We start from the raw sequence: 144,179 nt of genomic DNA on the forward strand, positions 1-144,179 counted from the left end.
AATTATTATTATAAAAAATGTACATTAAATGTAAATTAATGTTAAGTATATCTTTAAAAATAATAATAGAACATATTCGTCATTATACACACCGACATTTGATATGAAACAAGCAACAAGTGCAACATTCAGTATACACATACAGGTTCAACTCGTCGTCGTCACGACATCTGTCTATGTTTTCATATAAAATACGATTGTGGATGCTCCGAATTAAAATGTAGGCTGTTCTAACTTGTTAATATGCATCAAAGACATTCCAGAATAGAGTCAAAACTGATATTTATTTGAGTTTCATAACATAAATCACAGATAATAACTTTGGGCAAAGACTTTTGCAAGCTAGTGTAAGCACATCAATCTCTACACTCACTCACTCACTCACTCACTCACTCACTCACTCACTCACTCACACACACACACACACACACACACACACACACACACACAGAGGAATGTTTAGAATGGAAAGAGTTCTCAAGAAATTCCCCTTAGTCAAGCAAGTTACATGACTCTCTCTCTCTCTTTTTTTATAGAGAAAAGAGAAGGTCATGACATTCCTAAGGTAGTATTATTGACGTGACATTCTTAACAGGTCGATGTCACGTCTACACACACGCACGCACACTCAGGGAATGTTTGGAATGCAAAACTATTGATTTTGTCTGAGTAAACTAGGTTACATGAGAATTCTTGCCAACATTTCTGTTAGTATTCAATTTGCTTGAAGTTACTTGTTAAGAAAAGTTTTTTTTTTTAAATCAGAAAAAAAAAACCACTACGAAAACCTATGACCTTACTTAGATTCATTCATTCTTAACAGGCCAATGTTTCAATATTCACACACTCCTGTAAGTACGTCAATCTTCACACATACACTCATGAATGTTTGGAATGCAAAGAATTCTTGTAACAAAACTATTGATTTGTCTGAGTAAAAAAAACTAGCTTACATGAGAATTCTTACATGTGACGCAAGTTAGGTTCCCAAAAAATACTTCCTACACAGTAATTTATATATCACCAACGCCATCTAGTTGCAAATAAATGTACTTGAAGAACATGAAAGAAGTAAGTATCACTAGATGCTGCCATCTAGTTGCAAAAAAATATACTTGTTGGAAAAAAGATTCATTACTCAATGATTTTATATATCTTCTGGCAGTAATACGATTAGCTGAAGATATATGACAGAGCACTCTCGAGTTCACGTAGCTAATTGCTAGGGCCCAAATATTACTAAAATATCTGAAACTTGTATATATCTTGTACCGCCATGATGTTACTGATTAGTTACAAGCACAAATAGTGTGAATAAAAAGGTAAAAAAAAAAGGTAAAGTGCTCCCCTGTGCTTAGCACCACGCCATGAAGGCGTATAGGGGGTGTGGGGGTAACGCCCCACACTTTCTTGATCCGGTCGTGAGTGGGGGTGATGTGATCAGCATCACGCCCCTGACCGCCTTTACCCCCCAGGGTTTCCCCCAGGTACCCATGTTATTCGACGCTGGGTGGGCGCCGGGGCCGCTTCCATCGTTAGAAAAGTTCCCGGATTTGAACCGGCCGGGGATCGAACCCGGGACCTTTAGCATGGTAGTCAGACGCGTTACCGACTGAGCCACCGCGGCCAATAGTGTGAATAACAATATCATAACACTTGGAGGATATGAGAATATGCAAGTACGGTATCTTCGGTTCAGATATAAATGGATCAAATGTATACTGGGGTATTTTGCAAAAAAATTTAAAATTGACTCATGAGAGACAATTATTTTTTACAGTTAAAAAGTAATAGATTTCGCTTTAGTTATTTGAAAAAAGTGAAATTTTAAAAAATTGGATGTCATAGGGAAAATTATCTAAATCTTAGAATTTTTATACAATAAAATTGAAATTTAAGCTCTTGCGTAAAACAAATTTTCAGTTTCTTACGCTTGGAAAATCAGCTAAAATCATGATTTTCAGTTAAATTACACTAAGAAATTGTTAGATTTTTTTTTGGGGGGGGGCTGCTCATGCCCCCTCTATAACTACTGGCATGGTTGTTTGTGAATGTCCATTCACCAATTTCATCATTTCATCACTCATCCCCATCTTTGCAAATTAGCCAAGAGGCACAAAACGCGAAGTAAAATAAATCAAATCAAATCAAATATTAATACCTCCATAACATATACGTGGTTTGCCTCCAGAGGCTGCAACTTCATATAAATATTTGTGAGGTGGGGGCAAGAAGCAACGTCTACGTAATTCTATTAATAAAAAAAATCATTTATCCTTAAGACTACATAGAGACCAAGAATAAAGCACCCGACACAAATAATTCAATAACTTACAAGGTTCTAAATAGTCTGGAATTCTTCGTTTCCCTGGTTCATTTCTTCAGTACACATTTTCTTAAGTTTTGGAAGCATAAGCGTAACTTGGCGGGGGAAAGGGTGTGCAGGCACAAATTGCACCCTGGGTAGACGTTTATTTTCAGTTGCACAAAATGTTGAATATTGCATTCGGCTACAGCTGAACGGTCTTTTTCTGCAACGAACCGTCTGAATACAGTAACACGTCGTTAATCCGGACAGGCAAAAGGGGGGAAAAACAACAGAATGCAAGGTTCTAAATGTAGCTAGAAGTCAAAAACTTCCACAGCAAGAGTTTCGAGTGATGCAGAGCCAGGTTCGTTGGCCACATCATCATAATATGTGTATCGTGTATGTATGTACATATTGCATTGTATCTGCAGTATTGCTTTACATTTTACTATACTATAAAGGTAAACATTTAGGCCTATGCTCTTTAAATACGCCATAATAAATGTCTTTTGTTGCTATAAATGGAGTTTTAATGCACTTTCTAATGTTATTTTAGGTTATTAACTTGCTAGTTAATCCGGACTTTTGTTAAACCAGTCAACTTATCTCCCCAATTAGTACCGGATTAACGAGGTTTTACTGTATATGGATAAAATCAACCATGAGAAAAGACTCTATTGAACATAGAAAGGGAAATTGTAGCGGATCGCAAATAATTCTTAAGGAATTTATACAGAAGAGCAAGAAAATAGCACTTAGATAAGACAATCACAAAATTCGTGTAATATCTTAGTTTATTCCACGGAATTAATCGCAAGTGTTGCGTTTCTCAGTGTCTTGGCTTGCAGCATTATAATTTATTATAATTTGTTTGTTACCATGAATACCGGATCAAACAATAATGACACTCTAAATTATACCCTCTATATCTTGAAGAAGAAATGTGTTCTTTAATAAATTTCCAACTATCTATAATAGTGTACATATTCCTTTCATAAAAGTAACACTCGACATGAACACATTTCGGGGCTCCCCGATGGCACAGTGGTAGCGTCCTCGCCTTGTAATCAAGGGGTCCCAGGTTCGATACCCGGTGGAGGCACATAGTGGTTCGGATCCCACTTTAATCTTTAGGTCCAGTCTTGATTAGCCTTTCTGTGCATAAAGTGGACTTAAAACATTAATTCAATCAATTATGAACACATTTGTTTAGGATAAGATGATGTAGGGATTACATGTTTTCAAGGAGAATGGCCACTATGTTTTTCGTAATGGATAAAAGCACGAATAATGTTAGCCCCAAGTGGACGGACAAAACTATGCCTATCCACGAGACTTGTCTCATCTCAATGCCGTTCATATCCTCAACAACATATCCCTCTATAGCTATAGGATTAAGTATAGTTTTTCAAACATCTTCTGACAAAGATATGAACATCATTGTTGAGCTTTCTTTAAAAAAATGAAGAAATAACCTGCTGTCACGTATATGTGAGACAGTATTTCAATCTGTCATTTCATTATCTTGCATTTCTAAAAAAAAATTGAACTGTTTGTTTTCAATGAATTTTGAGACACACTTAGTGATACATTATAGATTCTAAAAAAGAGCTGAGCCTTGTTACACCTTGCTTAATTAGATAAACTTGTTATAAAGAATGAAACAGAAAATGTATAAGTTGCAAAGTTAAAGATTGAAAATTAAAGGAAAGGTTATGACACAAATATTAAAGTTGATTGTTCCCATAAACGTAATATTATGACATAAATCAATGAACGCCTATTAAATTTCAAAATATGTTGATGTACTAACCTTTATGTAAGAGATTAATGGCGGAAGTCTTTAATTTTATATTTATCAATGTATAAGTATTTATTAACAGAAAAATATGTATCAGAACCTTTTGGATTTTTAATCTATTTCAACTTATGTAAATACTGCTCATTGTAATGGAAATTAAGAAATATTTTATCTTTATAACTTGCTAGTCAGGGGTTTGAGAGTAAAGAAATTGGGTAAAAATACAACAAATTTTTGCAAAAGGGGGTTATTTCTTGATATCCGCTCTTGCGTGGGTCTGTTACCAGGCCTAGTGTTGAGTGGCTCACACCACTAAGGTTTTTGACTTTACTGAGGAAAGTTCCCTAGAACGATGTCAGATATTTAAGAAAGAAATTGCATTTCTAAATCTTAAAGGACCTGATTTCTTAGTTTCGCACTCCAAGTTTCCGCATGTACATAAAGTTACTTACCACAATAAAGACTAGTTAAATTTATATGTGATGGTTCGAGTTTTCCATCTACCCATCTGAGGGGTTCGAGTGAGGACTGTTGGAGTACTCACAATGCTCACTACAGGAGCTGTGGGTAATTAACTTAGTTCCTGCAACTGCGTGTGTCTGTTAAAATATACAGTGTCCAGTCACTCACACCCCGCAGTTGTGGGAACGTAACAGTTAATTTTGGCGCCGCAACTTGGAAGCCCGACAGTTATATTTTGACACAACAAAGTGGAAACTGAATGCTGTGGACTCTGGAACAAGGAGTAAAGGTAAACAGTGCTGCAGGAATTCATAGATGCAGAAATCTGCTGGGGAAGAATTCTTGAAAAGCTCCTTAGAAGTTGAGAAGACCCCGTGGGAGTAACTAAAGACGGAAATTGAAGAATAGTTATTTAGAAAAAGACTGAGTAATTGTATTAATCTGGGAAAAGTAAATCCTGGGAGAAACCAGAGTTTGCAACTATTTTTTTTTAATGAATGAAATAGGTTATGTCCAAAAGAATATTAAGATATTAAGAATGGATCTTAAGAGGCTAACTATGGCTGGGGTTAGTTGCTGTTCAGACGAAGCTAAACCAATAGAAGAAATTGTAAAATGCCAAGATTGTGGGCTAAACTTTTATATGAGCTGTGCAGGTTTGCTGTCAACAGGAGCTCTATTAGACAAAAGTAATTTTAAGTGCAAACCTTGTCAAGAGAAGTTGAGGGCGAATAAAGGAACGCCTCATTGGCTTCAATTTTATGACCAACGTTATCGAGAAGAAGAAGAGAAAAGAAAGAAAGATAAACTAGAGGAAAAAGAAAGGTAGAAAAGCAAGAAAGAGAAGAACGAAGGTGGAAAGACAGACAAGAAAGAGAAGAACAAAGGCAGAAAGATTGACAAGAAAGAGAAGAACAAAGACAGAAAGAGAAAACAGAAGAGGAAGAGAAAAGGAAGAAAGAGATGGAAGCTATGATAGAAATGGTGATGGAAGCAGATCGGATAGAAAGACAAAAAAGAGAAGAACAAAGGAGGATAGAAAGACAAGAAAGAGAAGAGAAAAGACAGAAGAATATGACACCTTGTTGGAAGCACTTCATAATATGTATAGACAAGACCTGAGAAGGGGAGCTCAAGAACGAAAAGGAGTAGAACATGAAGAATGATGGAGGAAATAGTTAAAGGACTACATGTGGATGAAAGGAATGAAATTATGGTCAATACTGTGACAGAAGATGACAATAAAGGAAATATAAATGAAACTACCGAACAAAGGGACGAGATTAATCTAGATACTGCCGAAAATAATGATGATGAGGTTTCTAGAACAGTAATAATTGAAATTGCTGAAAATAAGATGAAATTTATCTAGAATCTGTGACAGATAATGATAAATAAGTTTCTAAAGCAGTAATAAATGAAGTTATTGAAGAAAAGGAGACTGATCTGAGAGAGAGAGAGTTATTCCTGAAAAGGATGATGAAGCTGAGCAAGAGAAATGCATGAATATTCCTTATCTTGAAGAGGAAAGAACAGGAAAAGATAAGAGAGCTGAAAAGCACAGGCTGGCGAGAAGTCCCCCCCCCAAAAAAAAGGTAGGAACCTTTACTGGAAACGACATTATATGAAAAGAAAGAGAAAAACTAAATCAGAAGTGAAGAAAACTTAATATTAAAAGATTAAAAGTTAACGATAGGCCCTTGGATAGAATAAAGAGGGACCAACATAAAAAGGAGAATGTGTGGAAGTGAATTAGGAAGAAAATCAAAAAGTGAAAGAAGTTATTGTTAAAAACTATTTGTAATGCAAAGAGTCACACAGTACCGTTCCCCATGTGTCTGCTGCCAGGTTTCTTCTCAGACAAGGACATCATATGGAAGGGAGGTTTGAGGGTTACTTTTCACATGGCAGCCAATGATAGTAATACTCTTATGTGTTACAGTACCTGGAATGCAGATGGTACAGTAGTCCCCAACAGCCTACCTGAAACAGCCAAGTGTCTCATCAAGACCATGGAACTGAGAATACCAGTAGTGGAATACGAAACTAATTATGCCCTCAAATACAAAGCAAATATACTGAAAAATCCACAATTTCCCATTCAATTTTACACCTACCAGTGTGCCTCTGATGGACATTATGAATTTGACACCACTAATCAATTCAGTAGTATACAGTATGATATGCCACATTTTGCAATTGTACTGTTCCAGACTGGGAGAGAAAACAGTCAAGAAAAAGATTATTCTTGATATCCGCTCCTGCATGGGTCTGTTACCAGGCCTAGTGTTGGAGTCGATCACACCCCACAGGTTTTTGACTTGAACTGAAGAAAGTTCCATAGAATCATCTGTCTGATATTTAAGAAAGAAATAGCATTTCTAAATCTGAAAGGAGCAGATTTCTTAGTCTTGCGCTCAAAGTTTCCGCATATACATAAAGTAAATCCTGAATGAAACGTCGCAGATAAAATAAAATAATAACCACTAAAAAATTAAAGGTATAGTGGAAAAAAAAACATCGTTATGCATATTGCACTTATTTGTTAGTTATTTCATCACTTAGAGCATGGAAAAAAATCATCCTTGTTAAACAAGCAAATTGTTATGTCCCATATGGTTTCAATCACCGAATTTTTTACTTAGTATACTTTTGACTCACATGAAACATCACCATATTTACTCTTGTTTACAGAATTCTGCATTCAAATCAGGTAATTTTCGATGGAAATGAGACTTCAAAGCCTTTAAAAATTCTGTTTTTATTGACATTCTATAGAGTATTTCCACTGCACATCCTTAAGAATTAGTAGACATTACAAAGTAATAACTTGCCTCAGTGCAGATGCTGATTCTTCACCCTGCTTGGTAGAAGATTGCTTAGCACTACCTCTTAAACATGTTGAAGAAGTGAAAATCTACTTGCCCATGTCAAATATAAATGCTAACCAGTAAAAGGTATGTCGAAGATAAATTCGTACAATGAATCTTCATAGCTAAGAAAGCATAAGGCAATCAATAGAAATAAGTACTGTGATTGAACTTTCTATAATTTATTTTGAACATTACCTAAAATTGAGCCACAATAATATTATTCATGGATCTGCACCATGATGTGCAGTATAAGGACTCATTCCTTGGACTCGAGTCTCCTGGGGGAAGCGTAACAACATTTCCTGATGGGCACAATGCTATTCATTTCTATTCTGTGCTGAAAGAAAATTATGCATGGTGTGTGAACACTTGGCTATGTCTCACAAGAAAGGAAGGAAGGGAGGAGCTGTGAAATATTTTCATGTATTTATTTCATTGCAATTATACAAAAAAAATAATCATGACAATTTCTACACCGACTGACATAAATTACAATCAACCATAATATCTAATAATTTTGTGCTGATTTCCAAAAAAAATTTAGATAAATGAAATTAAATTAAGCTAGCAACATAGCAAAATATCTGTGAAACTTGTTAAATTAATTTAAATTTTTCTCATGACACAGAATTTCTGGTCTCTCATGTTACATTTATAATACAGAGATCATATATTTAATTTGAATTTCTGACAGATATACTCTATCCCAGCTAACTGTGGAGCAGGCAAACAAAAACAAGTCTCTGCACAAGTAGTGATGCAAGATGACTCCACCAATGAAGATGTGAGAGAAATGGAATTACGTGGAGTGGGGGAAAGCGACTGCAGTTACCAGCCTCCCCAGCAGAGTGTACTGCTTTGCTCTGTGCACTCGATTTCCCTTGCTTCTCTGATGCTATGTGTGGACTTGCTCTACAGTTAGCTGGGACAAGATATAATTTGGGAAAGAAAATAATAATACTTTATTTTTTTATTTTTTAATATACACTGCCACGTTTCAATAACAAATTAAATCACTATATTTTTTTTTCTATTTAACAGTGATTTGTAATAACAACAATCTTTAATGACTTTCACGATTTTGCTTCTTTAGAGATACATCTACACAGATGCAAATAAAAAACTGGTTTCCTATACTTGTGAATGCTTTTATTCAATGAGATGCATGAATGGTCTAAACCAATGGTTCTCAATCTTTTTCAGTCCGGGACCCACCTTGAAGGATATTATACACTTCATGTGACCCATAAGCATTGGCGCTGGCAGAATTACTTGTAGTGGTGGGCATCCACTTTGTAATACTATTTTTCCTAACATAACAAATTACATATATTACATTCTAGAAAAGTAAATATGTAATTTAAAAGACTAATTTACTAAAGTCTGACATCTAACTAAACACATATGCTGAAATTGAAAACATTTTTTTCTCACACCAAACTAATGTAACAGTTGGGGCTGCCTTTTCTGCATAAGTTTGGGTATGTTGGGTTCAATGGTGGTTAACTTAAGTCGAAAATCTGAATGCATGTCAAGTCTATTTTTGCACTTGATTTTCACTTGAATCACAGATGAAAATCCCATTTCACACAAATATGAGGTGCGGAATGGCTTGAGCAACTCTAATGGCTTATCCAAATGGCGGTCGGAAATATCAAGTGACATCTTAATTGATTGATTTCTTGTTTTAAGTCCACTTTATGCACAGGAAGGCTAATCGGGACTGAACCTACAGTTTAAAGTGGGATCCGAACCACTGTGCCATGTGCCTCCACTGAGTATCAAACCTGGGACCCCTTGATTACAAAGTGATGACGTTACCTCTACGCCACTGATAAATAAGAACTTATTGTTGGGACTGAAAGAAAAACGACAGATATCCATTTCCCTTGAGTTAACATCAGAGAAATGCCGGTAAAAAAGCAATGGCAGACCGCGAATAACAGAAATGTAGGGTTTACACTACAACACGGGTTGAATATAAATTGTTAAATCAATGTATTTTAGTAATTTAAATGTAATAGGTTTCTAAGATGCAGTAAATAAATTTATGAGCCCAACTTCATGAGCCACCAGTGGGACATGCCCCACATGTTGAGATACGATGGGCTGAACATCATGAATTAATAAATGAGAGGTCGAATCACATTTTTTGTGAAAATGCTTTGTTGCAGTGAGTTCACATGAAAGGCTGAATACAATCATCAATTCATAAATGTCAGGTCAATTGACCTTTCTATGTGAATGATTTTTTGCAGTGTGTACAGTAAAAGGTCGGATACCACCAGGGTAGCTCAGTTTGGCAAAAAACACAGATGTGTCCTCAGTTCCTGGAACTGTCAAACAAGTGGATAGGGTTGAAGATGAATGTAAAAATTAGAAATAAGCTGTCACATGACTCGAACTTGTCACCATGTCTGTATTTGTTAGGGGGGGAACAATAGTTCACAAAGATCCTACATGGATTTTTTGCATGAGCATTATAGTCCATTACAAAGTCATTTTTTTAACAGTACGATTTTTTTTAGAATAATAAGTTAAGCTAGATTTCTTTGTGAAGCTAGAAGGTTTGAAAAAGTTAGCATTATGAGTTCCAGACTCTCCAATATTGGGAATCCACCTTCAAAATGAACGAAATCTGATAAATTTGCTTTGAAAGTGCATGTACACAAGATGGCAGTAGAGTGGTTGGTTCCTTTTGATTGTTGGCTTCCCGTGAAAAATTTAAGAAACTGAAAAATACACTGCCATTGGTTGATGTACAATATACATTGATTGATATTGTATCTAGTGATGAAGTTACACATCGTACATAATCCTTCGACATCACTGAATTAAAACATATGGGCAAGTTGGAAGGTGGAATCCTTTGTTGGAAATATTTCTCGGTTTCAGCATGCATTGTCTAGTTGGTAGTTTTTTCAGTGGTGTGCACAAGTGGGGGGTTTTGGGGGTCAACCCACCCCCGTTTTGGTTCTGAAATCCCCCCAAAAAACGTCAAAGGCAGGAAAAAATGAGGACATATTACTATGAAAAGAAAAAAAAAGTATTACACAACCCCTCCCCTTCGAAAATCCTGGGCACGCCACTGGTAGTTTTGTAGCAAGCTAACACATTTATGAAATATCATGACTAAAAATCCACAAGAATCGGTACTGAATTCACTCTCTTGATCAGTTCCGTAACAACAATTGATCATGAAATTAAGTACACAATGATGGGCGTTAGATGTGCAGTGGTGGTTTGATTGATTGATTGAATTGTTGTTTTAGGTCCACTTTATGCACAGTAAGAATAATCGAGGCAGAACCTACAGTTTAAAGTGGGATTCGAACCACTATGTGCCTCCACCAGGTATCAAACCTGGTACCCTGAATTGGAAGAAGCAGTGCTTTCATGTGTGGATGAGGAGCCTGCAATAAGAACCCAATCAGTTGCACGTGAAGTGAGTGTCGTGCACAGTACTGCGTGGAAAATAATACGGGAACAGCAGCTACACCCCTACCATCGTCAGAAAGTGCATGCTTTGACTCCTGCCGACTTTGGACCTCACGTCGAATTCAGCCAATGGTTGCTGCAACGCTGTATGGTCAATCCTAACTTTCCTGCGTATGCTCTTTTCTCGGATGAAGGCTGTTTCACCAGAGACGGAGTACTGAATACTCGCAACAGTCATGTATGGGCCGGTGAGAATCCCCATGCTACAGTTGTGGCGAGCCATCAACACAGATTTGCAGTGAACCTGTGGGATGGCATAGTCAATGATTATCTAATAGGCCCGTATCTTCTTCCTTCCCGCTTAACTGCACCAGTGTACCTTGTGTTTCTGCGAGACATAAAACCCTCATTGTTGGAACATATCCCACTTGATCTTCTTCAACATATGTGGTTCCAACATGATGGAGCCCCAGCTCACTTTGAACGTACTGTTCGTGAACACCTGTGTCAGATGTTCTGTGAAAGGTGGATAGCTAGAGGGGGGTCCTGTTCTGTGGCCAGCTCGGTGTGGCCTGATCTGACCCCACTTGATTTCCTCTTGTGGGGTCATGTGAAAAGTCTTGTGTTCGAGACACCTGTCAAGAATGAAGAGGATCTCCTGGCAAGAATTCTCGCTGCCTGTGACATTGTTCGAACAACCCCAGGGTTGTTCCAATGGGTACGCCAGAACTTAGTGTGAAGATGCTGGGGGATGCCACTTTGAACAACTGTTGTTAATGATTCTGAATTTAGTTGCTGGATGGCACTGGAAGCAAGGGTTGGTGTACAGTCTCAACTGTTAAGTCAGTGTGATGCCAGGACAGTACCTGTCAAAATGCCATGGATGTGCAACCGAGTGCGAGTGATTGTGATATTGGGTTTGTGTGGGAAACATGTTGACCTTCAAACCAAATAAGGAGCATGTGCAGCACATCCTGCTTTTCTTGTTCAATCAAAAGAAAAATGCGATTGAAAGCCATCGTATCCTTGTGGAAATGTACCGTGACAATGTCCTAACGCAAGACTGGTGTGTGCATTGGATTCGACAATTCAAAAGTGGTTATTTCGATTTGAAAGACAAAGATCGTCTGGGCCAGCCAAAAAGTTCCAAGACGCCGAATTGCAAGCACTGTTGGACGAAGACGATATGCAAACGCAACAACAACAACTGGCAGGTAAGTTAAATGTTGGTCGCCAAACCATATCTGATCATCTTCATGCCATGGGAAAGATCCAGAAGGCAGGAAAATGGGTCCCACATCATCTGAATGACAGACAAATGGAAAAGCGAAAAACGGTGTGTGAAGTGTTGCTTTCTCAGCATGAAAGAAAGTATTTCTTGCATCGGATAGAGACTGGGGATGAAAAATGGATCTACGTTGAAAACCCAAAATGCAAAAAGTAATGGGTTGACCAAGGACAACCTTCAACATCGACCGCAAAACCAGATCGCTTCGGAAGGAAGACAATGCTGTGCATTTGGTGGGATCAGAAGGGTGTGGTGTACCATGAGCTTCTGAAACCAGGTGACACAGTGAGTGCCGTTCGCTACCGTCAACAACTCGTCAATTTGAACCATGCATTGATCAAAAAGCACCCAGATTGAGCGACAAGACATGGAAACAAGACATGGAAAAGTGATTTTGCAGCACGACAATGTATCATCACACACAGCGAAAGGTGTCAGACACACCAATTCTGCACTCAGCTGGGAATTCTTGTCCCACCTGCCATACTCACCAGACTTAGCCCCTTCGGATTACCACTTGTTTTCATCGATGTCTTACTCACTTTCCCATCAACACTTCAACAATTATGAAGATGTCGAACAATGGCTTGCTGACTGGATCACCTCAAAGTGAGATCGATTTTTCTGGAAGGGCATTCACAATTTGGCGGACAGATGGGCACAATGTATAGCTAGCGATGGCGCATACTTTGAATAAAGCATTTGTTACCTTTCTCCCCAGATACACTTGTTTTCTTTCGGAACAATTAAGAATTATTAACCGGCAGTGACGTGCGGTGACCTCAACACTTGGGGTAGCAATGAGTGGCGTGCCTAACGGGTTTTACCCCCCCCCCCCCTTTTTAGGGCTCAGTATTCCTAAAAGAAGAACGTCAAATACAGGAAAAATTGCAGTTAGGAATGACTACAAAAAATTGTACACATAACTTCTACCCACTTTCGAAAATCAAAAACCATTTGATTTGACTACTGAGCCAGAGTTGCCGGGTTTGAATCTCGGCTTGGCAATGGGTGATCTTTGTATATGTGCCCCTTCATCAATTTTATTGTATCGTCTTCGCGATTAGCCAAATATGATGGAAAGCGAAGTAAAATAAACCAAATCAAACAATCAATCAATGAATGATTTGATTTGATTAGCTTTTTTGATACATTTAGTTAATCGCGAAGATGATACGATGAAATTAATGAAGGGACAAACCCAAAGAACACCCATGTCCAGGTAGGGGTTCGAATCCGGAACTCCTGGTGTTGTAGTGCGCTGTGGTAACCACTCCCGCACGGTTGGTTGATTTGATGGTTGATTTGACATTTTAAGTCCATTTTATACACAGAAAGGCTAATCGGAACTAGACCTATAGTTTAATGTGGGATCCGAACCACTATATACCTCCTTCGGGTACAGATCCGGGACCACTTGCACTCCCCCACGGAGGTCGGCGGACAACAAACATGTGAGGAAGGCGCTAACCATTCGGATACGTGGGTATCGGTAAAGCTAACTGCGTTCTTCCTGAGTAGTAATTTTCAATTGAATTTTGAAATGTCATCTTTATATATCATTAACGTTTTTTTTTTTTTTTTTTTCAAAAATTTTGCATTGCTTGATTTCCCTAATTTCCCTATCTCACGATCTCGTTACTGAAGGATCCGGACTCGAGCCCTGGCCTTTGCATGAGTGTTTCTTTGCAACCACTCTTCACCCGTTTAATTTATTCAACGTTCATAGTCATGGCAGAAATTAGGTAAAGCGATGGAAGAGAGAAGAAAATACAAATAATTTCCTCCCAGTGCATCTGCAGGGCACTGTGAAATCAGGAGCCTAGAATTCTCTGTTTATGATTGTCCCTCACGACTTTCCAAGCTCTTAGGTACTTATTCCGATTAAATCTATACAGCTAGAAAAAGCGATGGGTAACAAAACACACCTTTAAACAAACCTTTTTTCTACTTTCTTCAATTATATTCATTTGGCTTTATGAGTTCTGGGATACATTTTTCATTTCTAATTTTTTCATTATTCACTGCAGGCAGAGTACAACACATAAGAACAAGAATGCTGGCTCGTCACGAATTCCGGCCTGAATTATTCTTTGTGAGGTCCCTTCATCAGTTTCATCATATCATCACTCATCCTTATTTTCGCGATAACCAAATGTGGCAGAAAAGCGAAGTGAAATAAACCAAACCAACAACAAGAATTAGAACGCGCATTCACTTGCCCAAATAAGTACATCCGTATTTATGATTGTTTAGCTTATCCATTTTCTTTATTGGAGGCCAAGAGATAAGTATATTTAAATAAAACACTACTAAAACGAGAGCAAGAGATAGCGTGAGCAAATATTTGTTATTTAATCATTATATATTCCATATTTTTTAAAAAAGCATAAAATTTTTGTCTGCACATAAGACGTTCCAATTGCATAAATAATAAAAGTACATCCCATATTATACATACATATTGTACAACATGTAAAAAGTAGTCTAAATACAGAGATCATAAGTTCTGCAGAAAAATTTCCCCTTAGTTCTTTAGAGGATTTACAAAGGAAGCGAAGGGAATCTGATCCCCTATCTGTCGTATAGGAGATAGACTGAAGGACCTGAAAGAACGGGCTTTCAACCATTGGAGCGAGGACGTGGGGGCAAGGGAGGTAGAGGCAGACATCTTCCCTTTCCCTTCGAAAACCCGTTTCTACCTGGAACTGTGAGGCGGAGAAAGAGCGAGCTAGGCCGCTGAACGCACCGAGGGACGAGAAGCACCTGGAAAAAAGTGTTGCATATGAACTGTGGCTTCAACAAAACAATAAATATTGTGATTTGAAAATAATTAGAGATTTGAGATTGATTGATTTATCTCTGCTAGACTAGCTACTCCTCAGTGCACGTCACTGTTAACCGGCACACCTGGTAGCAGCTTGTGAAACTTATGCAGGTAATAAAAGTATTACATCTTCATACACCCGATTTTCACTTATAACTTTTGACTAAGTCATTTCTGGACCAGGGTTCCTTATCTCAAATTGATACATGTGTTCTTCTCCATCATCCCTGAAAGTATGTATCATCAGCCTGGAAACAACCTGTATACAGGGTTAGTCAAGAGTATCGGGACAGGCCAGTAATAACGAGACCTGTGGACGGAGGAAAATCACATGTTGCAAATGGGTATTGGTGCGGAAACTGCATTGAATGGGGGTGTGGCCATCATGGAAGTCATCTTGCATTCCGCCATATTCGATATCACACAATATTTTCAAATGGAAATGGGTATGTATGACACATCAATTTAGGCTAGAATCGTCCCACAAATGACAATCCGAACTCATTTGGACCTATCGCCATTCGTGGAAGAGATAGGGTGTACTACGTTAGACTGCAAAAAATTAGATTTGTCTGAAATAATTGTTTACTGCATTCTTGTGGGTAACTGTACAGTGCAAATTACAGAGAGCATGAACAGGAAAACATGACATTGACTTACAGAATGCCTCAAAGCAAGTGCTCACACTGCTTCCCGTCGACTGTCTGACAACAAATAGTATGTCAACCGATCGTAAAAACTGCAAAGTGCACGTTGTAGCATATCCCGAGAAAGTCCTCTTGTTTCGTCCACAATGCGATTCCGTAGATCATTCAGGGAGTGTGGTTTGGTGCAATAAACTTTGTCCTTCATATGCCCCCATAGAAAGTAATCCAGGGGTGATAGATCGGGAGATTGGTTTTCTTCAGTTCCCCCAGGCGAATGCCGGGATGGTACCTTACTTCGAAGCTGTGACTTCTACTTATCTTCGTATCTTCCTTTCCTGCCTCTAGTCCTTTCTCTGGGTTGCTTTGATAGTTTGTTGAAAACAACATAATATCGCAAATTACTGAATTAAAGAATGCCAGTCTAAACAATCCTTCCTTACAACAGAGTAACATACTCTTTTGTAGCTAACAATCCTATTTGACGAATTAAGAGCATCAGGTACATATTTGTCATACTTTCCCTTCCATGGACAGCAATAACAGTATTCGTCTGGATATGGACTCTACCTGTACACATCCCTTGTAGATTGTAAGTAGTCAACTTCCTCGAAGGTCAGTTGGATTTGTTATCGTCCTTGCGAATGTTCTGCATGTCGATCATGTTGGCGAGTGTTCTGTCAAAGGAAGGAGATTTGTGTCCGTGTCAGTGGTCAAAATGGAGCTCAGTGAACGAGAACGTATTACGTTATTAACGATGCGTGGCTATGGAGATCGCAAGCGATCGTATACCGAGGTGCGACAGTTATTTAATGCTACATTCCATGAATGTAACCCAATTTCAAAGTCAACCGTTGAAAGAACCATTCGACGTTTTGCAGCAAGTGGATGTGTTAAAGACCATGTGCGATCAGGAAGACCGAAATCGTGTAGCAACCAGGCAGTTTCTTTGGATGTGTTACAATCTTCTGTGGAAAATACGCATACATGGACAACCAGCGTTGCCAACATGCTGGACATTTCCCAGAGTTCAGTGCAACGAATTTAAGTGTGCAGTAAGTTTAAACCCTACAAAGTGAGTTTAGGCACGAACTGACGAAAGATGACTTTGATTGCCGTATTAAATTTTGCGAAGTCATGATGCAAAATATCGATAACGATAGTATTCACCTCAATGACATTGCATTCTCTGATGAAGCGACATTTATGTTAAACGGGCATGTGAACCGACATAATTGCCACTATTGGAACGATGAAAACCCGCATTGGATGATGGTACATCATACCCAGTATCCACAGAAACTGAATGTTTGGGTATGAATGGTAAGAGGCATCATTCTTGGCCCTTTCTTCATTGACGGCAATCTGACAGGTGAGAAGTATTTGACAATGCTTCGTGAGCAGATTGTCCCTGTCATCCAAGTGTCGACACGGGACTTTAATCGTGTTTAGTTCCAACAGGACGGAGCGCCGCCATACTATGGATGGGCTGTTCGACAATACTTACATGAAACTTTTCCACAACGATGGATTGGAAGACCTCGTATGATCGAAGGGCCTGCAAGATCTCCGGATCTATCACCCCTGGATTACTTTCTATGGGGGCATATGAAGGACAAAGTGTATTGCACCAAACCACACTCCCTGAATGATCTACAGAATCGTATTGTTGATGAAACAAGAGGACTTTCTCGGGATATGCTACAATGTGCACTTTGCAGTTTTTACGATCGGTTGATATTGTCAGACAGTCGACGGGAAGAAGTGCACTTGCTTTGAGGCATTCTGTAAGTCAATGTCATGCTTTCTTGTTCATGTTCTCTGTAATTTGCAGTGTACAGTTACCCACAAGAATACAGTAAAAAATTATTTCAGACAAATCTTATTTTTTGCAGTCTAACGTAGTACACCCCATCTCTTCCACCAATGGTGATTGATCCAAAATGAGTTTGGATTGTCGTTTGTGGGATGATTCTAGCCTAAATTGATGTGTCATACATACCCATTTCCATTTGAAAATATTGTGTGATATCCAATATGGCGGAATCCAAGATGGCTGCCATGATATGCATACCCTCATTCAATGCAGTTTCCGCACCAATAAACACTTGCAACATGTGATTTTCCTCCGTCCACGGGTTTTGTTATTACTGGCCTGTCCCGATACTTTTGACTAACCCTGTATACACATAGCAAGGGTGACTAGCCACACAAAAACATATTCCCATGACAGTTCATATCTTGGACTATTTCTTTAAAGTTGACAGTTTACTAATGGGTCTCCATCATTGACAGGTGATTGACAGGTCAAGATTAGCAAGAGTCTGGAACTACCTGTTTATCATCCCCCCCCCTTTTCCTGCCTTTTTGGATGTGGATGGATACCTCCCCATTAGTTCTTCTTCTCTTCTCTTTCTTCCTTGTTCATTCTTCTTCTTTCATCCTTCCTTTTTCTCATCCTTTCAACTTTCTCTAACTCTCTCCTTGTTCATCTTGAGTCCTCCATTCTAGTTCATGATCTCTTCCCTATTTCTTTGGCTTCTTCTCACTACTTCTCTCCTCTCTTTTCCTATCTGCCTAGCTGAATACCATTCTACATCATGTCCTGTTTCTTTAGTGTGTTTGAATATGGCATTCTTGTCTCTCTTCAATTTCACATCATCCATGTTTTGCTTTAACCTGTCTTTCAGTCTGTTCTTCATTTCCTCTATACACACTCTTTCCTCTTCACCTCCTAGATAACTAGATAACCCCTTCCTCTTCTTCTGCTCTCTTTTCTTCCTTCTTCTTGCTGGCTATACTTAAAACAGTGCATCCTCCCTTCCTGTAAGATCTTATACCCACTTTCCTCAGCACTTTGCATATCTTCTCTGTTGCCTCTTCCATACCATCTCCTATTTCCTTTTCCTACGATACTTGCTCTTCTATTTCTATTCTTCTTCTGTTGATGTTGAGACCCATTAGTCAACTGTCAAGAGGCGATATGCTTGTAACTTCCTTTAGAGAAATCGTTCACTGTCAACATGATGTGCTTTTGTGTGGCTAGTCACCCTGCTATGTGTATATTTACTGTCTGTTTGTGTATTTCATCATTTGAGTTTAGTTCTTAGTCTGAGGAAGACCCTGGTACAGGGTTGAAAGGTTGAAACGTTACATGTGAAGTTTTTTTTAAATCTTAATAAACATAGTGCTTTTAATAAGGAAACAAGGCTTAATTATATTAACACACAAAAGGCTGAATAACATCATGAACTTGTAAATGCAAAGTCAAAACTACATTTTTGTCTAAATGCTTTTTTCCAGTGAGCTCACACAAAAGGATGAATACCATCGTGAATTCGTAAATGCAAAATCAAACTACAATGATTTTTGAATGCTTTATTGCAATGAGTACATACAAAATGATGAACACCATCGTGAATTTGTAAATGCATTTTACATTTTACAAAAAAAAAAAAAATATGTGAATGATTTGTTGCACCGAGTACCCAGGAAAGATAAAGTATGAGTGCCATCATGAATTCATAAATGCAAAGTGAAACTACATTTTTGTGTAAATGCTTTGTTGCAGTGAGCACACACAAAATAACGAATACCATCATGAATTAATATAGTCTATGGGCCAAGTGGTCAAAATCAAGAATTCAGTATAATTGGGGGGTACTAATTTTCCTTTATGCCACAGTTATATGGGTGTGTAAGGATACCAAAAAACCATGACTGCCATCTCAAAGTGGTCGCTAATAGAAATGGCGGCCAATCCAAGATGGCAGCTGTTGACATTTGAAAAACAATCATACCTCTGAAACTAATGGTCTGATTTACAACAATCTTTCTTTCAAATCAAAGTTTAAGATGTTCTATATTTAATATTATCTTAAGGTTTTTGATAGGAGCAACCGTTAAGTAGTTAATCATGGAGTAGTAAAGAAATATTGCATTTCTGACTATTCATTTTATGTTTGTCACTAATTTATTAATAATTTAGGCATCTATGAAGAAAATGTTCCAAACAAAAATTGTAACATAACTAACTAACTAACTCTCTAGCCTTCTTAGACCCGAAGGTTCATTGCTGCAGCAACACAGGCCTTCCATCTGTCACTATCTTGAGCAAGATCTATATACGAGGCTTGTCCGGAAAGTAAAGATACACACATTTGCACGTTAGGGGAAAAATGTGTACCAAAGTTGGCAACACTGGCAGTAACCGTGATCCATACCACGAGGATTGGGAGTGAGTCGTCAGTGCTGCGCTGAGTTTTGTGCTTGGACCACGCGTTGGAAATGGCAGCGGCGATACCGAATCCCGCCAAGTGCGAAGTGCACAACGTGATCAGGTTTTTGCAGGCACAAGGAAAGCGACCATCGGATATCCCCCGAGAAATTGTGACTGTGTACAGGAACGTAATGAATCGTCAAAATGTGGTGAAATGGTGCCGTGCCTTCGGAGAAGGTCGACTTGCAGCAGTCACTGCAATGGCGCCATACCCATTCTCCAAAAGCCAAAAAATTCAAATGATCAATTTCAACCCGCAAGCTGATGGCAGCCGTTTTCTGGGATCGCCATGGCATCCTACTGGTGGAATTCATGTGGCCTGGAAGAAAGATTAATGCTGAAACCTACTGCCAGACAGTGCAACATCTTTGACGTGCAATTCAAAATAAACGGAGAGGCATGTTGTCAAGTGGAATCCGCATTATTCATGACAACACCCTCCCCTATGCAGCGAATGTCACCAAGGATCTGCTTGCACAGTTTTAATGGGAGGTCCTTCACCATTCGCCCTACAGTCCCGACTTTGCACCCAGCGATTACCACCTGTTCCTGTACCTGGAGAAAAATTGTGGTGGAAAACACTTTGCCGACGACGATGAAGTCAGGGAAGAAGTCAACTTGGTTCCAGATGCATGCGGTGGATTTCTACGATTCAGGGTTACAAAAACTTGTTCCGCGTCTGAACAAATGTTTGGATAATGGTGGCACTTATGTGGAGACATAGCCTCTGTATCAGTGTATCAAGTGTAACTTAAGTTGCGAGCAATACATTTCTTCTATATCTTATTTTTGGTTTGTATCTTTACTTTCCGGACAAGCCTCGTACTCTTTTCCATCCCTACGGATTTCCTTTAGGTCTATCTCAACGTTGTCCAACCATCTTTATCTTGGCCTTCCTACAGGTCTCTTACCATCAGGTTTTCCAACAAGAATCCTGTAAACTCATCTTTTCTTTCCCATTCGTGTCACATGGCCTGCCCACCTAAGTCTTCTTGACTAAATTATTCTAATATCTGGACATGAATACAAATTATGTAGTTCTAAATTATGTAACCTTCTCCACTCACGTCTCTTCATCCCTTTTAGGTCCAAATATTTTCCTAAGGATCTTATTTTCAAATACTCTCAATTTATGTTCCGCTTTCAATGTAAGGGACCAAGTTTCACACCCATATAATACTACAGGCAAAATTACGGTTTTGTATATTTTAACTTTTAGTTTCTTTGATATTAAACGAGAAGACAAAAGTTTATGAAGAGAGAAGTAACATGCATTTCCTGAATTAAGCCTACTTTTTTTTTGCTCTTTAATATAATTTTCATTTGTTAATATTACTCCTAAGTATTTGAATTTGGAAACTGTAATTAGATTTTGATTATTACCTAACACTTGGTTTCGGCCTGTAAACATATATTTAGTTTTCTCTTTGTTAACTTCCAAACCTATCTCTTTAGCAGTTTTGAAAAATATTTTAGCATTATTCTTAATTGTATTTATATCATCCCCTAATAAGTATACATCATCTGCATATGCTAACAACTGAGTCACACCATTTAATTTTAGTCCTTCGTTAGTTTCTTTTACCTTCTTAACAGCATATTCTAAGGCAAAATTAAAGAGCAATGGAGATAATGCATCTCCTTGTTTTAACCCATCATGAATTGCAAATTTGTCAGACACATTAATACCCACACAAATTTTACTTTCCGTTTCACTGGTGCATACTTTTATCATACTAATAAGCTCCTTAGGTATTCCAAACTCTCCTAATATATTATATAATTTATCTCTTTTGACCGAATCATATGCTTTTTTGAAATCAATGAATAGCTGATGGACATTTTGATTATATTCCCACTTTTTTCAAGTGTCTGTCTGATGTGAAAAATTTGATCTGTAGTTGATCTGTTACCTTTAAATCCACATTGATAATCACCTATAATTTCATTAGCATATGGGGTTAGTCTTGTTAAAAGAATGTTAGGTAATATTTTATATGTTGTTGAGAGTAGAGAAATTCCACGGTAATTATTGCAGTTAATTTTATCACCTCTTTTGAACACAGGAACAATTATGGATTCTTTCCACTGTTAAGGGATTTCTTCTTTATTCCATATTAAACAAATTAATTTATGAATTTGACATATTAACGAATTTCTACGATATTTAAATAACTCAGCTGGTATTAAATCAATACCAGGTGCTTAGTTAGCTGGTATTAAATCAATACCAGGTGCTTAGTTATTCTTTAGCCTTTTAATAGCATCTTCAACTTCAGTCAAGTTAGGTTCTGCTGTGTGCACTTCATTTACTACATGAACATTTAAAAGGTCATTAAAGTAGTTCTTCTATATATTTAGAATATTGCTTGGGTCAGCTAGAAAATCACAGTGTTTATCTTTTATCAAGTTTACTTTAGGTTTCCACCTCTTTCTAAATTCATTTATACCTTGATATAAATCTCTGATATTTTTGTTTTTTTGCTGTTTGTTTCAATTTCGTTACTTTTGCTTTTCAAGTAATCTCTTTTTTTTTACTTCTAAATGTGCAGTTCATTTCTCACTACATTCTATTATAATTGCTTAGATTTGTGTCATCAGAGTTATTTAACCACCTAAGTCTCACCTGATTTCTTATTTCTATTAGATTATGACAGTCAATATCAAATGATGGCTTACTTTTTCTTGGTGTATGGTATCCTATACTTTCTTTAGCTGCTGATTCTATTGCATTACGTATGTGCTTCCAATTCATATTTACGCCTGTTTCATTTATATTTTCATCAAATCTACTTGATAGTTTAATTTGGTAATCTATCTTAATTCTTTCATCAGCAAATTTTCCTGTATTAAATTTTATAACTTTTAGAGTATGTTGCTTATGATTTATCACTGCAAAACTGTAGTAAAATAAAGCAAATCAATCCATCAACATGTGTTTCGTGTGAGAAATAAAGGGAATACAAGAGAATATGAAGACCAAAGGAAAGATTTACTTAACTTGCTGAGCTTAGAATTTATAAGAATTTGCATGGTACTGCAATTGAGACAAGTGAGAAAAGATCATCGCAATCAAATAAAGAGAGATCCTAGTTGCAGAACCATGTTATCATAAATCTTATTACTTTGCCTATACCAAATTCAGACCAGATAAACCCGAAAATATTGGTGAATGTAGTGAAGCAAGAGTCCTCCTCTGTGGCTGTGTGGTCTAAGGTGCTGTGCTTTGGGCTCCGACTGCAGGACGGCATGGGTTCGAGTCTGCCTGGATTCAGTCTCTGGGTTTTCGGCCTATGTATAGGACTGGTGGCAACCCACCATTGAGAGGAAATTTGGGAGCTATGAGTGAGTAGCGTAACCCGGTCATAAAAATCTCCTATAATGGCTGGAGGTATGACGTTCTTACCCAACATCACCCCATTACTGGTTGAAGAACTCCACACCTCTAAGTAGAACTGTGGGAGGGAGACTGGCAGTCGGGAGATAGGCCAAGGCCTTTACAGGCTGTAGAGCAATGGGTTATTTAGTGAAGCAAGAAAATTGACTTGTAAAAAGCTACGGTATTTGATTTTAATCTGAGAATTCTTTAATTCGAGGATTGAACCTCGAAGTTACTTCCTTTCAAAACAAATGTAAGTTCTTACAGGATGATAATGAAGAAATAAAAGAGTCTGCCAAGAAAAGTTTTCATTATAACGTATACCAAGAATTTGGTTCCTCCTTAATTTATTACAGTATTGACGGTAGGGTGGTAATATGACTTACGATTTGCCACTTGTAAAATATGTGAGGATGTAAATCATATTAGAAGGAGCTCTTGAAGTGGAAAATGTTAGCTGAAGGTTTAACCATTTTTTGGTCAGTATAATTCAAACTCAGTATCAGCACAATAGGTAGTAGCTATGGTGCTATATTGGAAAGGAAATTTCAATTTACATATGCTGATGAATTGTGTTTATATTCAATCAATAATAAATACCTTTATAATTATTATATTGATAAAAATAAAAAAAAACTAGAAACAACAAAAAGTACAAGAGCATTTATAACATATCAATGCTACACATAAGAAGAAAATATCTCTTTGTTATCTCCTTCCAGGATAAAGCAAGTCCTTGTATCCACAATTCTGAGCTTCAGTTTTCAAGATTCATCATCTGATCAAACCACATCCAAACGTAGAACATATAACTGTCACTCTATGCAACCTTCCTCCAAGCACTTATTTGAGGAAGTGTAACATTTACAAGCCTACCCGTTAAGGAAGATGAAAACAGATACTTATTCACTGCTTCCAATTCAACATGGCATCCATTATACATATCAGTGTCATTGCACAACTTTCGAATCTTTATCAGATTATATCATGATCAAAGTTCATTCAAGTCATAAAAGGCTTCTATATAACTTAAGCATCCAAGTTATTATAACATTGTCCAGTTTAATGCTTTAAAAGCAACAATTATTGTACAAATATATCACCATTCCATATTGCTAAATCTGTACTTATCTTTGTTCCATCTTGAGCCCCTCACAAAGTCACAGACAACTAGTATCAGAGCAACTAGTTCAAGCCAAATCTTTTAGTATGTGCAATCTTCAATTGTTTTTGTTTTATATTTTTGTCCATAAGTGCTTAACAGCTTGAATGTTTGTGTTGTAAATGTACATATTTGCTCTGTTACAGCTATTTTACTATGTATATTACAATATACTTATCTAATGATTACAATTACCATTTTTTGAATGTTGATACAAAATACCAAGTATGACATCATATTATACATTGAACAATTTTAAAGAGTTGACCTTTGTATATAAACCTTGATGCCACTGCAAATGTACACAATTTGAATAAATTTAATTATAAATTTGAATATATCATATCTTTGTTGTCTGAAAGAACACACATGATTGAAGATATTTGTTTTTCATATTGCCAATCAAAAATAACTGTTATGACTAACTTATTATAAATATTGCACAAAGGTGGAACTTCGAACTTAGCCTAACCTTTTTCAAATGTTGTTATGACAATGTATTATTTATATTGTCATACCTAACCTTTTTCAAATGTTGTTATGACAATGTATTATTTATATTGTCATACTGGCGCTCAACAAGGGACAAACCCACAACAACAGATCTGAGCACTACTGAGACTCTTAACATATAATAATTCATATAATGCCTCTATATTTACAAACTGTTTTCATGTTTACCATTATAATGATCTGAGTATAACTGAATATTTGTTTTCCAACAATACAACAAGAACTTGTTCATCATGAACCAATACAGTGCAACTACACATAATGAGTTTTTAGTACATAATAATGTTGCAAAACAAATAAAACAAAAATCAAGTCTACATGCCAACAATTATCTAATGAAGTTCCATATGAACCATTTTTACATAAAACAATGTAGCTACGTAACATTTTTATTTATTATGAACCAATGAAGCACCATTAAGAACTTCATTCTTAATCTGAGAGCATAATTTCTATATTAATTTTTATTTAGCCAAAAATATATTAATTATAATTTTCTATATGTAGAGTAAGTTACCTATGATCCAACTAAGTTTCCCATTGGGTATTCATCCATTTGTCTAGTAACATCAGCTAACAAGACAGAATCTAAGTCCCTGCATCAAAAGCAAACATCCTCAGATTTACAGAGTGTCGAAACTAAGATTTCTTAAATCACAAATCAATTCATGCAAGAAATGTATAAATTATGATGTGCGCACAAAAATTATAAATCTCAAATAACTGTTGTTACTGAACTCACAGCGTCACGGCACGAATTTTCTATTCTGCCCTTTGTGAACACATTTTGGAGCCATAATGCATTCTAGCATTTTAAAGGAACCTACTACTCGACTTAAGCTTAGATCAAAACGTCTTTGCTTCTTGTCAAGTTTATTTCTATTTGAGCCTACAATTCAACTCTTGGAATCTCAAGAGCTCTATAAAATGTTTTTAAGCCACAGCTAAATCTTAGCATTAAAATCTATTATGCACATGCTATCACATATTATATATTATACATTTTTTGCACTCCAAAATACACATAACAAAGAATATTTGTTAGATTGAATTTTTCCACAGCTAATCACAACTAAGGATCAAGATATATGAATGAGGACCAATGTTGGATTATGAAGATCAACTTAAGGCAAACTCTACAGATGAATACTTCATACCTGAACTAATGTTTCAGACTCAAGGAAAGAAGCACGAAAAATGAAAAAATTTTGACATTGACATCTGACAAATGAAAAATTATGCATAAAGTACTGTGACTCACAGTACCTCCCTTAAGCAACAGTCTAAGAGAAGAACTTAACCAACCAATCCTCATGGGTGTGGTTGTAAAATGAAGCAGTATTTTTGTTCATCAAATCAACAAAATAAACAACATGTTATCAGTTAAGAAATCATTATCATGTTTTGCAATGATGAAGAAAATATTACATTATACATTTATGAAGTATGAACATATATATTGTATATATAATCTCAGATGCATAACACTGTCAAACATATACATGTGTGTATTAAAAAGAATTTACAACCATGAATCAATTTTCAATTATCAGAATTGCTTTGAGTTTGCAATTGAGAAAATACTATCTGAAATTGTCAAATAATTAATCAATCTGTGTCTACTCTTAATATAGATCACACTTATAGAGAATGACATCACACTGACAATACTTTGTGAAAGCTCATTACTATAATATCTTCAAGTGCAAAGATATCATATGATCATGTCAAAGTCCTTTAATATGCTGTCAACATAAATCACAAATTAACGTTGTTATTCATTTAGAATAAAACAACTAAACTATACCTCATACCAACAAAATTCCATCCTAGTCTGTATAAATATTTTATCAATCCTAGCAAGTGCATTGATAAAATAACATATCTCTGAGGCTTAATTGACTAAAACGTTTTTAACGTAGTCATGTGTGATTTCAGAAGTCATCAAAAATACATCTAACATAGTTTTAATCCAAAACATGTTAAGAATGGTTATCTCAAAAGATACTTGATATTTACGATCAATATCAATATAAGACACGTGGCTCAGATTAATCACTTATGTAATTAAGTACATTTATATTATAACATAAATGGAACATTACATTCCCTGAAAAAAAACTAGTGTAACTGGTCTTAATATGTATTTTTCCTTCATAAATTTATACCCCTAAGATGTGGAAATAGTCAACCTTCAATCATCATATACAGCAGCATCATCGTGTGGCTTAGCTTGATAAGTGTATTTGAAATCATAAATACCTAACCTATCAGCACTACACGATTACTATTGGAAGAATCCAAACTTGATAAAGCACCAAAGATACATGTGCATCATAAAAAGAAATATATATATATTCATATAATAAATATTTCTACATTAAGTGTCACAATAGGACTCACTATTGCCTTTACGTGAACACTTCACAATGCTTTCATGCAACTATGGCATGGAATTATGAGTGACGAGCTTGGATCATCTAGTGGATGTCTCTGTTACATGTCAACTTCATAAAATATACAAGGAAACAATTCATCTTCAGGAATTATTGACTTAACAATTCCCTAATAGCAAATAAAATAATTCTCGTATATAATAATTTTAAATGCACTTACATTCTTGGTACACTACCACTGCTTAACTAACATCTTGGGTAATATCTTTCACCAGCTATTCAAGTTTGTTACATAGATGAACTATTAAAGTGTTTTAAAATTTGCTTTTGTTGTGCATAATAATGCCAAGTTTCCCATAAACGTGCGGAGTTATATTTAAGTATAATAAACTTAAATATAGTGATCATGCAACTGAACTGTACATAAAATAAATCACAAACTTGTACTTCAAAATATTATATTGTATTTTTGTCCATCAAGATGAACAGTAGTACTGTGGCCAAATATACCTCCCTAGACCAACAGTCTAGAAGATACTCCCAACCAACCACCCTTTTAAGTTGATGTGCCAAGCAGTTACTACATCTATGTAAGATATAGAAGCTAAAGAAACATCAACTTGCACTTGTCTAACTTGGGCAAGAAACTTCTGCACAAGATCACTAATTTTACATTACAAAATAAATAAATAAATATCATGTATATGCCTACTTAAATATTTAATTTGATTCCTAAATTTAATTTTGTTATTGGCTTTGGAGTCTCCAATTAGAAGCTGAACTCCGAGTATAAGCAGAGTTTCTATAAGTTTTGCTACGGCCACCGTCACTAGTTTTGCTACAGCCACCGTCACTATCTGATCGGTAATACTCTATTTTATCATAACCATCACCATTGTTATTGCTCTCTCTGCGTACTGCGTACTGTGTATCCTTGTATCACATGATTGTTTATCATGCTGCTGTTGAATTTGATTACTAATACCAGAAGATGTTTGTTCGTTATTATTAGAAAAAGTCCTAGAATTTCTATAGAATTGGTTAGAATAACTATCCTTATTTATACTATTATTTCTATTGTTTCTTTCATTTGAATTCAAATTCCTATTTTGATCCTTAGCACGTGAAACATTTGCTACTCTAGCCTTATTCTTTGGATTATAATTATTTCTGTTCATATCATTGAACCGTGCAGGATTATTTCTTAAAGATTGAAAATTTTCAATAACTTGCAACGTTTGCTGCAATGTACGTACGTTATTGATCACCATGTGTTCACTAATCCTGTGTGGTAATAATGAGGCTAATTGTGCTATCAAATGAGGTTCTTCAGCATGAGGCTGAGTAGACTTCAAAATTTTGTAGTTCTTATTTGCATATTGTAACAGGCTTACATTACTCTCTTTTGTAAAAGGAGAATTCAAAGTTTGAGTCAACTTTACTGATTTCCAGCGGTCATTCTGATAATGTGCCAAAAAAGCCTCTTTAAATTCAGAATAAGTGGTAAACTGATTCTTTACTTCTAAGTACCAAGTTCTAGCACAATCAGTTAGAAGTTTTGGTATGTACTTCAAGAATTGACTTCCTTTGATGTCATAAATATCTAGGTTTTCCTCAACTTTTTCTAAGAATTCTGATGGTGCAAACTCTAAAGATATCCCATCAAAATGAGGGAAATGCCTCAAGTCCTGTGGTTTAATGAGAACTTTAATTTGACTCTTATTACAATTAGTCAATGGAACATCTACTGAATGACTAACATTATTCATATGACCAGCATCATGTTGTGCATATGAAATTTTGTCATCAACATTATTATTAGCAACTGATTTGTTCTTCCTCAATTTTCGACGCTTAGATGCTAATCTTGTATTTCGGTATGGACCACTAAGCATACTTACTCTATCATGATCTGAATCTGTACTATTATACATCTCAGATTCAGTATTCACTCCTATATTATGTCTAACAAGACTACTTTTTGGTGAACCATGACAAACTTCATCTTTATTCCCAACTGTATGTTGTCTCTGATTTACAGTGTGAGAACTCATTCGATGTGTAAAGTCACTCTGTACTTTAGCTGTATTTTTAACTGCTATTATATCATGAGTTGACACTGGTGATAATGCATTATTAACTACACTCATGATATTGGTTTCTATTTGTAGAAGTGCATTCTTAACACCTAATTCCAAAGAAGAGTTGATATTGTCTTTATTATTTACATCATGCAACTTATGCCTTGTACTAATATCCACTGAGTTATCACTATCAACATCACTCCTAATTGCATCATTCTCTGGAACGCGAGTGATAATAATATGCCTTGCACTGCTAGACATAACTTCTTTATCAACCTCATCATGTTGTATGCCAATAGATTTGACATCAACCTGTGGTTCAGTTGAATTAGCATACTTGGTTTCACTTCGTAACTTAATTAGATCATTACTTAATGTACCAAGTGATACACTACACTGAGCACAAACCTCAAGACATTGATCCAGTTGAGAAGTAAACTGTTTGGATAGATTACTAACTGTATCGTCTAATTTTTTATCCATATCCGCAGCAAGATAAACTAGCTCATCATTCATCCTTTGATCCAGTAATTTAACTTTCTTTTCTAACTTTTCTGTTCTATCTAAGCATTCCTTACGGAACTGTGAAATATCTACCTTAATTTCTCTAAGTTCCTTACTTTGAGCTTTACTGGCTTCAATGCTTTCTTTCATCTGACTCTGCACAGCACAGATACCTTCTTTCATTTCACTTTGCACTGCAGAGATACCGTCTTTCATTTCTGCCTGCTGCGATTTGAGCATCATCACAATGTCAGCCAATGTGATCTCCTTCTCCATAATGTTAGGTATTGAAACTAATATGAGAAACAAGAATATTCACAACTCAATAACTTATTCTTTCCTATCCAATAATTGTACCATTTGAGTCCTCATAATCTAAGTTTAACCATTTTTTGGTCAGTATAATTCAAACTCAGTATCAGCACAATAGGTAGTAGCTATGGTGCTATATTGGAAAGGAAATTTCAATTTACATATGCTGATGAATTGTGTTTATATTCAATCAATAATAAATACCTTTATAATTATTATATTGATAAAAATAAAAAAAAACTAGAAACAACAAAAAGTACAAGAGCATTTATAACATATCAATGCTACACATAAGAAGAAAATATCTCTTTGTTATCTCCTTCCAGGATAAAGCAAGTCCTTGTATCCACAATTCTGAGCTTCAGTTTTCAAGATTCATCATCTGATCAAACCACATCCAAACGTAGAACATATAACTGTCACTCTATGCAACCTTCCTCCAAGCACTTATTTGAGGAAGTGTAACATTTACAAGCCTACCCGTTAAGGAAGATGAAAACAGATACTTATTCACTGCTTCCAATTCAACATGGCATCCATTATACATATCAGTGTCATTGCACAACTTTCGAATCTTTATCAGATTATATCATGATCAAAGTTCATTCAAGTCATAAAAGGCTTCTATATAACTTAAGCATCCAAGTTATTATAACATTGTCCAGTTTAATGCTTTAAAAGCAACAATTATTGTACAAATATATCACCATTCCATATTGCTAAATCTGTACTTATCTTTGTTCCATCTTGAGCCCCTCACAAAGTCACAGACAACTAGTATCAGAGCAACTAGTTCAAGCCAAATCTTTTAGTATGTGCAATCTTCAATTGTTTTTGTTTTATATTTTTGTCCATAAGTGCTTAACAGCTTGAATGTTTGTGTTGTAAATGTACATATTTGCTCTGTTACAGCTATTTTACTATGTATATTACAATATACTTATCTAATGATTACAATTACCATTTTTTGAATGTTGATACAAAATACCAAGTATGACATCATATTATACATTGAACAATTTTAAAGAGTTGACCTTTGTATATAAACCTTGATGCCACTGCAAATGTACACAATTTGAATAAATTTAATTATAAATTTGAATATATCATATCTTTGTTGTCTGAAAGAACACACATGATTGAAGATATTTGTTTTTCATATTGCCAATCAAAAATAACTGTTATGACTAACTTATTATAAATATTGCACAAAGGTGGAACTTCGAACTTAGCCTAACCTTTTTCAAATGTTGTTATGACAATGTATTATTTATATTGTCATACCTAACCTTTTTCAAATGTTGTTATGACAATGTATTATTTATATTGTCATAAAGGAGTGTTTAGTCAAGTCTTGGAGTTAGCTGTGGGGATGCTCCTATGGTTTGACATGGTGAGAATGAGGTAGTGCAGAAGATGATTTGTCAAAATTTCGCTAGCTTTAATGATACCATTCCCATGCACCCCCCCTCCCCCAGCCCCCTAACTTCTAGAACTGATTAGAAGATCACATTTTGACTAAGGTAGAGGGGAACCTATTCATGAATCTGCTAAACACATATAGAAAGATGTGAAAGGTGTGGAAAAAACCTAAGTCTGGCCTCCATCATCTCAAGAGGTTTAATTAAATAGTCATACTTCCTAGCACGATTGCCTGGAACATATTAGATAGGTGCAATTTTAAATCACCTAGGCTACAAATGTAAACACACTAAACTTTAAGAAATAGATACAGCATTTTGTATGGAACATTTGCTCACAATTTGTAGGGTTGCTTGATTTGAGTTTTTGTTCTAAGTCTACTTGATGCATAGATAGGCTAATCCAAAGTGGGCCTTGTAACCACCTTAAACCTCAAAAAGATAGATACAAATGGTAACTACACTAAATAGCAAAGTATGGCAGTGGACCCATGAATATTTTACCAGATGTCTTGTTGTTTCATTAATTAAAACATGTATTTAAATAAGGATAATTTACTTGATTATTACAACTATGATCAAATAATTGAGCCACAATTTCATTTACATTCATTATGTATCATCATGATTTAATACAACTCAACGTACTCATTTACCTACAGACAAATAACGTACAACCAACATAACCAACCTAGAATATATGTGTGCACTCTGCGGCTGCTCAGGAAGGAAGAACTCCGTAACAGGCGGAGCCTTCTCTCGCCGAGCAGAGAACGTCACGTGATCAAACAAAAGACAATCTATTACACGATAGTACCAGATCCTTTTTTATATTGCCTCGTAACGAGTATGTTACAAAAATTCCCCCTCCCTCTAAGGGAGAAAACATATACACGATACTCGTTATGGGGAATATCCATATCTCAAAAACAAAATATTACAAACACCTTTTTTTTAAAAAAAAAAACAAACTTCCCAAAGTATTTCTACTTACAAACCAAAATACAGGTACATTTGTTTAAATATATAGATGACATTGAGATCTCTTCTTACATAAACCCATCAAGATCTGAAAGTATAAAAATACCTGGAACAGTCTCTACATACAACAAATTTGAAGACAAATGCACGTGACATTATGTACACAATCATGAATATTACATATTATAGTAATTGAATATTAAACATGAAATCTCATCATTGAGCATTGTGATATTTGAACATTTGAGTATTGAATATTATGATATTTGAACATTGAACATTATGATATTTGAACATTGAACATTATGATATTTGAACATTGAACATTATGATCGATCATAAAATAATAAATAATAGTATAATAAAAATATCCATTGAATTTATTCAACTTTTTTTTTGTTAACACGTCCGGACCTTCAGATTAAATCAAAATCGTAAACATTGTATTTTCTACTTCCTTTTATCAAGGTCAAAACTAACCTAGGACAACAAGCAGCGACTTAGCTTGCTTGTTGGCTTCCTTCCCGAGTCATGCACACCGAACCGGTTTCTGCAAGTTGGGAGGGTGGTGCAAAATACCTTTTAAGCTTAGTTACGTGTGTTCGTCTTATCTTATTTTCATCAGAACAGTCTTGAACCATGACAGAAACATCTGTGAGAAATTTCTTGATAACAAAAGGACCCAGATACTTATAACACAGTTTCTTGGTTATATTTTCAGCCCTTTTTGAAATGATTTGATTCTGAATCATTACCTTATCTCCTACCTTAAAATTAATTTTAGAATACTTCCTTTTGTAGAGAGATTCCCTTCTTTTCCAGGCAATTTGCAGGTTTTTAAAGGCTTGCGATAGAACTTCTTTTCTCTGATTATCTGATAATTGATCTGGATCATGATTCAATTCCCACTTAATTCCCAAAATATCGCTAAGATCTCTACCCAAAAATAATTGAGCCGGGGTATACTTTGTTGAGTAACAAAAACAAGAATTATGTGCATACTGAATCTCTTTTAAGGCAGTAACCCATTTAGTATGATCCTTAGCAAATAAGGTACGTAAACTAAAGTTTAGATGACAAATATATTTCTCGGCCAGATTGGCTTGACTGTTATATGGACTGATAGTAATATGTTTAATACCTAGATTAAACAAAAATGATGTGAAATATTGCGAACAGAAATAGCTAGCGTTATCTGTAACCAACTCACAAGGGATGCCATAATTCATGAATATACTGAACAGCTTTTGCGTAACAATTTTTGACGTAACATTTTTCAAAGGTTCGTATACAACGAAACGTGAAAAGGCATCTACAACTACCAACACAAATCTGTATCCCTTTGAGCTAATTAAAGGACCAACACAGTCAATATAATATCGTTGTCCACTTACAGATACTATTTCTGATGCCAACCGATTGACAATAGGCGCGTTCCTAGGCTTACACTTCTGACAAATAATGCAACTTTGAACAACCTTTTTAATATTTTCACTCATTTTTTGCCACGTAAAGTGTCTTTGAATTTTCTTCAATGTTTTAAGCCATCCACAATGTGAACCAGATACAACATTACTATGAAAATATTCAATAACAGACTTTCTAAGATGTGTCGGTACAACTATCCTATAAGGCATATTATTAGCTTTAGTCTTAAAATACAAGATACCTTTGATAAGCTTATAATTAGCAACATTTTCATTTTGTGAAATTTTATCAATAATAACTCTCAATTGATCATCCTTTCTTTGTTCATCAGCGATTGAGGCGGATAACAAAGGATGAGCCCACATAGCTAAATTAATGCCTTTTTAATTCTTCCACATCAATTTCTTCAGTGTTATATTCCTTGTTGTTAAACATTCTCGACAAAATATCAGCAAGTACATTACATTTAGATGGAATGTGTTCTATTTTGAAATTATAGACAGAAAGTTTCTCTAAATATCGAGCATACTTAGGAAATTTAGCAGCTCTTCTAATAAGCCATGCAATACTCATGTTGTCAACTTGTAATAAAAATGGTTGACTTCTTAGATATACATCAAAACGTTCTAAAGCCATCATAAGTGAATCAAGTTCTACCTGATATATTGTCGAATTCTTGTCTTTCTCTTTCATTCTTTTAGAAAAGAAGAAAACAGGACAAAGATTCTTATTTTTGTCTTCTTGTAACAAAATAGCACCATAACCTGATAGTGAACCATCGGCTTGAACAATGAAAGGTTTTGTCATGTCTGGTAATTTTAAAATGACATATTTTTCAAATGCCTGTTTAATTGAATTTAGTGCATTTTGTTGGGCATCCCCCCATTCAAATTTCTTTGCTGATTTAGCATCATTCAATGGTGTTATTATTTTTTGAAAATCGGGGATGAATCTCGAGAAGTAGTTAATTAATCCAATTAGCCTATTTAAGCCCCTTAAATTCTTTGGACTAGATAGCTTTTTAATAGCTTCAATTCTAGAAGGATCCATAAGTAATGAACCATTCTTTACCACAAAACCTAAGAATTTAATTTCCCTCCTTCCTAATTGCATTTTATCTGGTGATACAGTAATTCCAAAATTCCTAAATCTTTCTAGAACAATTTTCAGGTGTTCCAAATGAGAGCTTTCATCCTCTGAGACAATAAGAACATCGTCACAATAATAATGAAGAAATGTTCCTTTTAAGTCTCCAAGAACCATATTCATAGCTTTCGCCAGGCAAGCACTCCCCACTTTCAATCCAAAAGGCAAAAAACGATATCTGAAATGACCTTGTTTTGTTACGAAGCTAGTAACATCACGTGAATCTTCACTTAAGAATATCTGATGATAAGCAGATTTGATATCAAGAACAGAATATATTTTACCTTTACTTAAACTACATAAGGTATCTTCTAGATTATCAGCAGGATATCCGTCCCATAAAATATGTTCATTGGCTTTCTGAAAATCCACAACCATTCGCTTTTTATTATTTTTACCATATACAATGAAACTAGGCGAAGCGTATGCACTTTCTGTTGGTTCAATGATACCCCTTGATAGTAAATCATTAACAATAACATCTAAATCCTTTTCTTTGGCTGGTCCCAGATTGTAGGGCATACTACGGACAGGAATATTATCTATTAAAGGTATTTTGTATTCAAAGTTCTTAATCTGTCCAATATTGTTGTTTAAAACATCAGAATAATTATTTTTCAGCTCACCTAATTTTCTTTGAAAATCTTCAGATGAAATGCACGTTGCTGCCATTCCAATCCTTCCTTCTGATGAAGACTGCATCAAGTTTTCATCATTTCCTGGTTGCCATTGCTGTTGCGATGACCGAGGAATAAATGTCCTTGAGATGGTGCCTTGTGGCCAACCTCGTCCTCGAAGAGCGGCTTGTGGTCCTCTTCGTTGCCATGCTTTCCCTTGTGATGAAGGAAACACTTTCCGAGTATCTGGATGAATATATTTTTTCTGAAATGACACATCCTGCATTACAATACTGTCACAGTTCCAACTTATCGGCAAACGTACGTCACCAAAAGGAAAAGTTACTTCACTTTTATTTAAGTTTATAATCATACGAGATTTAATTTGAAATTTTAGTCCGAGAATGCAATCCACAGGCAATGTTGTTGCCACGAAAAATGTCTCAGGCCACGAGCATGACTTACATTTGACATTTAGTCCTACACTTTTTTTTAGTTCCAATTGGGTTCCATTTCCCACTATAAGTTTTTCATTACACTCTGTTATATTCAATTTTCTTTTAGCATTTAACTTAGACAATACGTCTTCCCTGATAATAGATACCGTACTTCCTGTATCGATGCACACATTAACTGTCATATTTTCAATAGTTATGGGCACAAACACTGCAAGTAATTTATCACTTTTACCTGCTTCATAATTGATCGATGCCATTAAGTTTCTTGGACGCATCTTAGGGCAAAATTTTTGAACATGACCAAAAATACCACAATATCTACACTGAATTGGCTTTTTGGGCACTACATTTACACTTCTGTCACCAGACATTAATTGAAAATCTTTTGTTATACGTGAGTGAGCATGTATTAATTGTAAGGTTTTCTTAAAATCTGATATTTTGACTGGAATTCCATGTAACATGAAATGTTGAGAATATTGAGGCAACATTCTTTCAACTAAACATTTTACAAATTCATGTTCCGGCCACAACAAATTTAACAAATTAAATGCTCTCTCACGAGACTCAAGAAAATGTAAAGGGTCTTCTTGGACTGATTGCAATTTAAACACACAATTACTTGCGATAACTTCCTTGCCAATAGTAGTAATAAAGTTATTAATGACATTTTCAACAATAGTTAACCAAGCAAGGTTACGGCTAATTTGATGTAATATAAATGTACAAATTTTACTAGGCAATTTATGCAAAACAGACAATAGAATTTCCTTAATTGGAAAAAGTTGCTTTTCTCGTATTCTTTCCACTTCATACAAAAAATTGAAAATGGATACACTATCATCTTCTTTTACAATAGGGACTTGTGAAATTAATGATGACAATGTTTGTTGAGCAACTATATTACTTAGTTTATCCAAACAGTGCCCACTAAAAATTGGCAAATTTGATCGTACAATGTTTTCGTCGTCACTAGATTCACTAGAAAAATCAATCAGATTTCTTACTGGTTTCTTATCTACCCATTGTGGCTTACACGGAAATCATGTACGTGATTGTTTAAAAACTGGTTCGTTCTCACCTTGAATGTTATCAGTCGATCCCTGAGCAGCAGCTAGGCGACCTTCAGCATTGCACACGGTCGAGGAAACAAGAGGTTGTTCCCGTGATACTGGCAGAGGCAACCCAAAATAACCAGTTTGATCGAGAGTAGTAAACCTGGACTGCAATGTACTACTAAAACGTTCCATATTAGCAATGTTACCGACCAAATTATTACATGCATTTAATCAGAAACAATCTACGTGAGAGAACCATGCTCTCTTTATTTGTAACCACCTTAAACCTCAAAAAGATAGATACAAATGGTAACTACACTAAATAGCAAAGTATGGCAGTGGACCCATGAATATTTTACCAGATGTCTTGTTGTTTCATTAATTAAAACATGTATTTAAATAAGGATAATTTACTTGTTTATTACAACTATGATCAAATAATTGAGCCACAATTTCATTTACATTCATTATGTATCATCATGATTTAATACAACTCAACGTACTCATTTACCTACAGACAAATAACGTACAACCAACATAACCAACCTAGAATATATGTGTGCACTCTGCGGCTGCTCAGGAAGGAAGAACTCCGTAACAGGCGGAGCCTTCTCTCGCCGAGCAGAGAACGTCACGTGATCAAACAAAAGACAATCTATTACACGATAGTACCAGATCCTTTTTTATATTGCCTCGTAACGAGTATGTTACAGCCTACAGTTTAAAGTGGAATCCAAACCTTTATGTGCCTCCACAGGGTATTGCCTTGATTACAAGGTGATGACATTACCTTATGACATCGGGGATGCTACCTTTGTATGGTTGCATGTTGATTGATTGATTTGCTTTATTTTACTTTGCCTTTTGTGCCACTTTTGGCTAATTTGCGAAGATGGGGAGGTATGATATGATGAAATTGATGAATGGACACAGAAACATCCATGCTCAGACCGATATTCGAACCTGGGACCTCTGGCATCATGGCGCTCTGTATTAAATAAGGTTGCATGTTGTGCTGAGTGCCCCACCACAGCCTCGATTTATACCCTGCGTAAGGGGAATTTAGACACGCATGGTGATTTTTGTGTATGTTGTAAGCAGCTTGATCCCGTATAATGTGATGGTTGCAAATAGCCTAAGTGTTGATGCATCCCAAATATTAATTTCAATCAATCAATAACATTCTTCCACGAACATCGGTAACATTTTGTTTAAATAAAATTCATGGCTAGTTAGTACTACAAAAACAACAACTGATGGTGATGATGATGTTAATAATAAAAATTATTATTATTATTATAACAATACTAAGAATAACAATTATTATTATTATTATTATTATTATTATTAATATTATTGCATGTATATAACATAACTGAAATATACTATTCAATAGTCAATACTAGTTACAATAGGTGTAATTAAATAGGACACATCCTGCGAGAAGAACTTGCTGCACACACTACATAATTCACTAGCTTTATATGAATTATAAGGTAAAAACCAACAAGTGTAATATGTGAAATTAAAGGTAAGCGTTTACGCTACAATTTTTGATTGGAACATTTTCTTCTCAGATGCATACATTATTGATAAATTAATGATAAACATAAAATGAATAGTAAAAGAACAACATTTCTTTACTACTCCTTGATTAACTACTTATGATATGATTTTATTTTCAAATGTCAACATCCGCCATCTTGGATTAGAAACCATTTATATTAGCTACCACTTTGAGATGGCAATCATGGTGTTTTGGTATCCTTACACAGCCATATTACTGTGGCATAAAGAAAAATTAGTACCCCCAAATTATAAAGAACACTTGCTGTCCCATAAGACTAATAAATGCAAAGTCAAATTATGTTTTCCTGTGAATGATCTGTTGCACTGAGTACAAAGGAAAGGTCAAGTACAAGTGCCACCATGAATTCATAAATAGGAAGTCAAATTACATTTTTGTGTAAATGCTTTGTTCCAGTCAGCACACACAAAAGGAAGAATACCATCATGAAATCGTAAATGCAAAGTCAAACTACATTTATTTGTGAATGTGATTTGTGATTTATTTTATTTTGTCTCTCTTGGCTAATTTGCGAAGATGGGGATGAGTGATGAAACTGATGAATGGACATTCACAAACAACCATGCCCGATCAGGATTTGAACCCGGGGTCCTTGATGTCGCAGTGTGATGTGCTAACCACTCAGCCATAGGATCCGGGCTATATGTGAAAGATCTGCTGCACTGAGTACACACAAAAGGACAAGTACTGTCATGAATTCATAAATGCACAGTCAAACTACATTTCTGTGTGAATGATTTGTTGCACTGAGTACATAGGAAAGGTCGAGTACACGGGCCATCATGAATTCATAAGTGAGAAGTTAAGCTACCTTTGTATGTGAATGCTTTGTTGCAGTGAGTACACACAAAAGGACAAGTACCATCATGAATTCATAAATGCACAGTCAAACTACATTTCTGTGTGAATGATTTGTTGCACTGACAACATAGGAAAGGTCGAGTACACGTGCCATCATGAATTCATAAGTGAGAAGTTAAGCTACCTTCATATGTCAATGCATTGTTGCAGTGAGTATACACAAAAGAACGAATATCATCATGCAGGCGTAAGTGAGCAGTGAAGCTACCTCTGTGTCAGAATACTTTGTTGCAGTGAGTGCACACAAAAGGCTGAATACCATCATCATGTATGCGTAAGTGACCAGTTAAGTAATCTTTGCATGTGAATGCGTTGTTGCAGCGAGTTCACACACAAGGACGAACACCATCATGAATTCGTAAATGGGAAGTCAAATTACCCTTCTGTGAGAATGCTTTGTTGCAGTGAGTGCACACAAAAGGACGAATATCAGTATGAATTCGTAAATGCTCAGTCAAATTATGTTTTTGTGTGAATGCTTTGTTACAGTGAGTACACACAAAAGGACGAATACCATCATGAATTCGTAAATGCTCAATCAAAATAGGTTTTTGTGTGAATGCTTTGTTGCAGTGAGTGCACACAAAAGGTCGAATACCATCATGAATTCGTAAATGGGAAGTCAAAGCACTTTTTCGTGTGAATACTTTGTTGCAATGAGTACACACAAAAGGACAAATACTATCATGAGTTCGTAAATGCTGAGTCAAAATATGTTTTTGTGTGAATGCTTTGTTGCAGTGAGTGCACACAAAAGGTCGAATACCATCATGAATTCGTAAATGGGAAGTCAAAGCCCCTTTTTGTTTGAATGCTTTGTTGCAATGAGTACACACAAAAGGACGAATACTATCATGAGTCCGTAAATGGGAAGTCAAATCAATTTTTCGTGTGAATGCTTTGTTGCAGTGAGTACACACAAAAGGACGAATACCATCATGAATTCGTAAATGGAAATTCAAATCATTTTTTTGTGTGAATGCTTTGTTGCAGCGAGAACACACAAAAGGACGAACACCATCATGAATTCGTAAATGCGAAGTCAAATTACATTTTTGTGTGAATGCTTTGTTGCAGTGAGTACACACAAAAGGACGAACACCATCATGAATTTGTAAATGAGTCACCAAACTATCTTTCCTTGTGAATGTTTTGTTGCAGTGAGAACACACAAAAGGATGAATACAATCATGAATTCGTAAATGGGAAGTCAAATCAATTTTTCGTGTGAATGCTTTGTTGCAGTGAGAACACACAAAAGGACGAATACCATCATGAATTCGTAAATGAGTGACCAAACTATCTTTCCTTGTGAATGCTTTGTTGCAGTGAGTACACGTGAAAGGCTGTCTACCATCATGAATTGATAAGTGAGAAATCAATAGACCTTTCTTTCCTGAAGTCTTCCTGCAATTAGAGGAAACAAGACTCTCATCACTGTTATTTCTCAAATGCCCCTTCCTTTTGCATGCTCTGCTACATTGATTACATTGGGGATTGAACAGTTTATTGCATGGTTTATTTTTGAAAGGATCAATATTCTCATGAATTCTGAAATGTTTGATCAACAGAGATTTTTTGGGGAAGGATTTATTGCAACCGTTAGATTCAAATAAACTAATATCTTCATGGTTTCCAAAATTGCTGTTCGAGTGTTTTATCTCCATGATGATTGATGGTGAATCATCATTGATTTTTTTCAAATGTGTAGAATTTACTATACTTTCCTTTGAATCCATTACTTCATGTTCATTTACTTCCACAGCTCCAGGATAGGCATCTATGTCTTCCTCTAGACTCTTCAAATCACCAATATCTACGATAAACTCCTTCTTGTCAAAATTGCTGGAATGTGAAAAATAAATTAGCAATTTTCTTAATATTACTGACTTTATAATGTACACTGAATTACATTTTTAAGAATTGTCTCACATTAAAATTAAAGCTTAGTCCGAATATTCAAGTGTATAAAATAAAGGGGAAAAATTATATGTGGAATGCAAGAAATAGTTAGTGTCAAAAATTATTTCTTCATGCTAACAAAAATAGTAAGGTGTGTTGTTATCAAAATATTTATTTGCAAAAAGAAATATAAAAGTAATGTCATGTGAAATGATCATGAAATATGCATATTCCCACAAAACATGCTAGGAAAATGCACCTCACACCTTTCAAAAACATGAAATATGACCATTAAGCAGCATATTTTCTCCCATTTTGTGTTTCCGTCAAAAACGAAGTATGCATGCCTCTCATAACATATGAATTGGTTCTAATGTCTGTATTAATGCAATTTATGAAGGACAATTGAAGGGGGAAAAATGATTTTACCTAAAATTCTTGCAATCGACTGAATACCATTCAACTTTTGCTGAGTATTGCATTAACAATAAAAAAACTGTGCAGAAGAAGAATTCCTCAAACAAGCGTCATGTTAAATTTTGCATTGTTCCATTAACTTTGTAATTATCAATAGTCTATATTTAGCTCACTAACAATAAAAAATACTGTAAAAAAAGTGGAGGCAGATAGTGGAATATGAACACATGCCCTTTCATTCTTGGCGAAAAACAAGAGATAAGGATACCAGCATCTTACTAATTGCTCCGTAATGTCTCACAGGCCAGAAACCTTTAAAAACATGTCACTGTTTGTGAGAACATCCAGCTGCCATGTCTTCCGAACACTATTCAATATGGATTGTAGAAAAAATGAATTATTGACAGCTGTTCAATATTTTGCAGGTCACTGCAAATCAAATGGAACCTAAATTTCAAAGAAACATAACTCTTTCTGCTCAAATTGACAGTGATTTTCTTCAGGGGAAGCAGAACCCAATTCAGGGTTTCAAGCATTACATACATTTTTCAATTTCAAATCTAGTAGGCAAAATAGAAAAAATTCTCCAATAGCCGGTTCATCCAATGTTCAATAAATTTAAATGAAACGTTGCTATCTTCCTTTGGGGGTGCAAATCCCTACCACAGCTATATATCTCTAGGGTAAAGGGTTCTTTTTATAATTGTGAATCAAAACAAGCAAATATCTTCCAAAGGAGATTAAAGGTCATAATATATTATGGTAACTTTCTTTACAATACATGTCAATATCATTTTTGTTTCGGACACAGGAATATCTATAGCTTTCTTATTCAATCTAAGCATTCTTGATATTCTCTACATATTCACTTCTCTATGGCATTAGTCTTTTTTCACTATTATAAGTAGTTCACTTCTATAATTCTGACTTCCTTCTCTGGTTGGGATGGACTTCCTTCCTTCTCTGGTTGAAAGGGACTTCCTTCAATGGCCCATACTGCCTTTCTTCTTTGGCTTGGTTGTGAAACACACACAAGGATCTTTCGGATCACTTTTTCTTCTGACGCAACATAGATCCAAAGGTTTCAATATATATTGTCTTCTTTCCTTGGCCCTTTCAAATGTAATATCTTGCGCAAGTCCTAATGGGTGTTTTGAGGAAATAGGTGTTAGTTCCTTTTTCGATTATTCTCCTTGTTATACAATCCTTAACCACTTTGCCAGCTCTTTCCCCTCTGACTTTTGGCATTTAGCTAAACTAAAACTTCTCCACCCTTGGGGCCACGTCTTGAACGTGCTGCCAACTACACCTTTTAACAACAACAGTGTGTGAACTCAGTGCCACGACTGGAACGCACTAGCAGAGTTGGTGCAGCGATTGTGACGTGCAACCTAAAGTGCTTTGGTGCTGCAATTGGAACGCATATCAAAACTTGCACTCTGGGTTCGTATATGCCGTAAGGAAAGACACAAATTTCTCTCAGTCTTTCAGCTTCTTACAATTAAATATACTTTAACCTCAAGAAACTTTTAACTTCAATGGTAACATTCACATATATCTCTATCATTCCATTCATTCCTTTCTTTTTCATGTTAACAATCAGCTATCAGGTTCTTCTAGCTTCACACTTTTATAAACAATATATTTAATTTTATATGTTTTGCCTAGTGCTGTGATCTATGTTTAATGTCCGCAACTATTTACATGTATTAGGCCTATTGGGTATGTAAGAACATCACATCAACTTAACACTGTATTACTCCAACCTCCGTTAAGGTTAACAGATCTCTACTGTCAGCCTTATATCTAAAGACACTCCTTGACTTGATTAAAACACTTAAGAGCGTGCTATGTTGTGTTGGAATTAAGATGGTGGAATTTCATATATCAGCTGTTGTGTTGAAAGGTTATCCCAAACCGATTTGAACACATAATTTGCATACCATCGCAAAATGTGCATAAGTTCGATTTACTTCTAAAGCAAAAATATTTTTCCTATTTCGTATTTCATATTATAAATTCTTGCTGAAGTTAAATTTCATGCAAATCATATGTTAAGTTAAATGAGAAATCTATAACAATGTACTTTTTAAATTGATTGATTGATTGAATTGGTTTATTTGACATCGCTTTTGTGCCACTTTTGGCTAATTTGCGAAGATGGGGATGAGTGATGAAATTGATTGATGGATGGACACTCACAAACATCCATGCCAAGGCCGGGATTCGAACCTGGGACCTTACGCAGGCCGGCTGTACTTTCTAAAATTTTGTCAATAATGGCATCATGAATACATATATATTATTCAAATTTTATTTATTTTGCCTGCAGGTCAAAACTATATGCTCATATTACATGAACACGTACCTCGATTTCTTTTGAAAAAAAAGAGCACATTACGCTACCACATTCAATGCACTTAACCACAAACACAAAATATCACACGACTCTTTTAAAAAATATAACCTCCACATGTATACTTATTCACCAAAATATTCATTGTTATTGTCCACATTGATTTCCAGTGTATGCCTCTTTATGACTTCCATTCCAATAACATGCTTACTTTTATGTAACTGAAAATATTGTTTTAAATAAAATGAAGCAACTGATATAGAAACAGATAATGCATGTATTGTACTCTCATTTAATGTAAAAGCAATCAGTGACATTAGACAATATACCCCACAATCTTTAAAAGTAGTAGGGAATTACTCTTACTAACTTTTAAAATCATAATTCACCTAATCCAATTAACAGAAAAGAAAAGACTTTTAATTTTGCAGTGGAGAAAATGCTCTACACAAACTTTCATCATTCGACATTCTGAATCACAGTGTCTGTATCCATGAACGGCAAGTGACAGCAGTAGAAACCTAAAATAAATGCTGAAAGCACCAAACTTGACCTCCCTAACCTACTCAAGTATGCACTTAATAGAAGAAAGAGAGAAAACCTGCCTAACCTATTTATTTAGTCATAACTACACCACATACTATTTACTATTTGGTTGTACTTAAGTACTGTACAATAACATATAGTATTTAATATAATGCGAGCCTTAATAACAAAAAAAAAAGCAATTAGTATGCAGCCTACTGATTAATAATGGTGCAAATGGAAATCCAATCATATTCGGAACAAACTGGAAGAGGACAATAAAACTGAAAAAAATAAATAATAAAACGTTCCATGTATATTTTCTGAATGACTACCATCTAATCACAAAATGAATAATCAAACATAATGTAAAGTGCCATAGTATACATGTATGTTTCATTAAGAAAAAGTTTTAGCTATGTAGTTTCGTGCATGGACATTGAAGTGTATATATTTGCTTACAAAACACACTACCAACCAACTGGAAATTATTCCTTGTCCACACACATACTTGATTGAAATTAAAATTGAAATTTTGGGTGCATTAGCTCTTACGCTATTTTGCACCCGTCACATTATACGGGGTCCAGCCCTATACTATAACAAATAACATTACTGTTTTGTTGCATAACCAAAAACTTAAAATATTCTGACAAAGGTTAAAAGCTGAGACTGTAAAAGGGCACTCAGCACAGATAAGGACAAAAAACACAACAAAACACAGACATTTGGGTGTACTATGTGGAAGGTCACCCCTTATGCATGTACTGTCTAACAGTATACTTGTCCTTTTTTTGACCAGTTATGATAATCAAATACAAGATAAAATATAACATAAAATATCATGTTGCATTTATTAAAATGTATTTCTTAAAAACACATATTTGTTTGCTCAAAATACACAACCATTCAGAAATTGTCCCTTGTACACATGAAAGGTAAGGATACTGGTAAACATTATATGTGCCTTCTGTTCTACCAGTTCTATTTGGAAATAGCAGGTTACTTCTTTGTTTGCAATGTCACATTTGTTAATCAACGGTTCTATGTACAAGGTACATTTTGGGAATTCCCATCATTTCAGAAGAAAAGGAACAATGAAATGAAATCTAAAGTACCATAGTGTGCCCGCATGTTTCATTAAAAAAACAACTCGAGGCTGTATATATATATTATCAGATATGTAGTTTTTCATTGCCATGGTACAGCAAGTTAAGTTATGCATGGTGTACATTTCTTGTAATGTTCTCTTTTGTTGAGGGAATTTATTATAGCTAACACAAGTTCATTTCCACCTTTATTTGGAATGCCATTTCAATATAATTTATTTTGCAAGATTCAAAAGCACTACCTTACCCAACCACAGATCTTATTTATATAGCTGTTGTATCACAATCGGCATGCATTTCAATCTAACTTATGAAATTACAATGTAACTGTTAATACATAACATTTTTAATATGTTAATGTAAATACCCAACTAATATTCATTTAATAAACATATATTTATATTTTAGACATTGCTTTATTTATTGTTCCTGGGATTTTGTACAAAGTGCAAACCAGAACAAACGTTTTGCAAGGAAGTTTCGGAAGAACGCACTTGGGCACAGTATACTGTTCAGTGCTCATTAGCTATGTCACAACCAATCAAAATGTTGCAATTCTCGTGTCACGGTATGAGAATAGCAAGGAATTAAAGCAAAATGCCTCTAACATGTCATTAGTTAACAGGTGTATAAAATCGCTTGGACGAACTGGCCACAAAATTCTTAAATCAATCTAGTATTTCTGTTTGACTGTGTATTATGTTAACACTGTATAGTTTCTATGTTCATGGAATGTGCAAAATTGGAAACCTTTCACCACAGCATTTTTCATGGTGTCTCAATTAGTTACTTTCAGCCAGCACTGAACTGCAATATTTCAAAGTATCCTAATTCTGGAGCTTCAAAATTTTCTGGGCAGTCAACTAAGAAATTGTGAAATGTATGTTCATTCTATGTGTTCACACCTATAGTTTTTTGGCACCCTTGTACTGCATTTTTAACAATGTGATTTGAATGTGTTATTAAGTTTAAAGGAGAGAAAGTTATTCCCATGTACGAGTGAAATGTTCCCAACAAGACCATAGGCTTAGTTAGGTAGGAGCTAGGGGGGGGCTAAGCCCCCAGAACCAGACATTAGCCCATTCAAATGCACTTGACATATGCATAAAATAATTAAGGAAACAGAAACTGAACACAAAAATTAGATAATTCTCATGAAACTTTCATGTGTTACTCTAGTGGTGTGGCAGTCACACATAAGGAAAGAATTTCAAATTATGTCCTGATGTAGAATACAATGAAAGGTGAAGTGCAGTTGCCCTTTTACGGTAACTATATGTTTTGAACAAGATTTCAAAGAAAATATATCAACGTTATTTGTTTTCATCTTCTACCTTGGAGCACTGGGTAAACATTGTTACATTCAAACAATAGCGGCGTTGCATCCAGTATTTACATAAATGAGCCTTTCAACAATGAATTCCTACAGTTGTGTTTCTTTCAAACATGAAAAAGGGAAGGAGTGATTGTAGAGACTTGAGCAGAATAGCAGTTATGACAGGGAAAAAAAAGGCGTCAGTTCAAAGAAGTGAATTTTGTTTCTGTCGATTTGTATTGCATGATGAAGATGTATGCCTAAATGTCAGGTGAATGCATCGCGATCCTGTAGAAGTGATTCAATCGCACATAATTGCTCTATTAAATGGTGATCACTACAGTTCATTGGCGAAATCAGACTTTTGTGTACGTTGCACCATGCATGGGGTTTAATTGGATTTTTCATTGTATGAAGGCGGTGCAGTTTAAAGTTGTGTTGAACTCTCCTGGTAACGGGTGTATTTGTGGACCACTTCTAGGGATGCTAGGAATGCCAGGTATCTCTTGGAAGCTTATTTGTTGTTTCAAGTAACCCACAGGAAGATTATCGTGAAAGGATATGTGCTTATGCTGGTTATACTGTATAACAGCGAGAAGTCTTAATCATATTTTGAAATTGGAAATTATCGGAAAATCATTCTTTGATGTTCTGCCCATACTGTTTGTGAAATTACGATACATATGATAGAATGATCATTCATTTTAATTGAGAGTTTATTAATGGTAAAAATCAGGCATCGAGCAAACATGCTTACCCTATTGAATTTCAGAAAGAAAATTAAAGAATGCATAGGCAAAGTGATCATATAAAACCTGCTTTGAATGTCATGATTGGTGTTGTTTTTGAAGTCACTTGGACAGGGTTATATATTAGTGTTGTTTGGTTGATACTCTTAATTTGAAAGTCTAGTTTTCAGGATAATTAAATAATATTTCACCTATAAATAGCAACTTTCTATATGCTTCATGCCATCATTTATTAGTGTGTGTTCTTTTTTTATATTTTGTTTCATTCAGCCCTTATTTTCATGCACAACTGGTAATTCTTTTAATAAAGAAAGAATTTATCCTTAAGGTCAAGGTCAAACTTTTCAATACTCAAAGATTTTAAACGTCTTCGGGTAGCAATATGATTAGCTGAAGACATATCATAGAGTGCTCTTGAGTTGACATAGGTAATTGCTAGATGTCGCATATTGTTAAAATATCTTCTATTTGCATATTTCTCATGCCACCATTATGTTATTGATTAGTTTCTTTGAAAAAATTGCCAATTAGCTTATGTTATTTGAGCACAAAAGAGACTAATTGGTGCATATGGTGATATGGGAGTATGTAAACAGTATATTCGATTCAGATGGATGGATCGAATTGATACTGGGATATTTTGCATTTTTTCATAACAAAAAATTAATTTTAGGTTTTAAAAAATACTGCACACACACACACTAACAGCTTTCCAGATGCGAAAGTTCACATATATATAAACGAAGATTATGTGTATTAGAAATACTTGCCCCCCCCCCCAAAAAAAAAAAACTGGTACGGGCCCTGCTATACCTGCCGCAAAATTAGTTTGGTATTGAGAGGTGAAGGAACACGTGTCACGGTGTTGCCATATCATGCGGTACGGTATGGTATGCAGTGCAGCCGTCTGACGCTGTGTCAAGGAAAACGTGTTATGAAAAGGAACAACAATGATGAAATGTGTTATTGTTTTCTCTCTTCATTTCCATTTCCCTTACAACATGAACGAATTAACGAAACGAGCATTGTTTACAGGTTACCTATTCAATCCATTCTGAAAATACTGAATATATACACATGCAATAACCATTTCTTTCCAAAGTCGCCGCTAACTCTGCCCATCTTCCGATTATACCGCAACTGAAGTGCACAAAAGTCCAGTTGGTGGGGTGTCTTGACTTTCACGCAGGAGACCCGCGGTGGTTTCTGGAACTTTTTCAAATATACCGAGTGGCTCCGGGGTCGACTCAGCTGAAGTGAGTACCTGGGGCAAAGGCGGTTGGTGAACTTCATCATCTCATCACCTCCATAATATGGCCTAGGTGGAGGTCGAGAATGTGTGAAGCCCTACCTCCAAATCTCCATATGCCTCCATCCTCCTCTTTACTTTATTTTGCATCCATTAAGTTTTTTTGTATGAGGATCCCAGAGAATTTATGACTGTCCTTAAAGATGTTTCCCCACCTTGAAAAAGTCCCGAATCTTTCACCGAAACGCACAGTTTCCCAACAGTGGGATGATATTTCCTTCTATAATAAGAGTAAAATGGCGACGAATTATATCTTGCTGAAAGGTATCTAAATTTGTCACACGTTTACTGATATTCCTTTTCTATCCTGGGGTTTCCAGTTTTAAAGCCTCGCATTTAATTATTTAATTCTAGCACATTATATTTTTCTTTTCCTATGGTTCCGGCAGTAGCAGCAGTCCTGTCCAGAACTTTATTTACAGAAATGATTGGACCCCCATTGTTTTTCTCTTGCTCAAATTATTTGCACTCAGAACAAACCATCTCCCGCATTTGGCCTTTGAGAGGAATTCCATTTTCTTTTAGTGCATGGCCTCTTTGGTACATTGTCATCTCGAGTATTGTCTCCTGTGCTTGACATTCTTCACACAAGCACACGATACATTCAAGCAGAACACAGAAAATTATGTACAAAAAAATAACACACTAAAACAACACGCTATATACAACAAAGAATACTCTAAATTCAGTAAACACTAAACAAACGGACCGGTTAAAATATCACAGCAACGCAACGCAACAAACAAACACGTCCTCTCCCAACAACATGAAAACTGATCGCAGGAAGAATCGCCCGATAAGCGGCAACACTGAGATAAATGTTTTCTGTTGCTAGGTAACTAGGGCTTGAGTGAAGCACTGAGAAGATTTTGATTGGCTCGCATGCCAGCCACATACCCTCCCGCAGTGACGTAGACCCGCTTTCTCCACGTGCTTCACAAGCATCAATACCAAACTAATTTTGCAGCAGGTATTAGCTGTAGTGTATACTGGAGGGCAAGTGGTCTGCTTGGCACCTGACATATTTTTGACGCTTTGTGAACATACATATATAAATCGGAGGCTTCAACGTATTAGCTATTTGTCGCATGAGATTTTACCGACCTGCCAGCTGTAGTGTATGCCGAAGTGCAAAAGGAGTGTTTGGTGCCTGCCGATTTCCGACGCCCCATGAACATACATATATATATATATATATATATATATATATATAGACGTAAAAGGTAAAGTGCTCCCCTGTGCTTAGCACCATGCCATGAATGCGTATAGGGGGTGTGGGGGTAACACCCCACACTTTCTTGATCCGGTCGTGAGGGGGGGTGATGTGATCAGCATCACACCCCTGACCGCCTTTACCCCCCAGGGTTTCCCCCAGGTACCCATGTTATTCGACGCTGATAACAAAGGCTTTAGCATATTAGCTATTTGTCGCATGAGGTTTTACAGACCTGCCAGCTGTAGTATATATTGAAGTGCAAGGGACCTGACTGGTGCCTGGAGACTTCTAACACCCCATGAACATATATAAATAAGGGGATTTAGTGTATTAGCAATTTGTTGCATGACATCTTACTGTCCTGCTAGGTGTGTAGTGTATAGGGAGGGCAAGAGGGCTGCTTGGTGCCTGGCATATTATTGAGGGCTTCACTGTATTAGCTATTTGTTGAATGAGGTTTTACCGACCAGCCAGCTGTAGTGTATACCAAAGTGCAAGTGATCTGCTTGGTTCCTGGCGACTTCTGATGCTCTGTGGACATACATATATAAATAGGGGGGCCTCAACATATTAGCTGTTTGTCGCATGACATCTTACCAACCTGCCGGCTGTAGTGTATACCGAAGTGCAAGCTGACTGCTTGGTGCCTGGCGACTTCTGATGCTCTGTGAACATACATATATAAATAGGGGGCTTCAACATATTAGCTATTTGTCGCATGAGGTTTTACCGACCTGCCAGCTGTAGTGCATACTGAAGTACAAGTGACCTTATTGGTACCTGGCGACTTCTGAGCTCAGTAAACATACATACATATAGAAATAGGGGGCTTCAACGTATTAGCTATTTGTCGCATGAGGTTTTACCAACCTGCCAGTTGTAGTGTATACAAGGGTGCAAGTGACCTGCTTGGCGGCTGGCGACTTCTGATGGCCATGAACATACATATATAAAATAACGAGGCTTCAGCGTATTACCAATTTGTCGCATGAGATATCATTGTTTAGTTTTCCCAATCACCTATACAAATAAGACAATCCCAAAGCTATCTGTATATAAAAAAATTTACCTCCACCGAAATTTTTTTTTTTGTATATAAGTGACACTCTAAACCTATGCACCATGCATTGTATGAAGACTTGCCCCTCGTGCGAGAAAAGCGTTTCTAGCGCTAACTATACGAGGCATTATCGTACCTACATGCCTGGCAAGAGTTTGTCGGCTATGGAACTGTGTCCTGGGTGTGGCAAACGATTGACAATCTTGTACCTCAACAAGCATCGACTCACTTGCTAGGGCAGCAGCACCCCTGTGCCACAATCCTCCACCTCCACCAAGAGGAAGGCAGAAGCAATTTTCTTCGTTGCACCGCCATCCACCAAACGCATCAAACCAGCAGTCAAAGCAGACCAGTCTGCTTTCGAGTATTTGCTGGAGGATTTTGTCCTAACATTGGATGGCTCCTGCAATGTGCGTAGCTTTCTGGAGGACAAGCGTGTCACCATTATTTCCATCCTCAGCGATGCACTGGCAACGCACTCTACGAAATTTTACGCATCGTTACGTTGCCAGTATAAAAAGCCATACGATGAAACATACTGTGATTTTATTGATTTTAGTTTATTTTACTTTGAGTTTTGTGCCTCTTGGCTAATTTGAGAAGATGGGGATGAGTGATGAAATGGATGAATGGACATTCACAAACAACCAAGCCTGAGTGGGATTTGAACCAGGGCCCTTGGCTTCCTGATGAAACATACAGTTTTTGCCATAACTCAAAGGCAAAAACACTGCATCTGGAGGATGGTGACAACCTCCCGAATATCTACAACCAGTTTGTTGAGGAGCTGGTAACCAAGCAGGAGGAGCACCAGGCTAAGGGCTGGGGTGCCTTGCTGTGTGGCACACCACATGAACTCTGTGTGAAACTTGCTAAGTTTGTGCCACTGTCGGGGTCCAGTTATATCTACCTGCCACCTAGCATTAAGGCCAAGAAGGCGATTCTGAACATTCAGAACAATCACAACAAGTGCTTTCTCTGGTTGCTGCTGGCGACATTGCACCCGGTCCATAAGAAAGACCACCCACACCGAATTGCCCACTACGTAACATTCGAGCCGGAGCACGAAGATGCGATGGTCAGGATCCTCTTCCCTGTGTAAATCTCTGACATCGGTAGATTCGAGATGGATGCGCGCAATGTGTTGGGCCTACGGCTAAGCATCAATGTTTACAGCCTCACAAAAGAGAAGCATCTGGTGCATTCCATTCGGGTGAGTGACATGGATGATGGGGGTGCGCAAGAGATCAACTTCTTGTTGATCAAGAGCAACTCACGCCGCCATTACAACCTCGTCCACATGCTCTCCCGGTTGGTCTCAGGTCAAAGAACACCACATCGAGGTGTGTCGAAAGTGCCTGATCACCTTCGATAACCGACAACAGGATAATTACCAGCATTCCCGAGGACCCGACATCGCTGCCAAGAAGCTCACCCGCAACCTGCATGAATACTCCTGCCCAAACCCCCTGCGGTTCAGCAGTTTCGAATGCACAGTGCCACGATAGAACACCCTGAAATCATCATAGTGGTCTTTGAGGCCTTCCTCAAACCCCTGTCTACCTGCAATCCTGATCCTGACCTACCCTCCACCACCACCTACCAGCTCAACGAGGCTTCAAAGTTTTGCTTATGTTGTGTTGTGGCGAGACTGGTATTTTGGCCCTGAACCGTACGTATATCGCGGTCCCGACCCAGACAAGCACTTCCTCGAGAGGATGGTAGAGGAGGCCCAAGAGATAGGGAAAGTGTTGTTAGCCCCCAAGCCCATGCTGCCACAGTCCGTTACCCGACGATCAGCGTAGGCATGATGAGGCCACCACCTGCCCTGTCTGCGCCAAGAGCTTCACCGTTGACAACAGGAAAGTGCGACATTATGACCATTATGGTACCAGAAGCTATATTGGTCCATGGTGCAGCAAATGCAATATGAAAGCCAGGGACTCGCGCTTCATGCTTGTCTTCTTCCACAATGTCTCGGGCTACGATTTTCACCATCTGGTGATGAATCTTGCCTGCGACAGAGAACGGGTCAACGTCCTGGTGCAGAATGAGAAGCGCTACATCAGTGTCAGCAAGTGAGTGTCCATCCCAAGATTGTGAGCGACCATCAAGCTTCGGTTCCTAGACTCGCTGCGATTCCTCCAGGCCAGCCTCAACGCTCTCGCTGGCAAGCTGAATGACGAGCAGCTGACTGTTACTGTTGCTAGTTTCCAGAACCTGGATGTGTTCAGGTTTACACTCTTCAGGTGTAAGGGGGATTACCCCTATGAATACGTCACCAACCCTGCCAATAGAATACATCACCAACCCTGACAAGTTCGAGGAAGAGTCGCTGCCTATCCAGGCTAAGTTTCACAGTCAGCTGAGAGGTTTGGGTGTTACCGACGAGGAGTATCAGCATGCCCAGCCCATGTAGCGAGAACTGGGTTGTCGAACTCTGGGGGATTATCACGACGCCTATCTTAGGCTCGACGTGATGCTCCTCGTGGACATGTTCCAGGCACTTCGCTTGACTACCATGAGCATCTACCACCTAGACCTGGACCTGGCTTTCAAGTCCAGGACCATCTACAACAAGCAGTTGGCTCTGGTCCATGTGGACAGGACTGTGGTGCTCCTGAACAAACCAATCTATGTTGGTGCCACAGTCCTGGACCTGAGCAAGTTGCACATGTTTGAGACACACTATGGCACCCTACGCAAATACTATGTACATGACATCACTCTTCTATACACAGATACAGACAGTTTGGTATACCATGTCCGGACGGCCGACATGTACGAGGACATAGCTGCAGTCCAATCCTTGGCTCAGTTCTTTGACACGTCGTGCTATCCCCAGCTTACCAGGTACGGCATCCTGACCTGGAACAAAAAGGTGCCCGGTAAACTCAAGAACGAGAAGAACAATGATGTGATTCTCGAGTTGCCGGTCTTCACGCCAAAGCTTATGCAATTCAGGCCGATGCTAGTGTCACCAAAAAGGCAAAGGGTGTGGGCAGGCAGGTGGTCCAGGAGTGCCTTATGTTCGAGGACTATGTCGATTGCATCAGAACCAGGTCATCGGTTCTACGAGTGGGCAGTGCATCCAGAGTGTTGGCCATGTGTTGACCACCAACCAGGTGAGGAAGGTTGAGCTGGATGTGCATGACGATAAGAGATGTGTCTTCGAGTGTGGAATCCACACACTCCCATGGGGCCATTATAAGCTGAAAACCAGCAAACCTTGCACCATCTATTGGAAGTCCCCTAATTTCTTTCAATCGCTTTTCCATACTCAAACTCTTCTTCCTCTTCTTCTAAAAAGGAAATGACTCCTGCTGTGTCCTACGGGACAAGAAAGGGGCACATGCAAGGCCAAAGGGGCAGTTCCCTTGTGGGCTCAAGTGTGATCATTTTTTTTTTGTTACAGTGCATTTAAAACTGTTCGGTCACTCGCTTGTTCTTGACGTCATACACAAAAGTTTTCTCTGCAATGAGGATGATGCTGCACAGGGTGTCAACAGGCAGGGCATCGTGGGACTCGCACACAATCTTGATGTTACTACGATTGTTGACCACCACCTGCTTCATCTTCGACTTGATAATGATGAACATGGGTCTGTGAACTATGAACTCATTGGGGTGTAATACATGTCCACGTTGCCGGCTGTCACCCTCTTGTAGGCCGTGTACGCCTTGTACAGTTTCAGGGTCGTCGGCTGCAATGTTCAGGTTGTAGTTCTCGTGCGGGAAGATCTCATTCCTCCCGTTTTTGAGGTAGACGTTCTTGATCTTGCAGTTGTGCCTCCCCGATGGCGCAGGGGTAGCATTGTAGCCTTGTAATCAAGGGGTCCCAGGTTCGATACCCGGTGGAGGCACATGGCACAGTGGTTCGGATCCCACTTTAAACTGTAGGTCCAGTCCCGATTAGCCTTACTGTGCATAAAGTGGACTTAAAACACCAACTCAATCAATCAATCAATTGATCTTGCAGTTGTCGAACTGGCTGGAATCTTTCCCCTGGTTTTTCTCCCTCCCCGTCTGGAAGAGCACAACCGCAAACTCTGTCATGTCGTACCAGATGCTGTTGAACTGTGTGGCCACGTCAAATTCGAAATGATTGCCGGAAGCAGGTTTCTTCATGCACTGGTAGCTGTAAAACTAGATGGGCACTTGGGGATTCTTCAGGATGTCGGCTTTGTACTTGAGGGCGTGGTTGGATTCATATTCCACCATGGGCATGCACAGCTCCATAGACCTCAGGAGCCACTTGGCAGCATTGGGTAGTGTGTTGGGATGCAGGGTGGTCCGGTCTGGCCCCAAGGTGCTGTACGCATCATTGTCATTGGCAGCTCTGTGAAAGGTGATGCGCCAAGTGCCCTTCCACATAATCTCTGCATAGTCGGAGAAGAAACCAGGGAGCAAGCGCATGGGAAACAACACCGTGTGGCTTTGGGTTTCAATCTTTGTGCTTGCTTCGAATCCCCCTGCTTGGTAGTATGCAGCATTGGCCTTGGATAGCTTCAGTGTTCCCACAGCTGTCGAAGTGATACCAGGGTAGTCGACTCGATCGATGACGGTGCCATGCTTCCTAACTTCCACCTGCGAGAACAGGTACAGTACAAAGTTGTCCACGAGCCTCAGGTTTGCGTTGGTCAGGAAAGCTTTGCTGCTCTCTATCTCCACCACGTCGAACTTGATGTACAGGTCATCACTGTGAGGGTGGATGAATCCATCCTTGACATCCACATCGACCTCAATCTCTCGGTTCGGTTCGTTGAGGTTGGCGAACGTGCGACTGTTGGGAGGGAAGGACTGCTACTCGTAACTTCAGTTTTGCTCCATGATGGTTATTTATTTCACATTGATCTCCATGATGGCAGTGGTCGTGGTTCCGGCAAAATCTACCACCTTGCCCTTCTCGTTGGTCACCGCCAACTCTATGTTGTCTATGCGATTGCAACACACAGGAAAGTAAATCTGAGACGAGGGTGTATAGATGATTGTCTCCATGAACTCAAGAGTTCGGTTTGAACGTGGCAATGATCCTCATCTCCTTGTGGCTGCCTGTAAACAATGGCGATGGTTGTACCCAATGCAGCAACCCGTTCACCTAGCGAGGCATCTAGCGACAAGTCTTCCGAAAGCCACATGCTCCAACGATGACCACGATGACCATTTTCTCGTAGAAATTATGATTCCCGGCATTCTCTTCACCTGCGATGACCAGCAAACGGTCCACGAGCTCCTCACATCGTCAACCCATACAACACCTTAGGCAGGGTGTTGTACTGTTTGACGGTGCTGCTCATTTTGACATGGTTCCATATTGGCTTGATGAGGTTCTTGTACTTTTCGCAGCTGCTGGATTTGAAGCTGTTCTGTGTGGAGTCATTGATTTGGTACAGAGCATCCATCATGATCAAAATTTCTGTGTAACTTTGGTAATCCTCATCTGTGTAATCTTTGGGTTGCTTTTTGGTGATGAGCTCCCACAGTCGCACCCTGCCCGGATACCTGGCCCAGCTGTTCTTCTCGCCCAAATTGACTTTCACATCATAACCCTCAAAGTGACTTTCGATTTTCCGATTTTTCAAACTAAACCCTTGTTAAGTTCCATAGTCTGGTACAATTCGAACACCTCGTCATTCTCGAATTTCCCTTGCCAATGGACCCAACTTGACTAGCTTGTCTGAAGAGGTGTTGCCTAGGGCCTGACGTTTCGGTGGTGGTGCAAGTTCAAATGGTGTAGTGTGAATGCTGGATATAGGCATGGGTACGACATAATTTCGAGCAGTGCGCGGCACAAGCTCATTGATCAAGTCATTGTTTTGCTCGGTGATATCTTTGATTTCTTTACAGAGTCTGCTGATGGCATCGATGATAGGTTGGTCCTGACGATTTTTCTCTTTTCGAAAATTCCACAATTCTCAGATTTCTTCCCCTTGAACCATTTCACCAGGTAGTCGAAAAGCTTCAGGTTGTCATCTGTAAGTTTGCGTTTGCCATTGTTATTTTATACAATGTTTATGTAATGTTGCAACATTCGTGAAGCCATTGATTTTGTTTCTTTGTTTTCCATCATTCGGTTTCCTCGTCATGTCAATCCTCACAAATCCAAAGTCGTCCCAGCATGACACGCAGAATATCGAAAATTAGTTGTAGCTCAAATCTCCACCCACATAGTCATCATGCAAGTGCTTGAGGTTGGTGAACCCCTTATTGAACATGCATTTGAACTTGCTGATCCTTACCTGGTCTCCTACTTTGCATTTTGGTTTCTTGGTCGTAGGTCGGCACTTGGGACAGTAAACGGTGGAGATCAAACGCACCTCATTCTCGCAGTATGTCGACCCACTTGTAGTTACCATGAAGCATCAACTGTTTCCACATGCATGCTTTCAATTTGCGATTGAAGCATTCCACGATGCTGGCTTTCAGGTCGATGAACATCGAGTAGTGTCAGATGTTGTGCTTTCACATTAACTCTCGAAAAATGAAATTCCTTCCCATTGTCCATCTGCAGGAAGTGCGACCATCTGCCAGATTGCCGGAAAATAGAGTTGAAGGCTTCTGTGACACACGCACCAGTCTAGGCTTTCAAGGGCAGGGTCCATGCATATTTGGAAAATGTGTCTATGACAAGTCAGGAGGTACTTGCGACCCTTCTTGACTTTGTGCAAATTCTTCAAATTACCACTGCTCATTTCAATGAGATCTGCCTGGCACAGGTCATCAATGCCCTTGGTAACCAATGACAAGCGTTCGTAGTTGTGACATGCAGCTTTGTGCAGCTCGTCAACGATGGCTTGCTTAGACATTGAATGAGAGATTTCGCCGGAAGGAAAAGATTACAAAAAAAATTGGTTATCCTCGGTGTACATTTGTTTGACTTCAAAGAATAGCCTGTCTGCACTTCCGACGTCAAAAACGGATAATTGTTCAACCTCGTGTATTTTATACTTGTTGGTCGCGCCGTACCAATATGCGATCAGTATTTGAAGCGCTCTAAATACCCCATCTTTTCTTTGTATGGTGAAGAGCGCAGCCTAGGATTCTTTCCATTTTTCTCGTATCTAAATTTGAGAAACCGTACAGTACCGTCGACGAAAAATTCGTGAGACTGGGTGTAAGAATATAATTTGTAAATTACCGGCACATTCGTACATCCAATGCCCTCGAACATTCGGAACACTGTGAAGCCTGACAATCTCGACGGAGAACAAATCACGCGATTCTGAATCATCCAATCTGCTCAGCACCGGTTCCAGGTGTTCCCGACGGTGCGAAGAACCTTGTCGTAACTGGGTTTGATCCTCACATCGATGTACAGCTGCTTGAATTGCTCTTTCAATTCATGAAGCTTTGTACCGAAATCAGGCAAGGCAGAATCCTGATCCAGAATCGCTTCGACGACACCGATCTGGAGCTTGACAGTTGCGACGATCTGCTGCATGCTTTCCATAAGCCTCAACTTGGAAATTTGGGTTGCAAGGTCGTGCACTTGGGTTCTGATCTCAGCAAATAGCACATGGAGGTCGGCAACGTTCCGGTTGGTAGGCAAAGCAGCAACCGTACCTCGAAGTTGTGAGATTTTGGCTTGGATGTTAATGACGTCGTCGGATTTGAGTATTCAGTTCAAGGCCCGCTTTACAGCTTTATGGTCCTGCGATGTTGGCATGGTGGCCACCGTACTTTGAAGTAACTCCAGAGCCTTTTCACAGCATCCAGTTCGGTGGCATCTGCCACAGTGTGCATGGCATCTCGAAGTTGTGCCACATCATCCTGGGTAGGTGTCTATCGCTGTAACATTTCCAACTTGTTCTGTATGTCGTCTATAAGGTGGTGTCAATGCGGAAGTTCCGATTCGGTGTTCCGACTTTCCAACTAGGAGATCTGCTGTTGAACTGTGGCCAGAGTTTCGGCGATGCCGGGCAATTTCCATTCCAGAGATTCCTGGACGTTTGAGAGATCGCTTTTCATGGTTGGTAAGGTATCCTCGATGTGGGCTACAGTGCCTTGAATTTTCCCTAAATACTCGTAAGTCTCAGGCTGGAGTTTGATGTTGGCTACGCTTCAAGCAATGGCGTTCATTTCGCCGGATGAAGGCAGGTAGTCTATGAAGCTTTCTAGAGTTCGGAGTTTGGCTTAGACCTCGGCGATGGCCGCGTGAAGGGCATCCGTTTGAAGTTCCATCTTGCTGTTTTCCAGTGTGGGAATTTCCAAGGATTGAAAATGTTTGCTTAATCTGCATAATCATCCTGAGTCTTGATACTCTGAACAATAGATTGCAGCTCGGTCTGGGTGCTGCTCGTTTTATTCTCTAATCGCTGTTTCAGTTGTTCCACGTCATTGGTCCGTGCCTTGAGTTCATGTTCCAACTTGTCAATGCTTACCTCCACGTTTCCGAGGTTGTCTATGGACACGAGATCAGTATACTTTTGCAGCAGGGATTTGAGCTCGGCATCGATTTTGAGGTTGGGGTACAGGCACTGAGACTGCAGACTGCCTATCTCAGTCTGGAGGCTGGAGTTGAGCATGGATTTCAGGGCCTGCAGGTCTCGCTTCGCAACTTCTTGACCCTGACATCGAGCATAAGAAGCTCGTTACCGTGGTCATCGCGATTCGTGTGACTGAAGATGTCAATAGGCATTGCTACTCTACTTATTTATTATAGGGTAGGTGATTCACAACTCGATGAAGAGAGGGATGAGTTTGTCGTAATCACCCAGAAGCTCGACATACAGGCAATTGTCGGCAGACACATCGTACATGGTGGCAGTGTCCATCTTATCGTGCTTGATGCGATAAATATTCTAGCCAAAGGAAAACCTTGATTTCACCTACATTCCATAATGCCAGAGTTATAACAATTTTATCCAAAGAGTGTTCGAATTTAAAATTCCCACCAAGAAGCCCGAGCGAGAAGGAGGGTATTTTCATAAAAATGCTCGGGAGTATAAAGGTTAATTCATGCAACGTAATTTAAATAAGTAAACATTGCAACCTTGTATAGGAGGATTTTTTGCTGGTCAAAAGAACAATTGATTGATTTTATTTTCATTTAATGTAAAATCCTGAAATATGTTTATATATTTGCAAAATTGAATGTTGATAATCAAAAATTGATAAAATCCAATTGTAATGTAATTGTTGTTCCATGAGAGTTTTTGATTACTCACTCTTATTGAATTTTCCATTAACTGTTAATGAAAATCTTGGCAAATCAAAGGATAATATTGGAATATGCTGTTGTGAATAATTGGACGTAGGAATTGCTACAAAGAGTAATTGTTTAAGTTACGTGATCAATACTGCTGTTAAACGAGCAGCACTTGTTAATTGTTGCATAAATATAAACATTATTGCAAAAGAAAACTTGAATAAAAGTATCATATTGTATTAACTGCAAACTTCTCACGATCATTTTCAACCCGACTCGCAACTACTCAACAAGATGGGCAAACTATAATTTTGTGTTGTTAGTGGTGACGGTAGACTAGATTGTGCTTAATACAAATTGTGCAATGCTCACACAGACTGGAATATTTCTATTTTGTCGTTTTTGGGCAATTGTTAAAACTTTATCTTACAGGCATTTAAGTTGAACTTTACATGTTTCGACAATATAACTTTGTTGACTCAACATTTGCATTTCAGGTTTATTTAAGTTTTACTCTCTATTGTCGCCCACACAAATGTTAAGTTCCCTGGAACTTTCAGGTGCTGTGAACAACATGGCAAATACCTCAACTCAAAAGATTTTTGTGCGTTATGCTAATTTTGCTTGCTAACATCCCAGCCTCTAATTTTTAATATGGTAGCTTCCCCCTTTATATAATTAACACAGCAAGCATAATGTTACATGATGAAGCAACATCAGATTGCCTTCCTTCTTGGACATCCTTTCTGTATTTGCTTATAAATCTCAGTTGGATATTTGTGTAGCAATCTGTATCAAAATGCAGTGCACAAATTTCTATTTTCAGCTCCGGAAAGCACCATCTTGAATTTACCACCATCTAGCAGCGAGAAAAATTGAACTACAGAGAACGACTGTAACACACACACAGAAAAAAACAACTAATAGTTTCTTTACAATAAATGTTTTAGTGTCACCAGACTATATGTACAACCTGTATAATTTTATGTGTATTATTAGGATAAGTTCTAATGTGTGTTACATAAAATACATACCTCAGACATGGAGTTTCAAAGTAATCTTCAGCTTTCAAACCAGAAAGCTCGATAGGGTTATCTGCAATGAAAATTTCTTCACTCTTAATAGTATGAGCCTCTTCTACAAATTCTCTGTTAATTTCATTCTCCACTACATCTTGCTGAGATTTAACAGAGTGTCCTAAGGATGTGTCAGATGTGAGTTCATGTTCTATCTTGCAAGTTGTTGCAAATTCTTGTGCTTCGAATTTGAGTTCCAAATCAGGCTCTTTCAAATAGGAAATTAATACACTTTTTTCTCTATCACACGTCAAGTTCAAGTTGTCTTTTAAAGGATCTTCCACAGCCAAATCAAATTCCTTTGACTCATTATGGAATGACGATTCAATCTTCATCCTCTCGTCTTCTGCACTTGCTGCTGAAATTTCTTTAGCTGTATTTGACAGTGTGTCGATTGTCTTGACATTTCTGTTTTCGAGCAGCATGCAATGTTCACTAGATGCTCCATGTTGTGATTTCAAAATGAAATCTGGTAGTTCACTACTAAAAATAGAAAAACATATTTATATAGAGATGGGCAAGATGACATGAATTCCTTTACCAAGTACAATAGTACACTTAGTATAAATATAATAATAATTACTTGTAAAAGGAACCCATAGGAAGAAGCAAATCATATTGGTTTAACTTTTAGTGGAAGGAGTCTCTCGTGAATGCACAGCCTCTGAGGATGGAAACTCTTCAAGTTCACACTTTTCAAACTTTTGGTGCAAAGTAAAAAAAAAAAAACCTCAAGAACTATTTGTTGTAGGAAAATGAGTTTCCTTTGCAATGACAAGGCTTGTAGTGTAGGTGACATTTGTACAATGTACCTCCAAATAATGAAAGTTAAACAAAGAAGTACAAAATAAAGATTTTACCTCCAAAAATTGGCATTCGGTATACCTCTGTGACTACCACAATGCACCAAAGTGAATGAGAAATGTATTATGTAGAAGTGGTACATTCCTACAAACATGCAGTTGCATTGAAAAAAGTCTAATATTTCTTGGGGAAAAAAATAACAACAAAGGACAATTTTTTGAATAGCCTTAATAGCTACCCAAAATGTGTATTTATTTTCATGCAAACTTTCCAATTGTTCCTCCTTCACATAATTTTTACAGCACATGAGGCATTAATATCCGGATGACCTTGGTGGTAGACAATTTTCAATCAGTATCCTGCTTTGCACAGTTCATACAAGAGCAAACTACACAGATTGTATGAGAATTTATTTTACAAATGCCATAAGGATCTTCACAAACTTCATGAGCTTCAAGGAATGTTCTACTAGAAAAATATGTCTAACAAGTTAAACTAATATGACTTATGGAACATTGAGTTACTGAGTTTTGTTTCTAAGTCCACTTTATGTACATAATGGCTAATCAGGATAGGACCTACAGTTTAAACTGAGATGTAAACCACTGTGTGTCTCAATTGGGTATCGAAACTGAGACCTCTTGATTACAAAAAAACAAAGATGCTGAACTATTGGAATGTTCCCACAGACAACCACTGGTGCTTTATATCATGATATGTTATGATGTTTCTCTCCACCGAATTTTATATTCCTATCTCTAGTAATTTCTCAGAAATGGACAAGAACAATTTTTAAACTCACAAAATTTCACACTCATGCTCATGGTGATATCATTAAGCCGTAACAGGTGTGGCATAGTCCCTGGGACCTTCTGATTAGTACAATGCTCTCGTTCTCGGAAGTAATAACATGCACTTCTCTATCCTTTTCAGTAGCTTCATATTTTGGAATATCACGTAACCCCCAGTGCCACTTCGCTCGCTGTATTTTAGTTTCAGACCAATAGCCACTCATAGGTACCAAGGACCATGCGACGCACTTTAGATAAGTCTTTTGGTATGAAACCTGATGCGAGAATCAGATTTGACAATACATGTTTTAGATGGAAATGTCCTTGCCACACTTAAAGAAGTTAGAAGCGGAAGTGAATTATCAGATATGGATTCTGATGAAAGTAATAATGAAACATTCTCGTCCAGTATGCTTTCCCCTTCATTTTGACATTGTGCAGACATTTTTTGTGTGCGACTTTGCTATGTGATTTTGTTGTATTTGAGTAAGTGCATGTTTGTTCTGTGATAATTGACCATCGAAAAAGCATTTCTTGTGTCTTACAGTCAAAGGACAATATATTTACAGAGTCGTTTACAGATACGTCTCTGATTTTTGTAGTATTAGATAAATTGAGTAATAAACATGGCAATAACAAAATAGTGGATAAACGTTTATCATAATTCCATGAAGAAGGACCAAAATACATGATAATTTGTGTAAAATATTAGCTATTATTTCGATTACTCTTGGAAATTGTAAACTCAATTTGGTGGTCCACGGAACCACCCAATGCCCTTTGTGTTACAATCTGGCACCATGCCTGTTAGAGGTTAAAAATGTGTCAACTTTCAGTGTCATGACTTCCATGGATAGACAGACATGCAAAACAACATAATTTATATCTTGTTAACATTTAATGTGCAGAAAATGTTAGATCATCACATGTATATGTTTCCAAGATAACAAAACCTCACTTTTAAGTGATTGTTGCCTCTCTGTCAATGCGACTAGGTGGTTAAGCTTATTTTGGATGCATAAGTTATTATTTGATAAGTCCATCCATCTACCCATCTGTCTTTATGACTCAAAGAGTTATACAGGAAACCCTCGTTAATACGATATTGGTTAATACGAAGTACCCTTTAATCCGAAGTTCTTCCCATTCCCCAGCCGATAAGATAGGATTTATAATGTATTTCAGTACGGATCGGATAAATCGAAATACGGATAATTTTTAATACAAAGTTGTTTACAAGATCCTTCCGCAAAACTGGTTTCACTTAATTCGAAGTAGACACCTGCGTAAGTCGACAAGAGAAGATCGAATGTGGAGAGAGCTTGGACGTTATTTTAACTTGACCTTGACATGTTTCCTTGTCCTAAGAACTGCTGACAACTCGAGGGAAGCAGCCCAAAATGCCCGCTGGACATTGACATTCTTTGTCAATGTGCATGGGAGGTCAAGCTCTTTCCCCGTTGAATGCGCCACCTTGGAAATATTCACCAGTGCTAGATGAGAAATGCGAGATAAGATCGCACGAATGTTCCAAAATACAAGATGCGTGGCACCTGGAAGTCTCGCCCATCTGTCTAGATAGGAGCTCGAGATACAGCAACTTCCCGTGAGCGAGCAACTTTTGGCCTGGTAGCCGACAACTTCCAGTAACCACTTTCATTAAAAGCGTGTTCTTTGTGCCCTGTAGAAATTCATAAAAAAAAGGGAAACTGTTACAGATAATCAAAGCCGCATAGGCCAACTAAAGATCCTCAACCCGCTTAATGCGTTGTCATCTAGGTTTCCCGCAAAAGTTGACGTCGATCTTACATATGTTGCAACTCCAGTTTCCCGCTTCATACGTTTCCCAACTGGTCATAAAATTTGCCAAAACAGTGTTTTGTTGTCTGAGTGACTTCTCCCCTTTATCTATCAGCAAACGGGGGAGAGGAGGGGTCCGTTGCTAATTGTTTCGGCCACGATTTTCTTGCTCGTGTACGCACACAGGCTCCTTTCCTTTGGCGTCTAAAAAAAAGCAAACACTTCCTTAAAACGAACAAAAACCGCATGATAAGTAAAAGAAAAATGACCCCCTTCCTTCTCCTACAACAGCTCATTATCCGCCACTGGTGTGCATGGTAATGTGATAATTCCAGAATTCAGGTCCCTCTTTCTTGTTTGAATGCAGCTGTCTGGATAGGAAATATTGCCGGTATTATTGTCGGTTGCATGGTAAAAGGTAATGCAAGGTCATTTTTTTTTCACACTATAAAAGTTCGGTCTTCGACAACTGCGTTATCTTTAAAATGATGATTTCCCTTCTACCACCTGCTGCTCTAACTTCAAGCCGGTCTAATTGTGTTTAGGCTGCAGCTGGCGCCAGTGTTTAGTCTAGCGTCTGGAAAGCTCTCACTTGCAGATAACGGCAATGACTCATCCAGTGGGAAGGAATAAGCGTCATTGTTTTGAATCTCGCAAAGCCATATCATCCCCGCTTTTCTTCAGAACCATTAGCGTGCTGCTGTTAAAAAAAAATTAAAAAAATGCAATGCTCAATGTAGGAATACGAGAGGAAAAGTTTTGGCGGAGCGAGTGTTTGACCTCCAGAATACTCCTGAAACCTACAATAAATTGTCGATTAATCTGAAAATACCCAAATTTCGTAAAGCTTGTTTTTAGTTCATTTTATGCTGATGAGCTAAGCAGGACTAAATATACAGTTTAAAGTGGGATCCAAACCAGAGTGATTATCGAGTGGGGCACTGTTTAATGTGTCCTAGGACACACATTCGGTGCAAACAGATCGCAAGTTGTGTGTTTACTTTTTCAGAGTGCATTACAATGCAAGTTGAGGAAGAGTTTGAACTGATCCCTGCAAAAGAAGGGGGGGGCGAATATGAAGTTAACTGAAGCAAAGAATACATGACTTTTTTTACGATGTGTTTTAGACAGCAGAACCAGAACGAAATTTACAGCCCCGATTTTTTTGTTTTCTGCCAGGGAAAGGTTGTGTTCTCTCCCAAGAGAATCTTCTCTTACCAGCTAATCCTGTAACAGACAATGTTCTAGTGAACGCACATAAAATCCCATATTCATTCTATCCGATTATCTCCCGTCTCTTGCTCACGCCAGTGTGACTACTGTCAAGATTCTTCCGAGTTTCACTTCTTGCAATAAACGAGTTTGTTTTCTTTTCCGTAGGTCTACGTGCAAACGGGTTTCTTATGAACTAAAATTGTAAGAATTTCGTGGAAGAGCAAAGACTTTGCACAATTAAAAGAAAATACCATTTTTTATAAGACTTTTTGCCCCGACATGCATCCCGTGCATAACCAGCTGTATAACTAGGCAGGATAAATGGTGTTAACCGTCTCCTTGGAATGTTTGTGTCCGCGTTAAGCACCGTGTTCTCATTTTGTGTAACATTTTTTACACTTTCTTTAAAACGTACAGTATTATTATATAGTACATATAAAGCTTATTTTCCGAGCTACCACCAAGTACAAAACATCCTTTGTGGGGGTAATTTATACTCTACTTTATTTACACCTGAAAACAGGCGCAATCCTGAAAAGTTTGGATAACTCGAAGTCGTTTAATACGAAGTTGACATTTTTTGGTCCCTTGAACTTCGTATTAACGAGGTTTTCCTGTATCTCACATCTTCGCAGTAGACATGGGTGGATATATATATATATTTTTTTACAAAAATTATCATCTGAAAACAAATTAAAAACACTATGTAGCAAAATTTGCAAAGTCTTGATGCACTAACTTACCAATCTGAATCAGCAATCTTGACACAAGAAGTAATATTTGATATTTCGGTGAACAATTCATTTGAAAAAGCTTCAATTTTTTTTAAGAATTCAATATTTGGCATCTCTTTTCCTTCATGATTCATTTTAGCAAACTGAAAATAAAAAAGTAGAAATTGGTCACATGGACATTATGTAAGCACAAAGAACAAAACGTAACAGAAACAGCACAATACTATATATATATTATCTTCTTGTTAGTTAAAATGGAGGTCCATGATGATGAAAATATATACTCTAACAAATTCTGATGTATTGGAATCAGATTCAATCTAATAAGAGACAGTGCAATAATACTGGCTGTACGTATCTACTCGGCACAAAAGATGTGCAACTGTTGGGATGCATTTGCAGCTCAAATCTCCCAACTCATTTTCCCTTTGCTACTATTCCTCAACTCTGTTGTTTCAAAATTAAGGCACTGCAGAAACTGTGTGTGCATCGTGCTCTGTAGGGGAGGGGTGGAGCAGACTTCATCTTGGTCAGACCTGCATGGATGAAGGGGGAGGCATGCAAAAGTTTCCAGCTGAAGGGTTTTTGTTTGCAGTCCCTTTATATCTGTTGGAAGACATATTCAGCTATAGGGACATTCCATGTGAAATCAACAAGTGATAAGGCACTATTCAACCTTACATTTTTTTGATTCATTTGAAATTTGGTACGTTGGAAGGACCATTTGAGGTAGGAAAATATGCAACTTTGTAGATCCATATATTTTGTATTTCCGAAATTACAGTGTTGCAAACTGTTCGATTTTGACAATTTCTTCCACCATCTTGTTAACTTTAAATTACAATATTTCGACAACCAGGGAACATACAGAAGTGATTCGGGTGGCGTTGTAAAAGTCTTTACGAGCTCTTTCACACAAGATGTAGCATGTCTATGCCAGGGTAAAAAAAGAATTGAAGGTGATGTAAAGAAAATTTTGGGATCCATTTTTCTCAAAAATGAGTCTATTAATTTTTTCAAAAAATTACGTGTTATACATACACTATTACTCAAGACGCATCCAAAATTTTAAAATGGGATGCCAATGGGATCTGGAGTTTTGTTAGATTTAGGTTAGGTTTGGGTAGGGTTTGCTAGGTTAGGTGATGGATGATAACAGATTTTCATAGGCAAATTCTTAATATTCAAGAGTAAAAGTCTAACAGAAATCAAATATAATATTGTTTGAATTAATGTACATGAATATGGTGTTTAAATTCCCATTTATTATAAAATACAGGGTGACTCAAAAGTCCAGTTCCATAGCCAACTCCGTTATTAGTGCACACAGCAAAAAAATGAAAAGAGGGGAAAAGTTGGTGGAAGTAGGTGAGTTTCAATCTAAAGTAGAGTTGCAAAAAAGGCAGTTTTTTTAAATGGATGTTTTTTCTTCTTCGATAAAAAGATATTGCATAGTGGTTCACATTCAATTAGGAACCCTAGCTTACCGAGGTAAAGAGGGGACATTCAGGCCCACCACATGTATATTTTTTAGATTTTTCAACTGTTTGAAAATAAATCACATTGTTCTCTAGGATGTTCCACATATTTCTATATTACTTTTGCTCATAAAAACGCAAATGTAACATAAGTAGGAGGCAAAATGCACTTGGTGCATCTTTGAATGCATCTCATTCGAGACACTCATGCCAGTGACAGTATACAATTGGTTGGTAATGATGGTAATTATTATATTTAATAAACAATTGCATTTCTACAAACAAAAAGCATTAATCATAAAGTTATTATGGATTTTGTGACTTTTAGTGAATGATAAAATAAATATATGTGAGACAGTCATGCAATAATTGGTTATTATTTTTTATTAAAGATGCAGTGGAACCTTGATAACTCGACCTTGATTGGAAGAAGAAAAAAATCAAGGTATCAAGGATTTTGTCTTACCAAGGTTCGAGTTATTGAGGGTCAAAATTGCTGACTTCGAGTTATAGAGGTCTACAGCACATTAACAATGATGGTTACATGCATGGCAGGGTGGGGGAGTTCAAGTCCCAACATGATTGTTGATCACCTGACAATGTACATACGCACCCTACACTTCGACTTACTGAGGTCCGTGTGACTAAAACTTCGAGTTATAAAGGTGATTAGAATTTAACTTCGACTCATAGAGGTTTTTCATACTCTACCTTTCAGTTATTGAACTCGAACAGCATCCCATAAACTGTACAACTGTATTTGTCTTATCAAGGTTTTATTGGAGTTGTTGAGGTAAAATTAGTATTTAGTGTTATGGACAATTCAAGGGGATTACAAAAAGTTCGACTTATCAAGGAATTCGAGATGTTGAGGTTCGAATTATCAAGGTTCCACTGTAGTAATTTTTGTAATTATTATAATTAATAAATAACTGCACATATATAATCAGCAAAGGAAGCATGATTCAAAAACAAAATTATTTCTTGAATATTAGTGATCAAAAAATAAAGTGTGGGTCTGTGAGTCGCCCCCTGGTATGTAAGTTTCTTTTACGGCACGGGTAAGCTAGGGGTAAAACTAAACGTGTAGTCCTGATGAGCACATCTGACCAGGCAATGGACTTAAAACAACCTTTTACATGTTTGCGTTTCAATTTAAATGTTGATGTTTACTCAGTGGCGGACATGCATGGAGAATGTCTTGCTTTATACTGAAGGAGACTGTGTCGCTCGTCATCTGTAACTTCAGTCTGCTTTTTTGAAAACACTGTTTATATCTAGCTATGAATTTCATACTGTAAATCGTATTTTACATTTAGAAATTAGTGTCTATTTTACAGTAGGGAGATAAATGGAAAACCATAGAACAGGTAAAATACTCTAAACTCATGTATTTTCATTGATTTGGACACTTTTGTGCCAGTTTTTTTTCGACCACATCCAACTCTACTCTAAACTGTTCGATTTTCAACGTAGCATGCACCATTCAGGATGTTCACTGGTACGAAAGAAATTAGCACTGATTATAAATCCGGAAAGTCTTAATTATCAGTAAGAAGATGTAAAAATACCTCACGCAAACATCACTGTTTCCTCATCAACAAAACATTCCCCAGAGTATTGCCATATTTACTTGTTGCTGGCTCTCCACATGAGGTTCGAAGGGGTGGCATGCTTGAGACCCTCCCAACTACAAAAGCATTTGGGGATGTTTATGCCAATTGGAAAGTATAAAATAGCTCACCACATGGTAAATGGACCAATTCAGAAAGCCCCTTCACACCTCACACATGAGACACAGATGGCAGCAGAAGTCTGTAAGTAAGACTACACTAAACAAATGGCTGGTGGCAAGAAAAGTATTATGTAGTATACAGAAATGAAAATCCATTCTCCAAGAAAACATACAAGAAGTAATCGCTATAGCTCCAAAGTATGTGTCAAGACATAAATAGAAATCGAACCATGTAAAAAATGCATGCGTAGCATGATGAAATTGCAATTAAACAAAGGGAACTTAACAGGAAGTTGCAATTCTTTTTCTGGGAGGGGCACAGAATATGATAAGACGTAACCATGAAAATATCATGAGCAGATGCTTCAACATATTACAAACAGCTTATATATATTGTCCATTGAAAATGCAAATGTTCTACCTCCAAATTGTAAACAAATGGATATATTTTGGCTGTGGTCTACATACAACCAATATTGATATATTGAGAGCCTTCTTGGTCCATGTACAGAATTTGGAAGCAGCCAGGAGAATGCAAACGCCAAGAGACAATAAAACCTTACGACAATTTACTCATCCAACAACAAGCACCATCCGAGTATGAAATAAAACACTTGCATTCTAACCTTAGTCACTTTTGGGAGCTGCTTAGCAATAGTCTTCGGTTCTTACTTTTGTTGTTAACAGATAAACATTTTGAATAATAATGGTTACAAAGTAGTTGAATGATTTTCCAAAATATGAATTTATATATATAAAATTTACTTTACTTTGCTACCAAATTACAAATTTATAATGAAATTATTTCATCTCCATCTCGTTTCTAGAATGCAGTGTTCTATCTATGGCACTCTCAAATCAAATCTAGTGTTGTGCGCAATTGTTTTATCAGAAATTTCAATAATAATTACAGCATAAGTACCTAACGAAACAACTTCTTCTATTTCGAGAGACTTCAATATATGTATCAGCCTTTGCAATGATACAAACTTTCAGTGCAGTGGTGACAAAGGTTCAATAAATATATCATGTGAAATTTTAAACAGGGCTCCTGAAAAAAATGAAAAATTGGACATAGAGTTGAGTTGCTGTTTAAGTCCACTTTATGCACAGATAGGCTAATTGGGATTGGACCTACAGTTAAAGTGGAATCCGAGCCACTATGTGCCTCCAAACGGTATCAAAACCAGGACATCTTGAATACAAGGTGAGCATTAGCAGATTTTTGTGAAATACAAGCAATTCTACGTTATATGTGTTACCCATGATTACAGAAAGGATTAAGAATTATTCATTTAGTATTATCTCATAACTGACAAGCCCCTGATTTGATTTCTGGTGTCTAGTAAATATAGTCCCGATTAATAGATTTGTGCTTTACTTTATTTTAATCTTCTACTATGTGGAAAAGTATTGCTCAAACACTTTTGATCCTTGTAATATAATGCTATCCATACTTTTTATAATACTCAATCATCCCTTTTAGGAGCAGCATCCATCCTCGTGCCCTTCCTGCTAAATGCCTCAATCGGCAGTTGTGTTTCTAATGTGAATAATAGAAAATGTAATGAAAAGTTGGTATAATATTTTCATGCTGTTGCTGCTATCAAAAAAGCTGAAAAAAATGCTACTATGCTACTTCTCGTGGAGAGCACAACATATGTGTAACGTAGGCATGCACAGTCAAGAAGAAAAACACCAATTATATATATTTAAGAATGCATTTTAAATGTTCTTGACTATAAACAGTGTGCATATTACTGAACAAAGAAATCTACACCGAATAACATACAAGCTTGGTGCTGGTTTGCCAATGGAATTTACGGAATAGATATAATAAAAATAATACTTTATTTCCGTAAACCTGCAATACATAGGTATGGAAAACGTCAAGGATTACATGTGTATTATTGAGAGTTTATCTACAAATAGTTTAAGATACATGATTGTTAAGAATATGGTATATCCTTAAAAAGTTACATAAAAATTGTCATACAAAAAGGAGATATTACTGAACAGAATTTCATATATGAGGGCATATATGTTACAACTAATACAAAATAAAGTGTATATATATATATAAAAAAATGAGTAAATATGGTGTAATTTCATATGATAAAAATTAGAGTTAGCCTATCATTAGTTAATTTCTAGACCTGGATTTTCCAAATATTCAGTTAGACTATACAGTGCTTTGTTTAGTAAATAGTCTTTTATAGGTAATGTCTGTTTAATGTGGGGTGTGAGTATTTTAATATTGTTTGGGAGATTATTATACTACCATATTCCAGAATTCAATGGTGTGTTTTTTGATAAATTCAGTCTGTTTTGTTTTAGGTGATAGTCATTTTTGCTTCTAGTGTTGTGGTCATGTATTTGGTAATTTTTGGTCACTAGACCAGTATTTAAAACAATTAAGATGACTTCGTATATGTATAGAGAGAAAACAGTCATTATTCGTTGCTCTTTAAAAGTTTCTTTACAGGAAGTTCTATAACCTAATTTAAACATAATTCTCAATGCCCTTGTTTGAAGTCTTAGTATTCTGGAGATTTTAATATAAAAAGCTCTACCCCATGCTACAATACCATATTCAATATGAGGGTATATAAGTCCATAATAGATAGTTTAATTGATTTCAGTTACGTTATAATGTGCAAGCTGTTTCAAAAGATAAAGATTTGTGGCTAGTTTACTACATATATTGTTAATCTGCTCGTCCCATGTTAAATCATTGTCTATGATAACACCCAATAATTTGGTAGAATCTTCTCCTTCTATTTCTATGTTGTCAATTAAAGTAGTTTGTGGGACATTTTTGTTGTTTTTACTTGGATTAAAGGTCATAAATTTAGTTTTATTGTTGTTAATAGTTAGTTTATTTAGGTTTAGATATTGAATTATTTGGTTAATTTTTACAAAAGTATTAATTTCAGGATTGGCAACATCTTTGTCATTAATCAAAACTGTTGTATCATCTGCATAAGTAATTACTCTCCTATCTTGATATTCAGGGATGTCATTAATGTATAAGATAAATAGCAACGGTCCTAAAATTGATCCCTGAGGAACACCACTAATAATACTTCTCGTGTTAGAGGTGAAATCAGTGAGAGTTCCACGTACATTAAAACGTATTTGTGTATATTGCATTCTTTCCTGTAGATATGTTTGTATTAATAAATGTGGAATCCCTCTTATTCCATAGCTATAGTTTGTCCACCAGAATTTTATGGTTTATTCTATCACATGCCTTAGAGAGGTCAAGGAATACTGCATTAACAATTTTATGATTTTCCAACGATTCAGATATGTAATTAATCATTTTAGCAAGAGCTGTATTTATAGATTTACCTGAGAGAAATCCATGCTGACATTTATTTAATACATTGAATTTGTTGCAAAAATTGAGTATATTTTTAGATATAATTTTTTCAAGAATCTTTGAGAATGTAGAAGTAAGTGAAAAAGGTCTGTAGTTCTCAATATTATTTTTATTTCCCTTCTTATGAATAGGTACAACTTTGTTAGTTTTCAATATTCTAGGAAAGATTCCAGTTCTGATTGAGGAATTCACTGCATGAAGCAATGGTTTCTCAAAAAATTGTGAACAGGTCTTTACTAAATCATGTGACCATTCATCTGGACCATAAGTCCTCTGAATTTTTATTCCTCTTATGACTTCATTAAGTTCGCTTATTGTTACCCAGAAATAAGTAAACTATTTATAACATGTTTATGTGTTGGATTCCGAGTTGTGTCATTATCATTAACATCATTGTGGTTTGTACCGTGCGTCCATTTCGATCTTCAGCCGAGAGATCGGGAGAAGCGTGGCGGGCGGCGCTGACGAACATGCCGACGTTTGCGGCCTGTAATGCCCGCTTATTTTTATGGACATATGCAGACATTTATATAAATATTGCAAACCGAGCACTAACCTGTGTTATAAGAGTACGGTTTTAATTTTAGTAGCTTAGTGGCTGCATGTGCTGATGATTTTGACACGCCCATCTCCTGTGAAACATGGCGTAGATGTTTGTTTGGAGAACGTTCTAACGCTGCACCAATATCATCGAGTTTTGCTTCGGTTAGAATCCGTCGTTTTTGCTTAGGTGTTTTAAAATATAACGATCCAGTTTCTCGTAATTTAAGGACAAGATGTCTAACCGTATCTCTATGTGGAGTTGAAACGCCTGGGAATTTCTGTACAAATTGCCTACACACGTCTCGACACTAGTCTGTTTTCACGTACGTGTCATACATAAAAAATCTTTGTTCTAACGTGAACCTTGCGGCTGGCATTCCAATCGTCTCACTGACACAACACACATACACACTGCAATAACACAAACAAGTAACGGCAAGTAACCAAGAATATCACTCTTGCGCACAGTACAAAATTAACACTCTCTTGGTTTACATCTCCTCGCCACTCGTCACAGCTCTGTCTTCATCTAGTCGCGAAGGAACAAAAACTCGAGCTCGATTTCGGATTGCAAGGAAGCTCACGAAAACCATAGACTTTTAACGGTTTCGCCTGCAGCGTAATCTTGATACAGTGTTGCACATTCGAAACATCTAAACGATCCCCATCGACACAAAACTCTTTCAAGGATATAAACTTAATCAGGACGTTACTGGTCAAAACTATGATTAACATGTTTTATTATCTGTGGCTCTTAACATCATTTCTAAAGCGTATTTATTTGTGTATATAAGGGCAGAACTTGGATGAATTACAGAATAACTTTTGTGTGTTATAACACAGGTTAGTGCTCGTTTTTTGCAATATTTATATAAATGTCTGCATATGTCCATAAAAATAAGCGGGCATTACAGGCCACAAATGTCGGCATCTCCATCAGCGCCACCCGCCACGCTTCTCCCGATCTCTCGGCTGAAGATCGAAATGAACGCACGGTATTAGGCAAATCGGCAAAATATTTGTTGAATGTGTTGCATATTAGTTCTGGTTTGGTTATTTCTTCATGATTAATTATAATTTTTATGTTAACCTCATATTTTATGGTTGCTTTTCGCCGTTTATTTATAATACTCCAAATTGTTTTTTTGTTTATTAGTAGCATTCACAATTTCATTACATATTTTCTTTGAATTGTGTTCCTTAATGGATTTTCTGTATAATTTCCTAAGTTCTTTATATTTATTTTGATACTTGATATCTTTGTGGTTTACGAACTTAGTATATTAATCATTCATTTTTTCTTTGAGAAGTATTATATCATTAATGAGTGGGATTTTAGTAGAACTAAGGGTTACTTTCTTAGTTATTTTGGGGCATGTTAAATTTAAGTAATAAATGAAGCTACTAATAAAATAGTCCCATATTTCATTGGTATCAGTAAGATTGAAAATGTCATCCCACGTTTCATTGCTCAATAGTAGTTTGAGATATTCTATATTTTCCATGTTTTTTTGTCTATACTCCATTGATATTGTTGGCATGTACATAAGGTTTTTGCCATTTAAATGAACAAGTTGAGCAGTATGATCGGAGATTAGGGTGTGAACAACTTGGACAGTTACACAGTTTCTGGGAATATTGGTTATAACATGATCAATTAAAGACTCGGTAGTTTCTGTAATTCTTGAGGGTTCGTTTACTAGCTGTTCTAAATTTGTTTGATTTTAATATTTCTAGGTATGTTTGACTGTCACATTCCCATTTCAGAAGATCAATATTCATATCACCTAGTATCATTAGTTCATTCATGGATTTGGTTAAATTGTCTAGCATAGTTTCAAATTTATTTAAAAATAATTTTGGGTTACTGCTTGGGGACCTGTAGACAACTATTATGTTCACAGTATTGCTTACTAATTTTAACTGCAGACCACTAACCTCTAAAACATTTTCTATGCAATATTTATCCATATTTAATACCCTTTTGTTGTTTTGTATGTCACTTTTTACAAAGATGCCAGTACCTCAACTTTTGTGGTTAGGCCTTGTATACAAGGAAATTAGCAAATATCCAGTAATATTCAATAGAGTATAGTTGTCAGAATTGAGTCCATTTTCAGTTACTACAAAAATATCTGTTTACATTCATTTAATAAAATCTCAATTTGGTCTATTTTATTTGTGATTATTTGCACATTATTGTGCATGATAGTTACCATATCATTCATTCTATTAAAATGCAGTGAAGTAGGGTTTTTTATACCAGGTACAGAATGGTCCTCCTGACCTAAATCACACCTAAATTTTCTTACAAACCTGGGTTTTCCTGTGTAGTATTCCACTTCAACATAATAGGATTTGTTTTGGTATTAATGCACATCAAATATTCTTTAACTACCTCACATATGTTGTTTAATACCTTTTCTTTGCCTAGATTTAGTGATGATAAATGTGAGAGCGATTTTACAATAAAGTATAATTCCATGATTTCGTTCATATTTCGCATACTCAATAATTTAGGGCTCCTAATCATGAATCTGCAGTTAAAATTTAGCGCTCACGTATGGAACTTGCAAAATAATAGGGTCCATGACCGACAATGTACAATTGCTCATTATTTATCGCAAGATTTTGTGTTTCGAATACTTAAAGAATGAAATATATATTCCTGATATTACTACGACCCCAAATTTTAACTGTTTGCCTAACCTAATCTTGTCGTGTATGGCTTGTGGGGCTATCCATGAATAGTTTGTGGGGCTACCCGTGCATCGTTATAGGGAATTAATGCTAATTGCAACCAGGCAACTTAAAAAATGTAAGTTTCGTAGCACTTGAGAGACAAATTTCAACCACAGAATTTCGAATCGACCCTTCTTAATAGAAATATGTGTGATACATCGTTGGAAAGGGTATGAATCAAGGATTCCAGAAATGTAAACTTTAAAATGAGGAAACAATTGGAAATGGAAAAAAAGTAGTATTAATTGCCTCTGAGTCCAGGCTCTGCCCCTGGAGTAATTGACCTACCGCCCCTACCCCTACCGTGGCCACGCCTCCGCTCCACTACGTTCCGGCTACATGCCTTTTTCTACAGAGTCTCTTTGAATGAAAACATGAAAAAATAAGAATGAAAACATGATTTTAAAAAAGTTGAATCCTAGTGGAAATACACATATATATTCCCATTGAAAACCAAAGTTCGACCTGGCAATACTGTGTGTTTAGAACATGGATTAGGTTCAAGAAAACCAGCTATGGCAAGTAATGTAGTAGTATTTCTTTTATTATTTCATACAAATGTAACTTCAAATTGAGAAATGCACAGTGGCAATTCGAAGTGTTAAATACATACAATTAGCGCACAATATTTCTTTTTGAAATGGTAAAACAAAAGGGTCGATTGTGCAGTCTAGCCATTAAGAGATCTAAATTAGTGAGTATGCTAAATATGAAAGAAATCGGGGAATTGTCGAGTATTGTAAAATCATACCTAAACTTGTAATTAATTAGCTAAACTGCAAGTAAGTCTAATGGTTTTTGCAAGCTTAAATCCACTCTTGTGCACATATGATCTAATTACGACCGTACCTACAGTTTAACCCTGGAACCAGAAAATAATCTCCCTGTAATTTTAGCATTATTAGTTGGCAACATTGAACCATTGTGTATTATTTTTTTCCTAACCGTCTACAAAGTTTGGTCTTCAATAATCTCTAAGAGATCACTCAACCCCTGTGCCGAGTCTTCTAACCCAGGGAAAGAACTGTGAATGTGCTTGGTAGACAAAAAAACTAAAACAAGGTGTGTAAATTGAGGTACCCCAGTTTGCAGAGGACATCGTCATGACATTTGTGAAAAGTGCTTACACACTGGGTAACAGTTCGCTATATCGGAGACACATTTCTTCATTGTTACAGAAGAAACTACTTACGGAAATGAGTTTCTCTAAGGTTTCAACGTTCATCGAGGTATTTTCTTTCATTGTGGAATCTATTTGACCGGGAAATCATGTATTTTTCAAGAGAAATATCTCACCGACACACAAGTGCCATTGCTTTCGCTACGTGAACCGGATGCTGCATACGTTTGATGACGTAACCACTGTCAGTGATTCCAATTTTTTTTTGTGTGTGTGTGTGTGTGTGTGTGTTACGGAAGCGAAAAAAGTAATAACAAAAACTACTCTCTGTGTGAAAAATTATGTTTGTTTATGTGTAAAACGCATAATGGCACCTTGAACTATGTTCCGCAATACACAATTGATAAGTACGAACCATGCGAAACACAAAATATCAGATTTTAATGAGTATCTGATATAACGAACTGTTACCTACACACTGTATACTGGATTTTCATTATGTTGATTATACATGTATTTTCTTCTATCATTGTGTTGGTCATTACTGGTTGTACCCTCGCTTGAGGGAATGGAGCAGTTGAACTTGTTAAAACACTCAGCACTTCATTGTATTATGATGTGTTCTCCCCTATTGGGTAAAGTTTTTGTATCCACAGAACATATTTCTTCAATTTTACAGGAGAAAGTACTTACCGAACTGACTTTCCATACACTTTTAACAGGTCGTTGAAGTGTTTTTTTCCTATTGGTTAATTTATTTTGCTTGTAAATCATGTATTTTTGAAGATTAATGTCTCTCCAATGCACGAAAGCAGTTGCTTCTATGTCCTTCCACTACATGAATCATATGTTGTGTGCATTCGATGATGTAACCCCCGGTCAGTGTTTCCAACCACACCGTTGTTTTCCAAGAACATGACAATTTTAACTATGTTTGCCTAACCTAACCAAACATGCATGGTTCGTGTGGCTATTTATGAATGGTTTGTGGGGCTATACCTGCATGGTTCATGGGGTTTACGAACCTGGAAAAAAATACAAAATAAGTAACACAAAAGTAGGTATTTTTCGATGAAGAAGGTTGCAACACTGCATAAGCACTGATCATGGACAAGGCTAGTGAAGATTTCTCTGCCATACTGCGTGTAATGCAAGCGAAAACGAACAAACAAGAATTACTCGATATGTCGAAAATTGAGACTATTTGCATGAAAAAAACTAAATGGCACCTTTTAGTTTTTTTCATGCAAATAATCTCAATCTCTTGATGTCACCTTCAAGAATCCTTAGGAATGCAGAATACTTAAGTACCAATGTGAAAAAGAAGAAAATAAAGGAATTTCAGATGTTTGGTGGATACTGAAATTTTAATCCTTATTGCATTAGTGTAATACTACTATGTGATTAGTCATAAAAAGGCCTATCAAGTGCAGAAGCCAAATTGTGTATATTTGAAGGAATCCTGCTAAAAAATGAAGTAGCCATAAGTGGATATTTAGGTGGGGTTACAGGCAACCCCAGGGTAGTGTTAAAGGGTGCTAATTTCATGTTAGGGTTCCAATCTGGAGCGATTTTACAATACCGGGAATTTCTCCATTTTGTTTGAAATTCGGCATAGTCACTAAATTAGGGCTCCTAATCACAAATCTGAAGTTAAAATTTGGTGCTCACGTGTCAAACTTGCAAAATAAGAGGGTCAGTCATCGCAACCGACAATTGCTCATTATTTATCGCAAGATTTTCCATCTCGAATACTTAAAGAATGAAATATATAGTATATTCCTGATATTACTACGACCCTAATATTTAACTATGTTCCCTTACCTAACCTAGCGTAACCTAACCACGTGCCAATGGTCCGTGGGGTTAGCCATAATTCAGGAATTTCTATACGTGAGCGCCAAATTTTAAGTGCATTCGTGATTAGGAGACCCAAATTATTAACAGTTTCATAGATCGGAGACACATTTAAATCGGATATTTTGTTTTTCTCGTGGTTAGTACTTACCAATTATATATTGCGGAACATAGTCGAAGGTGCCATTATGCTTTTTGCACGAAAACAAACACATTTTCTGCTAAAATAAGCCATTTCCCTGAATGCTACGGAAAGCACCTCACGGTGCGATATCGCTTGCTTTGCGAATAATAATGCTTCTTTTATTTTCAAATATCAGTGTTTCCAACTCTATTGTGCATGAAAATTCCTATGTTCCATGAATTATTGGGTTTTTTTAAATTATACTTTCAAGTCACGAAACATGCAAAGTTAGCCAGGTTAGGTTACGTTTGGTTTGTTTAGGTTATGTTAGTAAAAAATAAGAGATTAACTTACCCTCACATTATCTTTCACGTATTTATTCCATGACACATCCTTCTTGCCCGCAGCCGGCTCTCCGGCATCCGTAGGGTAAGTAAGTTTTTTTTTTTACACTTTCTGTCACTAATCATTCACGGGAACAAAGCATGCCTATGAGGTTAGGTTAGGTTCCATTAGCACTCATTTCACCCCTAAAAATGTGCTTCATCATCGAAAAATGTCCTTAGTACGTTCAGTCACGCAAAACCGTTCTAGCAGACAGCCGGCGCTCCGGCATCCGTAGGGCAAGTTAGTTTTTTTTTTTCTTAGAGTCTGTCACTAACCATTCACGGGAACGGGGTATGCCTACGAAGTTAGGTTAGGCCTGTTAGGTTAGGTTCCATTAGCACTCATTTCACCCCTAAATATGTGCTTCATCATTGAAAAATGTCCTCAGTACGTTCAATCACATATATCCGGACAACATCAGTTTTTCTCGATTTTCTCCTCCAGGAAATTTTTCCTCGCCTTGGGATTTAGTTTGTTGAATTCCTTATACAATACTCCAAGGGATCTTCTACGCCCGATAATAACCTTAAGTCACATCTATGACATGCCATTTTCTCGATAAAAAGTGCGCGTTTCTCGACAAAAAACCGCACGTTTCTCGAAAAAACCCACGAACCATTCACACGAGGTTAGGTTAGGCCTGTTAGGTTAGGTTCCATTAGCACTCATTTCAGCCCTAAATTCATCCAAAAACCATTTTCCTTTCTCGAAAAAAAACCGCGCGCTTCTCGAAAAAAAAAAAAAAAAAAAAAAGCACGTTTCTCAAAAAGGTAAATTTCTCGTATTGGACAAACGGATTTCTTCAAATTTACAGGAGAAATCACTTACCGAATGCACTTTCTTTAGACTTGTGGAAGTTCGGGGAAGTGTTTTCTCGCATCGTTCAGTGAATTTTGCCGGTAAATCATCTATTTTTCGATATAAATGTGTGACCGATGCGCGAAAGCTCTTGCATCAATTTACTTCCAGGTGGATGTAGCCTGTGTATGATGATGTAATCCCAGTCAATCCCGGTCAGTGTTTCCAAACACGTGTTCTTGTAACTGAAGAAGGTACGTTTCCGCAAATGGTTTGTGGGGCTATGCGAGAATGGTGTGTGGGGCTACGCATATTTTCTTTAAACCAATTTTTAACTATTGTAACCTATAGTGACCCTACCTAACCTAACCTTACCGAAAATGGTTCGTGGGGCTATGCGTCAATGGTTTGTGGGGTTACGTAGGTATTTTTGGGTTCAGTGGGGTGGAAACACTGCATGCCGAGTATGGTAGTGAAACTGTGACCGCCATTTTGCGTGTTACCGAAGGCAAAAAGAAACGAAGGAAACTTACTCGATATGTCGCAAATAGAGCTTATTTCCGTGAAATAAGCGTAATGCCACCTTCAACAATGTTTCTCAATGCAGAATACGTAAGTACGAATATTCAAATTAAATGAACTAGCAAATTTCAGCTGTTTGTCCGATACGAGAAATTTACCCTAAAAAAAAAATCGCGCGTTTGGAAACCCTGACTCCACTAGCGAGATCGCGTGACTTCGACGCTAGAGCCATCTGCAGGTACATGTTGGAAACAACGGCATGATCTTGTCGATTTTCACAAAATGCGCAATATTATTGCATGACAAGTTATTATTTATTGTTCTGCTGCATTGTACGATGAAGTTTTAGGAAGAATATATATCGACGAAGGCTCTAAACCTTGGAGAAACTCATTTCCGTAAGTAGTTTCTTGTGTAAAATAGAAGAAATGTGTCTCCGATGCATGAAACTGTTACCCCCAAATTAGTAAGTATCCGAAATTTCAAACAAATTGGAGAAGTTCCCTGTATTGTTAAATTATACCTCAATTTTCGATTAAAAACCTTCTGTGAATAGTGTGTGCGGCATTTTTCGGTTAACAAGTTTGGAAACACTGCATATCAGCTGACAATAGACAACGTGAGTCAAGATTTGCCCGCCATATAGTGTGTAACGAAAGCGAATTAGCAACGAACAATAAACACTAGACAACGTGAGTCAAGATTTGCCCGCCATATAGTGTGTAACGAAAGCGAATTAGCAACGAACAATAAACACTTGTAATATGAAAAATTACGCTTTTCTCAGTGTAAAAAGCAAAATCCCACGTTCAAAAATGTTCCGCTATGCATAACAGGTAAGTACAAATGTAAATAATTAGAAAATAATCGAGTGAAATGTGTTTTCACTATACCATACTATTACCTAGTTCCGGAAAGTGTTTTCTATTGTCCCTCTCCGATAAAAAAAAAATATATATACAAATTACCTTATGGACGAATCCCCGAAACAGATCACACGACCTTCCCCAATAATTTTACTGTGAGATTACTGCACAGATTGTTTACGATGTGTTTATATGCCTTGCTTAAACACAGACTACTGTAGTATTTACATCGAACGCCACGCCATAGACATCGCGCTTTCCAGAACCCACCGGTGTTCGCGCTGGTTCACTGCAGTAGAGATGAGTCGTTCGCGAACGAACGAATCTTTTTGAACGAATCTTTCCAACGAACGACTGATCCGGTTCACTGATGCGTTTCGAAAAGGGTCAGTCGCGAACGAATACCGGGAGCTTATTATTGAAACTCGTTACGGTAGCTAGCTGACGAGTTGGTGGCTGAAGTCGGTTGCAAGACAAACGACATCGAATATACCGTATTATTGAAACTCACTCGTTCGCTGGCTCTCGAGTCGTTCCGTTCGCTAGCACTCGGCAGCTCATACCCAACCGAGATCAGTCGTTCGGTCGAGTCGTTACCAAAATTGTCGAAGATGGATGTATATTTATGTTTGCTTTTGGTACTTGAGACAAGGATAATGTGAGATGCAAGAGAATACTTACATTCCGGGCCATCTTAGGGTGAGTATGTTCGATTTGTATTATTATTATTATAAACTTGCACATTAAAATAACAGTAATCAGCGATGTAAATATGCCGTTGTTAGTCAATGCATTTTTTTCGATTTCTTAAGGAAATATTGGTTTCCGCGTACGCATGCTTGACTTTGTTGAAGACATATTTGTCAATGTATATTGTATTGCAGTAGTACAAGGTGTAAATAAAAATATATTTAAAAAAATACAATAGGTTTTTCCAATGTTCTTCTAAGTTGCCTTCATGACACGGTGCTATATCCACGCCCCACGGAAAACATTGCCTTTGCCCTTTTCTTGTGTAAAAAATAATATAAAAGCACTTTAATGCTCATGGGGTAAGGCGTTAATATATGATTGTCTCATCATATATATGTCATAAGTTCGCAGTTATTGTCGCGATTGATCCATATGATAGAAAAGCGGTGCAACAAAAATTAAATTGAAAATACAGAAGCACTTTAAAGGTCATAATTGAGAAATAGAACACTAGCAGCTAATCTGAATTATGTTTAACTACAAGAACACGTTTTGTGTTGATCAGAGTTACAAATTGTATAGAGAAATTTTGAAATAATGGAATGGATATAAAATGCAAATGTATACACACTTACTACTGAGTACTGATAATGTAGAACTAAATTCGAACATTTTTAGAATGTTTAATGATGTTTATATTTGCTTTTTTGCAACAGGCAGCTACTAGTTGGCAGTGGCAAGAGATTGCAGAATTTCCATTTCCTAGGCCAGAGTCAGGAATTGCATCAAGCAAGACTTTCTCCCAAGAAGAATACAGTGGAGAGGGTGAGTGTCTTTTTAAACACATTTATTCATGATTTCCAAAATTTAAGAAATGTTATTTTTGAAAAAGAAATGTAGAAAAAAATTATTTACCACACATATGTAGGCATTCTATTTTTCATTGATATGTGGTAAAATTTACATTTAGAGGTGTTCCACTAATTTATAACCATTGGTCCAATACTGACAATTTGAGAGGCCAACAAAATTAAAAATTAATATATACACATCAGTAATGTAAGTACTAATATAATCTGCATTTTTAAAAATATGTAGCAACAAAACATTGGAACGTCAACTTATTCCTCTGTGTCTGACACATATACCTTGTATTAACAAAACCTTCCATGTCATCATCACTAAAACCCATAGCAGCCTCCCCGATGGCATAGCGGTAATGCAGTCACCTTGTAATGAAAGCATCCCAGGCTCGATACCTGGTTGGAGGCATATAGTGTTCCAGATTCCACTTTAAACTGTAGGTCCAGTCCCAATTAGTCTATCTGTGCATAAAAGTGGACTTAAAACAAAACTCAATCTCAAACTAAAGACCTCTAACAGTTACAATTGAATGTATTACATAAATCATGACACCAGTATTCACTAGACTTTAAAAACTGAAACAAAATAAACAAGAGATAAGGTAACGTCAATGTCTGAACTTACTCTAAGCAGTTAAGAACATGGTTGACTGGAAGATACTGAGAATCCTCTCTTCTATGACTATGAGACTGAACTAACTAGTGTTGCCCGTGGGACAGGCTTTTAAAAATTCGAGACGAGACGAGATTGATCATGTGTCCCGAGACAAATTAATATTTTTGAGGCGAGACAGGCCAAAGTCTCGTCTCGTGGGCAACACTACAACTAACAAGAAAGTTGGATGGTTAATGTAGCTACATAACAAGTTAGTGAATAACCACTGATTGAGATTTGTTGTGTTTATAACTGACAATACTCACAATACTTTGCTGCTAAAAAAAATCTGCTTCTAAATAACAAATTTCTTGCTGATTTACAATATCAGAGATGAAATGCATGACATTATTTTAGAAAGTATTTAGAAAATGGCTCTGTGAAAGTAACTTCCCTTTTGAGGTCCTTAAGTTATATTCAATCTTAAGATTTTATGTTCATATGAACTTGATGCACACCTAAACTCCCCTTGCCTTAACAATATCATCCAATTTGTATTTACTGCGCATGTAACCACAGTTAATATATATTTTATAATGTCAAGTTTCATGGATTTAGAAGGCCACAATTCTTGTTCTAGTACATAATGACACACTTATGCCATAAATGATTCCAGTAAATGTTTGAAAAAATCAATTTTTTAACACGGTTGTGGGATTACGGTATTGATCCACTCGTTTATTTTCACATGCTTCTGTAGTTTGGCAACACTAATCACTTTGACTCCCAGTGTACAGTGGGATCCATGAGTATTACCGTGAAAATTGTCCATGACTATTTTAATTAATTTTTCTCTTAATCCTAAGTGTTTTTAAGCGATGTATTTTCATGTATGCTGGTGCAGAAGTTGTCAACAGCTTGTTTTGACTTTTCTTTTAATTCTTGAAGCTCTCATTGGGTCAAAGAAAGTGAACGAACATGGCGATGGACAATTTGCACGGTAATACTCGTGGATCCCACTGTACCTTTGTGGAAGAGTGCAGAAAGTCTGTTCATCCATTATGTGAAATATATCCATTGTTGACTTGTTATAAAGCTCACATTTCAGTGGAGCACAATAGGGATCCATGCAACCATTAACGGGAGTGTTTTCAGACACACAGTATTTCTACATATACTAGTAATAGTTTCTAATATCCGTTATAAATGTATGAAATCGAAACTACGAAAAGCATGTATGAATTTTGTAGGGAAAAGTAACAATAAATGTAACAAACTAAGTTGTTATTTTCATCATATTGAAATGTAATTCATTAGATTTAGAATTTCCTTACCTCTGTAATGTATTGAGTGAAATGACTTTTTTTGCTAACGAAACCAGAATACTATTCATAGGACATTATTGCTGTAAAACCATGCTAGCATTTCACATGCTGCTGTTATCAAGCTGGTGTGTGTGTTTCTTTTTTTAATAATCCTGTGTAAACAAAAATGAAAAATCCAGAGATCAGTGGGAAAGTTTCTTTTTCCCATGACATGACTGGTCGTGACGAACCCCTGATCATTGTCGTGGGTTTCCATGACCAGGTTATGCTACTCTTTCTTAGCTCCCAATTTCCTCACGACGGCTGGGGGCCATGGGTTCCATACACAGGCTGAAATCTTGGGAAAATTTGTTATGCTTCCCCCAGGAGACCCAAACCTATGCATATCCCATAGTCGGAACCAAATGCATGACACAGTGCAGATTAAACTTTTTTCCATTTATGTGTATGATATATATTTTTATAATCACAGTTTGTTACGAATGGGACAGCCCTAACAGTTAAGCATTAGTAGCAGCCAACGTGAGCATATCACATTGGTCCACCCCAACCATATATATATATTTTTTTCATTTGTCTCTTTGTGATGCATGTACTATTTATACTCTTTTATTTTTTAGGATTTGAATATACTGCATGGCAGACAGACATGACCCTGGAACATATTGACACTGTGATGTCAGATTACAGGAACTTGCAAAGTATTTCAAGTGTCAAAAAGCAAATTTTACTGAAGACTTTCAATGAGAGTGCAGTTTTATAGTGGTCCCAGCAAGTTAACCATTTTAATGGCGGTTTCCCTGTGTTGAGTGCACATGGGAGTTCTTCAGCATCCTGAATAGTAGACAAGTGGTCAAATGTCATGTATATAGGACTTTCCATCTGCAATACACTAGGAAACTGGCAAATTTCAGAAAACAAGTCGAGCAGGTGATTGGATATGTTTGTTTGATTACAGAAAATATAGTATCCTGATATCAACAATACCTGCCCAATTTGTCAGTGCTAAACCAGGTGATGTAACACAAACAAAATTTTTCAAGTGTGTTGTGCTTTAACAATTTTTTGTTTGTCAGTGAATAGCTACGAATGTTGTTTTGACAACAGTGGAATTGCTAAACCCATGCAATGAATTCAAACTAATCTATTCTCTAAATATACTATTGTGTATGGTGCAGTTTGGTTATTCACAGATCAACCCATATGCATAAATATTTCTAATAATTGTAATTTTTTTTCTCTCTGGAAAGTGTGTATGTCTCTCCATATGAAATATTTTTGGATACAAATAAAGTACTATTATAGAAAAGTAGGATTTATTAATTTATATAAAAATAACAATCCTGTGCGTAACAGCCCATGAAGGGCCTTGGCTTACCTACCGGCCTCCCTCCTATGCTTTCCTTCATCACCACTAAGTGTGGAGATCTTCAACCAGGATTGGAATAGTCGGGGGGTCAGCGTGACGTATCCCCAACCGTTGTAGTAGGTCTTCGTGACCGGATTACGCTTAATCATTCGGAGCTCCCCAATTTCCTCATGATGGTGGATTGCCACCGGCCGAAAATTCCTGGAGACTGAACTTGGGATCGAACCCATACCGTCCCGCAGAAGGCACGAGCACAGAGGAGGACTTAATTTATATAGGTTCACAAAATTAATATAATTGCAGTAAATTACAAACTATTTAGAGAAATATTGGATTGGTAAAAATATCTAATTTTACTTAAGAGTATAACTGCTCTAATGAAAGTTGAGGTTGGCAGTGTGATTGGTATCTCTGCACACTAATGCAAGTTATTTTTTTCTGTAAAATATATTTAAATATGCCCCCAGCATGGCAGTCAATGTCAAGGTTTAGTTGTGTGTGACCAAGAGCGGCTCTGCTGTAGTGCTTGTTAAAATATTGACCAAAGTGCTGCCTACAATGAAAAAAAGGTACAGCAGGTTTAGCTTAATTGCTTGTCAGTTTTGATTTGGTGAATCCTGCAATAACTGAACCGGTTACACGAATGCTCCCTTCATCTGACATTTATTTTTGAATAAATGTAAATAAAACTAAAAATAAGTCTGATTAAGGGAGCATATGATCTGCTGAAACGTCACAATGAAAAACTGTGTTTTTATGCTTGTAATGACTGTAGACTACAAGAGAAATAATTCTACAATGCAAGCAATGCGTACATACAAGAAAAATTATTTTCCAGAATATAGTAGTGGCACATTTTATGAAGAGATGGAAAAGTTTTCGGAACCATGGAACTTCCTGTTTGAGGTAATATGTATAACAAAACAACATGGGTGATAATTGGTTTTCTTGGGATATCAACATGGGTGATTGTTGTGCTGTTTCTGTGGCATTGGGTTTTTGCTGAATACAGCATTCATTGTGTGACCAATTCACCTCATGCAATTAAATTTCAAGTACATATACTCAAGAACCTTCATTTCCTCTCAGTAGACCAAATGAATATGTTACGTTTAGTTGTTCACAACCAAATAAGAGCCCTTCAGCTTCTATGGTGCTTTCCACAACCATTAAGACTGAAGGGTGGCTGTGTAAACAACGCTAACTGATAAAGTATCAGGGGGAGGGAAATGGTGACAGAATTAACTTTTGCTAAACTGATAAAGTATCAGGGGGTGGGAAATGGTGACAGAATTAACTTTTGCTAGCCAAATTAGGATGAAATTTCATTTCACATAGACGATGGTTCACCAAGTAAAATTTTAAGCAAAAAATACAGGCACGACCAGGACTCTATCAGAGCTACCGAAAGAAAGGTTCACCATGTATGTCAGCCTCATCTATGATAAATGTCAGCACCTTAATTGTAAAGTACATTTCCTTCCTTTTGATGCACACAACAATCACCACCAGAGATCTTTCAGAAAAGCCATTCACGAATGTCTCGCTTCTCATGCCAGCAGCACAAAGACATCCAAGCAGATTTTCATCCGCACCCATAGGATGTCAGCCAAAGGGTTGCAGGAAGCTTTGAAATATATTTTGCTTGTGAATTATTGTATGTTTGAAAAGAAATTGAGAACACTTTCAAGCACAAATAGAAACATTTTGTATAATTGAAAGGAACAGTCCACATAATTTGTCCTTTCAAGTTCCAACAAATGAATGAAGGTAGCTTTGTTACAGAAACCATTGTCACCAGAAAATAAGAAGAAATGTACTTTTAAACCATTGTACCACTTCGAGAGTTAATGTTTTCCTTTTTAATCAACCAATTTTGATGCTTTACGAAATATATAATTGATTATTGCATGCAGAAAACACAAATAACAGATATTTGAACCCAAATTATGGCCAGCACAAGTAGAAACCTGCCATCTCCGAATACTTTTGCTGCTTTTATTAGTAAAAAATGCTTGTATGCACACTAAAATAATGAAAAACATGGAACTTTCTATAAGCTCCAAACCTAAGGCCCCCAACATAGTTGTGGAATGTCTTATTGGGTGCTATATTCACTGCCGGGAAGTCTTTGGGCTGTGCTCCTTCACAGTAAAGTAACACGTTAAGGTATCAAATGTACTTTACTTCACAAAAACATGTTTCCGAGAGCTAAAAACAACTGAAAATGTTCACTGCAAAACATTTCACAGGTACAGAGGGTTAAGGGTACCAAACATACTTCAAATGAAGGATGAAAATACCCAAACAAAATTTCTACTTTAGCAAACACTTTTATTGTACGTAATAAACTAAGTAGAAAAGATTTTTTTAAAAAAAATTTACTGTTTTAGTTATGCACGTTTCTGCACTTTAGTTTATTTTTGTGGGTAGACAGGTATCAATTGTATTTATTTTATTTTGTTTCAATGAATGTTATGGTCACATAAAAAACCTTATGTATCAATAGCACTGTTGAAAATTTGATTGAATGGTTGCAGCAACAAACTTAATTTTAAAACCAGTTTTCATTTTTAAAACATCATCAGCTAAAGTGAACATGTTAACAGCTCAAGAACATTCTTGTGATAAACAAAGCAACTGAATAAATTCACATCATTCCACTTGAAATCCCAGAACAAAACTGGAGCACATGCTGCATTAAGTAGATGCTCTAATTTTCTACATTACCGAAAACTATGTAAACTCACATTTATAACAGCCAGTCTCAGTGGCGGAGTGGTTAGCACAGCAAGCTACAATGCTAGGGTTGTCGGATTTGAATCCCAGTCAAGGCATTGGTGCTCTTTTTTGAAAATCCCTTCTCAATTTAATCTCATTACCATTCATCCTCACCTTTGCAATTAGCCAAAATTGACAGAAAAGCGAAGTAATATAAACCAAACCAATCAATCACATATATAACGAAAACGAGCACTATACTTATTAATGGTAGTGTCACAGCACCCTTGCTGACAAGACAATATCTATGCATGTTTGATTTGGAATGCCTGGTCTTTTAGTACAGTACACATTTCAACATCCCCCAGAATCCTACATATGAACATTTTCTTCTCTGTAAATTTGTCTTTGTACCTGAAAGTAATAGGGATAATCTAGTTTCAACTTCATGAGATCATTGTCTTTAGTTCAGCAAGATGATTTCACAGAGCAAATCTCATTCACAGTAAAGTTTCTCAAACTATGGGCACTTTATTCCATATACTCCCTTCCCACAGCATCAGCAAATACTATTAACCATTCCATCTAGTATTGCGCCCATGCAAGGACAATTTTTGTTTAGGAATAACAGACATGTAGACATTAGTAGTAAGACCTTTGACTGTGTTCATACTCTCTCATGGGTTATACCTTAGTTACAAACTTCAGGAGAAAGGAAGAACTTGGTCTCAGTAGCTTAAAAAAATAGCGAAACAGATGGTGAAACTACCAGTTGTTTGATACAGTGTTCATCCCTGATTTGTACTGAAATCACTTTGAACTTCCTGCTTGACCACAAAATATAACTACATTTATTTTCCAAGTCTGAGCACAAATACAGGTAGTTTGAGTGCAACCTGGCATATTAAAGCACTTTTGATCACTAAATTTTGGCCAGGTGCCTAAATTGAATAACATAATTTTGAAGAAATACACCTCACTAGTCTTTTGTAGGTTTCGGAATGTTTACAAGAGACTGATATTCATCGGTGATTTCGGTATCACTTGTCATGTCCAACCTTCTTTTCTTCTGCACGGAAGCAACGAAGTCCATGATACTTATTGAAATGGTTAGTAGTGTTTACATATGAGGAAGCAGCCATGCATTTTCTTTTTCAATGCATGATAAATTATCCCTTTATTGTACATCAGGTTCAAGCATGAAGATGATTGCAGCAAGATGAGACCTCTCCAATACCAGCCATACACAAACACAAGCCATATGTTAGTTCCCCATCCTCTTTCAATTGGAGTTCTGGGAATGCTTAATCTGAAACGCTGAAAGAAAAATGAAACGAATTAGAATGAAAAATATATACATAACTATCTGAAGTAATACACTAGACAACATGGTAATGATTCACATTGTGTAATGAAATTTGCAAGTTGTACAGAAAGATAAGAAATACATTTAGAATACTGAAAGTAAATTTAGAGAAACTGGTAACAGTTTATTATATCGGAGACACATTTCTTCAATTTTACAGAAGAATCTACTTACGGAAATGAGTTTTTCCAAGGTTTACAATGTTCGTCAAGGTATTTTCTTTCATCGTGGAATATATTTGAGCGAGTTAAGGATCCTAATATATATAGTAAAAATTTAAGTAATTAAATGGTGAACTTTAATCCTCAATTTACATAAGACCATTATGTATTTGAGTTATAACTAAGTTTTCGGATACAAATATTAGGACGTAAATATTAGTGCGTCAATCAAGTTCTTGATATGTATGAGGTTTAGTAATTAATAAAATATTACATTTCATATTGTTTATTATATCCAAATGTAGTGATTCAGTCAATAAGTGAGATGTTAGTGTTGTATAATATTTAAAATTCTTTAGTCTAGTTGCGCCAAGATAAAGTACTACGTTAATTGATTGATTAGATTGATTGATTTAGTTTATTTTAGTTCACGTTTTGTGCCTCTTGGCTAATTTGCGAAGATGGGGATGAGTGATGAAATAATGAAATTGATGAATGGACATTCACAAACAACCAAGCCCGACCGGGATTCGAACCCGGGACCCTTGGCGTCACAGTGCGATGTGCTAACCACTCGGCCACAGGATCGGGCAGTACTACGTTAAATATTTCATTTTAGTGTTATCTATGATTGGCTACTTATGCATTATACTCAAGGTGTTAAAGTAAGTATAGTCAAAGTAACCAAGTAACCAAGGTTGGCAAAGTCTTAAGGTTCAGGCACTCAAGGTGGTTGAAGCCATACATTGATACAAACACCGAGCTTCGAATACTTGCAGTAACCCAATTTGATAAGACCCTGTACAAATTTATGGTCAATTCGGTGTATGGTAAGACCATAGAAAATGTCAGAAAGCATACTAATGTCAAGTTGGTTACCGACCCCAGCCAAAGCAAAAAATTGGTAGCAAAGCCTAATTTCAACTACAGAAGAATTTATGATGACAATCTGGCACTGTTCAACATGAAAAAACTAAGATCAAGTTTGATAAGCCTATTTATGTAGGGGCTGTAATATTAGAATTGGCCAAATTACATATGCTGGTGCTTTATTACGATGTGCTTAAGCCTTTTTATGGTGATCGTGTAAAACTAATGTATATGGACACGGATAGCTTTATTCTTGATATTCAGACAGATGATGTTTATAAAGATATAGCACAGCCTGCATTGCTTGAATATTTCGATACCAGCGAATTGCCTGGCCATCTGAATATTCAACCACACATCAAAAAAGTGCCTGGCAAGTTAAAAGACGAGACACTTGTCGATGTTATTGTAGGATTTGCTGGGTTAAGAGCCAAGATGTACAGCTTTGAAACATCCAGTGGTGCAGTGAATCACCAAAAAAGCCAAGGGCATTGGTAGAGTAACTGTAGACAAAGAGCTCAAATTTGAAGATTACGAAGAATGTCTCAAATCATGTAGTATAATCAGAACATCAGAATGTAGAATCCAGAGTGTGGATCAGTTGTTGACTACAAATATTGTAAGAAAAGTGGCTCTCAACCCACATGACAATAAGAGATGCGTTTTATCATGTAGTATACATACTCCACTCGTCAACGATTGGTCGTTTCATGGTTGTGTATATACGTCTCTACGTCTAGAAAATCGTAGATAAATAAGCCTTTCGTACAGTATACCAGAAATACATTTAATATGAATAATAAGAATTTCTGTATATCAAACCGAGCAGACCTGTAGTCCAGTCTATACGAGTCTGTTCTAAATCAACTCACAGGGGGTTCATGAAAATGATCATAAGCATGTGGACCAAGATAGTTATAGTCATGCCATCAGCATGTAGTCTTATTAGTACAACACATAAGACATAATTTAAGTATGCTATAAGTAGCTTGAAATATCACCCAGTATTACCAAGCAGATACACTAGGATTATCGACTCTGTGGTGTTTATATGCTTATGCGTGCCGTGCTGCTTATATCGTGTTTAGTTTGGATCTAAATAGCGTGCCGCAAAACAAGAATCGACCAAAGTCCTCTTAGCCCAATTAAAATATTCGGGTTAACATATTAATACTCTGAACTGACTATCAAGTATTTAAGCACACTTGACAGAGTATTACACTAAAGGCAATAAGCTCATATGAGCATCTTGGCTTAGTTTTAAGTGTAGCCAAAACAATATTAAGATGCTCATATATTTTACGATCTTATGGACAACAATCTGACAGAAGCAGCTTTTGTAAGTGTAGCCAAATCAATCTGAGCGGGGTTATATTTTTGTGTTATAGTTATAGGATATTCTATATTACACTTAATTTTTAACAAAAAAATTTATGAGGAGCACTGCAACAACACGTCCGTACTCTTCAAACATTGTCACGATACTGACTGATCAGTAATGCGAAAACCTTTAAGTAACCTAAGCACGGACTGCGTTGAAAACATCCGAAACAGTGAGCAAATCAGAAGACACTACATCATCATATTACGTCATAACCAACCAATCAGAAGACACCACATCATCGCATTACGTCATAACCAACCAATCAGAAAACAGAACGTTAGATACAGGTCACCATAATATTACCTAATATTTTGTTGCATAATATTGCACAATAGTTTACCTTACGAGCCATCGCAATGTTGCATAATAATTTGTTGCACAATATTGCATAATAATTTGTTGCGCAACATGATGCAATAGAAGTATACCAGAAGTAGACCAGAAGTAAACTTGTGTGTGTGCGTATGTGTGTGTATCTAATAAGATTACACTTTACAGAATATTACACTAAAGGCAATAAGCTCATATGAGCATCTTGGCGTTGTTTTAAGTGTAGCCAAAACAATCCCAAGAGGGCCATATTTTTTACAATCCTATGGACTACAATCTGACAGATGCAGCTTTTGTACATGTGGCCAAATCAATCTGAGGGGGGTCATACTTTTTACGGGAAATCCCCGAGGGCTTTTTTGTTAAATTCTTGGATTCGACAGAGTACCACACTGTAGGCAATAAGCTTATATAAGCATCTTGACATAGTTTTCAGTGTAGCCAAAACCAATCTGAGGCGGGGTCATACTTTTTGTGTTCCAGTAATAGGTCCAATACCACTACTCATAGGTTTTCCCTAAATCCCTCAGGCGGAAAGGTGACGTTGAAAGCACATATATTTACTAGCATTTGTTATGTGTCATTACTTTTGCAGATTTGTTGGCAAAGATTCACTTAAGCATACTTAATAATATAATAATATCACTAGTTTTATTGAACTATCTTACCGTCACTTTTCCATTTACAAAATAATTGAATATATATGTAAACTTTCGTCGTGCGTACACATGAGATACTTGTATCATAGAATAGCATGCTTGTATATACGTAGTGCGCTATACAACTGGCGGCCACAAAGACACGTCATATTTTAATAATCTGCTCTGCAGTTGATCATCCGACGTATTCTAGACGTCCACTCCTTCATAGTAGAAATTTAACAAATACCTTTCTTGACTATCGTCGCACAACTGATGAAAACAAGCATGGGCATCCGGAAGGGGAGGGGGCAAGGGGAAGTCAACCAAAATTATATATTTCACACATATAATATTATTTTAGCCACAATAATATGTGTTAATTATTGCATGAACATCATAAATTCAAATTTAAGCAATGTTTTTTTTTTAGGGAACAACACTATTTCTGGAGAAAATGTGCCTTGTTTCCCACCCTTGGAAAAAATACCTTCCTTGCCCGTCCCTGGAAAAAATCCTGCGGACGTCCATGAAAACAAGCGCTCATTTGTTAGTTCGTATGACGGTGAATTTGCACTGGCAACAACGGGGAGCGAAATTTCTCTTTCCACATATCCCAGGACGCATATATGCCAATCCCACTCAGTTCAGCATAGGCAATTTGATTCTCCTCTCCGATTGGCTGATTTTGCGGATGTGACGTCACACCAACACAAAAAACAATTGAATGGATAATGCGAATTGATAAACAACAAACATGCGTGTGTGCATTAAAAAAATATATATATATTAATGTAACAACGGTGGAAATTGTGTGTAGTGTGTACAAAAAAAAAGCCACTTTCGTACTGTAAACAGGAGATATAACAAACTATAGTGCTAGTTGAGTTAAGAGCAAATCAAAGCAAGAAGGATATCTGTATGTATTTTTAACATAATAGTTTACAATAATGACGAAAGGTGTTTGTCGATTGTTTGGAAAAATTGCAACATATATCAGTTTAAAAAAAATCAATACAAGCGAAAACGTAGACATTTGAAGTGAACCATGAAATTCTTTATCACCTGCTAAATTTTAGTTTCATACAGCAGAGAAATATTGTAATGGTGTAATGTGCAGAAAATAAAAACACGTTAAGTACGAAGCAGTATTCTTGATAACTTTAATTTTATCCTTTAAATATTTCTTTCTTGCTATTTTTACACTAAAATGCATCCAAGTTTTGACTGTGTAATCATTTTAACAATTTGTATAGAAGGGTGGAAAATGCATTTAGATAGGTCGCGACTATTTTCACCAGGTGGTGAGAATAGTATATGAGGCTACTGTCACCAGGTTGTGAGGATAGCATGTGGAGCTATTTTCACCAGTTTCTGAGAATAACATATGGGACAGTGGAAAGTGCTGAATACCACAAATCACATTATGATTATCAGGTATTGGAAGTATTTACAGAAGTATTTTTAACTCAAAAGCTGACCTGTCTAACCTAACAAAAAAAGCATTTGGGAATGTGTTAAGTACACGTTCGTACCTATGTCAAGTGACATAGCAGTAGCAGTGAATATTGGAACACCTTGTGGTAATTTTTCCAAACCCATGGTGTGCAGAAGTAGTAGTACTTGTCACCCAAACGAAAATAAATGCAAACTGACGTAAGCTTGATACATGCTAACAACTAAAGACAAGAACTTTAATTTTCAATAAACTTCTGATTTTTTTTCTGATTTCATTTGGTATGCATTTGCCGAGTGAAGAAATTTGTTATTGCAAACCAAACAATTAAACTTCACAATATGTTATAACAGGTATGTATTTCCAGGAGTTTGTTTTTGTGTCATGCATATGTGTTTGTGATGATCCCTTCATCGCTCTCATATTATTATCATTCATGTCCATCTTTGTGATTAGCCAAAGTTGCGGATAAAAGTGTCGTAAAATGAAACCAAATCAGGAAATAAAGATAAACTACAGGGGGTCATGTATGCAAAGTCCAATAAACCAGTTAAAGGGTTCCTTCTTGTGTTCTTTGGGTGTGTTAATTAGGATGGTAATTTGTCAAGGGGTGGATAAAATGTTAATATTTCAGCTGCTTTGGTTATTGTGTCTATGTCTGTTAGAATTTTAGTATAAATGTATATCTAACTTCAAATGCTAATTTTTGTCACCTTGAAATTTCTTACGTTCGCACTTTGATAAATATAACCCAATAAAATAATTAATCCCCCATACCCTTATTCCAATTTACACTAACAAAAATTAAAAAAAACAACCAAAAATAAGTGCAACCTAAAGTGTGCTACTCTTGAGACTTTCACTTATGCATAAAATGTACATCCACTCTTCTTAAACATTATAATATTTTTGGGGAAAAGTTTACTTAGTTATACATCTTTTTGTTCTTTGCTTATATAGTATGTGGTCGCAGCTGGTAGATTGTTACTAGCTATTCATATACATTACATGTACAGTCAACGGCAAAGATAATGCTAGGCAAATTGTCCACTGCCATTTTCATTTTCTTCTTTATTCTACATCCTGTGTTGTTTGAAGGAATGAAACTACGTTGGTTCGAAGCAGGCATTGTTCTCTGCTTATTGAAGTCATTATTTCAATTCGTCTTCATCACATTGTGTAATTCAGACCGAATGAAAATGATGGTGGACAATTCGCCTACTGTTTCTTTCGCTGTTTGGGTGTACATATATATTTATGTGTTCTGTATAGGATGCCGAATTAGAAAATTAAATAAAAATAGGGAAAATATCATGAAAATAGTTATACACTAGACTCTCGCTAATCCGGCTCTCAATAGACCGGCCTCTCAGTAGTCCGGCCCACATCTGGCCTGTAGTCACTCAAGCAGAAATGACACCCACAACAATGAATTATCGTGTTCAACAATGTTATTAGTTAAAAATGTTAAACAATGCTATACATACGTACAGTATTTGAAATTGTGACTTTCTTACAGTAAAGTTCAGTAGGTCAGTACATACTATGGCTTCTAAAAGGAAACACATAAAGTACAGCCAGTATAGTCCCTATGTGTTTAAACTACATAGTAGTACGGAATTTCCGACCTCTCAATAATCCGGCACTTCCGCCAATCAGGCACCCATATGTGCAAGGAATGGCCGAATTAGCGAGAAGTCTAGTGTATTTCCCATTTATGTATGAAAATCAATGTCGGGCATATGTCCACCCCTACTGAGTATGGATGCATTTATACTCTCCACAAAATTATTGATAACCCTCTCGCAGATGTCTGTCCTGATGCCTCCAATCACCCATATGATTTCCGCCTTCAGTTCCAAAAGGTTTTGTGGTTTGTTGGCATACACCTGTGATTTCACAAACTGTCATAAGAAGAAATCACATGACTTTGCCGGCCATTCCTGGGCACCGTGCAAAGAGATCACTCGTTGCGGGAATTTTTCATGGAGTTCCATATCGTAACCAGAAGAAACGAGTCAGAACATTGAGGCTACATTAATCTGCATAACAACAGATACCAACATTGGTAAGAACAGGTCTGACAACATCGAAACAAAACAATAGCACTCGATTCAAATTCGGCATCCTATACGGAACACCCTTTATTATCTTCAAATTATTGTTGTATTGTTATTTAATTTCTCTTCTTGTGTCATTTTGGCTAATCATGATGAGGATAAGTGATTATTGGATGAAATTGATGGAGACACACCAACGAAGAACATCTATGAACAGGTTGGGACTCAAACCTGGGAATTTCAGTGACACTTTTGAAATGTGATCACCTAATATATTCAGCAATCAAATCGACTATAAATTGCCTTTCATTCTAATTCATAATAATTGTAATCATAGAAACAAAGATTGATGGAAAATAAGATAGAAAATATCTTGCCACTAGTGGTCCTCCTGAGTCTCCCTATCATCAATGCTTGAAGTGGAAATTCCTAGCTGGGCTGGTGGAATGCTTGGGGGTAGAAGGGTGCTTGGGGCACCATTAAGTGAGGTAGTTAATTCAGTGGCTTTCAAGTGCAAGGACTATGGAAGCGACGACTTCGTCATCATAATGGGTGGATCTAATGACGTAGCAAGGAACGATACAAAATCAGCAATTATAGCCCTCAAAACTTGCCTTGAAACAGTAAAAAACACAAACGTTATTGTTAGTACCATCCCACTACGATACGACCTAATACAATCATCATGTGTAAATGTGGAAGTAAACAAGGCAAACTCCAAAGTTTGCAAAGTTTTCCCAAAAGTGCAAATGTTAAGTGCAAATGAAATCGGAAGAGATTGTCATACCACCCACGGCCAACACTTAAATAGAAGAGGGAAAGATTTGCTGTGTGACGAACTCTCCCTATTGGTAAACAGTACACCTCCCCCCCAAAACGGGAAAAATGCCATAGTTCTTCTGGCTCCAAATCCTACTGAGAAGACTAAGAATTTACCCTTGGCACAATCCTTACTTCAAGATATCACAGAAGTAAATCAGGAAGTAGTAAATATTGGTAACCAAATCAAGCAAAATGCTAAAAACAGTCAAGATGATAGTGAATCAAAGGAAAGTTTGACTAGTGAAATTGCAAATAGAAGTATTGAAGATACCCGTCGGAAATCTACAAGGGAAAGGAAAGTCCCGTCAATGCATGACAGTAATTTTTTTATGGGGAAAGTAATTGGATCAGTGGGCTGTATGGATAATATGGTAAGTTATAGGAAGTCAGAAACCTTAAATAATTCTCACCAAAACCTTCAATTTGTAAATTCAAATGTAGATAAGAAAATTATGTGTAAGAGGAATGTTAAGAGAAACTGTAATTCGGCAAGAAATGGTAGAGGATCAATATCCCTGAATATATTCCATCAAAACATCCAAGGACTAAACACTGAAAAAAAAACTAATGGTAGAAACACTCCTAGCTGATAAGTTAGCAGATAAAAACATCATCTGTTTCACTGAGCATTGGCTAAAACATGATGAAATATGTTGTGTAAATTTTCCAAACTTCATTTTAACTTCAAACTTTTCAAGAAGTAAATTCAGGAGAGGTGGTGCATGCATATATAGTAAAATTGATATCGCAGTAGAGGAATGCAAAAAGTTTGCTCACCTCAATATTGAAAAACACTTTGAATCATGCATTATCGAATTGCCAGAACTAAAATATATAGTCATATGTGTATACAGAACGCCAGATAGTGATTTCAATATATTTGTCAGTAACATGGAAGTTATTGTTGAACGTTGTACAAAAGACACACTTTCCCAACATGGTCAAATTGACTTATCATTTGTTTTTGCTCTGTAGTGAGTAGTCTGTGGAGAAGGCTCTCCAAGAAAGTTGTATTGTACCAAGAATGTAGCAATGTACATCGCGTCGCGTTAGACACTAATAAAGTGTTAATTAACTGTTAGCACGTGTTGTTACTCCTTGTACCAAGTCACGGAAATATCTGCGTTGAAGTTCAACAGGTTATGGGCCCAGATACGTTCCCACTGCGCCCGTGAAATTTGGTAGTTTGTCGGAGTGCAACAGTAAGTGTCGTCGTTGTTTGGAGTACAACAGGAAGTGTCCTTTGTCTTCCTAACCGGACTGGTGAGAGTTTTACACTTTCGGAAGAAGCGTGTTTCGTTTGCTGCTGAAGATGGAGTTCAAGACAACAGTAGACAAGCTAGAAGGTGCAAAGAACTGGCCGAGATGGAAACGACAAGTGGAGCTGCTGTTGCGACATCACGATGTCCTAAAAGTTGTGGATGGCACGTGTACTTCTCCACAGGAACTTGGTGCTGAGTGTACTACCGAAGATCGACGTAAGTACGAAGCAGAGTGTAAAACATTCCAGAAGGCGGACATTATGGCACAAATGATATTGGTGAATAGTATGGATGATGCAAATTCGGAACTTACCAGCACGTGTGATACGTCTAAGGAAATTTGGAACAAACTAATGTCAGTATATGAACAAAGTTCAGCACAGCGTTTGGATCGATTGTCAGAGCAGTTCTTCAATCAATCCAAAGATGCAGCGGAAGACATTGCAACATACGTGTCCAAATTACAGAGAAATTTTCGTGAAATGAATGACGAAATGGAACGTCTCACGAAGTCCAAGGTTCCAGAACTGCTTCTAATGAGTCGAATCATGTCTACCTTACCTAGTGAATATTTTGAATTCAAAAGTGTATGGGAATCAGTTCCAGTGCAAGAGCGTACTGTAGACAGGCTAACTGAACGACTTAGGCTAATTGAAATGAGACTTCCCAACAAGAGTAGTGACACAACAGCTTTTGTGGTAAAAAGTGATGATCCGAAGAAACACAAGAAACGTCCAGAAAAAGCGAAAAAGTGTTTTAAATGTCACAAGGTAGGCCATTTTGCCAAACAATGCAAGTTGGTGTTAAATAGATCTTCAACCAGTGAAAGTGGGCGTGTTCCAGAAGGAGGAGCCTTTGTGAACTTTGAATCGAACTGTCCTGTTTCTGAAGTTTGGATTGCAGATACTGGAAGCACAGCACACATGACTAACCGGAAGGACTACTTTCTACAGTACCAAAAATTCCCAGCACCAAAGGAATTACAGGTGGGAAATAAAGCCATCATATTAGCACATGGCAGTGGTATAGTGAATGTGGAAATGTTGGTCAATGGTAGGTGGGTGAAAAATCATCTTCGTGATGTGTGGTATGTGCCAAATATCAGTAAGAATTTATTTTCTGTGAACTCCACTACAAAAAGAGGTTTTCTATTCTGTGCAGACTCCATGAAGTGTTTACTAAAAAGGAATGGTAAGGTACATGCATGGGGAAGTGTTACTTTAAGTGGTTTGTACCAAATGCACATGCGTGCATTACCCCCCAAAAATCCTGCTGAAGTGTGCTTAGTGTCAGCTTCCGATACATTGCAGCTGTGGCATGAAAGGTTGGTACACCAAGGTAAGCAACATGTTCGGAAGTTTCTAGTGCAGCACGGAATTGATGTAAAAACTGATGATCAGTTTTGTGAAGGCTGTGTGGTTGGCAAGCAACATCGTAAAAGTTTTGGACAGCGGGTTACTCGTGCAGAAAAACCAGGTGAAAGAATCCATGCTGACGTGTGTGGACCAATGCAAACAAAATCATTGGGTGGTGCACTATATTTTGTTTGTTTCAAAGATGACTTTTCGAAATTCTGACGTGTGTTTTTTCTGAAACAAAAATCGGAAGTTGCTGCAAAACTAAAACAGTTTTTAGTTGAAGTCAGTGTTGCAGGTCATGTAGTAAAAGAATTGCTCACTGACTGTGGGAAGGAATTTGATAATGCGGAAGTGAAGGCTTTGTTGAAAGAAAAGGGGATCAATTTCAGAACCACCATGCCTTATACACCTGAACAGAATGGAGCTGCAGAACGTGAGAACAGAACATTGGTTGAATCTGGACGCTCGATGTTGCATTCAAAAGGTCTTCCAGTGAAACTTTGGGCTGAAGCAGTGAATACTGCAACGTATGTTCTGAACAGAACTGGACCAACAACTGTAGAGAAAAAGACACCACATGAACTTTGGTATGGAAAAGACTTACCAAGTGTAGATCATTTGAAAGTGTTCGGAACAGAGTGTTTTGTTCATGTACCAAAGCAAAAGCGACAGAAATGGGACAAAAAGAGCATTAAGGGTCTTCTGATTGGTTACTGTGATGAAAAAGATGGTTACCGCATCTGGAATCAGAAAACTGATAAAGTGTTGCTCAGTCGTGATGTTATTTTCTGCACGGAAACAATTTTGCCAGTAAAAGAGTCTTTTGAAATTGTTTCACCAGAAAAATCAGTAATGTTTGAATCTACTGTGGAAGAACCTGATAGCCCTGGTAGTGAGTCTGCAAACTACGATGATACAGGAAACAGATGCATCACAGGAGATGTAACTGGGGGAAGTGAACCACGTTATGAATTGCGAGATCGTCAAAGGGTGCAGAAACCAGTATGGCAAGATGGTTATGTGTTACAGGTAGATTGCTTAGAACCGAGCTCATATAAAGATGCCATGTCATCAAGAAATGCTGCAGAGTGGAAATTAGCAATGGAAGATGAAATGCAGTCTTTGGCTAAGAACCATACTTGGATACTAGTTGAACCTCCAAGCAATAAGAAAGTTATTGATAATCGGTGGGTTCTAAAAGTAAAGACCAAAGCAGATGGCAGTATCTTCAGATTTAAAGCAAGACTGGTAGCAAAGGGTTATCTACAGAAGAGTGGGATTGATTACGATGAAACCTTTAGTCCAGTGGCTCGATTTGATACTGTACAAACTGTGCTGAGTGTTGCAGCTTGTGAAGGGTTGAAGTTAGCTCAATTTGATGTGAAAACAGCTTTTCTTTATGGTGAACTTGATGAGGAAATCTATATGTGTCAACCTGAAGTGTTTGATGACGGGACTAGTCGTGTGTGTAAACTAAAAAGGAGTCTTTATGGACTGAAGCAAGCACCTCGTTGCTGGAATAGACGATTTGTGAATTTCATGTCGAAGCATGGTTTTACATGCAGCAAAGCTGATCCCAGTATGTTCATTCGTAAGAAAAATGGAAAGAAAATGATCGTAGCCATCTATGTGGATGATGGTTTGGTTGCTGGCAATAATATTGAAGATATCAACAGTTTTCTCGGAACTCTAAAAGAAGAATTTGAAATTGTGGTTGGGTCATTAGATTGTTTCTTGGGCATACAAATAACACAAAAGGAAGATGGTTCTATTTTTGTATGTCAAGAAAACTATACAAAGAAAATTCTTGAGAAATTTTGCATGAGTGAAGCAAATGCTGTGTCAACACCTGCTGAAAAGGGAAGTGTAAATGCAGGGGAAGAAAACACACAGCAGTTAGTAGACACTAGTGTGCCTTACAGAGAAGCAGTTGGCAGCTTGATGTATCTGGCTACAGTCACTAGGCCAGATATCTCCTATGCTGTTGGATTAGTGTCGCAAGCATTGGACAGTCCAAGACTATCTGATTGGCAAGCAGTGAAACGAATTTTCAAGTATCTACGAGGAACCACTGCTTATGGAATATGCTACAATTCAAATCATAATCCTGGGATCCTGGAAGCCTTCAGTGATGCAGATTATGGTGGAGATCCAACAACAAGACGCTCAACAACTGGAGTTCTATGCAAGTATGCAGGTGGAGCGATATCCTGGATGAGCCGGAAGCAGAAGTCTGTTGCTCTATCAACAACAGAGGCTGAATTTGTGGCAGCCAGCGAGGGAGCGAAGGAAGTGATATGGCTAACAAGACTGTTGGATGAGATCACTCATCTGACAGGAATGCCCACACTGCTGGTGGATAATGCTAGTGCTATTAAGTTAGTAAAAAATCCTGAATTTCATAAACGCTCAAAACATATTGCGGTGCGTTATTATTTTGTAAGAGAAAAGTTTCAGGAAAAAAATGTTAAATGTGGAACACATTGATGCTGAAAGTCAGGTAGCAGACATTCTCACGAAACCATTAGCAAAAGTTAGGTTTGCTAAATTATGTGGCTTAATGGGAGTGGGAAATTAAAAGTAGTGTACTTATTGTTATGTTAAAGTGTAACAATGTTTTTTTTGTAAAGGGAAGCTTGTGAAAGTTGTTTTTGAGGGGAAGTGTTGAACGTTGTACAAAAGACACACTTTCCCAACATGGTCAAATTGACTTATCATTTGTTTTTGCTCTGTAGTGAGTAGTCTGTGGAGAAGGCTCTCCAAGAAAGTTGTATTGTACCAAGAATGTAGCAATGTACATCGCGTCGCGTTAGACACTAATAAAGTGTTAATTAACTGTTAGCACGTGTTGTTACTCCTTGTACCAAGTCACGGAAATATCTGCGTTGAAGTTCAACAGTTATTCTAAATCACTTTCAGCAGTCCAACAAAAAGGTAGCAGTGATAGGTGATCTAAATGTTGATTTTCTAAAAAAGAATGTAAATCATGAATTAAACATGCTTCTTAACATGTTCAACCTAGAAGCAATGGTTAAAGTACCTACCAGAGTAACAAAAAATACAAAAAGGGCTCTGGACCAAATTCTATTGAACACACTAGTCGACCAATGCACAGTAGAGGTTTTTGACACTGGATTTTCAGATCACTTTGCACAGTCTTTCTCACTTTCAACACCATTTTCACAAAGCAATAGCAATGTTAAACAAATAAATGATTATACTATCAAAAGAGTTTTTAATGATGAAAATACAACTTACTTCAATCACTTACTCAGCAATGTAGATTGGAAACATATATATGAGTGTAGCACAGTAAATGATGCTTCCGACAAATTTCATTGCATATTTTCTTACTATTTTGATGTAGCCTTCCCGAAGAAGGAAGTTAAAGGGGCAACACAGAAAGAGAAACCTTGGATCACTAAAGGAATAAAGATAGCTAGTGATAGAATGAGATTCCTAAACAGGGCTAGGAAAAGCACAGCTGTAACAATTGATTTTGAAGAATACTTCAAGAAATACAAGTCAACATATAAACGCGTGTTACAAGCTGCAAAAAAAGGGCATAATGGGAAACTAATTTCAGACTCTTCAAATAAATCCAGAGCAATGTGGGGCATAATAAAAAAAGAACTGCAGGGAAATTGCAAAAAACTAGAGAACATCACACTTAATCAAAATTACACAAACGTAAGCGATCCTTTGGTAGTGGCAAACTTTTTTAATAAATACCTAATCAATGTAAATAAGGATAAAGTCAAAACCAATCAAAACTCTGGTAAGGTTAAAATGAATACACATAGTGCATCAATGTTTCTACGCCCAGTTTCTGTGGAGGAACTGACAGACATCATCTTAAAAATGAAGAACAAATGGTCAACTGGCTTGGATGAAATTCCATCCTCAATTATAAAGAAATGTCACACGCATATCCTACACCCATTATGTTATCTAGTGAACTTATCCTTTGTTACTGGTGTGTTCCCAGATAAACTAAAACAAGCAAAAATCAAACCTGTGTATAAAAAAGGGGATAAGTGTAGTGTAGATAATTACAGGCCCATAGCTCTGCTTTCACCCTTCTCAAAAATCATGGAAATTGCAATGAACAAACAAATTACAACCTTCTTAAATAAAAACAACATAATATCTAAATCACAACATGGTTTCCGTAAAGGCAAATCAACAACTACAGCAATATTTGAATACATCGAACATGTCAGACAACTCCTGGACAATAGGGAACAGTGTGTAGGTCTATTTCTTGATTTATCAAAAGCTTTTGACACAGTATCGCATGACCAACTTCTGAAAAAATTAAATCGCTATAGAATAAGGGGTATAGTAAACACCTGGTTTAGATCTTACCTGCAAAATTGCAGTCAAGCTGTAGAGATCTTACATGTAGAAGGGACAAATACCAATGCATCTTCCCATATCTCTAGGTTAGAAGAAGTGACATGCGGTGTTCCTCAAGGCTCTATTCTAGGGCCAGTACTATTTACCATATACATAAATGACCTGCCTTCAAACTTACCCTCAGTTAAAATTACCTTATATGCAGATGACACGAGCATTGTGATAACTGGCAAAAATGAACAAATTCTAAATTCAAATATAAAAAACACCTCAAACGAACTCTGCAAATGGTTCCCCACAAATAAGTTGAGGATAAATAAAAACAAAACTTTAGCAATAAAATTCCATCATTCAAGAAATAAGAACAATGAAGAACCAGTAATAAAAATAGAAAATGAACACGTCAAATATACAAATTCCATAAAATTCCTGAGTATTTGGATACAGGAAAATCTGAACTGGGACATACATATAGAGCACCTAGCAGGGAAATTAAGCAAAACCATATATGGTATACGAACCTTAAGAAACATAATAAACAGGGAGACAATAAGAATAACATATTTCAGTCTTTTCCAGTCACAACTAACATACGGAATTGTATTTTGGGGGAATGCTAGAAACAGTGCAAAAATTTTTATTTTGCAGAAGAGAGTAGTACGAATTATGGCAGGAAAGAAAATAAATGAACCATGTAGGAAAATTTTCAGGGATCTTGGCATTCTACCATTACCTTGCCTATATATATTACATTTACTGTGCTATGTAAAACAAGATATGTCTAGTTTCTCCAAACGTATCAAGGAAGTACATCAATACAACACAAGAAAAAATCACAATCTGGTTATACAAACTCATAATACCACTCTCCTTGAAAAAGGTCCTAAATTCGTAGGTATCCACCTGTATAATAAATTACCTGATCACATGAAAACAATGGAATCAACTACCCAATTTAAGAGGGAATTAACAAAATTCTTATTACGACATTGTTTTTATTCAATAAATGAATTTCTAAATTTGTAAATATTAAATTACATAAATTGTCAACAAAGAGGGTTCGGTTGTACAGAAAATGGAATTATACTATTTATATTATCACGTATGAAGTATTCACTATATGCTATTATTGTGCCAAAATAATCATTAATCGGTTCTGTATAGATATTGCATTCTTCCATGTTGTATAAGTTACATAGTTACTTTTACATCTTATTTTTACACTAAAAAAAAAAAAATTCTTTGCTTATTATTGTGCTCGCCTTAAATATTGTATGTAATTTTACTCCAATAGTGTATTCTTCCTCTATTTAGATTTCCTTATGCAGAAGTTCTTCAAATCATTGCTGTAATTCTTGTCTATAATTGTATTAATATTTTTATTAGTGTATTTGGATTTCCTTCATGTAGTAGTTCTTAAAATCATTACTGTAATCCTTGTCTAAAATTGTATTAATATTTTATTACTGTATGTATTGTTATGTGACGATTTCCATACCAATGGACATAGGTCAACGGAAATAAAGAATATATATATATAATATATATAATATATATATATATAATATATATAATATATATATATATATATGAACCAACATGGAAACAATGCAGTAGGTGGGAAGATGCCTGTGCAAATTATACAAACTGAGGGATGCTTTATAGAAAATTTTCCATGTTACCCGTCACTTTGAGCACTTGTAACAATTATATACACAAGTTATCCTGGATTAAATATACCCATGCAACAGTCTTGTTAGGTTGTAAATGAAACTAGTGCAAATGCTCCTCTTTTATATTGAGATACAGAAACATGTGTTTTTCTTACTTAAGCATAATGCTTCAAATTTGAAACCAATGATGGATGCATACAAATCTAGAAAGTCCTTTACAATGCCATGAACAGGGCTCAAAGTGAGCTGGAACTCCGTTCTGGTACTTTTGTGCCAGAACTCAGTTCCTGCCGGTCATCCATTTTATTTACTACACTACAAAAGTCTGTCCATTGTTACATTATTTTTTGCAAACAATAGATGAAGAGAAAGTTCTTGTACTAAATTTGTACTAAATTTTGAAAAAAAATACTATACTTGGGCAAGTGCTCTCTTTTATAATCCAAATGACAACTTAAATTTTCTGAAATGGTAAAGAGTCTAGTTTACGTCCTTTTCCTAAGGAATACGTGTCATATATCATTGGAAAGGTTGTTGTATAAGGAATTCAACAAACTAAATCCCAAGGCGAGGAGAAAATCGAGAAAAACCGATGTGATCCGGATATGCGTGATTGAACATACTGAGGACATTTATAGATGATGAAGCACATATTTAGGGGTGAAATGAGTGCTAATGGAACCTAACCTAACCTCGTAGGCATACCTCATTCCCGTGAATGGTTGTCTGCTACCCTAAGAGGTGCCGGCTGTCTGCTAGCATGGTTTTGAACGTTGCACTGAATTATCACTGGGGATAAACGTATTTTACACTATCTAGAAGTTTTTGGAACCTGTTGTTCTTTAACACGCATTCACAACGCAGACACAAAGACAAGCATGCAGTGTTGTTAACTCCCATCGGTTACCACCAAAAGGCAAGAAGGATGTAAACTAGACTCTAACCTTCTGAAATAACAGATGTGATAGTTTATGTTTATATTTACTTTGTATGCAATAATAATAATAATGCCAATCACCATTATTATTGTCATCATTAGTAGTAGTACTCATGTTGATTCATTTGTGGTTGACATTGTGGCTACTGACTGAAACCACTTAAAGCACTGGTCATGAAGGTATGTCTACAAGCAGCACTAGAAATCAGTGCATTAAAAGAGCAAGCAGTTAAACAATACATAAGTTTGTAATACCAACAAATTGTATTTGGCATGCTGTTTCTGCACTGTGAAACCAGGGATGCTGACTTTCAATCCTGGACAAGGCATGCATGTTTCTTCTGGTTTGCAGGAGATGCAGAAAATAAATCTAGATACCAACTTTCTGTGTGTGTGTGTCGACCTTGCGGGCGAGAATATTAACGACTAGGAGATGATGTGCTTTGAGATGGGCACTATGGGCTTTTAGGTTACTGCCCTGTGGAAAAGGGCATTCAGGATGGATAGGCATTGTTCCTTGTGATAGAAGCTACGGACTGGTATGGGGAATTTATTTCAGAAAGGTTGTATTTTACATCACATATTAACACCATAAAAACAACCAAGACAAAGTTGGTTGTGACTTTGCATTGCTTGCTTTTTTAGGGATATTTTTTACACTGAAGCAACATGTGTCAATTGAGGATGAGACAATCCAATGGTGGCTTGTGCAGTGGATCAGAGTGAATTGTTGCTATTCATTCCAAGTGACACATCATTTTAGTGTGAAGTGTCTCTTTAGTTTCCATATGTACCAATGTTTCAGAAACTGGTTCTGCTCCCGTTTTCTGGGTAGTGTACTGTATTTGCTTCCATCTTGTCCCATGTAAGAGTGAGACAGAACCAGTCTCTGAAACATAGGCACATACAAACACTAAAGTCAGTGGTTACATGTAGAAACAATTCAACATGCCACTCCTGACCACTTGACTGGAACGTTTGGTGGTGAGATCATGAGTCAACTTAACTTTGCTTCATGAAGATTGTATAATGAAGTTTATTGGCCTGTACAGCATGTTATCTTTTGAGGTTTCTTTATATAAAATCTTCTGTGCTCTCCATCCTCATGCCTTTTCTGCATGGCTTAGTATTTCAAGATGTTCATCATTAACACACACATTATATTACCATCGAAAAAATGCAATTTCTTTGCTATTATCTTTTTTAAACTTTAGGTGGGAGTTTTTCAGTTAATGAACAAGTATAAAAAATAAAATATAGTGAAGACAGCAGAACCACTTGAAGTATTGCATTAAAATCAATCATTTTTATCCAAGATAAGAATCATTTCTAAGTTCACATCTATGAAGCAGGATATTTGAATATTAACATTTGTTACCATTAGCATACTTCTTTCCATGGTATTATTTGTTCACCAATTAGATTCTGTATAAGACTCCATATCAGTTTTTTTATTCACGAACAAAAATTTATGAAGTGCGAAAGTAATAAACCTCCAGTACTTGTGGACACTGAAATTATATAGTTGCAGTTGCAAACTAGAAATCAACAGTGGCATGTCAGACACTCTGGAGAAACCGTTCTCAAATCTTGGTATGTAAGGTAATGGTCACTGGTATGTTGAACAATAAAAATAAATAAATAACAAGCTATAACATGGATACATTTACAGGGTGGCTACTCTAGGTACATGATAAAATTCAATTATAATTGCCAGTTTTCAAGACGAACTTTCAAAAAATTTAGGGATATACAGGTATTTCCATCTTACGTATTACTGCCTCTCACCATCCACACATATATACAAAGAGTCCGTGTGATTCAAACTTATCCAAAAAGTCTAATTCAATTAAATTGTGTATATACATTTAAAATAATTTAAGGTGCATAATTTACCACTGCACCATTGTGAAATGTTAAATTTGTTTACAATTGTGTGGGAAATGCTATTTAATACATATTTATTTATTTACTGACTAAATTTTAGATACAGCATGGATAGCCATTTTACGCTGAAATTGTCAACAATTTAAAGAGCAAAATTAAGAATATCATAAAAATGATTGACAAATTATCAAAAAATAAGTAACACTACTTGATTATTTACAAGCATGTCATGTGATGGAAGACCAAAAGGTATACCTAGTGTAGGTTTTTCTGTGCAAAATATATTTGTGATACGTCCTATGTGCATAGGCACTCGAAAGTGGAATTCCTGAAGGTGCGTGTTGCAAGGAATTTTGCCATTAACAATTTTGTATAGATAATTGATGTCATTCCGCAAATGGTGCTGATAGGGAGTCTCTAAGTTTAAACACAAGAAGAGATGCAGTGTTGAAAGATTGTGTAATGAGGGAACCCTGTAACGAACTATAGCTACATAAAAGTGAATCGATTCAAAAGGTTGTGGGGGTAGCACATGATGCTGAGATATTAACGTATCATCATTACATATTTGGAGGAAGATGCCTGACATGATCGTCATTGCACATGAAGCAAAGGTGTAACAAAAATTATTCATTCTAAGAGCACTGTTCAATGTGCTTGTTCACATATGAACAAATTAGTTTGCTTAAAAACCCTCTACAAGTAATTACAAAGTATTAATACAAAAATTCTTCCACATATGTTTGTTTTAAGACACATTTTCTTTTTTAAATTTTGTTTTCTATGAAGTGTACATGCCATATCATGATTAATTATTATTGATATTCTGATTTGGATATTGAACGATAATATCTCAGTGGATAGGAATATCATTACTTGTAGGGATGTGACGAAGCTGAAAATTTACTGATGCCGATGTACTCACCGATAATTTTTGGAATCGATACCGATGCCGATATTTAACCGATTCCGATACATAAGATTATTAAACAGAAATGGGATGGTATTTTCTGCATGACAAAAATAAATTTGGTATGTACATTTCTATTGCATATCATATGTATATACATATATATTCTCAAGAGATGCAAGTGTACATTTGCATCTACAAAAGGTTATGTGAACCTAGAGCTTTAACATTAGTACACAAGCAGTTCTTTGAAATGCAAAATGAATTCCTGTTCTGCCAGATTCAACTTCAGAAATACGAGATTTGGAAGCACTTCAGGAAGTAACATACTTCTTCTCTTATCGCAAATCTGTTCAGCAACACTGAACACTCAATCACTGAATACTGATGCAGCAGGTATGCTCAAGTATTTTCTCAGCACTTGCTTCAGGTTTGAATAATCATTTTTGAATTTCCAATACAACAGCAGAACCTGGTTCAGCAATGTACTGTTTTATTTCCGATTTATAGTTAGGTTGATCCTCTGAATGAGAGTTTGCAATAGTTTTATTACAAAAACTCTACAATAATGACGAATCATATCCAAATTTTCAATAAATCTTACAAAACTAGAATATAAAACTTATTACAAGGTAAAACTCTAGTATAATCTGTACCGGTTTAAATATCGGATTTTTGCCGATGCCGATATGTCAATTTCTGCCGATTTTCATACATCTGTAATCGGCTTTGGCACATCCCTAATTACTTGATATTTGGGCAGGCTATTATATCATGTTGGAAACCATAATTATTTTTGTTTACATCTTCAAACAACTGATAACATGAAATAAATAATGTTTGTGTTTGCTAACATATTATGCTATGTCATACTTAGGACAACTAATAGATATGTGTAGTAATCCCAGGTAAGATTCCTGTACTAGGTACAGGGCCTCCCTGATGGTGCAGTGGTAGCGTCGCCACCTGGTAATAAAGGGATCCTGATTTCGATACCCAGTGGAGGCACATAGTGGTTCGGATTCCACTTTAAACTGTAGGTCCAGTCCCGATTAGCCTTACTGTGCATAAAGTGGACTTAAAACAAGAATTCAATTCAATGTACTAGATACATTGCACACTAGTACTTAAAGGTTCGAAAAGGAACGGTAATTTCAGTGCCGATTAGCCTGTCTGAGCATAAAATCAACGTTTGAAAAAGACACTCAAGAGCTCTTAGGGTTGCTGCAAGTTTTTAATTAATACAAAGTTGTGAAAAAAACACAAACTGAAAAGTGAAATCATGTAGATAACATCTTGAAAATATTCACACTGAATTTTCGTATTTATTTATTTATTAGCGTTCAGGTCATACGTCTAACAGGCTGATCTTTCTCATTTATTACCAAGAAAAGGTTTTAAATTTACTAGCATCTTTGTAATTTTATTATTAACATTAATATGTCGCCTTCCTTTGACATGCTCATTTTTTATTCATTTTGAATTTGTTGTTTTACATATATCACTTTCAAGGAGAAATATAAGTAGTCAGATTTCTCCTGCAAATGAAACATACAACTTATGAGCTGTGTTCATTTGCATTTGATAGTTTTTATCCATTGTGTACAAATTCTGAATAAGAATTCACTAAATAAACTTCATTAAATTTTAGGAACATTTTTATACAAGGTTTCTATAAATATTTTGAAGCCGCTGATTTTTTTCCTGAATAAATGTACAAATAATTATGTACCATCTCACGATTTACATTGAAACTTGTAATCAATTGATTTCCTTTAGGTGCCTTGGCATGGGAATTGCAAATTATTCAAATTTGCCAGAAGCAGGCATTATTCCAGTAATTTACAGTACTACTCATTGATAAAATATTCCAAGTATATCTATGTTGCTTTCCCTCTCGCAGATAAAAAAATGAAACGCAAATCAAAGGACGTACAAGAATTATTTTGCTTACAAAGCTTCACTAAGTTGGAAAAATTTAAAGATTCATTTTACGATTTAAATGAATGGATTTTATTTTCTACTAGCTACAGTTACCTTCCGATGAACGTACCATCAGAATAAAAATACTTATTTTCATTATTTTTTTAGAAAATAGTGTACATTTTACAATTCTCATTAGGCTACATTTTCAACAAATATATCGTGTGGCTACAGCATACGTGTCTTGCTTTCAAAATACCAGCAGAAGACAAGTGTTAGGTCACTTCCGCTAAGTCGACCAATCAGGAGCAAGAATTGTTCCTCCTATGCTGAACTGAGTGGGATCCGTAAATATGCCTACTGACATATGCCGTGTCCGGATTGGCAAGCGCTCCGTCCAGTTCTCTCCCGTTGCTCTCGCGTGCCGTCGAATCACGTCGAAGTCGTCCGAATCTGCATGTCCCCTTGTAGTGCGGTTGTCACTTTTCCCGCCAGGTGTCAGCTCGAACTTCACCCACCGCGCTCTGGGGCGCAGGCGCATCGCACGGAAGCAGAAGGCAGACGCCAAACAAACATGACAATCATTTCCACCTATTTACTACTCATATTAAAAATGTAACACGCTATTTCATCATTTACAATTTTTCTGCATTCAGTATTATCGATAAAATGTTAAAGTATAACTGAGTTTTACATCCTCCAATCAGTAAATGTTGTCTGTACAAAGTGAAAGTTAGAATATGGCTGCCAAGCGCAGCGTCACAGCGAGTTCAAGCGTGCATCTGTCGCTCCTCTCTGCTCTCCCCTCCGACTCCACGTCTGCCGCGAATTCGGACAACGGAGGTTGGTTGAGTCCCCGGATGGAACGGTGCTCTACTAGGTGACATCTGCTGCCGATTCGGACGCGGCCATAGAGGAGTTAGGGAGTAGAGTATTATCCCACATTTAAACCTCGCTGCGCTTTGAAATTGCACTTCCATCGGTGGCCATGGCGCGGCCGTCTTCTTTTGCTGTTTCCAGCACAAACTGGGGGGAGAGCTCTTTCGGTGACAGTCACGTGGGTTTCAAACGTCCTTATTGGTCAGATCTCTTGTATCCCAGCAAGGCTGTTACCAATGGCAAGGGCTTTTTCGCTGGTTCCCTTCCAAGCACCGCTGTTAGGGGTGGGGTGAAGAGATGGGATGGGTGATGCCTGCGTTTCCGCCACCGCAAAGTTCTTCGGAATCTTTTACTCGAAAGTAAGGTTGCCTTTCCTATGCAATTGTTAACAGATTCTTTGAGTGTTTATTTGAAGGCGAAATTGTGAATGTAAAATGTAGACACTTTCAACTGGCGCCTGAATTTTCAAATTCAGTTCTCAAAAAATATATCATTTTCGCTTGTTGAAATAACGAGTACAGTGTGTGTTTTTTCTATATCGTGTATCATTAAATCAGAATAACAACCATACCAATAAATTCTTCAGATTTACTTGAAAGAGGCCTCCCCGATGGCGCAGTGGTAACGTCGCCTTGTAATCAAGGTGTTCGGGGTTCGATACCCGGTGGAGGCACATAGTGGTTCGGATCCCACTTTAAACTGTAGGTCCTGTCCCGATTAGCCTTACAGTGCATAAAATGGACTTAAAACACCAAATCAATCAATCAATTTAAAGTAAGACTTCGACCATATCGCTAACACTAAACCCCATGGTTTCAAGTGCCGGACCCAGTGGCCGAGTGGTTGCCAGACCCTGTGGCCGAGTGGTTAGCAGAGCGCGCTGCAACACCAGGGGTTTCGGGTTCGAGTCCCGGGTAAGGCATGGGTATTTGTGTCCGTCCAGATAATAAGAAATGAAAATTGAGCTAAAATGAGAAATGAAACACAGTGAATAAAAGTGAAAAACAGCGAAAACTACCGCTTAGGGATATTCCTTCAAAAAAAAAGAAAAGTGGTTATCTCATCGCGCTGCAATGCTAGGGGTCCCGAGTTCGAATCCCGCTCAGGTTTGGATGTTTGTGTTTGTCCGAATAATGAGAACCAATGTGAATACAGTGAAACTTGACATGTGTAAAAGATTGTGAAAAATGTGTGAATGACGGGGGATGCTGCCGATTAGGGGCATTCCTTTTTTTAAAAAAAAGAAAATGAATAGCACATCGCGCTGCGACGTTAAGGGTCCCGCGTCCGAATCCCGCTCGGGCATGGTTGTTTGTAAATGTCCATTCATCAATTTCATAATATTATCCCTCATCCCCATCTTCGTAAATTAGCCAAGAGGCACAAAACGCGAAGTAAGATTTAAAAAAAACAAACAAATGAATCAAATCAACCATGGTTTAAAGTGCATCGCCATTATTTTAATTTATCAGTCGTGGCGAAGTCTGAAACGTTATTAAAGGTAGTAACAGTTTTTTGAAGACACCCTTCTGACTTTTTAAAACATATATCTTTTTTCCTTTTCTTCTAGCCTTTCGGAATCCCGATTCAAATTTACAAAATGTCCTTCGTTCCCTAGATATTTAATTTCTTCATATAATTCCGATTCTACGCATTCGCATACACTACTGTCTCAAACAAGAATGACTCGAAAATTGTTGGCACTCTGGCATAGTTGTAAAATGTGGCAAAATGCCCCTTCCACGTCTGCGGGAAACTTCATTCTCCTAACCAAGTAATTTGCACTGGAATTCCAAATGATGAAGGCCCTCAGCAGCACTGAACAAAAGGAAAAAATGACGATAACTCATAACTGAAGTACAAACTGGTGGCGGCCACCTCTTTCACCGACGGAACAATCATTTATTGAATGCAACAATCTTTACTCGCCTCCGCCGCACAAGAAATGAAAATGAAAAGAATAACGTGATTCACATAATTTTTGTCTCATTTTGCTCGAAATAAAATTATTTCTTTAAGATAGGGTGACCATTCGTCTCGTTTTGACCGGGACAATCCCGTTTCATATGCGTGTCCCAGTTGCCCCGTCGATAAAAAAAAACACTATTTATCCCGTTTTATAAAAGTCAAGGAGTTAGCTTGAAAACCATGTTCCTATGTCTTGACAGAAATTCAAAAGACAAATCCCGCGTTTCGTGTTAGATATTGATAAGTGATGCAACTTTTTCAGGGAGTTCTGCAAATACTTCTGGCACTCGTCTACTTCAGCGTAGGACTAACATCAAAGGTTGATCAGAAGAGTCCAGAAACACTATGTAGTCAAACCGGGATTATAAAAATTAATAGCTCTAGACAACGAGAGATCATATTTTACATATATATCTTGTTCATGATGTATCATTTATGTGATACATACTATAATAAATAATAAAAAAAGGTAAAGTGCTCCCCTGTGCTTTGCACCATGCCATGAATGCGTATAGGGGGTGTGGAATTAGGGCCCCACACTTTCTTGATCTCGGCCGAAGCTTGGAGTGATGTGATCAGCACCACACCCCTGGCCGCCTTTACCCCCCAGAGTTTCCTCCAGGTTTCCACTCTATACAACGCTGGGTGATCGCCGGAGCCTCATGAACAGGTGGAAAAAGTCCCGGTTATCCCCCACCGGGGATCGACCCCGGGCCTCTCGCATGGTAGTCAGACGCCATACGGACTTTTTTATACGCGTATATAATAAAGAAATACCCCTATTCGGTAGTCTCCCTCGTCATTCACACACTTTTTCTCAACATTCATACATATCAGTTTTTCCCTTAATTCTCGGTTTCTCTCAAACATGCAAGTCCTAGCCGGGATTCGAACCTGGGACCCATGGCTTCGTAGCGTGCTATGCTAACCACTCCGCGAATACCGACTGAGCTACCGCGGCTACTATAATAAATTATAATTATAATGATACGTTAATGACAATTAATTACAATAATTTTATAATTAGTCCTAACCAATTTTTCAGGAGGGGGTAAAGTGACCGCCTTGGAATGTCTCGTTCTTGGGTCAAAATATTACGGTAACCCTACTTTAAGAGCAACATCAAAACGTAGTTGACCATGTTTTTATGTTTAAATTTTTGCAGCTTTTAAAAATTACGATATACCTACTATTGATGAAATCCTATGAGCAATACTTGTAGTTTCCTCGACCACTATAAATTTTTAATTCACCATACTCCTAAAAACGTGTAAAATTATTGCTTTTTTATTTTATGTTATTTATTTTATTTTCTTGAAGAGTGTCAATTGTCAATTCAACCTGTATGTGGAGTGAGTTGACTATATGTTCAGGGTCGGTTGACAATACTTGTCAACTTACCTTTGAAATGCCTTAAAATTACAGATTGCAAAAATGTGATCTAATGAACAGCATAAATGTTCCAAACCAGGGTTCGAAATCCGGGAGGACGGGGGGGAGGGGAATTTCCACCACCAACGATCTTGTCCTGAAATTTCCCCCAATTAGTTTGAGATTCGAATATACATGACTGGAATAATATCGAGAACATACAAAAAGAACTGACAACAAAGAGCCTTATCTCTAAGGACACTGAACCCAGCAATCCCCGGAACAGAAATTGGACCGACTTGTTACTTCTTCTCCATTTCTCATCGTCTTTCGTTAGCAACCACGAAGTATATAGATATATTAATAAGACACGTAATAGCATTTATATGTGAATTTTATACAGGAAACTATTATCTTCTTAATATCTCTTAATTCTTGTCCTTCCTCCCTTACGCAAATCATTGTTCGTCAATTTGCAATTACATTTTGAATGAGAGACAGTATATTTTATAATATAATTTGATTACTTAATAATTGACACACATTTAATGACATTATATAGTATATTGTGTGTGTGTGTCTGTTTGTCTGTCTGCTCCTTCCCCCCCCCACCAATCTGCAGTGATTTCACACCCTGTTCCAAACTAAAGAAAAAAATAACGATTACTACTCAATTTTTTACCCAGTGTTTTGACGCATATTCACAGAAATCTGCAATGTTGCCCATTCTCGTCTGGTAGGAAAAGGACACAATTTGGAAACTCACCCCAGTCTCCCCCACCCCCTACCTACTGATTGATTTCATTTTTTTATTTTGATTTGCTTTATTTTTCCTCGCTTTTTGTGCCACTTTTGGCTAATTTGCGAAGATGGAGATGAGTGATGACATGATGAAATTCATGAATGGACACACTGACTTATAGAAAACACTAGAAGTGATAATTAAATGAATGAGCATTTTCTGCAAAGGCAAAACTGTGAAATAATTGGTAATCATTTTTATGAAGTTGTTTCCTGCTATAGCTGTATTTATTACGAGACAAGAAGTATTCTCATCATTGATTATTATAGTGTCAGTTATTAAATAACACCTCGCTGTCGTATCAAAATAACTCACAAAGAAAACATTACAGGAAAAGTTGTTCTCCTTGATTTTGCATACGAGTTGAGAGAGTTCAGTTATGTTGTATTCTGGATACGTCGCTTAAACATAACTTTAAAACTAAACTAAACTTCGCGACGCAACAGCCCTGTACCCGGTGGAGTAACATAGTGGTTCGGATATATCTTTAAACTGTAGGTCCAGTCCCGATTAGCCTACCTGTGTATAAAGTGGAGTTACTCAAACTCAATCAACAGTCCTGCTTGGGCTATGGCGGCCAGAGCGTTAGTAGAGGCAGCACTTCGTTCCTACGCGTCAGCAAAAATTTGATGCGACTGGTGTTATGTTACATCCGGTCGTAGCGGGCCACGAGCGGTTTTATTGTTGAGTCAGCAGAACGTGTCTGATCACGTTGAAGACATCGGAAGCGGTGGGGGGAGGAGGTCAATGGATTTGTCACGTTGTTTCTTGATGTATGCTAACCTAACACGTGCATATGTTTGTGTGTGTGTGTGTGTGTGTGTGTGTGTGTGTGTGTGTGTGTGTGTGTGTGGAGGAAATGCGCGCGCAACCATTGCGTATGATGGAAAGACATGAAGAAATGATTTAAAGATGGCGCCGAAGGTGCTGTACCCCCCGAAAGCTTTGCGGCTAAGGTTATTGCTCTGTAAAACAAGAGGCGTCGAGGGTTCGATTCCTGGTAGAGTCAATATTGATTGATTGATAGATTGAGTTAGTTTTTTTTAAGTCCGTTTTATGCACGGCAAAACTAATCAGGATTGGAGCTACAGTTGAAAAGTGGTGATTCTGACCACTATGTGCCTCCACCGAGTATCGAACCTGGGACCCTTTGATTACAAGGCGACGATGTCAATATTGAATGGTCTCGATTAACCTGTGTGTAAATAAAGGCAACAAAATGTTTGAGTTCGAAAATCGAGTTGGGTTAGTGGTTAATGTTGTCACCTGGCAATGAAGAGGTCGCGGGTTCGATTCTCTAGGTAGTTAAATTAGGCCAATTGTTTAGTCCCGCCATTATAGGTTCCCGATTAGTCCATCTGTGCATAAATAGTGTTTGAATAAAATCAATATGGCGGCCTTGGGTTAGTGGTTATTGTTGTCGCCTGGTAATGAAGAGGTCGCGGGTTCGATTTTCTAGGTAGTTAAATGAGGCCAATTGTTTTGTCCCGCCATTATAGGTCCCGATTAGTCCATCTGTGCATAAATAGTATTTCAATAAAATCAAAATGGCGGCCGCGTTTTGTGTTTAGCGGCGGCGGCGGCGGCGGCGGCGGCGACCGGGGCGCGGCGCGGGGCGGGGCGGCGCGGCGCGGCACGGCGCGGTGGGTGTTTTTTATTCCGCGAGATGTTTTAACCAAGTGGTTGAGGGTTCGATTCCCAATGTTGGTGAAAATTGGATATTCAATTGTATTTGTTTAAAAGTTCCGATTAGCTTTTTGTGCACAAAGAGAAAATGAACTAATTGGAAATAGGATGTTTATGCTGTAATGAAAAGGTCCCCGGGTTCGATTCACAATGTCAAATTGGCTGATAATGATGTTGTTTTTTTAAAAAAAAAAAAAAAAAGAAGTGTGAATAAATTAGAATCTGTTGTTTTGCCGTGTGGGGCCCCAGTAACGATTATCTTAAATGCATAAAGAGTAGGTAAAATAAGCAAGATGGCCGTCACTATTGTTTTGTGATCAAAGAGGAGTCACAGGTTCGATTCAATCAAAGGAGGCAACATTCTGTTTCAATTCCATGTAAAAGTCTAAAGTTATGTTTCGATTAACCTCAATGCATAAAGAGGAATTAAACAAAAACAAGCAAAATGGCGACAGATGTGATAAAAGAAAAATTGAATTAGTTTTTTTATAGTGACAAGAAAAAATAGCGAATCACTGTTAGAAATAGAATGAAAATAAAGATACTTGCCTTTGCATGTCCAGCGCTGTGCAGAAAAGCTCTCATGCTTTATCTCCGACAAGTCCACAATACACAATTTTTTTTTATTGTATAGTTAATTATTAATGTTGTTATTAACACAGATTCTTACCAGTGTGAAGAAAAGCTCTCATGCTTTATCTCCGACAAGTCCACAATACACACTTTTTCATTATATAGTTAATTATTAATGTTGTTATTAACACCGATTTTTACCAGTGTGAAGAAAAGCTCTCATGCTTTATCTTCAACAAGTCCACAATACACATTTTTTCATTATATAGTTAATTATTAATGTTGTTATTAACGATTGTTACCAGTAAAAATATAAACCATGAGGATTTTTAAAGGGGTGATAAATGAAAAAAAAGCCGAGACATATATTTTATCCCTGTTTATTTACCAATATTTACAAAATTCAAAAGAGCCGCACACACACACATACATATGTAAAATGTTTATATTGTGTCACCAGTTTATCAGCATGTTATTTAACAAGTTTTTATTCTTCAAGTTTGTTCACTCACCCACATAAGTAATTGTGTCACTATCATATCCATTTTCTGCTGCAACCACTGAATTAAAATGTTTCACTATTTTTTCCACAAGCATGTTCTCGCAAAAAAGAAACACTTCTTTGGAAAGTCTTTTTCCGTCGATGTTTTGTATAGACAAAGGCTCAGGTTTTGTACATCCATGTAGATGGGAAAGCACAAACTTCTCCTTATTACATGCATGGACAGGGGAAATATCTGTGCAACCGAAACATTGTTCGCGAAGGTCGAGAATGCAAGATTCCATACAAGTAGTGGTATTTGTGGTAGGGACAGCACAAGAAAGTACGAACCCCCCCAAGCAGATTTGGCCACACTTAAAACTAGCTCAACATGCCCATATGAGTTTTTTGCTCAAGTGTGGAATCTTGTCTAATCCAAGATTTTTGTAAAAAATGCCCTCGAAAATTTTTCAGAAAGGAAGAGTTTTTTCAGAAAGGAAGAGCTCCCTCAGCCTACGCTTATAAAAGGCACTTCTGAGAGATTGTTGTCCATAAACTTGTCAAAAATATGCCCCTCTTGACCACACCTAAAACTAGGCCACCAACACACACACACATACACACACCTACACCCACCCACACACACCTACACCCACCCACACCCACCCACACCTACACCCACCCACACCCACCCACGCATATTTACTTCCGGTCCACTTCCGGTCCACTTCCGGTCCACTTCCGGTTTACTTCCGGTCCACTTCCGGTTTACTTCCGGTTTACTTCCGGTCCACTTCCGGTTTACTTCCGGTTTACTTCCGGTCCACTTCCGGTTTACTTCCGGTTTGCCTACTTCCGGTCCACTTCCGGTCCACTTCCGGTTTGCCTACTTCCAGTCCACTTCCGGCCCACTTGTGACCTACTTCTGGTTTATTTCTATTGCATCATGTTGTGCAACAAATTATTAGACATGTGTTGTTTTCTGATTGGTTGCTTATGACATAATGTGATGACGTGTTAAATTCTGATTGGCTTATTGTTTCAGATGTTTTCAATGCGGTCCGTGCTTAGGGTATATAAAGAGATTTTGCATTGCATATCAGCCAGTATTGAAAAAGTTGTTGAAGAGTAAGGGTGTGTTGTTACAGTGCTGCTCATATTTTTTAAACACAAAAATATTGCAGATTTGTATAAATTGAATTACAAATCTATTTGATTTAATATATAGAATTTTTGACAACCTGTCATAGGTTTATTAAGTATAGAGTTTTGATTTGAACCCCAAGAAATTTTATATAAATACCAAAGCCGAAAATATCAACACACATACACATACACACATACACATATACACATACACATACACATACATACACACATACACACGTACACACACATACAAAGTATAGTGTTGAACCCAACTGATCCAGCATAGAATTTTGATTTGAACCCCAAGAAATTTTATATAAATACCAAAACCGAAAATATTAAGTGTATACACACATACACACGTACACACATACAAAGCACAGTGCTGAAACCCAACTGATATTTTTTATTCAGTATAGAATTTTGATTTGAATCCCAAGAAATTGTATATAATAAACAACAACAAAAATGCCGAATCAAAAATATTGTAATCAATGCAATAAAAATATATCTAGCTCTAATTGGGCCAGACACCAAAAGATTTGTAACCCAGACAAATACAGAACTCCCACAATAATTTGCCCCAAATGCCATAACGAATATAGCATCCAATACTTCACATATACACATAAAAATACTTGCTCTGCACAATCATCAGCACAACCATCAACATCTGGTCTGAAAAGAAAGCACGAAGCACCTCTTAATGCCAGAGCAGCAAAACAGCCACGCTATGAACCCATCCGTAGCAGTTTTAACGGCCAATTAAGGGATCACCGGTTTGTATCAGAGCCAAGATGTGGCATTGAGAATTTCTTGAACAGTGTAAATCCTGATGTGCAGGCAATTCTCAATGCACAAAATGGCTCTTATAAGCTGTCCCTCAAATTGATTGCACAATATAAGAAACCAAATGGCACAAAATTTACACAGCCCCACATAACAGAAACTGTACCGGTTTATTCAAATGCAAATTCGGACAGAATAATAAGCAGTTTGATAAATCAATTGAATATTAAACACTCTGAATTTGCGGCAAAAGAGTCCGGATGGAGCCTATGTGGCTCTCCGCACAAGTTATATGTTAATATTTCTGAATTCAGCCCATTGCAAGGTTCCACTTATGTGCCATTACCTGCTAATATCAAAAACAAAAGAGCCGTGGTCAATATAAAAAACACCGACCAGAAATGCTTTTTGTGGTGTATTTTAGCTGCTTTGTATCCAGTTTCAAGGAATCCTCAGAGAATAAGTTATTACAAACAGCATGAACATGATTTTGACGATGCAATGGAGGGTTTGGAATATCCAATGTCTGTTCAGAATATTGATAAATTTGAAAGAAGGGCCAGGCACATCAATGGCAAACAATTATCTATTAATGTATTTATTTGTTCCACTGGCAATTGCTTGATAGCACCTCTCAGAATCAGTACACTTGATGATGAATCTGCTATTCCGATTGATCTGCTCTTAATTGAAGGGAATAATACATACCATTATACTCTGATACACAGTCTTGAAGCTTTAGTCAGAAAACAACAAGGCAAATCCAATACAATATTCAAGTCGTGCAGAAGATGTTTAACTGAATTTGATGGTAGAAAAATGGTGAATGGTGTTTGTGAAGAGAATGCAGAAATTGCCAAAAACAAGTTAATTGAGCATCTGAAATACTGTGGCAACCATAAACCTGTTCATATGGTGATGCCCAATCCAAGTGAAAATTGCAAATTCAAAAAGTATGAAGCCTCGTTGGAACACCCAGCATATATTGTCTGTGATTTTGAATCGAACCTCAAACCTCTTGCATTCTGCAATCCAGATCCTGAAGAATCTTCAATTACACCATACCAGCTACATGAACCTTCCAGCTTTTGTTATACAGTTATACGGGATGGAGTAGCTAGTGAGCCATACTTATACATGGGACCAAATGCCATCAAAATATTTGAACATAGAATAGAAAATGAGTGCCGTGACATAGCATCCAACATCTTATTAAAATCAAAGCCTATGTTGCCTTTAACAGAGAAACAGATTGAGGATTTCAACAATGCAGAAAAATGCCCGGTATGTGATTCTGAATTTTCAGATATAAATATCAAGGTACATCACCATTCTCATACAGATGGTCGATATAAACAGGCCCTGTGTAATAGCTGTAATATTCAGATCAAGAGACCAAGATTTGTCCCCGTATTTTTCCATGGAGCATCCAATTATGATTTCCATCATCTGATCAGGTACGGGGGGTTTGACAAGCAGAATTTAAATATTTTAGCTGAAAATGATGAGAAATATATATCTATTAGCAAGATAATTAAAGTTGATGGTGTTCCTATTCACATAAGATTTCTTGATTCTTACAGATTTTTATCGGCTAGCCTGGCCACACTGGCCACTCAATTACCTGATGATCACTTGAAAATCACACGTGCAATGTTTCCAAATCAGGACCTGAAATTAATTAGGCGGAAGGGTGTATATCCATATGACTATGTTACAGATTTTTCTAAATTTGATGAGTGTTCCCTGCCACCACAAGAAGAGTTTTACAGCAAACTCCGAGGATCTGGAATCACTGATGATGATTATCACCATGCTCAGTTGATGTGGAACAATTTAAAATGCAAGACATTTGGTGATTATCACATGGCATATTTGAAACTTGATGTCACCCTCTTAGCTGATATATTGCAAGCATTCAGAAAATCTTCCATGCAAAATTATAAACTGGATCCAGTGTATTTTTACAGTGCTCCGGGCCTAGCATGGGCCGCAATGTTTTTCAACACCAAAAAGCAATTGGATCTGATCCACGATCAAGATATGTATCTGTTTATTGAGAAAGGTATAAGAGGAGGGATGGTGCAATGTTCCCAGAGATATGCCAGAGCAAATAACAAGCATATTATGCTGCCTGATTATGATCCAGCACGGCCATCAAATTATATAGTGTATGTAGATGCAAACAGCCTCTATGGTCATGCCATGATGCAAAAACTGCCATATGCAGGGCTTGAATGGGTTGAAGATTTCAATATTGAAGATCTTCAGAACTTTGATGACAGTAATTATGGCCTCTTCTTAGAGGTTGATCTGACAATTCCTGATGATTTACACAATAAATTTTCTGATCTGCCCCCAATTCCCGAGGTTCAGTGCTCACCTGGCTCTAAACAGAAGAAGCTCATGATGACCCTGGAGCCGAAACAGGATTATGTTATATATTACAAAAACCTCCAGTTCCTGATGAAACATGGTGTTCAAGTAACCAAAGTTGGCAAAGTCTTGAGGTTCAGGCACTCAGAATGGTTGAAACCATACATTGATACAAACACGGAGCTTCGAACATCTGCAAAGAGCCAATTTGATAAGGGCTTGTTTAAATTGATGGTGAATTCTGTATATGGCAAAACAATTGAAAATGTCAGAAAACATACCGATGTTAAAATAATTACTGACCCCAGCCTGAGCAAAAAATTGGTTGCAAAGCCCAACTTCAATTATAGAAGAATTTATGATGAGCACATGGCACTTTTCAACATGAAGAAAACAAAAATTAAGTTTGATAAGCCTATTTATGTAGGGGCTGTGATATTGGAATCGTCTAAATTACATATGTTAACATTGTATTATGACGTGCTGAAACCTTTTTATGGTGATCGTGTAAAATTATTGTACATGGACACGGATAGTTTTATTCTTGATATTCAAACAGAAGATGTTTATCAAGATATTGCACAGTCTGAATTGTTTCAATACTTTGATACCAGTGAACATACAATAATTCAACCCCACAACAAAAAGGTGCCTGGCAAGTTAAAAGATGAGACACTTGGTGATGTTATTGTGGCATTTGCTGGGTTAAGTGCCAAGATGTACACTTTTAAAACATGTAGTGCTGTTGTCAAAAAAGCCAAGGGCATTGGCAAAGTGACTGTTGAAAAAGATCTCCAATTTGAAGATTATGAAAATTGCATCAAATCCCAGAGTTCAATCAAAACATCAGAAAATAGAATTCAGAGTATGGATCACTTGTTGACTAGCAATATTGTAAGAAAAGTGGCTCTGGACCCACATGATGACAAGAGATGCATTTTATCATGTGGCATACATACTTTACCATGGGGTCATTGTGATTTGAAAAGTGGCAAACAATGCCCAATTACAGAGCATGATTTGAAATAAATAAACATGCCTATGAACTTATTTGGGTTCAAAAAACAGGCTATTATGGAGCTGCCAACACCACAACCCTCTTCTGATATGCTGTCTAAACTGAGTGGCTTGTTAATTATTCATCTGAACAGCATACTTACAGATGTTGATGATGAAACAGGTAAAACATTGTACATATTTAACAATAATTTAAACCATTACCAATTACCTGTAGGTGGGCAATTACAATTTATTACAACCCCTGAGGGTGATGCCAAAATTTCAGTAGGGAGAAATATTTACAGAATTAAGCACTCAAACATGATTTCTGGCACTGTATATACTGTTTCTGCTGGTGACTGCTTATATATTGAGGTCCCTGGATCATATGACAAGCTTATACCTTTCTTTATAGAATTAAGAATCAGATACTCTATAATAAATAACCACTAAAACAAAAATGCCTAATGATATATTTGGCCATACAAGACATGAAGATCACAGTGATGAGATTCTGATGCTTGATGTCAGAGTCAAGAAATTAAGAAGTGATTTACAAGCTTTACAAACCACACTCAATGCCAGTCTTCAATTAGAAATTACAAATTTGCAATCACAATGCATGGACCCTCTTCTTAAAATTGACTCAGAACTCAAAGTGCTGCTTCAGAAATATACTGATCTGGCAACATTAGATAATTTTCAAAGTTTGGAAGAAGCTGTTGCAGCTCTTCAAGCCAAATTTAAGACCCAGGCTAACAACTCTGAGCAATTGAAGCAACAATTGGAAGAGCAGATAAATAATGTCCAGGCACAGCTCCAAACAATTGTCAAAAGCATAAAATCACAAGAAGATTTTGATTTAGTGATTTCCACTCTAAAAGAACAGATTCAATCACTCCAGATACCTAATCTGGATCCTCTGCACAATGCCATAGCCGAGGTTAAAGATAAAATTGAGACACTTGAAAATTTTATGAACAACTTGCCATCTTCTGATGCTTTGAGTGCAATAACTCGGAGTGTTGCCAATATTAAGCTGCAACTTGAAACATATGAAGATTTTGGAAAAATTCAAAGTACCATAACCCATCTTGAAGGTACCATAGCAGCAGTGCAAAGTGATTTGACAAATGTACTAGAATCTCGCCTGCCCGGTATTGTAGATACTCTTGTTAGTGTCCAGGAACAGATCACAAAGCTTGAAAACCTCAACACTGAATCTGAGCTATCACATTTTCATCACTTGATCGATGATATTCAAACAAAACTTGAAATTTTACAACAATCCACACCCACTCAGGCAGATATAGCCCTGCTCCAAAATGCTATGCAAAATGTGGCTGATGCTTCTGAATTAAACAATGTAAAATTGGCACTTGAATCTTTGCAAAATACAGTATCAAATCTTCCTACATCACAGGAACTTAAAAATATTAAGAGGGCAGTGAATCGCATATTGAAATCAGAAGATATCAAGAATATCCAGACAGAGATCAAACATCTCACTCGGACAGTGGCCACTCTACCAACCAATCAACATATTAATGAATTGCATGCCCTGTTTGAGGATATCAGAAGACAGGTCCATGATCTTACTGCTCAAAATTCAAAATTGGCAGTTGTTGAAAATTTACAACAAATTGTAGCTAATATCAAGCAACAGCTAGGGACCATGGAATCCAATCAAGCAAATGCTCTGTCTGTTTTTGCCACCCAGCTTCAAGAGATTGTGCAACAATACAAGAAACTTATTGTGGACATAAAAATCAAGCCAGGCCACGATGATGTTGTTAGGACCATCAATGAGCACCTTGAATCTGTAACAAGCAGATTGCTTACAGCAGAAAAGGAAATAACAGGCATAATCGAGAATCCAAAACATACAGTAATTCTTGAATTGTACAGCATCCCCAACAAAGAATATGATTCACCATTTACACCAGGTGGCAAAATATATATGCTGTCCCCTGCACAATTTTATTACCAGTTTTTTGTTGGGGGCACACTGAGACCAATCAAAATCAAATATTGGCATCAGCCACAGGCACACCACTACCCTACCTTATCAATAACAAATGCTGACAACAAACCAAAAATCACCAGTGTAGAGTTAGAGGATTTTACAGATCCCAACACATTAGAAACAGCCTATGCTGAAGATGATGGCTCTCTGGAATTTAAAATACAAATAGGGGACAAATTATATTTAGAAAATCCTGTAGTATCAGCTGCTGAACACCCCATAGTTGCAATATTCTTGTTTACATATTATGTCTAGACAAATTATTGTTGATGAATTACACAGACAAGCCAGGCATAATTATAAGAGACTCCCAGTAGTCACAAAGGGCATAGATGATTTATGGCAGAGCGACTTGATTGAGTTGGCAAGTGGGCAGTTGAAAAACTTAGACAAAATCAACAAGGGCTACAAGTATCTACTCACTGTAATAGACACATTTTCAAAATTTGCCTGGGCTGTGCCACTCAAATCCAAGACTGGAAAATGTGTTACAGAAGCCCTCAGGACAATCATCAATCAGAGTGGAAGATCACCGCGCTATTTGCAAACAGATAATGGCAAAGAATTTTATAATTCAGTGTTCCAACAATTTATTAAAAGCCAGTCAATAAAACATTACTCGAGTTACAGTGATCTCAAAGCCTCAATTGTAGAGAGATTCAACAGAACCTTAAAAAATCTTATGTATAAACAATTTACACTTCAAGGTAATTATAAATGGATTAATATTCTTCCAGAACTTCTACATAAATATAACAACTCTGTCCATTCCACAATCAACATGAAACCCTCTGAAGTAACTTCATCTGATGAGCAAAAATTGATCAGGACTGTTTATTATCCTAGATACCAGCCAACCACAAGAAGGGCCAAATTCAGGGTGGGTGATCAAGTAAGAATCAGCAAATATAAGCACTTATTCAAAAGAGGCTTTACAAGAAACTGGAGCACTGAATTATTTACAGTGGTTCAAGTTAAACCCGGGACCCTTAACACATATATAATAAAAGACCACCGAGGAGAAATTCTCAAAGGCAGGTTTTATGAACAAGAGCTCAGCAAAACTAAACAGCCTGACACATATCTCATAGAAAAAATCATACGCAGAAAAGGCAACAAGTTACTTGTCAAATGGCTGGGTCATCCGGAAAACAGCTGGATCGATGCAAACAAAGTGATAATATGAGCACCTGGGATGTTATAAAAAGGCTGCCAGAACCTGAACAACAGAATAAGAGAAATGGCAACTTGCTGCCTGATAATATTAGGTGTCTTATTGTTGGGCCATCAGCTTGTGGTAAAACTACATTAATGGTTGATAATTTTTTATTGGCACCCAACTGGTTAGACTGGAAAAACAGGCACTTGTATATCTTCTCTAAGAGCTTGGAACAATTAAAATATCAGCAGCTGATGAAGCTATATGATGGATTGGATATTGCTACTTTTGAACCAGATGTTAAGCCACTTGATGAATGTCTCGATAATTCTGTTGTTGTGTTTGATGACATTATACTGGATAATCAAAACGAGGTTAGAAATTTCTTTACACAGGGCCGACACAAAAATATTGATTGCTTCTACCTGGCACAGACTTTTTCAAAAATACCGAAGCAACTGATCCGAGACAACAGCAATTTTATATGTGTGTTTCATCAAGATCATACCAACCTCAAACACATACACGATGAATATGTAGGTGGGGACTTGAGCTACAATAATTTTTCCAAGTTTTGCAGTAGGTGCTGGAACCAGGACAGCTATGGGTTTGTCACTATTGATATGACAAGAACACCTAATACTGGAAAATACAGAAATAAAATCAACGATTTTCTAGACGTTGAGACGTATATAAATAACCATGAAACGACCAATTGTTGACGATCTTAAGTTAAGAGATTATCTTGTAAAAAGATTTAAGGGATGGAAATCAGAGAACCGGGGAATTTATGAAAAACACAAACAAACAGAACAGCCCGTAATTGATGCTATTAATAATTTAGGTAAAAATATCAAAACTGTTACAGAGCAAAATCAAGATTTGATCACAGAGCTTGTACCTGTTGCTGCTAGGAACATATTAGATTATCCATTCACCCCACTTTCCAGTATTCATACACCTAGTCCTGTTGCTCCTCGAAGAATTGAAGCTACACAGGATCCTATTGAATTGGGTCTTCTTGCTCAAAAATATTTAACAACACCTAAAGACAATAAAGATGAGGTGTTTGGCTTATATGCTGACACAGAGCTTGATGGTAGCATCATACATAGAATTGGCAATTTCAGAGTAACATTTATGGGAGATGATCTGATTGTTTATTCAGAATCTCGTCTCGGAGAAAAAGGTGGTTTTGTTAAGTACCCCGGAACACCTGGGTTGTGGGAATTGATGACTAGGAAAAGGCCCGGCAGCTATACAGATCAAGATTATGAACATTACAAAGAAATATTAATAAAATCAGATGCTCTATACCAGAACAATGATCCCACACAGAAAAGAGTCAAGTCTAGCAGTGGAGCAAAATACAATAATTTAATCAAGCCCATATGGTCACAGATCAAGACTGGCAGTGGAATCAAACAATACAACACCCTGCCCAAAGAATTTGTGTGGGTTGATGATGTCAGGAAACTTGTAGACAGGTTATTGGTAATAGCTGGGGAGGAAAATGCTGGCAACCACAATTTTTACAATGAAAAAGTTGGAATTATGGACATGATAAGCACAAAATTGTCTAATTTTATAGTGAATGACACTAAGGGGATTGGATATCTCATAAAAATTATTAATACTCTACCACCTAAATTTTGGAATATTTCTGAGGGTCGGGGGCTTGTTAATGACATTATAAACAAGCTCCCATTTGAACTACATATTCCAGGCTATCAGTATTGTGGTCCAGGCACAAAATTGGACCATAGATTAAGCAGAGCTGATCCTGGTGTAAATCCCCTAGATGCTGCTTGTAGAGACCATGACATAGCATACAACACACATTCTGATCTTGACAAGAGACATGTTGCAGACAAGAAATTAGAAGAGGCTGCATTTGGTAGATTTGTAAGCAAAGATGCTTCTTTAAGTGAAAAAATAGCAGCATTGGGGACCACCATAGCTATGAGCACCAAACAAAAACTGGGGTGGGGGCTGTGAATATGTATATAATAAACCTACAATGAAGGCCAAGGGTGTTATGTATCAAATACCTTATGCAGGTCTTAAATCTCTTAAAACTATTGATAGTCTTTTAACCAAAAAGCAGCGCAAGAAAAAAAGCTCTTGTCTTGCAAAGGGACATGGTATGAAATTGTTGCTTAGTACCCCCCAATTAAAAAAATTACAACAATCCAGGAAAAAATTGCATACAGGGGGTTTCATATTCACTATCCCCGCCATCTTAGCTGCTCTCGGGGCTGTGGGGAGCTTGGCTGGGGGATCAGCTGCCATAGCAAAAACAGTAATAGATGCCAAGTAAAATAGGGCGGAATTAGATGAGCAGAGGCGCCATAACCTGGCCATGGAGAAACAAGGCAAAGGTGTTAAGAGAGTCAAGAGTAAGTTTAAAAAAAACAAGAGCCGCTTACAAACCAAGATATTGAAGCTTTAATCAAGCCACTGGGCATCAAAAATTTTAGAGGTGTGTACATGTCTGATTCTTTACCAGAGCAACCACTCAACAAAGAGTGTGGCATTGTTAATTTGGATAAGTACAAAAATCAGGGCACTCACTGGATCTGCTATCTTAAATATTTAAACAATAAGGCATTTGTGTTTGATTCATTTGGAGGTGTTCCACCTGAAAATTTAGTAAAATATCTAAATTCAGCTAATCTCTTTTACAATAATACCCGTGTTCAAAACTTCAAAGATGTTAATTGCGGACATTTGTGTTTATCTGTTCTCAGATATATGTCTCAAATAAATAAACCATCAATTGAAAATTTTCAAAAAGCCTTGTGGTATTTGAAACATCATGGGGGTATTCCATCTCACCAGCCAAAATTCAATATTGAAACTCAAATTGCATGATGACATAGTGTATCCCAAAACAATAGCTCTCAGAGCATTTTATGGCATGTACTTGATCCCTAATATTACACACCACAACAACAAAATTGCAGTAGGGGATCAAAAAATTGTCATCACTCCAGGGCAGTATAATCTGTCCACTCTAAATGCTCAATTACCCAGAGGTGTAGTGTTAAGTCAAAATTCTGTCACTCACAGAGTAGAAATTGTATCTGCTACAGAAACAGTGGATCTGGGTACTATAGGAGAGCTGTTGGGCTTTGAGAACAACACAAAACTTGAAGCAGGCATCAAACACACTGCTATTAATATACCTAAATTCTTAGCCATAGAGACTCTGAATATTCACTGTAATGTGGCTGAGGGTATGATCACCAAATCAAATGGCATAGGCACTCACAAACAAACTGGCATCATTGCAACATTCAAACCTAATTCTGAATTCATGGAGCCCATCATCTACAATCCATCCCCAACATTATATTTTCCTGTGTGTCATAACAGAATAGATTATATTGAATTGATGGTCACTAATGAAAAAGAAGAATTAGTTGATTTTGCTGGAGCCACAACAACTGCAATCATAGAGATTAATATTTAAATAAAAATACATACAATGGAAAATATTGAGAGTTATGAGCTACAATCATTCCCTCCAAACAGGAGGACATTTGCAAATTTAAATCAACCCAACACAGAAATTGAGGTTGATCTTGATGTAGGGGATGGCTTTATACACCCCCACAGAGCAGATCTATACATCAAATTTGATGTTGTAAAGCTCGATGGAACAGATTATCCGGCAAATTCAAATATAAGATTGGTGGACAATTTTGTACCGCATCTGTTCTCTGAAATTGAGATCAGAAAGCATGGCGTTGTTATAAACAGAATAGATTATCCCGGCATTACCTCCACAGCTTTGGCCACACTAAAATTATCCAAAACAGAAGCTTCATACTACCAAATAGGTGGATTTGAGGCTGGTGATAAGATATTAACCAAGAGCCACACAGTGCTGTTCCCCATGCGCCTGTTGCCAGGATTCTTCTCAGATTACAAAGATATTATGTGGAAGGGCGGTTTAAGAATTACATTTAGAAGAGCTGCAAATGATAGCAATACTTTGATGAGGTACAGCACATTAAACCCTACAGGAGAAGCTTTGCCTAATACCCTACCAGATGCAGGCAAATGCATTATTCAGACTATGGAGTTAAGAATCCCGGTTGTTGAATATGAGGCCAGTTATGCTCTTAAATACAAAACTGATATAATAAAAAATCCACAGGTTCCTCTGCAATTTTATACATATCAATGTGTACAGAAGCCCGCAACTGGTTCTTATTATGAGTTTGATGCCACAAATTCATTCTCCAGTATACAATATGACATGCCGGATTTTGTGGTAGTATTGTTTCAGACTGGAAGACACAACAATCAGGAAAAAAATTCAAGCAAATTTGATAGCTGCAACATCAAGAACATATATCTTAAAAATGGCAGAAATGAGGTTTTTCCTAGAGAAAATTACAATTTAGACATTTCCAAGGATGATTTCCTCAAATTATATGAGGCATTTTCGGCTTTCAAGAGGGTCACTACTGGCAATACTGACATGTATTACACACCAGATGAATTCAAAGCACAGAGACCCATGTTTGTAATCAACACTTCAAAAAGAAAACAAGTTGTTGTGAATGACAGGACAAATATTAAAATTATCTGTGAATTCCATGAGGCGTTACCTGATGACACCATATGTAGTGTTATTCTCATAGGTGAAAAATCATATGTTTATGATGTAAGAAATGAGAGGGTCACAGAGCAATTCTAGAAGAGCTCTGCACAATATATTGTTTTAATAATAGATATGCAAGATGAGCCTGGTGTCCAATTGAACTTAAACCGGAAGTAAACCGGAAGTAGGCAAACCGGAAGTAGGCAAACCGGAAGTGGACCGGAAGTAAACCGGAAGTAAACCGGAAGTGGACCGGAAGTGGACCGGAAGTGGACCGGAAGTGGACCGGAAGTAAACCGGAAGTGGACCGGAAGTAAACCGGAAGTAAACCGGAAGTAAATATGCGTGGGTGGGTGTGGGTGGGTGTAGGTGTGGGTGGGTGTGGGTGGGTGTAGGTGTGTGTGGGTGGGTGTAGGTGTGTGTATGTGTGTGTTGGTGGCCTAGTTTTAGGTGTGGTCAAGAGGGGCATATTTTTGACAAGTTTATGGACAACAATCTCTCAGAAGTGCCTTTTATAAGCGTAGGCTGAGGGAGCTCTTCCTTTCTGAAAAAGCTCTTCCTTTCTGAAAAATTTTCGAGGGCATTTTTTACAAAAATCTTGGATTAGACAAGATTCCACACTTGAGCAAAAAACTCATATGGGCATGTTGAGCTAGTTTTAAGTGTGGCCAAATCTGCTTGGGGGGGTTCGTACTTTCCTGTGCTCTCCCTACCACAAATACCACTACTCATACAGTTTCCAAAATATGATTTCAGATACGGCGACACTGTTTCACACATAACTTTCGCATGCTCGATGCACACAAATATCTTCATAAAGTTCCGCCACGAACTTTCTGCGATGAACACTATCTCCAGGGAACCGTAAGCTGGTTTTTTCCTTATAATGATCTGACGACGATTGTACAGTGTGGTTATCAGCAATTCATGTTGCTCACTTAGTGGGTAGGAAACACGAGGCTGCTCACCTGGAATAGCGATGTAATTGTCGATTACTGGAAACAATTCCTGAAGAGCGTGCCACTCCTGCAACTGTAGTTCAACACCGGCCGCCCCGCTTCTGTGTAGCCTGACCACAGGTTGGAAATCCAGATGAGAGGAAAGTCCGATTGAGATAACCTTTGTTTTCGAAGCATTTAAATAGTAGACGTGATCAAATAATATCGACTGGCGTATAAGACTAGTTACTTGTTTTTGTTCTTCAGGTAAATGCTGATCGCTCTCTTTCTGAAGAACCCCCTTGAAATTAGTGTACGGTTGAAATCTTTTTTTCAGCGGCATCGAAATAGAGGATTCCATGACTAAGAACTGCGAGATACTGCATGCCGCAGCGTGCAGATATACATTTGAAGAAATGCGTGGGTGTGTTTTTGAGACGCATGCGCGCGTAGCAAACCAAGCATGTGCTGGACAAAAAAGGTGGAGGGGGGCGGGGCGTTACAAAGATCAATGGTGAGAGAAAAATCAGCAGAATATCATAGTCATATTGAGGAAATATTGGATAACAAATATTAATTAATTTAATTAAAGCATCAACCGCATTGTCGATCTGAAATTAGGTTTATAGACAGGGGGCAAAATGGAAAATATCGACGATGTTCTAGTATTGGATTGTTTCTGTATTTCCATCGGTATAATCCTCCACCACATTTGAAGCATACTGTTTTATCCTCTTTTTGAATGTAAAATAATCCTGCTTCGGACAGAGCTTCTACAAACGGGAATTCTTTTGATTGCCAGTTTCTGAAAGAGGACAATCTAGCATTGAAAGATCCCATCTCTGGATATTGCGTCATTGTTCTGTAAAGACACAAAACAAGATAAAGATTATAAGTAAGCTGTTGTAAACTGTAACGCTACAAAATTATTAATATACTATTAGGACTATATGTAACTTGTATAAAATTTCAAACAGTATTTACTGTCAATATTTTCTAGTATACGTACCGAGTATTATAAATTTAATTTACGAGTCAGCAAATAAGTTGTTATAATATTGTCGTTTTTTATCGGTACTGGGAATAAAATTTGAAATTTATGCATGGGTTTACCAGAGGCTCTATGGAATAAATAAAGAAAACAGTAATGCACACAGTACACAGACCCGTAACTTTGTATCTGATGAGTGTTGTACGTATAGAATTTAGAGTTACTTTCCAAAAATCGCAAATGGTTATGCACATGTGGAGGTTTTCCGTAACTATCAAAAAATTCCCCCCGGGAGTTACTGTCTATGTAAATTGCTACCCAGTGCTTCCCGGGGCTATCTTTGGGGTCTGTATTTACAATCAACGCTGCTGGTAGTTCCACATGTACAGGTAATTCATTAGCTGCGAAAACCCCAACATGATGATTGTCAAAGGCTCTATTTGATATTAACCCGTGAAGCAAATTTAAAGTCGACAGCATTGCTGGACACTAAATAGTAATATTGTGCAACTCACCTTGTTATACAATTAATCCAGATGAATATCTCTTTGATTATTAATTTCCATGAGAGCGTCAAATTCAGAGTAGATAACACAAGTCACAGTAGATTCCAAAGCCGATTTGAAGTGGACTTCCAAGCTAACAGCCCCTTGCCGTTGAAGACTGCAGTGGGATATGGCACTTGCAGCTGCGTCTGGTGTTATATCGAAAACAAGTAATGCGTATCCCTGGGGATATTCCTCACGCGATATATTGTTTCCTTCATCCATATAGTGTATCCCTGTTCCAGAGAATAATGTGTGATATGCTGTTATGTACTTGTTGTTTTCAAAGTCTGGTTGAAGTGGTTTGCCGGGAATTTAGACTCCATCAACATATAAAGTAAAGAAGTTGTAATTGAAATGTTGAAAATTGAATGGGTTTGTAGACAGAGTGCCGTTGAATGCATCGTTGGTAACAAACCCCACAACTAATCGTTTCGGAAGACGTCCAAGTATCACATTGTCAATTGTTTTTGAAACAATATCTTTTGGAATAGTTACAGCTTTAAGTTGTACTCTTGTTAGAGGGTATTTTGCTGTATGTTTTTGCAGTATGCGATTGTGACTAAGTTTGATGGATGAACTGACCGATACTTTTCTCACATATAGTGTAGCATCCAGAATTTCCACTTTGCCTTCACTGTCATCTACTCCCATCAAGCAGAAAGTGTTTTTCGAAGGAATCAGTTTTATTCGCATTTCCACTCCATTGATCAAAAATTTCTCTTGATTGAAAATATCAGAATGCAAGTAACCAAACATATCAAATGTTTTACTCTGTTTTGTTAGTTGGTTACGTTTTGTAAAGCCTTTGTTGTCTTCCGAAACGTTATCAAAAGCGCCTGCTGTATCCTTGTACCACAATGCACTTTGGAGATGAGATGATTTTGCAGATATGTCATAGTTCAGTGCTTTTTCAAAATAAGACCTGTATGGGTGCATGTGAGATGGAAACGAGATGAGTTTGTTATTTAAGTAGATTTGTACTTCGCTGAACATTGCATTGAGAAAATCATTGACAGGTCCAATTGTTTTATCTGTGGGTAGCAATAACTGACCATTCGCTTTTACAATTCTGGCATCTATATTCAACATTGTGTGTGCTAAATCCATATAATCATCACCATGTCCAGGTATTACAAACTCGGTGGGAGCATTATCTGCCAGAGAACTAACAGGTTTGTATCCGATGGTGTGGTGTTCTAAGATGCTTGTCTGAGTAGGTTTTACCGAGAAAATATCCAATTCACTTTTAAAACACTCACATGATTTCTCCCTAATTAGCGCCATATCTAATCAAAAATATCTGTTGTTATTTGAATTTTCTTACGGTTGCGTTTGGTTGTTTTCTTGGTGTTTGTATTGGCACTGGATCTCTTCTTTCTCTGAGCGATCCTTCCAGTTCGCTGTCCCGAAGCAGAGTGATTCCTTTTGAAATGTTTATGCCCCTGATAACCTGAACCAATCATTTCCTTTAGCTTTGTTTCAGCTTTTCTTTTAAGATTTGATCTGGCATCCGAAATTCTGGATTGTAGTCACTGTTTTAGGGGTGTTTTGTCTACAACATCACCTAACACATTTACCCCTGTTTTTAACATTTCTTTCCCTACAGCTTTCGCTCCTTTCTTGATAAGAGGCAAAGCTGACCGAAAAAGTCCTCCAAGAAAACTTCCAATGCCATGTCCTTTTTGATAGGCAGCACCGTAATATATGTTACCCACACCAGATCCAGCTTGTTGATGGTAGTATTGAAAATATGGGTCATTCATAATCACAGATTTTCACCACAACATCTAAAATGAAGTTTCAAACACACTAGTCCGAAGGAGAATGGGATGTGTGCACCAGTGCTGTCCCTTAAGTCAATTTCTATTTGTTCGAAATTATGTTTCTGCACTGGGATGTAATGTTGTGAATCGAAAATTTGGACACCATCACTTCCAAAAGTATGTTCCATAGGATTAATGTTTATAATACGTAATAGAGGGGCGATAGCATCCCCCACCATATGTGATTCCACAATATCTGTGTAAATATACATCTGGGAAGGAATCTCTCTCACAACATTTGGAGGCGAGCGTCCAATTTTTACTTCTGATAGATCATCGGTCGGTTTAAAACCTAATATCCGTGCCAGTTGAGGTGACAATTGTACATTTATGTTTCTCTGCTTGGTAGATATATCAACAGTCACATGTTTGTACGCAGGATGATTTCGGAGACTAAAATTTAATGTTTCAGAAGATTTATTGATTTCTGCAACAATGCTGTTTATAGATGCGTAATAGCCTTCGGATATTCGAAGTTCGTTCCATTTGACATCATCCATAGATTTATATTGAATATAGTTGTTAAATCTTGTAATGTTTAGTATTGAATAAGGATAATGCACTTCTACCAATGCCATCTCCCATTTGTTGGTGTCCAACTCCACACGGTTCTGAAGCTTTGTGGTGTAATTAGTTAGAGTATTACTTGGGAAATATTTCATGGAACTGTTACTAGGCAAAGTAATGTAGAAAGCGTTTGCTTTTCTCATGATGTGTTATAAAGGTTATTTGTACCACTGATGAGAATATCTACAAAAATTTATGCCTCTCTCTCTCTCTTTTTTTGACTCCAAAAACGATGCGCTAATCCAACTGTCAAATAATCTGGAGTAACCTTTCCAATGAACTAACAACTTTTTACTGGCTCCTTTACCTTTGGTCGCAAGGATTTTATCAATTTCATGCATATCCGGTAAGCGGACCAGTTGCAACTCTTCCGTATAAAATGTTCCATCGATTTTATGTCCTTGTAGATCTTTTAATTCATACACTTGAGGATTTCTTTTCAAAATACGTTCCACCACAAATATTTCTCTTGTCCAATTTTCCATGTAACCTTTGTCAAAGCGTTTTTTGGTTTTTGTTATTCTCACTGTATCTCCTATTTTGAATGGCATCTTCAATGACAATAGTGGAGATGAATCAGATTTGAGTTTTTTGTCATACATATTGTGCCATACTTTCAAAACCTTCTCAGGAGTAACATCTGCTGGTGCCATTTTAATACTCGAGTGAATTTTATGATTATAAGCTTTCAAAAGCTTTGGGAGTACATTAACATAGCAGCTGGTCCTTTGCTTAGTAAAATACTTCCACATGCGTTCCTTTAAAGTTCTGTTGAATCTTTCAACAATACTAGCTTTAATATCAGGATTCTTTGTTGTAAAATAAATTACATTTTGTTTTTTGAGATATTCCTGCACAATACTGTTGGTAAACTCACGCCCTTTGTCAGTTTGTAATTTCAAAGGTTTTCTTTTGCTTTGTTTGAAAATTTGCTGGAAAGCCTTTTTTATACATACACCAGTTTTATTTTTTACAGGGACAGCCCAAGCATGCCTTCTAAAAATATCGATAACTGTGAGTATATATCTGTACCCTTTGTTGTGATTCCGCAAACTCTGCATGTCATTCAAGTCAGCCTGCCATTGGTCATCAATATTATGCACAAAATAAAAGTTTCCCGGAAATCGACGCTTTACAGGTCTATGCAAAGTGTATGCAGTTTGCTTTGTCAACCAATGTTTGATTGTTGACAATGGTATGGATTTTTTTACAGCTTTCCATAGTGTTGAAGCTGTAGAATAGGATGCTGGATGAGATGGATTGTACCAGATATTCTCTAATATTTTTTCGCTCATGGTTTGTATCTTGACCAAACTGGAACAGTACGTTTACGTTTGTGCCCTGGAAGTGATGATACAAAAGAAATTGGTTCTTTTTCTTCTTCTTCTTCTGGTTCTGTTAATTCTTGTGCCTCTTCTTGGTTAGCTCCGGACAGCGGAATATGGCGTCCGGGGTTGCCAAAAACAATCTGTTGAATAAACTCCTGTCTCCGGGGGTTTCCAATATATTCTTGAGGAATATTAGATAACGCCAGAGCTCTATTGAACAGTTGCCACCCAACAGGATTGCTTGTTTTTCGTGGTCGAATTATATCCGATACTAGATCGACAATATTTGAGCCTTCAATTTTATTATTGTTAATAAAAACTGTCCCATATTTATCCCAATCAATATTACTATTATGTAAAAGACGGTCATACAACAGTTCGGCTTTTCTACGATACATGCTAGGTGTAGCAGCTAGAATTTCTTCTATCATATCAGTCAACTTCTCAGTAGATTCTGTAATCGGTAGCGACACAGGTTCTCTTTGTTTTCGAGTAATAGACAGAAATTTTTGGAGCACAATGCTGTAACGATTCCATTTTTCATCATCCGAAAAACCTTTGAGATTCAAAATTACTTGCATATCCTGATCCAATTGCGATAAGGATGTAGACGGTGCAGACATAACAGGATGTCTTATGTTATCCATAAATTCTTGAGGTATTATAACAATTTTTTTGGCATGCTCCATGTTCAGATTTTTTTTTCACTTAAATAAACTTGATAACACACCTCCTATTAAAGGGGCTAATAACGCAGGTAGAAATCCTCCGTGTTGCACTAGTATCCGTTTCTTCTGCTTTGTAGAGTGTCCTTTGGCAGAGAGATTACGTATCACCTTCTTGTACCGGCTCAATCTTGTTTTCTGAGGTGTTGAAAGAGGAACATTCCCTTTTAGAACATTGTAACAACACTCACAGATTGAATTAACTAAGGAAGAATCAGCAGCTTGTAATATCGCTGTGCGAAGAGCTGGTTTAGCATCCGACAAAACTTGGAGCACTTTAGCGTGTTTCACTCTTGGAGCCGTGATGACAGAATACACGACTAGTGATTATGCTTGCTTTTTTTGTAGGAATATATACATAATTGATATCATCGTCGGGAAATATCCGCGACCGAAAACGTACTTCTTCCGGAGTGTTCTGCTTCAGATCAAACAGCAAATATCCATGGGGTTCAGCGGTGGCATTGTAATATGCATCTTTTATAAAATTTGGATTCTCCGGGTATACTTGTCTAGATAAATAATTAATTTGGGCTCTGTCTCTTGGATTTTTGAAGCATACAATATAATGACTATTTAAAGATATATCTCTATTCCCTTTTCCCTGATGGAATAGATTTTGAGTGATAAAGAAAAGACTAATATCACGATGATGACACCCTTTTGTGAATAAATCTGTGACTCTTTGATCGCATTCCCTCATCTGATCATCGATAATAATAAGATGAGGTCCAGAATTTGGCACAAATTGGTCAATATTAGGCATTCCTTCCCGAAATTGTACAAAACCAGGGAAATCATTGTATGCAGATTGCCATTCCCCGTAGCACACCAAAATATTGTTGAATTTTACATTTACCATTTGGGGTAAACACTGGAGAAAATGCTTCACAAAATATGTTTTTCCGCATCCTGATGGACCAGCCAATATTGCAGAGAACGGGTGTTTCCACAAGCACTCCATTTCTCAAACTGTGAAGAATGTTTTAAATTACATATAATATAAAAGTCGAATGTTATGAATATTTTTCTAGTTGTTAGATTTTACTGATATGTTGTATCTTCAAATTACATATATATATATATATATTACATTGTATTGTATTATATATATATATATATATACTTCATCAATAAATAAATATGTGTGTGTGTCTGTATATATATATATACACACACACACACATACAAACAATTTTCTTATAGTACAAAATTCACTTTACAACAGCACAACAAAATGCCAGGTAGCATTACCACTGTACGCATGCGCGTTTGTAAACCCCGCCTACATATTCCGAGCATCAGCGTTGTGTTAGATAGCTCTCCATTGTTTCAACAACGATAAACAGCTTGGTGGTCCAGATCAAATTGGTTCTGGAATCTACTGTGACGTGTACCGTCTACTTTGAAGTATAAAAAGGTGAGTTACACAATATTACTATTTAGTGTCCAGCAATGCTATCGACTTTAAATTTGCTTCACGGGTTAATATCAAATAGAGCCTTTGACAATCATCATGTTGGGGTTTTCGCAGCTAATGAATTACCTGTACATGTGGAACTACCAGCAGCGTTGATTGTAAATACAGACCCCAAAGATAGCCCCGGGAAGCACTGGGTAGCAATTTACATAGACAGTAACTCCCGGGGGGAATTTTTTGATAGTTACGGAAAACCTCCACATGTGCATAACCATTTGCGATTTTTGGAAAGTAACTCTAAATTCTATACGTACAACACTCATCAGATACAAAGTTACGGGTCTGTGTACTGTGTGCATTACTGTTTTCTTTATTTATTCCATAGAGCCTCTGGTAAACCCATGCATAAATTTCAAATTTTATTCCCAGTACCGATAAAAAACGACAATATTATAACAACTTATTTGCTGACTCGTAAATTAAATTTATAATACTCGGTACGTATACTAGAAAATATTGACAGTAAATACTGTTTGAAATTTTATACAAGTTACATATAGTCCTAATAGTATATTAATAATTTTGTAGCGTTACAGTTTACAACAGCTTACTTATAATCTTTATCTTGTTTTGTGTCTTTACAGAACAATGACGCAATATCCAGAGATGGGATCTTTCAATGCTAGATTGTCCTCTTTCAGAAACTGGCAATCAAAAGAATTCCCGTTTGTAGAAGCTCTGTCCGAAGCAGGATTATTTTACATTCAAAAAGAGGATAAAACAGTATGCTTCAAATGTGGTGGAGGATTATACCGATGGAAATACAGAAACAATCCAATACTAGAACATCGTCGATATTTTCCATTTTGCCCCCTGTCTATAAACCTAATTTCAGATCGACAATGCGGTTGATGCTTTAATTAAATTAATTAATATTTGTTATCCAATATTTCCTCAATATGACTATGATATTCTGCTGATTTTTCTCTCACCATTGATCTTTGTAACGCCCCGCCCCCCTCCACCTTTTTTGTCCAGCACATGCTTGGTTTGCTACGCGCGCATGCGTCTCAAAAACACACCCACGCATTTC

General features: G+C 37.1%; 1 protein-coding gene across 1 annotated transcript; it reads right to left on the reverse strand.

Moving 5' to 3' along the window:
* Positions 1 to 39,716: 39,716 nt before the first annotated feature.
* Positions 39,717 to 83,053, reverse strand: LOC145989242 (uncharacterized). Its single transcript, XM_083124557.1, has 4 exons — positions 83,014 to 83,053; positions 67,364 to 67,497; positions 61,969 to 62,493; positions 39,717 to 41,673 (listed from the first exon to the last, which is right to left on the reverse strand). Exons 2-4 carry the CDS (start codon positions 67,486 to 67,488, stop codon positions 40,155 to 40,157), a joined length of 2,169 nt encoding a protein of 722 aa, XP_082980683.1. The 5' UTR covers positions 67,489 to 67,497; positions 83,014 to 83,053; the 3' UTR covers positions 39,717 to 40,154.
* Between the last annotated feature and the right edge of the window lie 61,126 nt (positions 83,054 to 144,179).

Source organism: Lepisma saccharinum, chromosome 6 (assembly GCF_977018435.1).
Source record: "Lepisma saccharinum chromosome 6, izLepSacc3.1, whole genome shotgun sequence".
In the NCBI taxonomy this organism is placed as follows: Eukaryota; Metazoa; Arthropoda; class Insecta; order Zygentoma; family Lepismatidae; genus Lepisma; species Lepisma saccharinum.

Bases quoted from the DNA above. Each gene is read 5' to 3' on its own strand.
- LOC145989242 (XM_083124557.1), bottom strand. From the start codon at position 67,488: ATGAATCATGAAGGAAAAGAGATGCCAAATATTGAATTCTTAAAAAAA. The intron at 62,494-67,363 runs GTAAGTTAGTGC...TTCTATTTTTAG, and splicing joins AAGATTGCTGATTCAGATTG to TAGTGAACTACCAGATTTCA. The intron at 41,674-61,968 runs GTATGTATTTTA...TTCACATTCCAG, and splicing joins TTTGAAACTCCATGTCTGAG to CAATTTTGACAAGAAGGAGT.